The 120,024-nt window shown below is 41.6% G+C and overlaps 3 protein-coding genes across 8 annotated transcripts; 1 reads left to right on the plus strand and 2 right to left on the minus strand.

Moving 5' to 3' along the window:
- Positions 1–27,274: 27,274 nt before the first annotated feature.
- On the minus strand, positions 27,275–46,068 carry zbtb10 (zinc finger and BTB domain containing 10). Of its 3 annotated transcripts, XM_058619082.1 has the most exons (5): positions 45,065–46,065; positions 37,814–38,843; positions 33,688–33,753; positions 31,710–31,885; positions 27,275–30,608 (listed from the first exon to the last, which is right to left on the minus strand). In XM_058619082.1, the coding sequence occupies exons 1-5, from the start codon at positions 45,728–45,730 to the stop codon at positions 30,327–30,329; spliced, it is 2,220 nt and encodes a 739-aa protein (XP_058475065.1). In that variant the 5' UTR covers positions 45,731–46,065; the 3' UTR covers positions 27,275–30,326. The 3 variants fall into 3 exon arrangements, with proteins under 3 accessions (XP_058475065.1, XP_058475066.1, XP_058475067.1); XM_058619083.1 differs by lacking the exon at positions 33,688–33,753 and having other exon boundaries at positions 45,065–46,066; XM_058619084.1 differs by lacking the exons at positions 27,275–30,608; positions 31,710–31,885 and adding an exon at positions 32,410–32,629 and having other exon boundaries at positions 45,065–46,068.
- A 2,590-nt stretch (positions 46,069–48,658) lies between these two features.
- Positions 48,659–63,936, plus strand: tpd52 (tumor protein D52). Of its 3 annotated transcripts, XM_058619344.1 has the most exons (7): positions 48,659–48,798; positions 58,514–58,641; positions 58,973–59,121; positions 59,477–59,578; positions 60,280–60,321; positions 61,133–61,181; positions 62,427–63,936. In XM_058619344.1, exons 1-7 carry the CDS (start codon positions 48,780–48,782, stop codon positions 62,547–62,549), a joined length of 612 nt encoding a protein of 203 aa, XP_058475327.1. In that variant the 5' UTR covers positions 48,659–48,779; the 3' UTR covers positions 62,550–63,936. The 3 variants fall into 3 exon arrangements, with proteins under 3 accessions (XP_058475327.1, XP_058475328.1, XP_058475329.1); XM_058619345.1 differs by lacking the exon at positions 60,280–60,321; XM_058619346.1 differs by lacking the exons at positions 60,280–60,321; positions 61,133–61,181; positions 62,427–63,936 and having other exon boundaries at positions 59,477–59,582.
- A 15,168-nt stretch (positions 63,937–79,104) lies between these two features.
- On the minus strand, positions 79,105–119,658 carry znf704 (zinc finger protein 704). Of its 2 annotated transcripts, none has more exons than XM_058618543.1 (9): positions 118,892–119,658; positions 113,117–113,301; positions 87,529–87,632; positions 85,027–85,304; positions 81,598–81,698; positions 80,807–81,104; positions 80,337–80,471; positions 80,152–80,243; positions 79,105–79,601 (listed from the first exon to the last, which is right to left on the minus strand). In XM_058618543.1, exons 1-9 carry the CDS (start codon positions 119,150–119,152, stop codon positions 79,487–79,489), a joined length of 1,569 nt encoding a protein of 522 aa, XP_058474526.1. In that variant the 5' UTR covers positions 119,153–119,658; the 3' UTR covers positions 79,105–79,486. The 2 variants fall into 2 exon arrangements, with proteins under 2 accessions (XP_058474526.1, XP_058474525.1); XM_058618542.1 differs by having other exon boundaries at positions 113,117–113,304.
- Positions 119,659–120,024: the final 366 nt, after the last annotated feature.

Raw genomic sequence — 120,024 nt, forward strand, 5'->3', positions numbered from 1 at the left:
GAGGGTGTGGACCGTGCTGTGTCCCAGCTGCATTGGGCTCCCAATAGTCTGTCCCACATGAATGTTACACACACACACACACACACACACACAGAACAAAGGACAGACATCAGTGCAGGAGCCGGAGTGTGCGATGAATCAGGTAAATTGCACTGAACATAGTGAGTCACAGCAGATAAGTGCAATCACTCGTGCTGACTGATATGACTTCCTGTCTCATCTATATTTAGCTGATGACAGCATCAGATGCAGGGTGGATTTGAATGAAACCTCATTAGTAATCAGGCTGTTTTTCACCAATTTGGGTTATCCACCCCGTGACAAGTGTATGACTTATTTGGGTTTCCAGGACACGCTCATATGTTCATGAAGGATCTATGCTGCAGATGATTCTCATGTATTTATGCATATATTCACACATACACACTGGTTTCCATGACTTCGACGGACATTGCGTTGACTTTAACCATAATTACTACTGACCTAATCCTAACCCTGACCTTATTCTAACCCTACCCTCAGCCTATCTTTAAAACATGTTTAAAATGCAGTCATTTACTATTTAAGTCCCCATAATGTGAGTGTGTAAACAGATTTAGGTCCCCACAACATAAGGAATAACAGGTACACACACACACACACACACACACTTCCTGTAGATGCCGTCTTTTTGAATGGTTATTGTTGATTTACAATAATCGTGATGTCACTGAGTTTGTCCTTGGTCACATACAGGGACATGAGTCACATGGTGTTACGTCAGCAGGAGTAGTAGAAAAGTCAGCTGTCACTTGGTTCACTTGGTTTGTTTTTTACCAGCAAATAAAACTAGATATACTACACAATACTTTGGAGCGATGATTCATTCACATTTAGTATAGTTGTCCACTACTCAGCCTCTCGGTGATTAAGTCGTCTACGGTTCAGTCCATTCTCCTCTGACCTCTGGTATCAACATGGAACTCTGCTGCTCACTGGATATGTCCACTTTTGGACCATTATCTCTATATCTTAGAGATGGTTGTGCGAAAAAGAAAAAAATGCAGTAGATCAGCAGTGTCTTAAATACTCAGACAAGACTGTCTGGCATCAACAACTATGCCAACCCAGCCAAAGTCACATAAAAACACATTATGTGATTTCTACCACTAGGGGTCTCTCCTTCAACCAATCATTCATTCATCTTCTACCACTTTATCCTCCACATGAGTCACGGGGGGCGCTGGTGTCAGTCCCAGCTGACAAAGGGCCACACAGATCACTAGTCCATCACTGGGCCACATACAGAGACAAACAACCATCCACTCTCACACTCACACCTATGGTCAATTTAGAGCATCCTATTTACCTAATCCCCAAATCTGAGACACACACACACACACACACACACACACGGGGAGAACATGCAAACTCAATGATATTGTCTTATTGTCTAAATTGGTTCGCCTCAGAATTTATAACAGAGATGAGTAAAGGAGACCAAAAATGAGGTCTGTTACATTGAACAGAGACTAGTGATGGTACAATATTACTGTTTTGTGTCCATTGAAGATACAGTACCACAAACTCAAGTTTCTGCCGATACTGATGTCAGTCCAATACAGTCGTATCAGACCTGTTAAACTATGGTGCTCACGTGTGTGCGCTGTAGCAATGTCAAGCAATTTCCAATAAGCTATTTCAACATAATTCTCCAACTGTGTGACAAATGTTTTTCTCCCACGCAGAGGGAATAAAGAGCTCACAATATGACTCAGCTAAAATGTTGTTGCTGATTTTTAATAACATAGTGAGTTTCCATTTTTATCCGAGTATGGTAAAGTAAGTACACTCCTCAACAAAATATGTAACATTAAATGAATAATTCTTTAGATATTTTAACGCACGTTACACATCTTTAAATGTGCTTCCTTCCTCATCCTTGGTTCTCAGTTTGAACTTCAGCAGCTCGTCTCGATCATGTCTACATGCATAATTGCATTGAGTTGCTGCCATGTGATTGTCTGACGAGATAAGTGCATTAACAAGCAGTGGGTGTACTTAATAAAGTGGCCAGCGAGTGGAACTGCTCAGCACCCACATGTTGCTGTGCTAAGGTATGACGCCATCCATTCATCCCATAACCCAATCCTTCTGTCCATCTTTCCATCCCTCCATCTCCTTGATCGCTCCTCTCATTCATCATCACTGCACTCCTCGCCTCATCTATTCGTTCTTGTTAGCGTGACCCTGTTTCAGACTCTATGGTTGGCAGCCAGGCTGCTCGGACACGTGGTTCATAGACTGCGGATGTCTGGCAACACACTCTGTCTTTCCTCTCACACGGTTTATTATGTGGACTGGGAGACTCCCAGGACCCCGAAGCTTGTGCTCACATGAACAGTGAGATACACACACACACACACACACACACACAGGGACACACTGTGAGACACGCACAGCCAGAAACACACACGCACAAACACACAAAGGGGGATATAAGCTAGTCTTCATGTCTGTGTGAGAACTTCGGCGAGGCCTCTTCACCAGAGTCACACAGATGTTCCTCTTGGCACCTCAGCAGGTTGTGCTGGGGCCTTTCTGGAGTCTGGGGGGCCACTTAGGGCCAAACAGGGCCCCAGAGCCTGGATGAGAGCTTCCTTTGTGGGACACAAAGCATTGTCTGTGCTGGGAAAGGCCATGGGGATGGGAACACCGCCCAGAGCTGGACACTGAGTTGTGATTCCAGCTCCATGAGTGTGTGAGAGAGTGAAGAGGAGGACAGAGGCTCCGAGTGTGAGAGAGGGAAAGTGTGTGCTCACATTTTTACAAAGAGAAATATGGCACTGTGTGTGTGTGTGTGTGTGTGTGTGTGTGTGTGTTCTTGTTGCATGTTTTACCTTTTTAGGAACTGGCATAAACACTGACCTTGTCAGGAACAGTAGTCCATATAGAGACCAAATCCTGGTCCTAATGAGTGATGACCTAATTTCTGCTAAGATTTGAATTTTGGTGTTAGTGTTGGGCAATAACTGGTAGTGATGAGGCTTTGGTTTGGCTGTCCAAATGAATGGAAGTCAAGGAGGTGTCCTTAAAAGGACAGCTGCACGAACCCGCGCGTGTGTTTCACAGCTGGAAGGACGGTGTCAGAGCAGCCCGTCAGTTGAGTCTCATCATTGTTCATCAGCTCAGTGTCAGAAACTGGTCCACATCAGAGGAGGCTGCAGCACAGTTCACACACACACACAGTACATCTGTTTCAAACATGTCCACTCCACCTCAGTTTGAAGTGTGGTTGAATAGCTCGCGGGGACAGACGAGCTGTTGGTCCCACTGCTGCCTCATTCTGGTATAAGTCTGTGTTAGTTTGGTAAATCCAAAGAACACCAAACTCACAGGAGAACACATTTGAACTCACTCGCTTACTGGTTACTCGAGTGTGCTGTGATGTAGTAAAATGGCAGATTTTCTCTATAGACTTTGGTGTGAGGAGTGAGCAGTCAACAAAGCCACACAAACTTTAGTTGCTAGTTGCTGGACTGTGTAATGGCAAGCATTTGCTTTAGATATCGCAGCGTTACGCACGTGTTTGTTTTTTAAAGTGAGTCTTTTGTTAAGTGGCTAAAACTAGTTTTTTTATTGTGTCTCCTCTGGCTCTTCTGTTCTCAGTGACCCAACGCACAACATAGCACGCAAAGAGAGTGTTGGATGTGTGTGGACAGCGCATGCACAAACTGAATGTCCATCCCACCAGTAGGTGGAGTATTAATCCCCGCTCACCAAGCAGAAAAAACGTTTCGACAACAGAAGAAGTCGACGCCGAGGATGTGACCCAGCACAAATTCAGTGCTGTGCAGGTGTCAGTACCTCATACAACCACAGACAAAAAGAAATATCACTTTAACTTTGGTTAAGTTTAGAAAAGGTCAGATTTCCGTCCTCCAAATGATTGTTGCTTTGTAAATATATTTACAAGAGTCAAAAACATGTATTCAGGATTTTGATTATCTGAGTTTGACATCAAATAAAAATGGATGGCCCACTATTTTTAAATGAAATCAAACGGCAACATCAAACAGTCTCTGGGATAAAGCAGTCGCCATAGAAACAGTAGGCCCATAACAACCATCCCCACCCAGCGTTTCTTTCAAATATGATAAGATATGGTGCTGATGAGGGACAAAGCATGCCAGCTATTTTAAGACTTTGGGAACTGACGCTTGCGAAGCTTGACGGAGTTGGCATGAGCCAGAAGAAGAGTGAGCTTGCATGTGTGCATGAGCGTGAGTAACGGGGTGGAGTGGGGGGGTTTCTGGGATGGTGGGAATGGACGAGGAATGTCAGAAAGCCAAAGAAGGGGAAAGAATGAAAACAAAAAAGCAAAGAAGTGGTTTATGCCCACAGAACAAAGATGGAGAGAGGGTTTTTTTATAATTGGCCTTTTCCTTCAAGTCCCAGACTTACTGGCTGAGAGGACGAGATGAGGGACAGATGAGTGTATGTAGTCGTTCTCCAACACACACACACACACACACACACACACACACGAACCACAAAGACAGTCCACACTCCAGGAAGATATTAGAAGAGCTCGAGACCGAGGTGGTGTGGCATCCTCCACAAACATCACCATTTAATTGCCGTTGCCACAGGTCCTTTACTGGCCAAGCACATTACACCAAAACAGCGCACACACACACACACTCACACACAATGCACCACACAAAAAAACTTGTGAAAACACACATACCACGCTCTGTTTCAGCACATGAGAACATCAGAGCGGGCCCTCGACGTCTCTGTGGGTCGCCGTGCTTTACATAAGACAAGCATGACCCTAATGCACCATGGGGAATATGTCTGTGTGAGTGCGCGAGTGTGTGTCCACTTTTCAAACCACCGTGGAAATCCCCGCTCCGTAAAAAAAAGCCATGTGGGTCCACAAACCCCGCGGAGCTGCTGTCTCATAGTTTATTCAGCTATTTCTGGAAGCCAGGGGTTATTTCAGCACTTTAGAACGGTGAGAGCGTTTTGTTTTGTCAGAGGTTTGTTCTCTCACGGGGAGGTTCGGGGGAAAATTGAAGGTTTTTTTCTGCTTTAACATTGTTGCGAGACACAATTATCGTGCGCCCAAGATAGAATTAAAGAGAAAAATGGCATCGGTTATTTCTGTTATTCCCATAACTTACCCGCAGACATGTGAGCGCTTGTGTTCACTGCAGCTTACGATAAAAAACATGTTCATTATAAACCGTTACAGGAAAGCCTACATCATACATAAAGACACAGATAAGAAGAGGAGACCAAGTGAATCACATGACTGATGACGTAGACTGAAATCATTCGACGTATCTTATTTGATGTGATTTTAAAATGTGTTAAATTCAACACAACACAAAATACACTTCACAATTACATTTCAGCGACTTTGAGGAGGAAAAACATTCATCACCATAAAGACACTTGTCAGGCCTTAGAGTTATTATGCTTCACATGTCATTGTGGGAACTTGAACAGGTGTGACTGATAACGTTATCATTGGCTCTGCTAGATTCAAAAGTCCCTGTTAGACATGGGCATGTGACGGTGAGCCTGTATAAACAACACCAAGACTGGAGGAGCTACATGGGATTCAGCCATCGTTTATCATTATCTTCACAATGTAACTGTGTCAAAATGTCTTTAAAAGGACTTTAAGGCTATGGAAGAAATAAATAATGACTCATATACTTAAAATGACCAGACTAAGTCTGAGAAATGTAATACATTTAAATTTAATAAATAAATGAACACATAAGTACTCACGCATGTTCTCCCCGTGTGTGCGTAGGTTTTCTCCAGGTTCTCCGGTTTCCTCCCACAGTCTGAAAACATGCAGATTTGGGGATTAGGTCAATTGGACACTCTAAATTGACCGTAGGTGTGATGCTTATTTGTCTCTATATGTGTCCCTGTGATGGACCTGTGTACACCCGCCCCCTTGCGTCTCTCATGTGGAGGATAAAGCGGTAGAAAATGGATGGATGGAAAATTCTTCACAGTACACCCACAAATGAATATAAAACACAACAAAAACAATGACAAAAGTGACAACAACGTAATGTATGAGTGAGACCGTGTGGAAATGTAGCAGGAGGTTCTCGGATAATTAACATGCGAGTGTTCAAGCCATAGACTGTATATTAAAAGTGAACATTAATCGTTTGGTTTGGAAGTTGAAGCTAAACAGGAAGTAAAAATATACTGAATAGCTAGCGGGGGCGACTCCTCTGTCGGAAAAGACGTCAATGGAAAATTAGCCTATTTCACGTTTGATTTATAATGTGAGTTAACATTTACCTGAGGAGTTCATGGTCTCATCTCTGTCTCTAGTTTCAGGTCCTTACATATGAGTGTACACCAGTGTGATTGACAGCTGGTATTGTCCAATAGGAGACTGGTTGCACTGTGATGTCTGTGAACTTCCAGTTGCAAACCCTGGACGTGACACTGACCAAATCGTGAATCTCCAAGATTCTTCTGGGTGACATCTCAACCAGCCGTCACTTGATTCAAACGAGGTGCTAACCTTCACTGGGAGGATCTGGACTCTCTCGTTCTGTTCTATCTCTTCCTGTGTTCTTCACACATGAGCGGCAAACCCCGAAAACCATCTGGAATTTTCAGGGGTTCATGTCTTAAAAACGACTTAATGTGTGGTTTGTGTGTACACTGTCAACGCGTTTGAAGTTTGATGTGGTTACCTGGAGGAGATGCAGAGAAAAACAACACCACACACGCACACACACACACACGTAGGCCTACAGTGGATGTTGTCAGTGAGCAGGCTGCAGAAGCTCTGGTGTCGGTGTCTAGTTTCCACATGATGAGAGTGTAATCCTTGCAGGTTCCTGCCTGTTCCTTTGTTTTCTTCGCCGGCTGACTCATCCCTCCAACCTGTGGGAAGGAGGGAGAGATGGACTGTGTCACTGTCATAACACGGGATTACTGTCTACAGTTCACTTTCTCACAGGAATGGGAACAATGCCCTGGAGTTTCTGTCCTCTTCTCCTCTGTTATTGTCCTTCTCAGATTGCACTTTTGTATTTATTCCCCATTATCTCCAAGTTTTCTCTTTCTCCTTCCATCTTTCTGATTCTAATATTATACATCAGGAAGACACAGTTTCAATTATGTAATATCAAGACTTCCACTGCCCTATACCACAAAAGTAAAGTATTAATTAGTTGTGTTTTTTTATGTCATATAATGTCAGTATCCAATCTTCTAGTATGATCCAGCACTTGGCTAAAGTTTGGGAAGATTTTACTTTAGAGAAACTCCAGACTCACTGTGCCCCTTTTCCACCGCAGGAACTTTTCTCATATACCTAGGATTTTGGAAAAACCTCACCACTTTCCACCAAAATTACGTAGGGAGAGACTTTCCCTCAACCTCAAACTTTCACCCAAAGAAGTACCTAAGATCAGTCATTTCAAAAACATGGAGCAAAGGACGTGCAAAGTGGACAGATGGCGAGGTCCAGGCTCTTTTGAGCGCATTTGCTGAAGAGGAGGTTACAGCAAGAGTGTACAGTGTATATCCAAATTATCCGAACTTTGAGGCTCTGTCAAGCAATACTATCAGTCCTGACTGAGGGAGCGTTTGTGTGTATACACCAACAGAGCAGGGACAGGAAGCATTGATGCCATTAAACTGTCGAACTGGGTTTTTTTGAGCACAGAATTAACTTCTAAAACTTTTCATTAGCATTACTTTGTGTATTCAGTTGTGTTTCCTTACTAGCTCAACGTTACTGTTGCCTCCATTTGTCTTGACATAAAACAAATCCCCTGTAAGCAGTACATAAATGTCTCCTGGTGACAGGAGATTCAAACACAGCTGCAATTTAATAATAAATAATAAAATATAATAAAATACAATTTATTTGCCATTTGTTTACAACAGTTACACAGTGCAGCTTTAATAAATAGAATAAATGTATAATTCCACCACAAAGTAACTGGGGGAAATTCCAATTTGAATTTTAAGTTTTCTTCATTAAATATCTACCATCATTTATTGGTTAATTTTCTATAACATTTATTGTAATTTGAATGTAATATTTCACGTAACATAAAAGAAAAACAAACGTTGGTGAATGTTAATATAATATCTTATCACAATGTACAAAGTGCAATTTTACTCATTTTTCCTCAACTCACCCAGACCACCCCGTCCTCCCCCCTCACTTTCTCCTACTTTCTCATCATTGTCCGTGAGAATCCCAGGTCTTATCAGCCGGCACCTGCGCCGCTGCTCAGCTTGAGCAGACTAAATCCAGCTGGATCAGAGCTAAACACGGTGGTTTTACAACACAGTTTAACACACTGAAGCATTGAGATATTAGGCCTGAACGTCCTTGTGACACTGCCTTCCAGCACATTAACGATCAACCCGGTTTGCACACGACTGTTGTGGAGTGTGGTTGAGCTGCCGAGAACCACCTGTCTCTCAGAAAACAGCTTTAAAAAAGAAGAAAGAAGGAAAGAAAGAAAGAAGCAGCCATGAACCATTCACACCTACGTTTTTCTGTTGTATTCTATCAAAGGGCGTTCAATCAGAGGGTAATAGAGCATATTACGTTTAATGAGCCAAAACAGCCTGCAGCTATACATTAGTGTTAATTAGAGCCCGGACTCGGCGTATTGGCACATCCGAGGTGAGAAAACAATTTCATCTTGATTCAAGATCCGACACGCTGCCACAGTGGAGCTGAGGTAAGAGCTCTTTGGATCGGGATGGTTTGCCCTTTGGGTGGATCTCAACATCAAAAGCTCTACACACACACACACACACACACACACCGATCCTGGAAGCTTTCCCAAATATGCAGAGGAGCGTATAACTCCTCCCTTGTAGCATCAACATGTCGTCCACCTGGTGCCAGTAAAGCTCACCTGCACCTGCAGTGACTGCCCGCCCTCCAAGACTTGAACAACAGAACGGAAGAAGTGGTGAAAAGAGTTTAAGTGCTTCTTGTCAAGACCTAGTTTGACGAGCGTTTAAGAAAAGACGTGTGTGTGGGGGGGGGTGAAATTGTTCCGTCGCCCCAGGAGCGGAGAGGTGGCCACCTAAACTCGGCTGGTACAAAAAAATAAATAAACGTGTGTAGAAGAATGAATGTAGAAGAAAAGGAGGAAGCTTTGAATTCTGAATGCCAACAGTTCAAAGAGCTGCAGCGATGGCGTGGAGCGTACGCACGCACACACACACACACACACACACACACGCAAGGACGTGCACGCAGAAGTCATTCAATTTAAACAAACAGGAGGCCCCATGGACCCTAACAAGGCCACGTTCATGGTTACTGTGGACACTATAGCTGCACAAACACACACACTTGTCACTCTATTGTTGGACACAGGAGATTCATGGACAATAATGCCTTCAATAAGACCTTTAGCCTAACCTTAACCCTTAACCTTACCCCGAACTCTCCGACCAAGTCTTAACACTTTAAAACCTTTAAAAAGGCCCTTTAACGTTGCGTGAACCAGCCATGAAACGCCATCAGAATGTCAAAATGTCCTCACATCGGTGGTTTTGAACAAAGACACACACGCGTGTACACACAATCCAGATCTTAGCCCTAAACTTAACCACCCTCAGAAATGAGGATATGCCTCGTTAGGACCATGTTTCGGGTCTCCATGAGGACTACGAGTCAGTGTTTATGCCAGAAAAATAGGTAACGAATACAAGCACACGCAGTTATTCTAACAAACATGGGTGAACTGCTTTCAGGAAGTCATTGTTGTGTTACATTCATTCACACACACACTCTCTCTCTCACACACACACACACACACACAACCCCCCCCCATTCACTGCCTATCTTGTTTCAACCGTATGCAACCATTAATGTGTACAGCCATACAGGAGAGGCCTTGTTTGCGAGGGGTCGTAACAACTGCGGCGGTAGCTGCGGCGTGACCTTTACCCCCTGACAGCATGGGAAAGTAGGGACACTCAGCTGTCGGGAGCTCGGCACAGGCCCGGGTACCACCATCAGTAATAGTTAAAGGATGATTAGACAACAGGGAGAATGTTTTCAGTGCATGCAGATGGACAGAGTGTACACAAACACACATTAAGGAAACAGCTGATCAATTGGTGCACACACACACACATACACACACAAACAGACACACACTTAAGACCCCTACTGGCCTCTGCTATAATCATGAGTAACAGCATTGTGCAATCATAGCTTGGCAACCACAACTACGCCCGTCAAGCTTTGCCTTTGTCATCATGCCGACATGGTGATCATGGGCGAGAGAGTGTGCAATAACCTTTGAGCGAGAGAAGAGCCCCCTGTTTTTTTGAAAAGTTAAAAAGGAATAAACATGGTGTTTAGGTGGTTTAACAGACACTGAAATTATCACGTTTATATTTAAACTCTGCAGTCAACAGCTAAGACTTAGCTTGTGGAGTCTTTGGTTATGTTTTCAGAAATTTAAGACATAACCTACAGCAGTTTTGTAGTATAGACTAATTTGCCAAATCTGATCACTGTCAGAGTTTGAACTAATGTAACCCACAATATTTATGCCATATATAATCATCCTATTTTACTATATGGCAAAATTCAATCATGGACAATATGAGCAATTATATATGAAACAATGCACATAAACGTGAATAAACGGCACAAAATATCATACAGTGAATGTGGATGTACGTGTATTATATACAGTAGGAAAGACAGGATTAAATAAATAGATTTTCAAATGATTAATCGTGTCACAGGAGGAAAAAAAGGTGGAGTAAAGATTAATCATTTTACATAAGAACATAAAAGTAACACCTGGGGTTTGGATGTACTTATTAACAATACTTCTAAATACAATCTAAAGCAGGAGGAGATGGAAAAAATACCTTGAAACAAAAGGAGCACGAGCAGGAACGCATGTAAACTAAATATGGAACAAATGAACCAGCGAAGACACAGCAAGGGAACACAGGTGACGCTAATTAGACTCAAGCGATCATGAGGGAAGACAGGACAGGAAGTAAAACTTTACAAGGTGCACACCAGAAAAACACTTCAAAATAAAACAGGAAACCAGATGCAAACAACTAAAAATCACAGGCAGATAGGTAGATAGATAGATAGATAGATAGATAGATAGATAGATACATAGATAGATAGATAGATAGATAGATAGATAGATCGATCGATAGATAGATAGATACATAGATAGAGTGCCACACAAAATCAGTCAAACACACATGATGTAAATGTGTAGGCATTTAGGATGCATCCTCACACCCTCACCCTCACACATACACACACGCATACATATACATATGTGGATGTGTTTGATTTGGCCTTTTAAGACCTAAGAATATTTCAGTCCATGTCATTTGGTTCTCACAGTACTCAGTCACTGAAGGAATGCCAAGTATCCAGGAACCCCCCCGGCTGGTCAGGCCAGTGGTTAGGCCCGTGATTTAAAACAGTCCTGGTTGTTCCCATGTCACACGCTGTGACAGCGGGCATGAGGAGACACAGCACACACACACACACACACACACACACAGCGGCGCTCAGCAGTCAAACTCTCCAAGTGGCTCCACAGACTTATTTTAGGTGGAGCACCGCCGGTCACTGAGTCGCTCCAGACCACTTCAGACAGGGATCCTAACACTAAACTATGTTTCATGGTCTTTGCCCATTAACTATAAATTGTAAACATTACAGCTCACCATTTTCCAAAGCCTAGTGTTGGTCTACGGAGTGACGCTGTCACGCTGCTTTCCTGTCTTCCAGGCAGCCGCAGGTTCCACTTCTGTCAGCACAATTTGAAAACCAACAAGTTGAGAATGTTCCAGCATGCAGCAAAACAGTGGAATTACGTGAAAGAAAGCATTGAATTCTGTATTTTATGACGTTCGTGTTTGCCTCCTGTTTGTGTCCTCTTATTGGTGAATTCAAATAAACCAAACCGTGTCCCAGATTATCTCTATTGGTCTAACTAAAATGTGGTTTCTTGGTCCTGACAAATATATAAAAGAGAAAAACTTCCAGCACTGAACGCTTGGTTTGGACTTAACTGAAAAGTTTGAGGAAAACAAGGTCGGAGTGCAAGCACTCTCATTTGATGTTAATGGAAATGTTATCCTATTTAATATATACTTCACCACATCACACACTAATCAAACATCCTGTATGTAATATTTATATATATATATATATATATACATACAGCCAAGGTCATGTACATTGATCACATATACATCAATACATCATATTAAACTATTCCAGCACTTTTCATATTTAACTTTTCTGTGTGTGTGTGTGTGGGGGGGGGGGGGGGGGGGGGGGGGGGGTTAAGTTTAAAGGTCCAGTATCACATCTGTCATTGTTTTGTTCCATTTAAGAGCATTTATGGCAGAAATTCAATGTGCTAATACAGTAAATATGTTTTCATAGACTAAGAACGGGCCTTTTAATTCAAAAAACCCAAACCGTGTCACAGTTTGATGCGAGATTACCTCTATTGGTCAGACAAAAGGTTTGGTGCAGCATATATTAAAAATTGGACACTCTAAACTGACTGTAGGTGTGAGAGTGGATGGTTGTTTACTTTCTGTTGCAGAGTGACATTTGTAACAGTCTCACCATTACGTGTCATTAATTCTTCTCACAACAAAACCTCCAAGCTCTCCACATCTCTCCAGTTGTGTTTTTCACGCACAAGTACACAAAGCCGACTAACAAAAATGGAATGTGCGATTAAAGGGCACATGCGCGGAGCTCTGGACTGACACGAACCCTTGTTAAAGTATAAACAAAAACCACTGGCATGTCTCCGGGGACGCGGGACGTGGTGAGTCTGAGCAGAGAACCCTCTCCACTGATCGCACCAACATGATTGGCTCATTAACTACATTACTATGCCTTGATAGAGCCACTCTGACAATTAGAACCAGATAAACTGTGCTTTTGAACACAACTGGCAAAATGTATTTGACTTTAAAACGCTATGGTATTCTTTTGAACAGTGACAGTGATGTAAAGAATATGATATTTGTGGTTAATGGCAAAAAAGCATGGAAAGTCTCTGATAGGCTTGAAAAAATAATCAGTATTGACTGGTCGCATTTATGTCAGTGATTTGTGTCTGCGATTCATCACAGCGAGGGAGAAAACATGGCTCATGATTCATTCCTTGGAGACACAGTTGGTTTTTGGAGTTTGACAAAGCAAAGCAGTGTTTTTTGGGTACAGTGAGGAAATAAATATGTATTAAGTCTCATCAGGATTTGTTAGAACGGGTCAGTGAACGCACTGCCCTCGAGGATCACCGCTCACTTGTCATAATCCCCCGGACAGCTGGGACCCACACAGACACAGATGCCCAGGCGAGAGGGACCGAGGACCTGGTTCAGACTGACAGGGAGCGGAGGGGGCCGCGTGTGTGTGTGTGTGTGTGTGTGTGTGTGTGGTGAAAACCTGTTACTGACATGCATGTGAGTGTGTGGGATGCAGGTTGAAAGATTTCATGCTCTGCATCCTTTCCTTGTCAGGTTGGCAGCTGACTGTGATTAATATTTCACAGCTAACAAATGGAGAGAGCACAAACAGGCGTGTGTGTGTGTGTGTGTGTGTGTGTGTGTGTGTGTGTGTGTGTGTGTGTGTGTGTGTGCGTGTGTGTAACCTTGCCATGACAGCAGTATAATTGACATAATTACCCACCCTCTCTTAACACACCCTGTCTCTCACTCACACACACACACAGGTCAACTTTCATTGTGTAAGATCACATGTCTGAACTGATGAATGTGTAGCGGTCACATGTAGAGGAGTGACCACATTATCCCACCACACTGCCTACACACACACACACACACACACACACACCTTAACACCTCACTGTCCATCCACTGATTGAATAATAAACTGATAAGAGTGAACTGTTATAAATATCCTGTCTCATTACTAAATCATTCCAAATGTCCCTCTTTCTTTTCTTAGCATGAGCTCTTTCAGTTTTTATTATGTTGTCTTTTTATTTATTTATCTATTTTACAAGTTGTGTTTCGTTATTAATCCCCATCGGGAAATGTTTATGTCCTCTATAGGAACCTTCCTAGAATTAGGCCGTTTTAAAGGGATACTTGAGTAAAAGTACAAGTATCTCACCAGAAAATGACTTTGGTAGAAGGTGAAGTCACTTTTGATAATATTACTAAAGTAAAAGTCTTAAAGTATATCAAAAAGTCATTTTCTGATATAAAATGTACTTAAGTTTTAGAAGTAAACATATTAAAAATGTCAAGAGTTAAGATTGAGCCATTGGCTCAGGGCAAGTTGCCTTTCAACTTTCAAATCTATTTTTCTTGTTAATATAGATGAATAAGAAACAAATAAGTATACATTAATTAAAATATGAGCAAATGTTTGACTGAAGCTAACTATCAGCATGAACCAAATTATAATATCCCACTTGTTTGTATGTGACAGTTTTCTATAATCAGTGATACAGACCTATTTTTTTCTTGATATAGAAATGAAAGACAGACTGAAAGGTTTTTTCCCCTTTAATTAAAAGTAGTTGGAATTGAACCAAATAAGACCCTTAAAATATCAGCAACAAATTCATATCTTTGTAATATTAAAAATGATCTGATCTGAGGATAAATAAACAAGGCCTCAATCAGAGCAAACCTTTGATTCCTTTTATTTGCACTTTTTGTGCAGAGACATTTCTGTTGTGCAACAAGTAAACTATGGATGTGACATAAAAACATTGAGAATTCCCCCTACAACGCTCGCCTACAGATAAAATATCACGCGACAAAACAAGTAGCACATACTGTAGTTAATAATAAACCGACTTCTATCAACTTTTTAATGCATCACAAGTGACTGATCTCTTTACTCGACTAGGGCGTCACATGTTTCCAGCTGCAGATAACTCATTTTGGAATGAAAATTAATGCTAAGAGTTAAGACAGATATCTGCGTTGTTTGCTGTTTTTGTCCATGGAAAACATCAAAATAAAATCTTTATCTCATGTGAAAGTTCTCCCCCGATGAGGCGGCTTTGATGAGGCCTTTGATGTGGAGCAGTCGTGGTAATACTGGTGATGATGGTAATTGATAACGGTGAGCCTGACAGCAAATAGCTGTTCATCAGGGATCGGAAGGAGCTGAATGGAAGCCAGACTGGACGCTGCCGAAGCCCCAGGCTGTGTGATAATAAAAGGGAGGGGCTGTAGTGGCGACGATAAGAGAGGAGGGGGGAAAAAAAGAAGTGGCGTTTGTGTAGCTGTTTGTCACCATGTCTGTGTGAGACAGTGTGTCTGTCTATGTGCTGAGCAGCATGTGGCTGCTCACCAGTGTGTGTGTGTGTGCGTGCGTGGTTGTTGTTGTGTGGAGCATGACGGGGGAGAGGGTGAAGGGTCAAAGTGTGTGTGTGTGTGTGTGTGCAGCAGGTGGCAGAGAGAGAGGCAGAAAATCAACAAACACTGTCACTCCAATTAAAGAGGAAAGAAAGAAAGAGTGGAGAGAAGAGAAGGAGCGAGGGGACGAGAGGACTGACAAGTTTATGTGACAACTCCAATCTTCTATATAAAGTACCTAAAAGCAAGTCACATAATATTACTTAAGTAAAAGGTTGAAAGTATATGACATTTACTGTACTTAAGTATCAAAAGTCATTTTCTGATATAAAATGTACTTAAGTAAAATGAGTTAGGATTGAGCCATGGTGGATCAGTGGTAGGGCAAATTGTCTTTCAAATGGAAGGTTGCAGGTTCAATTCCTCACTCTGCTAGTCTATATATGTGTCCTAGTCTATATGAGCAAGACACTTAACCCCATGTTGTGTGAATGGGTGAAAACTGTAGTGTAAAGCAGCTCATCAAGTCCAGAAAAGCTCTATATAAATACAGACCATAATATCAACTCTTCTTCTGATTTTATTTGGTAGTAACGAGTAACAAAGGACATTTAGTGGAGTCAAAGTCAAAGTTTCTATAGTTACATTACAACACTGGACAACTCAATGTTTGGTCTGTTTTGTATGAAAATATTGTTGTTTTATTGAGAATAGTGAAGCTTTTTCTGTCTGTTTGTTTTTTAAATGTGCTTTACTTGAGCACTTTTATATTTTATATTTGCATTTTCTGTTGAATTCTATTGCTGTGATGTTGAACAAAAGCTGTAAGGACAAATGACACGTGGACACGAGAGCCAAGAGAATTCAATTTAGTCGGAAAACAAACAAGAAAGTTAAGAAGAAGAAAAAAAAGAAAGTAAGAGGCATGACGAAAGGAGGAGAGCACGCCTGGTCTGGGTTGCCTTTATCTCACTCTGTGTGTGCGTGTGTGTGTGCGCGTGTGTGTGTGTGCGCGTGTGTGTGTGTGAGAGAGAGACTGTGCTGTAAACTAATGGAGCTGGCAGGGCGGAATCAATTACTGACCAGCAAGGATTTTCCCACAAGCTTTGACGTGTGGGAAAACAGGAGCTCCACAACATGGGTCTGTGTGTGTGTACGTGTGTGTGTACGTGTACACACGTGTCTGAGCATGTGTCTGTGTACTGGCAGGCGTGTGCACACACCTTATAGGTGTGCGGATGTGTGTGTGTTCTTCTATCTGCAGCTTAATGAGGACCAAAAAACTGAATAAACCATAGGGAGTGAGGACATTTTGGCTGGTTGTCACATCTCTAAAGAGGCTTTTTGGGGGGTTTTAGGGTTAGGGTTAGGGTTATGTTAAGGGTTAAGGATAGGTGTGTAGTTGTGATGGTTAAGGTTAGGGTAAGGGGCTAGGGAAAGTATTACATCGATGAGTGTCCTCACTACTTTGCAAACGTGTGTGTGTGTGTGTGAACAGCTGGCATGGAGCAGACACTGGGAAAAGAGCCTGTGGGCCTTCAGAGAAAAAGCAAGTTGACTTACAGAAGAGTGACTTGATGCTCTGTGTACAAACCTTGTTTGTCTTGTTTTTTTTTTTTTTTCTTACTCTTGTTTCTCCAAGGAGAGAAGAAATATAACAACTTTTCCTGAATTTTCCTGTCAGTGTTTCCTTGTCTGGCAAACTGAAACAGGAGAAGATGGAGACGAGTGTTGAAGTGTTAGAGGACGTTTACTTCAAACACCAACCATGTGTAACTATCACTAATCAGTGAGCCAGTCCCGAGCCAGAGCTCATATTTGAAGCAATGTTTTTGACGCTCTGCTGAAACTCAGACCTGTTTCACAATAAAGTCTGTGTGAGTGCAGTATGTGTGTATGAAGTATTGTGTCAAAGCTTCATCTCTAAGGTTGGCTTTGTATGTTGCTGAACTAAACTAGAGATAATTATTTTACATCAAACTTTAAAAATGTTTTATTTACATTAGTGTCAAAAAATGTTGCTTCAGATTAAAATAAAGCAGGAAAAAGCCATTCACAATGATTATTAACAACGAATAACATAGAGACAAACAACCATCCACTCTCACACACACACACACCTACAGTCAATTTACCTAATCCCCATATTGCATGTCTTTGGACTTTGGGAGGAAAACAAATACTGTAGATATAATATAAAAAATTAAACAGTTGCTTGCCACCCACTAAGTACCATTTCCAGGCTACCTGGGTACTAAGTGGGCAAATCATGCAGGTCCTATATGGTTTCAGTGAGTGGGGCCACTATGCATACCATGCATACCAAAACCCGAATGTAGCGCTATATGCAAGATAAAAAGTGTAAATTACGTGATAAAAATCTAATTTATGAGATGAAAAGTGTAAATTACATGATAAAAAAATTCTAATTTATGAGATGAAAAGTGTAAATTATGAGATAAAAAGTGTAAATTATAAGGTAAAAAGTCACAATTATGAGACAAAGGTCTAATTTATGATGCAAAAAGAGTAAATTACTCTTGAGTTTATGATGAGCTAATTATTGCTGATGTTGATTTTATCAGTTAAGCCTTTTGCTTAGTGTCGAAAGTGTTTGTCTAAACCTGTTTCCCAGTGAAAGGAGTGAGCCGGGAGTGTGCACAGCACAGTCAGCGCTGACGATTGGCATGTTTCCACTAGCACAAGCGAGCTGAGTCGCAGCAGTCATCAGACTGCCGTGTCACAGGAAGAGGCACGAGAATCAAAGCGAACAATGCCCAACTGTAGATCAGTTAAACACACTTAACCGATCTTGAAAACGTGGGTTAATCTCCAACATTTAGCAAAGGAAATGCATTTCAGTGTCACACGGAGTCTGTGCTCCGGTCCTGCAGGAAGTACTGAACTAACTTTTTCATTCACTGATTCTAATGACTCAGTTAAACTAAAAACAACTGCTTTACAAGTCACTGGTCACTAGTTTGTGTGCGTCGCGTGTAAAATTAAGTCACGGCAGTCTCACGCAGCCGTGCAGTGATAACTCCGCCCCCATTGAGGAGGTACTATAGTAATGGAAAACCAACTAAACCATGTAGAGTCAAGCCATGGCAAGGCGAGTCGAGGCGGTACTATGAAGTGGAAAAAACGGCATATGTGTCACTTCAAAAAAACAAAAAACCTGGACTATTCTTAAGTAAGTGTTTGATCCACACATGCTACATTGTGGTGTGTAAGTGTTGGTGAAGGAACACAGCACTTACACTGCAGAGTCAGCTGAGAGTCAAACTGAGACAATAAAAGACACAGAGCTTATAATATCAAAACACACACACAAAAGCAATTGCGTCCAATAATTTGAAGTCGTTTTGTGTCTCATGTGATGTTTGTGTTGTTTGTCATCGTTTTTCCTTTTTCTTTTTTGCGTCTCTTTGTAGTCATTGTTTGCCTCTTTGTAATTGTTGCGTCTCTTCATTAAGTCATTTTCCATCATTGTGGTAACTTTGTGTCTCTTTGTAAACATGATGTTTCTATCAAAACATAGAGCCGGTCCTCTCTGGACTCACTTAGAGAACGAGAAGAAAGAGCGAGAGCAAAGATTTCACAGTATTGTTTACACATGCCCGTCTCGCACACGCATGTGTGTGTGTGTGTGTGTGTGTGCGCCCTATGCGTGCCTGCTGCCGGCCTTTCATGCCTCCGATTGTTCTGTTCAATAATCGACTCTGTATTAAGTCACTGCCACTCTATAGAGAACAACTGCAGCAGGAAGCGGTGCCATGCAGGATAAAGTTGGCCTGAATATTGGGCTCGCTGACCGAGGGGAGACTGAGTCCGGTGAGTCACTCACACACACACGCACATGAAGGAGCCAATTGGGCAGGACTACGGTCTCTTGGGTGAGTCTTTTAAAAACCAATCAAGCAGACATCTTGGCTCTTGACATTGTTAGGTGCTACAGTAAAACTTCTTTGGTGACCAGATACAAATAGAGTGTGCGTGTGTTTGTGTGTGTGTGTGTACCTGGTATTCCTTATGTTGTGGGGACCTAAATCTGTTTACACAGTCACATTATGGGGACTTGTCTTCCATAGGGGGACAAAAATGAAGTCCCCCTAACGTAAATAACTACATTTTAAGGTGAAGAATTGTTTTAAAGTTAAATTTGAGGATAAGGTTAAGGGGTTAGGATCAGGATTAGGCCAGTAATAAGTAGTAATTATGGTTACGGTAAGAGTAAGTCTCCAGGAAATGAATGTAAGTCAATGCAATGTCCTCTCAAGTCATGGAAACCAGTGTGTGTGTTTTGGCTGGTCCTCACGTTCTGTCACACATTAAAATGGCATTTTGAGGGTTAGGCTTAGTTTTAGGGTCAGGGTTAGAATTGGGTTTAGGTTAGGTTAAGGGTAAAGGTTAGGGATAGGCATTTAGTTGTGATGGTTAAGGGTAAGGGTAAGGGTAAGGGGTTACGGAATGCATTATGTCTATGAGTGTCCTCACTACGAGTGCTGCACAAACATGTGTGTGTGTGTGTGTGTGTGTGTGTGTGTATAGAGTGTGTATGTAAGTCAAAAGCTTGTGATCAAGAGAAACGATAGTGACACCTTGACACTTCAGTATGTAAACACAGGGTTGAGAGCGCGCACACACACACACACACACACAAACACACACACACACACAGGTTTGCACAGCTATTCTTCTTAGGACACATCACTGACTTCCATTCATTTGGACAGCCTATTAAAAAGCATTAACCCTCACTAACCAGTTTCTGTCTAACCCTAACCTTAAACTACCCAAAATTCAAATCTTTGTCTTAAACTTAACCAGCTCTGCAGAAAAGTTGTCCTGCTCTATTAGGACCATGTTTTGGTCTCCATGAGGACTACTGGTCCTGACAAGGTTAGTGTTTATGCCAGACAAGTGTGCACACACACGCACACACACAGTTGCATGAATCCAACAATAACAAAGTGCTGAATGTACACCAGTGACTGTATAAACACCTGAACAGTAAAAGTCAATGGGCACCAGAATTTACATGAACAATAGCGTGCACACACACACAAATACACACATACACCGACATTTGTTTTCACACAAACACTCCCTTATGTTCATAACCATGCGCACGCACGCACGCACACACACACACACACACGCTAACGGCCTGATCCCTCCTCGTGTTTTTTGTCCTGTGCACACTCACAGACACACACACACACACACACAGACACACACACACAAACACAGAGCGCTCCCACACTCACTCACATCTGTTTGGATTTGTTTTCAGTCTGAAACGACCCCACCTCCATCCTTGACTCCTTGCCTCCTCACTTTCTCTCCTCTGTGACTGACCACAGCAGGCTGAAGGAAACACTGCACACTGTCAGTCTCCCTCTGTTGACTCTTTGTGCTGACTCAGTCTCTTCTGAAAAACAATATCAAAAAAAAAATATCTATAAATATATCTATCAATGCCTCTTCACACTTTGGAGGGAGATGATGTCGCCCACTAATATCACAATAAGATATACAGTACAGGTTCCAGACTCAGTAGCCTCCTGCAGCCACAAGGGGGCAATGAATTTCAACAGACAAACAAATAAGACACACTTTTATCAGACAGCTATCTTTAAACAAAGTTATTGTTTACAGTGTTTGATTAGCCAAGTTAGCATATTATATATATATATATATATATATATATATATATATACTATAGTGTTATACTATTAGTGTAAAAGATGTCAGGGTCCTAAACATTTGTTATTATATTGTTTATTTTTCTCATCAAGGTCAGTTTGGACCAGGTCTGGTGCCTGAAATCTAATATACATTACCTACAAATACAATTAGGAGAATATGCATATATGTTGTTTGTATCTCTAATGTGTGGAGACTTGAAATAAAACACTATATTATAATACTGATATAAGAGGACTAACAACTAAAACAGGCATGTTTTATTTTATGTTCAACTCTATTCATGTTTTATATAAATAAGAATGAACAAAAAATTTAGTTTGTCAACGCAACAATGAGACAAATGAAATATTAAGTTTTCTGCTACATCACTGTCAAACAATGTACGTATGAGTGAAAATACAAATAAAAATACATTTCAATTACTTTTCCTTTCACTGTAGTAAAGTGAGCTATTATTCTTACTATTCACAATGAATGTGTTTACAGGGCGCATTTGTTCCCACAAACAAAAAGGTAACCCATTTTGTGTTATGTACAAGTGTGCCAAGCCTGCATGGACGAACAAGGTAATATAAATATCAACAAATGTGTAAAACAGAAACAACAAGCATCAAAATGATGGCCAATAAATGACAAATAAAGAGTGGAAAAACAATTTCCTGCGTTGTTGGAAAGCAAAAATGAGCTAAATCAAAGACTTAATATATGAACAGGAAATAAAGTCTGTGTTTATCAAACAATGGACTATAAAACATAAAGTCCATTTCATTTGAACTTTTCTTGTGTATTTTTGTACATGTGCTATGCCAATATTACAATCTCATACATGTTGTCACACAGCAGATTGTTGCACCAGGCAGGAAAAAGTGATATTTGAGAGCAACACTTACGAAATAGCACATATTAATACACAGAAGAAGCAAATCTTGTTTGTGACTTCATTAACTATTCATGAGGCAGAGATATTTGTGAAAGTGACACTTTCCTTTCTATCGCTCTTTTTCTCTCAAGTGGTTGAAAGAAGGTGCATCACATTGTGTCTCATGCCCCGCAGGAACACACACACACACACACAAACAAACATGTGCACACAGCACCAGTGTCACACACAACCACAGAGATGTCTCAGGAGACGGTGTAGGGTATCTGGGTTGTATGTATATGTGCGTGTGTGTGAGTGTGTTTGTTGTTTGTGTGTGAAAGTGTGTGAATGTGGTTGCTGTCGTCAAAGTCCTGGCGTTGACACAGTAAATTGATCCTCAGGGGTCTGAGAGGGGAAATGTCTCCTCACCACACACACACACACACACACACACGTATATAAACTCATACGCACACTCCAGTGGGAGAGGAGAGCAGTGGAGGAGCGGCGCTCACACGGAGATTGAGTTACAGCTGAATTAGATCTGAGCTGTGGGAACCAGCACCTTCCCTCAGACACACACACGCACACACACACACTCACACGCTCACATTCATGTGCATAAACTCGCTGTGTGTATGCATGAACACATCCACGGTGTCACATCTTGACACTGTAGATGTGCTGGGACACACGCTGAGATGATGTGGTATGTGTACACGTTTATATACACACACATGCTTTACTCACTCACACACGCACACTTTGACAGATGCATATAAACAAACACACACAGATGCTGGCAGACCCTCAGGAACACACACACACACACACAGAGTGAGAGAGAGAAAGAGCATCAAAGACAAACTGATCCTAATATAAAAATATGAACACAAAACAAGTGTGTTGCCTTAACTTGGCTTGTGGCTCTTAATAAACAGACTGAAAATAAAAGGACATACGAGAGGCCACCAGTTAACTTTGTTCAGCTTAACTACCCTTTTGTTTTCACATGGTAATACCATGCGTGTGTGTGTGTGTGTGTGTGCGTGCGCCCCTGCCACATTCACCCAGCAAAGTCTGCACCAACCCGAGGTCCGTCCATGACAAACAGCACTTTCACTTCCCCCACCTACACCTGCTTTATTTCATCAGCCAGTGTTTATGTCCTCATTCTTTCACAGAGTGTGTGTGTGTGTGTGTGTGTGTGTGTGTGTGTGTGTGTGTGTGTGTGTGTGTGTGTGTGTGACTAAACAAACTGTATCAAACATCAAAGCAAAGGTTTGCAAGAGCAAGACTATCAAGACATGAGACAAGACTTTTACTTTGAAAAACCTTGTTTACAAAAGAAATCCAACCCAAAATATATAGAGTTATGCGTTGCTTTTTGTTATTTTGTGACATTCAACAAGTTGAATAACGATTGTGTCGAAACAAGAATGAAAGACAAAGCTCCAAAAACACTGTAACTTTCATTTCCCATAATGCAAGAGGTAAATTGCATTCAGATATTGCTTTTCTAGTATGGATGACCGCTCAAAGTGTACATTACATTATTGCCATTCATTCATTCATCCATCATAGCAACCAGGAGCAGCATGGGGTTGAGTGTCTTACCCATCGACACTTTATTGGCATGAAGACAAGCAGAGCTGGGGATTGAATCACAACTGTTCGTTTGGAAGAGGACCCACGATGCCACTGTACCACAGGAGCAAAATATAATACAAGTCTATTAAATGTTGTCATCTTTCAAAAAACAATGCCCTCTGTTAATTATTCAGGTTTTCTCACTCATCTTCTACCACTTTATCCTCCATATGAGGGTCGCTGGTGCCAAGCTGAAATAAAGTGAAAGGTGGGGTCACACCCCACACAGGTCACCAAACAATTTGCCTAATCTCCAAATCTGCATGTTTTTTGGACACACACACACACACACACACACACACACACACACACACACACACGGCTGTGTAGTATCATCTACGACAAATAAAATGACTTCTACTGGTGAAACTGATGAAGTGACCCTTCTGAGATATACATCTAAAGAGTTAATGACCCATTAACACAGTGTTTTTAAAAAAAATCAGGGCAATTCCCTGAGTTTAAATAAACAAACTGATAAACCAAATCACTATCACATGGTCAAAAACTGTCCGCCTCTCTGAACTGCCTTATATAACAACAGAGAGTGCTCCTCCAGCAGCAGCAGCAGCAGCAGCAGCAGCGTAAATGCAGGACATGTGCAGCACGGTATTAAGCCGTGTGTCCTGCTGGGATCACTTTTCACATGGGAGCGGGATTTGTCTCAACACCAGTGGGAGGGTCACAGCAGGTCACGGAGGAGATAATAGCCATACGAGGATAATCTTCCCCATTAATGTTTGCTCTCCTTGTGACCTCGCTGTGAAACATCAAGTCATTACAGACGATGGCAAAAGAGACTAACACACCGTGAAGGTCTCTCACACACACACACACACACACACACACACACACACACTCACAACATGGTGACATGGGGTTCTCCTCCTGACAGCTGCGGCTGTGACCACATGATTACCTGTTTTTCCACCTACATTTTATACACCATGCCCACACACACACACACATACACATGGCCCCAAACCTCCCTTTACTGCAATGCACACACACACACACAGACACACACACGCACACACAGTCTTGCACTATGCCGCCATCCGTTTAGCCCCGTCCCTATGGACACCAGCTCCAGGAGCAGGCACCAAGGGAGAGAAAAGGGAGTGCAAACAAACTCTCCCCAGGTCCGGGGCTCCGGTTTCAGCCTTCCGTCCGCAGTGGCTGGGGGGCCATGGGAACACGAAGTGCCAGGGGCCCTGTGTCAATAAGGAACAGTAGTTGAACACAATGGGGGCCTGCCTGCAGACAACACCGCTGACAGACACCCACACAAAAGGCACAGTGAATGGGAAGGAGGCCTGTGTGCGCACACATGTACTTCCACACACACACACACACACGTAGAGGAAAAGAATAGGGCAGTGTGTGTGGCTGCCCACAAGGCCAATGTTTGATGACTGCTTCTGTGTGTGTGTGTGTGTGTGCACGAATACACTCAAACACACGGCAGCACTCATGCCCATGAAGGAGTAAACAACACGCCATAATATAAAAGTGAGGCTTGTAAACAGTTTAGACTCAGAGCACACAGTGTGTGTGTGTGTGTGTGTGTGTGTGTGTCACAGAACATCAGTCAACTGTGCTTTAAATGCATTCTTTCAATTAGTTTTAGGCTGGGAGCCAAATTAATAGATGACTTTATATAAGAAAACAAGACCTTAAAGTCAAAATGAAGTGTCATCATGTACACACACTTGGTGTATACATGATGGTCACTAGAGTTGGACAGGTCGCCAGTCCACGTGGCATTAGTGGCGACTTCCTCACGTCTGTGCTGTAAAGAGCGGTTAGCAGACTTACAGTTTTCTATTATTTGGAAACAGTTTGGTCGTTCCTCTCTGTCCTTTTTGTATTTTTTACCCCAGACGGCTGCTGCTCACTGGACACTTTTTTTTGGCCATTCTGTGTAAAAAAAAAAAAAAAAAAAAATCCCAGTAGAGATGAGTAGTTTCAAGTCCTTGCCATAATAAAAGTCAATAAAAATCAGTGCACCTGATTCTGACGCTCAGCTCGTCAGCTGATATGACCCGTTTATTAGAATCAGGTGTGTGGGAGCGAGGCAACTTCTAAAACATGGACCAGGATTTGGGAAACATTGATGTCAATCACCCGAGAGAAGGAAGGAAATCTGCCATTAAGGATTTGGTTCATGACTCGTGCACTAGCCAAACCCTTTTAACTATAAGTTACAACTTGTATCTAAGACCTGAAAACTTGAAAATCATGTTAAATCAAAAGTTTAAAAGTATTTAGTAACAGGCAGGAGTCACTGCACTATTTACTACTACAGGCAAAAGCATTTATGAAGCGTTTTGCTGGTAAAAAGCCACTCACTCAGTGAGAATAGAGCCATATTTCATCACTACATCAATCAATTCTTCCAGTCAAGTGGCCTCACTCCATAACTGGGACAGTGCAGAAGCTGAGGGACTGAGCTGAGGGGACATGTGAAGAGAAGTACTGCCACCTAGTGTCCACTGAGACAGAACAGACACGTGACAATGAGACTAAACAGCAGGTGGCAGCACTTTGACTTGACTGGATCACTACAGGAGAACTACTGCTACTAACTTATTCTTCCTTCTTTTCTAAAAAATAAAACCTTGGTTAATAATCATCTCATGACCTGATGTCATTATTGTGAACCGTCTGAGCCTCAGACTCTGAGTGAAAAAACAACACAATGTATATCTACATAACAAATAGCTTACACACACACACTAATCTATCATTATCTAATAATGTCATAAAATCATAGTTACATTTCATTCATTCATCGTCTACCAAATTATCCTTCACATGAGAGTCATGGAGGGCGCTGGTGCCAATCCCAGGTCACCAGTCGTTCACAGGACCACATAGAGACAAACAACCAGTCTCATGTTTAGCATCTTAAAGGGATAATTCAATATTTTACCAGAAAATGACTTTAGTAGAAGTTGAAGTCACTTTTTTTATAATATTACTCAAGTTGAAGTCTTAAAGTATATGACATTGACTGAACTTAAGTAGCAAAAGTCATTTTCTTCTGAGGTTTTAGAAGTAAAAGTATTGGAAGCTCAGTGGTACGGTGAGTTGTCTCTCAACTGGAAGGTTGTGGATTCAATTCCCATGCTCTGCTAGTCTATACGTGTCCTTGAGCAAGACACTACACCTCACGTTGCAGTGTGTGAATGGATGAAAACTGTAGTGTAAAGCAGCTCATAGAGACCAGAAAGGCTCTGTATAAATACAGACCATAATACAAACTCTTCTTCTTCTGATTTTCTTTGGTAGTAACAAAGACAGTTAGAGGAAATGTAGTGGAGTAAAAGTTGCTAGAAACACAAATAACAAATATGTGCATGTTGTACTTACGTAACAAAGTATTTGTACTGCGCAGTGTTGTAATGTGTTACATTTCATCACTGCAAATAACATCCAGCCTCACTCTCACACCTACGGTCAATGTAGTGTCCAATTTACCTAATCCTTAAATCTACATGTTTTTGGACTGTAATAAATAATAAATAGGTACATTTCCACAAAACTATGTCATTTCAGCAGATAGGATTTTGTAGGATTCAGTCTTTGATGCCATTTCTTACCTCCAACCTGCACGCGTCCCCCAAATCTGCGTCAGCATGAGTACAGTAAAACGAGTGGACGAAACGGTTTAAAGCAATATCAAAGTTTTATTCTTAAAATGTAGTAGAGGAACAGTAGTACAATTCAGAGAGAAAAGAGGAAAATGTAATTCCATCGCTGAAAACCTTTGATAAAAACGTAAAAAGAGTAACCTGAATTTGCTCTGTGTTCGGAGGGCACCGAAGAGTCGCCCGACGTTTGCATCACTGTTAAAAGTTCGAGAGAAATTGAAAAATACAACCTTTTAGCAACAGCGTAAAAAAATACAGCTGGGGAAAAAAAACCTCTGCTTTACATCTGTAGTGTTTTTGCTTTGTGTGTTTTTTTTTTGTTTTGTTTTTTTGTCGTCGCCGTCGTTCCATATAACAAATACAGCATAAAATTTCAAAATGATACATCATAGTTGTTTTTTTTTTTTCGAGTTTCATTCATTACAGTAAAATCAGTAGGATGGTAAATAGTATCAAAAGAACAAACAAAGACAACAGGATGGCGTGATGAACAAGTACACAGCGTGAACGGAGAGAGGGAGAGAGAGAGAGAAAGCGGAAGGTTTAAGTTCACGGAAATGAACCGCCATGTCCGGAGGTTCGTGGCTGACTGTCAACGAGTTCCATTAAGTAAATTCACTAGTTAAATAATATATTCTTCATATATATATGTATATATATATATATATCTTATTCTCCACACACACACACATATATATGTATGTATATATCAATAATATAACCCCTCCCACAGTGATTTGAAGGAAAAAGTGACATCAAGAGGATGAGCATCTCTGACTTAAATATATCTTCTTCCGCTAAAGAGGAAAAGGAAGTTTACACATTGTCTGTATCATTAGCACTTCAGTACATAATCCACTGCATATGAACAGATACTGCTGTTCCAAGGTTTTAACCCGCAAAACAATCCGTGTTTCTTTTCTTTAAAAAATATGTGCTTAATGAGGGAAAAAAACAAAAAATGAGAAGGAAAACATCCGTGGAAAGAACAAAATTAAACATAATATGTATCTAGGGTAAAGTGAATGATTCTGTAGCATATAAACATTTAAAAAAAAAAAAAGAAATCTCAACAATTACAGACACGAGCAAGGATTTCTCTACACTAAGCAAGTTTTCACCTGGCTTCTCTTATACATTATATTTCAACAATAATTAAAAAAAAAAAAAGAACAATTTTGGTTGGACAAATAGAAATTAACAGTCTTGATTGCATTTTGGAGTCAATATATATATATAATATTAAATAACAAAAAAAAAACAAGAAAATGTCTAATAGAAAAACGTTGCGCATTGGAAGAAAGACAACAGTTTTTATAAAGTTCCATTCAGACCCCGCTTCTGCGGTGGAAAGCAAAAAGGAAAAACAGAACGAAGAGAAAAAATTATTTTCATTAACGCAAAAGTAAGTGCATGTCTATGAGGTGCCATAGAGCTTCACTTCCTGTGGAACAAAGTGTTTTTCTACCTGGCAGACCTAAAAAAAAAAATCAAATAAAAATAACAAACAAACCTACATCAAATTAAACAGATGACACCACGTGTGCCTTTTAACACATGAAAAATGGAGTTTCGTTCAGAGTGAAAACATCACACAATCAGGACTGATCCGCACGGTCCCTCCCTCACAACGTAATGTTCAAGTGATTCAATATACATATATATTTATATATATATATACTGTCTTTACTATATAACTCAGTACCAAATATAAACAAACGTATAAAGGTATTGATATCTACTTAGGTCCTCAAAAACGTCAATTACAAGTACTGCCGGTAGTTCTACAAAATGGCGTGTGTGTGTGTGTGTTTGCATTAAATAAAAATAAAATAAAAAGCTTTAAAAAAAATGGCAAAGCATACCTGATAGTCGCCGTAGCACAACAGTGTTCTATAGATTAAGCTGATTACATATACGTATAACTGAGTCAGTTTAAGCTTTATGATTATAAACATCATATATAGCCTGTAGGTCCAGTATTCTGCAACAAGCATTACAGCACCAAACGTTTCATCATTTGGCAAAATTCAAGCTTTAAGTGAAAGTCAAATGCTTTTAATAAAGTGTTACTGTGACGCCGTGATTTGAATAAAGCTAGCAATAACATTTCCCCTTGTACTTTCGCTTTTTCTTTCTTTTTCTTTTTTTTTTTTAAAATCAATCTTATTTTTTTTTTTTACCGCTTAAGATAAAAATCTCACGTTGTCTTCTCTCTTTTCTTTTAAGCGTATTCAGTAGTTTTTGTATCCTGCGTGATCTTGGTGTGCGGTCTGTTTGGCATAATATCGCAGCCCTCTTAAATTAATCATAAATATGGCTGTAATACATTAGAGTCACAAAACAGATTTTTTGGTTCCAAGATTTTTGCAGGAACAGAACAAAGAGAAGAAAAAAAAAAAAAAGAGGAAAAGAATAATATAATATTTAGCGCGTCTAAACAAGATCTACAGAGCAAGTTTTAAAAAGTCTTCCTGTCTGCGATAATGCTCTTCCGTGTAGCTCTACAAGCACCAAGCCATATACTCTCAGAACGAGCAGCACACAGCAGCTATCGCTGTGCCTCTGCTGCGGACAAAAAAACAACAGAAATAATAATCATAGCATTTTTATAAGACCATAATAACCTCTCTTCATAAATTAAATAATTAACAGCTGTCTTTTTTTTTTCTTTTATCTTAGATGATTGGCCTAGCCCAACTCAAAAAACAAAACTACATCATCACCCTGCCCCCAAGTGTCCCCCATAAACAGGAAATAAAAAATACATCACCAAAAACCTGATTCATCATATTATTAGTCATTAGAATCTTTCTCTCGCGAGTTCTGGGCCCACAGTTGGACACATTTTAACATTAATAAAATCTGTACATCTCGGGAGTTCCCACTCCAAGAAAGCTTTTTTCTTTTCCATATTTTATCCATCTCTTCGTCATATATATACGTGCACAATTAAGTAACCTCGAGGTTTGATAGCACTTTGGAGTTGATTGTTTACCAGCTAGTTTTTGTATACATATATATTAAACATCAAATTTTATTTTTGTTTCTCAAGCTTGTTAAAATTCTTAGTCCTTTTCTGGGGCACCACCAGCGTTGCCCTCACCCCAGTTTGATTGGTCATTGTCGGTAGGCTCCTCCCCCTCCAGGTCCTCCCCTTCCTCGCCCTCGAAGTCTTCGTCGCGAGGAAACTCCATGCCCTCCAGGCCCTCCTGAGTGGCCTGGTGTGAGTCAGCGCAGTCCGCACACACACCGTAGCGCCGCGAGCCGTGGCGGATTCCGACGCTGGCTGCGAGCATGAAGATCTTCTTGCACACCATGCACTTGTACTTTTTGTCCTTCTTGTGCACCTGTAGGAGGGATTTAGGAGGAGATGGAGTGAGTCAGATTAGTTCATACACGTCTTCCAAAGACAAATTCAAGCACTTTGATTTTTTATGCTTTTCCGGCACGTCACAGCTGTGCTACATCACATATTTATACAAAAACAGGCATACATGTGAAGGAAAAAAACAAAGACTAATGCAATCTGGTATTTTTTTACTGACCTAGAGTCAGATTGTGCTTATTTACAAAATAACTATTCTTCAAAAACATCTTAAGGAATAGTGCGACATTTTGCAAATTTGGTTCCTCGCTGACAATTACATAAGAGGATTTATCCACGGATAAAAACGTAACATGAGCATGAGGCAGCTGGTTCGCTTAGCTTCCTAAAGCTGATCACTCAGTCAGTACGTTTACATGCACAGCTTAATCGAGCTCAGGCCGTAGTCCGACTAAGACAGGTAATCGGACAACTTGCCGAGTCCCGAATATACATGCGGAGGAGAAAATCGATGTATTGGCCGTGCACGTCTGACTCCGCCTCCGTAGGTGGTGTTGTATTTCTCTATAAGCTAGTGCGTATTGAATCAGTTTCCCGTTGACCTTTACGTCACAGAAAAACAAACAGATGGACGATGAGATGGATGGTGCTGTACGTTTCATACCTGCTGTACATGTTCATGTGATACAAATTAGATGGAGCATGGCTCTTGTGGTTGCTGTGTTGCCGTATGATTTCCAGCGACTGCACAGCAATTTATACGTCATCTCCTATTTCTGGGTCATCCGGGAGTAATCGGACTATGGATTGCATTATCCAAGTATGTTAGTCTGACTAAGACCCACTCGATTCTAGTCGGACTAACGTGTTTACATGACAATAAGAAAACCCAATTATTCTTCTAGTCTGACTAAAATCTGACTTTTAACTGCTGCATTTATGATTTGCTTAAACATATGTAGTGTTAATTAGTCTTTTGTTGGAGACCCTTGCAAAAACAATGTGGAGTTAACGTGCACTAATGTAAAAGTGGCCACAGCACGATTGTGTAAGATACAGTAGTTAGTGCACATAACATGGTGCAATAGGAGAAGATACGACAAGTTTCCATATGTGGACTCACCAGGGAATGTCTCTTAACGTGCTCCCGGCGGGTGAACAGCTTGCCACAGATGTCGCAGCTGAACGAGCGCACACCCGAATGGATGATCAGGTGCCTCTTGAGCGTTCGCCGGTGCTTGGCGATGTAGTTACAGTGGGGGCACTTGAGCTTATTGAGGGCCAAGTGTGAGGACTCACCTGGGCAAGACAAAAGAAAAAAAGCACAAAGCGCTTATTCAACAAATAGTCAATGAGAGACACAACTTAGTAGCTTATCATGCTGAAATGTAAAAAATCTGATTTGGTTTATTTCCATCCCTGAATAAAACAAATGATTTGTGTTTGGACTGAACTTTAAACTGATGCGCCTCACGTAAAACAAGGCAATTTGCTAGATTTAACGATCCACTGCCAAGAGAAGGGCGAGGCAGGAATCAATATCTTGTTTATCACATCACATCATTGGGGTCAGGATGCATGAAACCATTAGAGAGAATGCAAGCGTTTAACTTTGATCCATCAGTCAAAGCTATAAAATGCGTTAAATCGCAGCGATACAACCAATTACTGTGGCGACCATGCACTCTTCACATTTCAGCTGTAACTGTTGCTAGGTAACTGGCACTTGTCTGAAGCTCAGTTTAAATGATATAGGGGTCTCGCCGTGGCAGTGTTAAGAGACACTATGTGAATGTAAAAATGCAAAAGAAAAGGCATCAAGAAATCTTTATACAATCACTTTCTTTATTATCCCTCCAGGGATGTTGATACTAAAAAAGCAGCAGAGGACAACAGAGTATTCAAAACGAGTATGCAAGCTATTGATTTTGAAGAGGCTCCGAACAGACAGGAAGTCTTCATCTTTAGGAGAGTGGGGTGACAAGGCCAGGCCTTTTGTTTAAGCCAGGAAGCACACAACAGAGGCGTTGTCAAGGTAGGTTGCTAGGGGGAGGAGGGGTTGATGAGAAACAGGTCACCTGTGTATTCACTCTGCTTGTGTGTGCTTGTGTGTGTGTGTGCGTGTGTGTGTGGGGTTCACAGCAGAGGAACACCTTGTGGGAAGTGTAATGAGCTCTTAATTTAGGAGGAATTAGAGGTTGAGGATGCTATGCCCTTTTCACCGTCACCTATAAAGCACAGAGATAAGCTAATAAAATGTGAATGATATTTGCTTAAAAGAAAAGGATTTAAATTTTGCAGTGTGGGCCCGATTCCAAAGTCTACCAGTAGAGCAGACTTTGGGCTGAAGCAGAGTTTCCTGTTGTCATTTCTCTTACAGGAAGTCTCCTCGACTCTTCATCCATCTATCCATTCATTCATTCACTTCAGTCCTCGAATAAAACAAGCAATACGTTTTGATTTTTAACCTTTCTAACTATTTTACAGCTCTGTACACAACTGCACATGCACTGGTCTTTTTTGAGTTTGTTAGTTTGATCCTCAGGAATAAAAATGCTTTGCTCTATCCACTTTCATATCTTTACTTAACAGACTGGAAAAGGGGTGATGCAGTTTACTTACTACTTGACAGATCAAACATGCATTTAAATGCTGGTTTGAATAGATGCATTTTAGCTCAGTTTCTCTAAGACCTTCATCCATACAAACACGTCTTCAGGCTATAATGGTGTTTTAAAACATTCTTCTTCACATAAGTGTTAAGCAGAAATAATCTGTGTTCAAACACCTGCAAATTAGCTCGTGAAAACAGCTCGTCTACTCAGCAGCTAGTTGTTTAGTGGCAGGTCATTCTTCAAATAAGGAACAGTGATGAGAAAAAAAAGAAAAAAAAGATAGCGCTGCTTGTAATCTCTTATCTATGTTGAATGACCTGCTGATAATACACCAGACTTCTTTAAAGCTAAAACAGGACCGGCATCCTTTGACAGAAGTCATTTTAGGCTTGAAAACGTTGGGGGAGTGAGGAGGCCGGACATACATACATACAAACAAAAAAAAAAATGCAACGTATCTGTGTGCCTGAATCTAAATGTTCTTACCATTCTCCCAGGACTCCCCTTGCTGTAAGTCTTGGATGATGCTATACGGGATCTGATTGGCCAGCTCTGGGAAAGGGGTGGGGTGGGGTTGGGGCAAGAATAGGGAGAGGGAGAAAGAGATGGTGAGGTGGTTGATAGTGTGTGTGTGTGTGTGTTTTGGGGGGGGGGGGGGTTGTTCACCTCACAATGCTTTGTGTGTACAAAACTAACCACCTCCCAAATGGAACAATGGAGGTTTCAGTTAACAATGTACACACACACACACACACAGACATTTCCCTGCTATACTGTATGTGAAGCAGTGTGATCCTCAGGGCAGAGCATCAAACTAATGGTGTAACCAGGGCTCCAGTGGAGTGGGAGGGGATCAATTAGAGAAAGACAGAGTCGAGCCCTCACAGCAGCTCAGCTTACTCTCAACTTTTGTGAGCACTTGAGTGCGATCACCTGTGTTTGTGTGTGAGTGCCTGGTTCCTCCAGCATCAGTGCTTTGAGTCCATTAAAGACACGCCCCTGTGAGTGTGAGTGGGTGTGTGTGTGTGTGTCTATTCTCCCTGGGTCAATATTTGGAATAGTGAGGACAGCCCCAGAGCATTAGAGTGGATTAGAGAGGGAAGGGAACTGCCCCTGGCAGCTTTGCACCTCGCAGGCACTGGGGGAGGGTCACTGTGCATGCGTGGGTGTGTGTAAGAGTGCACTCTTTAACTGAAACTAGTGTGTATGCAAATGCATTCCACCTGCTCCGTGTGCAGCACCCACCCCTTTAAACAATCCAACAGTGTTGTTTGGAGAAGACTCAAGAATTTATGGGCCACGAGTGAGTGTTGGCTGTGGGTTCAGGGTGGAAAGTGCAGACAGAAATGGTGAAGTACTTGGAGACTTGAAGTCAGCCTTCACTTTCAATAGGTTGCCTTCCTGTGACTGTGTCCAGCTGCCTCTGCAGTAATGTTCTCTTTGTGTTAAATCATTAACGGTAGTCATTTTTTCTTCTGTTTTGTAAAACAATATTTGAATAAAGAATGTCACGGACATTTTATGTGACGCAACAATTAAGCACTATAGGAAATGGGAGAGTGCACGTAGGAGGACATGAGAAAAGGGTTAGAGATTGTGGGGAAATGCTGTCAAAAGCTGAAACCTTTGACAAATGACACGTCCATACATTGTACTGGACCAATATTTCATGTACTCTACGTGACATTCGTGGCCGGTGAGGTATGACTACACGCGTTCAACTAGGATTGACCACAAGATACAGCAGCTTTCTTTCTACCCAGAACAAGCACATTCCCCACACAGCTGGATGACACCAAAGTCAGCTCATCCACGATTTCTTGGAAGACTGACACACCTATTTCAGCCGGTGTTATTTGTACGATCAAAGGGTGAGGAGAGGCTACATGATGGAGAAAAATAGAAAACCATAAATTCAAAAAGGGAGAGAAATAATGATTTAGATTCTCTACTCATCATACAAAACAAAACGGTGAGTTCGACTTTCACATTTGTTTTTTTTTTTAAAAAGAAAATGGAGAAATCTATGGGGAACACTTCTCTTAAAGGGAAATGAGCAAAAGTGAACACCCTCTTTTTACAAGGGGAACTGAAAAATGCTGTACAATGTGACACTGCTCGTAATCCGTCCGTAGAAATCTAACTTCTCAATGTGCCACACTGATTTCTTTCTACTAGCATAAAAACGGGTAAGAGGCTCTCACGCCGACATCAAAGAGCAGCAGAGATAATTTGTTGCACATTCTGGCCTCAAATTCTCTGGACACACCACCTCTTCCACATGTCGTACAACAGAGCATCCCTCAGTTACAGATTTTCAGTGTTTCTGAAAACAGCAATAAGTGATTTGACTCAAGACCGGGGAGAAAGTTATTTTGGTGAGCTCGTCTTCATGAAGAAAAAAAAAAAAAACACGTAAAACTAGCTGCTTTTAAACTCTCCCTCTCTCCATTTGCCCACTCAATGTCTTTATTTGGAAAAGTAGTTTACATTAGAGACATGGAGCTAAATACCAAAGACACATAAGGACAAGAAGGTTGGGGAGTCAGTGAGCATCATCTGTCCAGGCTACTATAACGCCAAGAATCACTTTGTGAACACATTAAAGTGAGCACTAGGAGAAGTTGGAGGCACTAAGAGCATTCAAGTGCATTTAGGGAGGCCTGGGAGAAGAAATGTTTTCCCCTGCATTCTTCATTATCCTGCATTAGGGAGGACTTCTGTCTCACCCATTTACACGCGCACACACACACACTGTAGTTGTCTATTTTTTCTTTTACACACATTTTGCTTCACACATTGCCTCCACCAGTCAATATCACTCCACTTGATATGTGATATTATTATGGTTCCATGGAGTACCATGCTTAATGTGCCAACAGAAGGAGTGGGCTGCAGCTGAGAGAGGAGATTATTAGAAGCGGTGCACTGTATGCAGATAGGATGGATAGATTAAGAGATATAAAGCACAAGGTGTCAAAGGGTAAGCAGGCGGAAGGAATATGGAAAGGAGAGCAAGAGAGTTATATCAAGTGAGAATGAGTGAAAGCTACTTAAAAAGTTAAAGGCATTCTGTGTTTTTTCTGTGGGTTTTTTCCTTTTTCTTCAGCAGAAAACTATAGGAGGAAGTCATTTTAGCACTCTGTCCAACTCTATTTTAGGATCTAGTAAATTTGTGTATTTAATTCAAGTATTTCCTACTATAAAACAGCCAAACAGGCCAATCTTTTACAATTCTCAAGCACATACATTTTTCTCCAGATATATCAGCCATCCAAACACTCCTTCAGCATTTTCAAGCACTGAAAACAGACGTTTGGAAAAGAGAGACCTTTGAAAACGATGACACAGTAACTCACATTCACTTCCCCACTGGTTCTTATAGGCCACAACTTGACCATTGGATTTGAACAAAAAGTTGTTGTTTTTACATTCACTTTCACTAACCATTCTCAACAGAAATGCTTGCTCTTAATGTTCAACACGCTTGTTTCTCATTTTTAGTAATTCTTCCTGAACCCAAGAAAACAACTGCACACAGCCACTCACATGTCTTAAGTTTGTCATGATAGAAGTTCTCAGGTGTTAGTATGGATGCTGAAAATGCACAGTCTATTATTATGGATGTGGAAACACAGCTCTGCAGATGGGTGTAACTTTCAAAAGCCCCCTGCTTTAGAGTGATTAGCAGAGCTCATGACTGGGAGTGAGTAACTGGTTAAAGGCTTGACAAGCAAACAGCCACACCGTAGGTGCAACAGCAGGACGTTGACTGAAAGCCTTAAATCCATACTCTTGCACTGTGATCAATGATTTGACTGATTGGACCAGTGTTTCGCACTGCAAGCGATCGCAGAGTTTAGCCTCTTAGCACTAAATTGCATTCAATGATCCCACAAGTTTCACGATTATTTGTTAAAAAAAAAAAATGGAGGTAGGAAATCACATTTTAGACGCAATGCCTTCAGTACTAGATTGAAATGATGCCTGTAATAACTGCTAATAAATTTTATTGTGTATGAAAGGTATAGCTATATATAATTCCTTCAGAATAGTTTTAATTAAGTTTGTGGGAGCATCATTTTGTTCTGTAACAAAAAGAGGTTGAGCAGGGGAGACTACTGTCCCAGAGTCAGACTAATCTTCTATCTTGCCAAAATTCACCATAAAAGGTCAGGATAATTCTTTTTATTAATTCAGTCTCTCACAGCATTTCCGTATGATCTCTGTGCATAAAAGCAAAGAGCAGGATTGGTTGGTCTTTGAATGGTGCTGCTCTCTGACCCAGATCATTTGTTGAGCTTTATGCACTAAAGGCTTAAAACATGCAAAGCTGTGTATTTCCTGAAAGTTTCATTAAGTGTCTCAAACTATTACGTCTTAGCAAGGTTTTCCAGGAGGAAAACATGTATTTCACGGCATACATGTAGAACGTCAAGTCAAGTGAAGTCTCCAAAGTAAAATTAAAAAAAATAAATAAATACACTTCCACTTTCAGAGTACGCGAGGGAAGTAAGAGGAATAAGAAATTCATGAGTAAACTGTCATGCAATATTTTATGGGAGAAGGAACTGGGAGTGGAGTGTGCAAGTTGTTCAAAGTACAAACTTACCAGCATTTTCAGAGAGGGAGGAGAAGTCTTCTCTGGGGTAGGAAGCCGAAGGCTGGATGAACATCCCCTCATCGAATCCCTCTTCAGGCTCGGGTGGGAAGTTGTAGACGAAACGCCGTGTGGTAGCCTGTTTTTTCCTCCGCCCGCTTCCAGCTGCAGCATCTGGTGCCTCACGCTTTATTGCTGCAGGTGCCGCTACACCGTCGCCTGAGACAGGCCCGTTCCAGATGAAGACCTGCGCCTGGTCACCCACCACCCGTGTTTCATTGGTCTCTGCTGAATCAGAGGAGTTGTCGTTGTGGTGGCTCCATCTACCAGAGACTCCAGGGGTCACGAGGGCACAGCCCTCCTTCCCAACCACTGTCACCTCTATGTCGCTGGTCTCCTCCTTCACCCTGCCATTTTCATCTTCTTCATCAATCGCGCCTTTCACTTGGTTGCTGCTGGCCTTAATCGACAGCTCTGACAGGATGCTTGTGGCCCAGTATTTGCCTGGCTTCCGGTCCAGCCTTCTATGTCCCTCTTTGGCTACCATCTGCCGCTTGTTGTAATCCACCACTACAGAATCTGGAGCCTCCTGCTTGCTGCTGATATTCAGTGCATCCTTTATAAAAGCTCGACACGACTGAACAACTTCTGTCATCTGAAGGTAACTAGCAACAGACATCACCTCAATGGCATTTTGGCTTGTAAGCAGCAGATTCCCAGAGTAGAGAAAGTCGAGGATAACGGAGAAGCCCTGCACAGCAGCAACATCAATGTGTGTGACGGTGGCCTGGTCCTGGGCCTCACTCTTGGTCAAACAGTAGAGGGTTTTGAAGTAGCGGCTGCCCGCCACCAGGATGTTCTTATGTGCGCGGAATACCTGGCCAGAGACGACTATGTTGACATCACAGAGGATTCCACTTTTGCGTTGCTTGTCCAGCTCTTGGAGAAGCTGGTAACAGTAAGAGTTCTCATTGGGCTTGTTGCGGTAGTCTTCCTCTGAGCAGTTAGTGGAGGGGCTGGTGTTATCCGATGGCCTGGTCTCCTTTTAGGGACAAAGAAAGGAAGATGATGAATGATTTTTTTTTTTTATGCTCAAGCAAGCAATTTGCAAAAAAAAGCATAAACACTCTGCTACACACACACAGAGACACACACACACACACACACACACACACACACACACACACACACACACACACACACAGAGGGTTCCAAGCGTGACACTAAAGCGCCTGCCCTAGGGGTTAAACAAGTTTGACAGGATTCTATTATAGAGGGTGTACAAGGTGAAATGTAAAGTGTATTACTTCAAGGACAGGTAATTTTTGCATAGCCCAGGAAAATGGTTTCCTTGTAAACAATTAAAACAAACTAATGGATTAACTGTAATCAACTTTAATTAAGGGTTAATTGGGAATGTACTTCTTTTCAGGTATATAATTTAACACCTAATGTATTGCAACACTGGAGAACAATATTTTACAATAACTGCCATTCCTGTTTTGTAAGTACTTCCAAAGCTGGATAGACAAAGTTTGCCTCCTTTAACATGAATATAAAATTGACTGTAGTAAAAGGCCTGCTGACAAGCATTCAAAGCAGGGCACAACCTAACTGAGATGGGAGGATTATTGGCAATCGCATAGAACTACCCTGTAACGGCACCACTTTTCCTCCCCTGCTCCCCCTAACAGGGCAAAGGGCCAGCCTGGTACAGAGCAGAAGGGAGGAGAGTGTATATATACACACGCACATGCAAACATGCTCATATGGCATCACATAGCTTGGATTGATATGAATGTATATCTGCTTTCAGAATGGACAGCTCTATAGAAAAAACATGCAACATGTGTAGCATTCTATATTGTAGTTTTTCAACCCAGCACACACAGAGAGCAGCGTACATCTCACTTTAGAATTGTACAGCAGATGCTCTAATCCAGAATAATTCATATTGCTCAAGCCCTGCATTTTTGCTCCCACATGCATGAAAACACACATACACCAAGCTGCCTACACATACACACGGCTGGGGTTTCAGCTCGTGTAATTCAGATTAAATCCATTTCTCTGAGGTCCCCACCCAGCCCCCACCCCTGCTCCCTCCACACTGCAGCTCTTGTCCAGGCTGGCCTGGGCACACAGTATAGTATAGGGGGGCTTATCATCCTCTGCCACAGCTGGAGGGGGAGTGAAGGGATGAAATGAAAGCCAGAATAAGGGAGAGATTGAGATAGATTGGATAAAATGAAAGACAGACTGAGGGGAAAAAAAAGGAAAAGGCAAAAATGGTTATGCTTTGCCGGCTAGATGGAAAAGGATAGAAAAAAAACAGAATAATATAAAAGTAGAAGGGGCGGACAGAAATAAATGTAAAAAGAGAAAGAGATGGAACCTACAAAGGCAAGCTTGACAGGACACATGCAGAGAAAATGAGAGACAATGAGGCAAAGGTTGCAAAAGCAAGACATTGAGCCTTGAGAAAAGGGCGGAGGAGAAAATGTGGATCAGAGGGGGACGAAAACCTAGCGCAGCAGAGAGGAGATGGGTCACCCCATTTTAGCCTTTATAATAGCCCATGTTCTCCCTGAGGCTCATTGTCCACTCACTGTAGGCCTTTGTGAAAGGGCTCAGCACTCACTCTCTTATTACACAGCAGCTCCCACTCGCAAGCATAGAAAGTAAGTACATGTGGGTGAGGCAAAGAGGATGAGGACAGGGAAGAAAAAAAAATGTCCATGATAAACACATCAAAGCCTCTGGAGGGGCATGATGATCATGTTGAGTACCTCTGGTGAAATATATTGATGTGGTGAAGGGCAGTGCTGTCACGACAAGATGACTTGGACATGCTTTTGGTTTTTGCAGCCATTTGTGTAATTGCCTCTCCCATTTTGTTAAGTTTACGCCTAGAAAGTTTTTTATGTGCTGCCAAAACGATGATGTTCTCAAAAGTCAAAACCCACAAATTATTCACTTTTAATGAGTTCAGTGTTACAAAGCTTAAAAAGAGAGATTCAGAGAGCTTGTTATAATTATTAAAAAATGATTAATAATCGATTAATCGCTGCAGCCGTAGGTTATGGTTTTTTTAAACATGGTGTACCGTGAGCTTCCCCACACCTTTCATCACTCTAAACCTCCAAACTCCATTACTGCACACAGCTTTTACCCATTAGAATCATAGCAAGACAGTGGGCCAGAGAGGTAAGACTCTGCGTGGCAGTTTTGATATGAAATGTGTGTTTGTGTGGACACAGTGATTGGAGTCAGGATAGGACAGCCTGGTACTGGATAAGTTGCTCCATACTGGCCTCATCAGCAGCATCATCCTGTCTCCAGATGTGCCACGTGTGAGCAGGGAGCTTAAGGAACCAGCAGACCAACCCAGCACAACAGATGCTCGAGGCAAAACAGGGAATGTGGGGACAATATCTACCTCCCCCAGTCATGACGTGGCTGGGTCTCTGTATTTGAGCCATAGATGGTAAAGGTGGGAGAACGAGCTGCAGGAGAATCTCAAAGACATAAGACTCCTTTGATCTAGGTCAAACATAGTTCGTAAGAATTCTATAGTGAAAGGCCAATCTGACCTGACTTACAGGTGGATTTTAAACAAACCAAGATGGCCATAAATTCAACCTTATTCACTCCATAGTCAAGATATGCTGCAAAGTTGGAGAACAGAGCCCTTCAACAAAAATAAACCACAAACCCAAACAAACCACAAAGCCCCAAGGCCAGTAGAACCATGACAATCTCTCAGACACACCTCTAACAGATCATGTGATACAGTGCCCATGCAAACCAAATGACCCACTGGAGCCAGTTTTTGTTTACCTTTTAAACACACATACATACATACACACACACACACACACACACACACACATTTGCCTCTATCCTGTCCTTCATTTGTCCCCACCCAGCATCAATTCAGTCCCAAGGCCTGCCCAGCCCAGAGGCCAGCTCCAGTCCTTCCCTAACTCATTGCATCTACTGTATCCCCAATCCCCCCCTCCTCGTTTACCCAACCCGTCTGTTCGTAGATCACAGAACAATACTGCAGTGTGCATTTGGCCCAAGGTGTGGGAGGGCTGCACCGAGTGTCTCCCGGCCTCCTAACAATGCCTCAACAGAAGAGGCAGAAGGGGGGTGGGGGGGAACAGGGGAGGGTACAGATACTGATGGATTCAACAAGAAGAATTCTCCCTCTGGCTCCACCCCACCCCATTCCCCTGACCTGTGGCCCCCAATAAACATCCCATCTATCTGGCAGACACCAGACCTCAATGGGTAGATCCCCTTCCCTGCGCAGGGAGACGTATTGTTAACAATGAGAATGGTGTTTGTCTCAACTGAAATCAGGGGTTAAAAATTACTTGCTCAGCCCCCCATACCTGAATGTCCCTCCCGGGGAACAAAGTGGTGTGTTATCTTATCACAAACCATCTTTAAACCACCATGTGATAGGTTAAACATTTTTTGGCTGTTAAACCAAACAGGTCCCCACACACAAAATAAAAAATAAAAGGAGTGAGTGAAGACGGACAAAAAAGCATATGGAGGAAGGCTGTGGAGAGCTGAAACTAACTTAATGCAATAATTATGCAGAGTGCCTCTGTGTGTTGTGATGTATGTGGAACCACAGTTGTAGAATAGTCTCCTTCTGTACACAGTGAAGAAAAGAGATTACTCTGTAGCAGCAAGTATGGGTTTAACACATATGTTAGACCCATGACAGACTCATCTTCTGTACAAAATGGGTGTAGGGGTTTTGTTTCAGCATGCCATTTTACACAAATTATGAACATAAAGAAAAAGCTGTAGCTAGAGAACAAACCAACTTAAACAGGTCTTAGAGACATAATCTTATCTTACATTTAGTCAGAGAGGAGCAATGGTCTAATGTCGCCTCATCTCACCCCTTAGCCAGTGAGCATGAGGAACAATCTGAGCACAAGACTGTATCTAGGGAATTAAGGACAACGGTCCCCTTCTCCAAGAAGACCCACATTTACCACAGCTGCCCTGGTGTGCTAGGGCTAATCAAGTTAGCTTTAACAAATGCAGCAGAGGCCTGACTAACATCAGGAATGGGTATATTGAACAGGACACTGCTATGATTCCCCTTTAATGCACTGCTCACAATGGAGTCCAGCTCAACATACATGCTGCTCATTATTGCTGCAGTGTTGTATATATGAAGGGAATTAAAGCCTTAAACACAGAAAAATTATGCTGAGGAATATGAAATCAGAACATCAAAACAAAACTGATTCAATACAGATCAGAATTGAATTTACACCAGTTATGCATGGAACGTCATCTCTCAGGCCCCATCCTTCACAATGGCCTGGATAACCTCTCACTACAGTGTATGGGGTCCTTGTTGCCGGGGGGAAAAAAAACACACCAAGCTCCTAATCCACTCCTTCTGCTCTCCTTACCAACTAGTGATGTGTACAAGTTAGCCGATCACATTAAGTCATTCTGATTAGTGATTGCGTGTACAAGGGAAGGAACTAAATGTAGTAGTGCAATCCTCTTCGCTCACAAATTACAGTCGAATAGCACCCTGCACTTAATTCCCCTGACAGGTCAGACTACTGTCAGGGTATGAGGCTGTATGAGACTGTATATGTACAAAGTTGTTACAGTAAGTAACAGTGTTATTTTTCAATGTAAAAATAATAGGAGAAACTACACTGCAATAAAAAAAATTAACCAATGAAAAAGGCTGCATGTCCTTAAAGATTATGTGCTACATATGAAGCTGGATTGGTTATTTTTAACTAAGCATTAACATTTAATTGAAGAACATACAGTCAATGACTTTACCTTGTCTTTAGATGCCAAAGAAAGGCAGGAGTGCTTTCTAACAGGACTGCAACTAACTACATACATAATCATTTATGCTGTTGATTTATTACTAGAATAATGATTAGATGTTTGATCCATGAATTGTGAAAAATGACAGTTGGTGTTTTTCACACCTCAATATGACGACATCCTCAGACCCAAGATATTAAATAGAAAACATTCCCATTTAACAAGCTGAGAAATCAGACAAAAAGACACTCAACTGGATTAGAAGATAATCAAAATAGTTCACAATTGCTACAGGCCTGACTTCTAATTGGGATGACATAAGATTCCAGTCTATTGTATAATAGAAGGGCCCCTACTCATAAGATGTGCCTCTAGGGCCCATTAATTGAGAAATGTGGATTGACAGAGTCAGGTGATGCCATAGTCTTTTTACGGACATCAATTTCTCTCATTTAAACCTATTCAAAGGGCTGCATAGCCTCTGGGCCAGAAAGCTGCCAGGGTCCAGGCAACGTGATTTACTCTGCTCCTCTTGTGCAGCCCTGCAAGTGACACCATCTATGGATTTTTGGGGGTCATTTTAGCACAATGCCTCTAATTTAGTTCCCCAAAGGGAGGAGGAGGAGGTGGTGCACGAGGAGGAAGAAATGCTCCAGAGGTCACCCGGGACTTGGAGCCAAGCAGAACTGAAGGAGGAGGCCAAAGGCGAGGGGGTTGGGAAGGGGTGCGGTTCCCCAAAGGCCGAGGGGGTCGAGCCCTTGCCAATGTGTGACCTTTAGCAAGCTAGCGATCAAGACAGCTGCTGATACAACAATAGAATCGGCTGTACAGTGAGCATCGAACACAGTTCTCCGAATCATAGCTATTTACCATTACACGTTAATGACTAAACAGGACAGCTGTTATTATCAACAGCTATTTGTGACATGCAGCTCTTTCCCCGATACAGGAAGCAACCTCCGGTGTGACAGTAGTTAGCAGGTGTCAGACTGGAGCAGGTTACTTCACTGATTTATAAACACTAACATGTTATAGTAAACTGAATCAGCGATAGCACAGCACCCACACTAAGACGTGACTGCGTGCGTTTTACCTTTCAATAACTCAGTTAGTCCACATTAGCTTCGTTAGGGGCTTTCCCCTCCCGTCATTAGCGATCTATCTCCGGCGACACAGCAACGCTACAAGCTGCTAGCAGGGCTAGTTGTTAGCTCGGGTTAGCAGGCTGGTGCTAGCTAATTAGCTGAGAGGGGGTTTGTGGAGCTTAGGTGAGAATAGCTTTGATTCGGCTTATGAGTATTTTTAAGTTTAAGTTGTACAAACGGACACTATAAGTGACAACACAGACTGAGACACATGTTGTGACAAAGGTATTAAACGCGACGCAGGTAAAGTGAGCGAAGGCGACACGGACGTGAGCTAAACGGTTACCTGTTTGGTGGGGTCATTCCTGCCGTGTTCAGAAGACAGGTGATGTCTCAGCAACAAGGCCCGCTTGTAGTTGCGACTGCCTTTCACCAGCTCATCGCTGTTTTTAGTGGCAATGTTGTGACACCAGGAACAAGACATGAGTCCCGTCTCCTGGCAAAATTTGAGCCATGGAAACTCTTGCAACCACGACGCATGGAAGAGTGAGTGTTTCTGAAGCAACGTCTGCGGTCTCATCTCTACCCCAGATTTCCTGGATCCCGTCTCGCCGCTTCCCGACTCCTGACCGACGTCGTTGCTGGGACCGTTCCCCGTTGTCCAGCTACACCCCTCCCGATTCCCGTCCACCTCGGCTTCCACTGAGTCGACACGATCGTCGCCGTCCCCGGCTGCCCAACTGCCCCCTTCCGGGTCCTCTTCTTCCTCCGCTTCGGGTTCCGTGCAGTCGCTGACAGACCCAGCGCCTTCCACTCTCCGCTGCGACGGTCCTTTCGCCCCCAGATCCCTGTCCTCCTCTTGATCCGGCCTGTTGCCGTTAAAATGTCGGTCTTGACAGGCCGGGGCCTCCCAGCTGTTACAGTTCCCCCCTCCGATGCCACTGGAACCCGTTAACCCAGCTAATCCACCTCCTCGGAAAGCCAACGACCTGCGGTTTCTCTCACCGGACATTTTTCTTAATATGTATTACAATCTTCACTTTCTCAACAGTATCCACCTCCGAAAAAAATATGTATTTGCAAACGATGTCTTCCCCGAAATAGATAAACCGTCGTCGTGTCTTTTCGCCGCTTTGGCCCTCCCGGTGAGAGTATGTAGGTTATGCGGAAATAAATAAAGGTTTTAAACGCATAATGAATTTCAGGGTTCTCGCTGCGTCCGCGCAGGCCCCGCAGAGGTCGAATGGCAACGACTTTCCTCCCCACAATGCACCTCGAGCAGAGAGAAAGGGGGGTTAGAGAGGGAGGGACGGCTCTTTTAAAGGAAGATGGGGGTGCTGTTGATCAGCGAGGGGTCTGGCTGCACCCTTTTCCCGCATGTTTTGGATCTTTTTATTATTATTAATAATAACAATAATGAAAATAATAATAATATTGTTGCTATTATCATATTGTTATTATTCTTTCTTTCTGTCTCAGACCACAAATGCTGACTTTTGTTACCCACTTAAGCTCCTTCTGCTCACATAGGGTTACCATGTTATCACTACTGGAATTCTACACACACGTACAATCTCTGTTGCACTTTCAAATGTATCAAGTAGAATATCAAAATATTCTAAAGTGAATAAATAGAAAGTATAATAATGTCAACAAAAACAGCAATTATTCATTAGGAAGTCAGATTAAAATTAAAATCAAATTTATTACAAGTGAGACCTAGTTAAGACATAGTCAGTTATAGAGGTAGATTATTAGTATTTGTTTATATAAATCAGCATTAGCCAAATATTATTTATTTTATCAAACTCTTTATTTAATTATTTATTTATACAAGTTTAGAAATTTTACTTCTCCAGAACTTTGATAAATGCTGCTAGGTGTGCCAAAACTAACATAGTCAGTTTGCTGTGTCATACATGAAATGTATAGTTTGCATTGCAACCCAGACACAATATGTGGAATGGAGTGTTTAAGTAAATAATTACTTTAATTTTCTTATTATTATTGTCTATATTGTTATTGCAACAATAATTAGATATTAATTTATCAATGGATTAAAGCAGCTGCAGATTAAAGAGCATATGTAGATTATGTGTACGTGTTATTTTTCTGGCTATTTCTTTCTCAAAAATGTTCTATTAATACGGTATTACATTAATATTAACACTCCATTATGGTAGGGCAGCTCTCTTTTTCTAAAAAAAATATAACTTTATCATAGATCCTATGGCACCGTAATATAATATATAGCAAATCCACATACAATATTGTATATTTGTCCCAGATACAGGACACACAAGCAATATGTGAGTTTAACAAAGTAATTGTGATGTGTTGTTATTCTAATGTGAAACTGGCACCAAAGTCAAGAGAGATGTTATAGCCTGGAGTAAAGTTTTCTCCACACATTAGCATTTACTGTTTCTCCAGTTTGGTTTGTTGCTGTTCCTTGTATTCATGGGTCCAGCAGGTGTCACTCTTTCACGTCAACATCCCTGTCTCTCGTGTGTGCGTGTGTGCGCGTGTGTGTGTGTGTGTGTGTGTGTGTGACACTTGACATGGTTGAGTGTATAGTTTCAATCCTGTCCAATTAATGGCTTCATACTCAGAGTGTGAACAAGAAGGTTTTGATTACAATACGGTGGGGGTTGTATACCCAGCTGTAATGGATGAATTCCCAATGGGGTAATAAGGCACATCATGAGTGATGTTTTCTTCTATTTACTGCCCCCTGCTCACAAAGAAGCATTGCTATGCTTGACATTATTGAGTGATGGTGTTATTTACTTGCTGTAGGATGGTGTATGTGTCGGTCAAGTATGATATAAATGAGCTTTGCAGTCACTGCGATTAAGTCACTGCCACTATTAAAAAAATAATTTCAAAACATTTCAACTTAAATTTTCCAAATAGATGTGTTTAAACTAGTGGTGGTTTCAGTATAAGTGCTGGGCAAAAGCCCAGTAGTTCAAGTTCCAGTGTTTTGATTATGATATAAATTATCTAAATATGTCCATCAAAACAAAAACAAATGAAAACAGATCTGGAAGAGCAATGAAGATGTGAAATGGACCAAAAATGGACCCAGCAATAGCAGATGAATAAATTCTGTAGCCTAATCACAGCAGATCCTAGGGCTGAAAATAATTAAATTCATGATCGGAGAAGTTACTCATGTGTGAACTCACAGATAACCATAAACCCTCCTTTTCACTCAATTTGTGTTATTCAAAAAACGTGACATTGCAGTTTGTCCTCTTTTGTGACACTGCCTTAAGACATAATCTATAAATAGCGCAAACAGCATTTGCATTTTGAAAGAAATGCATTGAGTTACTCTCTGTCCATCATGAGAACCAAGTACCTTGTATTTTATTGTATTTTTTTTCATTATCCTGGAACTTTTGATAAGATCAAAAATCAAGAAGGAATAATAAAAATAATTTAATATCTTTTTAAAAGGACAGTGCAAAAAACAACAACAGCTATAACATAACTTGCCGTTTACATCAACAAATCTACTTCACATATATTCACATATATTTCAGGTTGGAAATAATGAAACTTGGAAAAACATGAATAATATAAAGTAAAGGGAGGTTAAAAAAAAGATAATTTATTTATTGGAGGAATCGATTGTTTTAATTGTTTACTAGTTCAAAACATTTTAGTTGTCTATTCAGTTTAGAGTTCATTGCAATGAGAACATGTGAGAATTAAGTTACATTTTTTGCAGTGTTATGTTCTCAAACAGTTACCCGGTTGTTATAAGAAAAAAAAAACGTGTAAAGTAAAATAAAGTACAAAGAATCTACAGTTTATTTCATCCCTCCACTGCTGTGTTGATGACTTCAAAGTGGATCCACGTGCTCTCCTCTGTTTACACTGCTGCGCGATGACGTCACAGTGGAGCCCCACCCCGCACGTCGAGCTGCCTGGCAACATGAGGGAGAGGACAGGAAGGCGTGCAGCAGCAGCAGCAGCAACGGCAGCCAGCTGAGCAACCTGCACACTGTGGACGTCAAAACTGCCCGAAAACACATCGCTTCACCGCACAGATGGACGACACAGAGAAAGGTACTTGTCTCGTCTCATGTGTGTCATTGTGTCAGCGTTGTAACACGTAATGTTGTCAAAGTACTTTGTCGCACAAGAAAGTTAGCAAAAGGGGGCTAATTTTGCGCAGTGACGAAAGTTTGTGTGTTGACAACATATGCTACTTTTCAAACTAGAAAAGGAAATGGTTCTTTTGACTGACTTCTCTCTGAAAATGGCGTTTGAACATCGAACAAATGAGAGGCACAAATGTAGGTCATTGTTTATGACAAATAACACGGAAGTTATTAATACTGTACAGCATTTGTTCCAACACGTAGGCAGCCACCATGTCATGTCAGTTAATCATAAATAAGGAAGTTGTTGTTGTTAAATTGCCCTAATTCTTTAACAGGCACTTTGGTTTGAACAATTAACACCCACTAATGCGATCTTGTTCTTACATTATTTTGTACAAAGCAGTGTGAATAGAAGCTGTACAAACAGGTTACACCCTTTTTTAACAGCTTCCCACATGTTTCCTTAAAGACACCATTTTATCTCTTCCAGTCAGGTCACACTGTCTACATATCTGTCACCGTTGTAATCACGGGGGCACACTTTAGTTCGAAAGTAGCATGTTCCTCTTCTGTAACAGTCTGCGATTGAGGTCAAACAGGCCTGAGCACATGTGTGGGACTGCCAAGCATTTTATAATAGAATTCACTTATTTACACTCAACGGCCACTGTATGACAAAGGACATCAGTAAAAGTGGCAGGAATGAGACTTGCTTTAAGGTTTGAGAGGTTGCATGTTTAGAGATGATCTTCTGCAGACCTTGGATGTAACAAGTGGTTATTTGATCTACTGTTGTTGTTTTTTTAATAAGTTTAAAGTCTCATCTGCTCCATGAAGACCACTCCTCTGTAGGTGCTAGTGTTTATAAGTAGTTGAACAGGTGTATTTCATAAAGTGGTCAGTGAGTGTATAAAGAGGACATTTAAATTAAATGCTTTGAAGACATTCTACCTGTTATTCCTGCCCCCGGCCTCTCCTGCAACTCCCTGAGCTTTTCTAGTCCTACCAGGCATCATCATTCCTTCAACTACTGTCTTGACTCGGGGTTGTGTGCTAATAGTTACTTATTAGCAGAGCTGCTTTTAGTCAGAAGTTTAGTTGACTAAAATACTTGGACATTTGTTTATCCTGAGGAGACGCTGGGCAAAAAATGTCACAGACCTGCCTTAATCTTCAGTCCTGGGTTCAGAAATATAATTTCCTGTTGTCTGCATGCTCCTGCCCCAAGATGAAAAAATTGGAGCTTAAGTTAGAGCTAGAGGTGCAGTATATTTTGTAAATCAACACAACATCAAAGTATGCAACCTTTTAAGGTGCGATATTTTATGCTAAATATCTGTCCAAATAAATTTGAAATATGAATATAACATGACAATCTCATAATATTTGGTTTTAGTCCCTGTTTTTGTGGATATCTTGTCATGTGATCACAGTGCCTCTTGGGATGTGAAGTTTACTTTCTTTTATTGCCTGACTAGTTTTCCCTCATGATGTGTGTGTTACTGGTCAACAAACAATTTAGGCACCAAATGTCTTTTTTGTGTCTCTGTCAGTCGTCCTAAAACGATCTTAATCCTAATCACAATGCTCGTGCTTCCTTGTGGTTTACATTAGCAACGGTTTCAGTTGGTGGTGCATCAATTCAAAAATAATGGTGGACTGTTACATGACAAAAAAGTGAGACAAAACAAAATCTCTTTTTCTTCCCTCTGCAGAAGTAAATTAAAGTACATAAATATCATCATGGGAACAACTGACTTCTCTTTTTTTATAGTCATGCTGTCATGACAACAGTGAAGTTCATTTTAGTATCACACCTTTTGTGCAGGTATGGCAGTGAATCATTTACCTCGTCACTGAGCATCAGCCTACAGAGACACATTAAAGCCAAATTATCATGACACATCCAGTCATTTTTGTTTAAACTGTTTTTTTGGTTGTTGTGTTCAGGTGTTTTGTCAGTGTTTCTGGGTGAACATTGAAAAATATGACAAGTTGCTAAGTTAGCATGTTTAGCAGTGAGGAGGTCAGGTGGTAACAGGGCAGTGGAGTATTGTCATTGCATTAGGGGTGGGAATCACAACACGACATATGGTCCACGATACCAATAACATCACAATACAACGATTCTGTGACAACAAATGTATTGCACGTCAATCATAGTGATACATCACGATATCTAACTGAAAAAAACAAAACGTCCGTGAAAAGTTAAAAGTGCAGTAAAACTGACAGGGACTGTTTACTTTAGAGTGCCTTAAGTTGTTAATTAAAATATCAATATTTGCCCTGGCATATCGATTATCATATTGCACGAGGAAGGACGACGATATATCACCAAATCCATATGCTGACCCACTCCTACTTTTCATAATGATCTTTTAAGATCATTGTGTCCCTTTTTGCTTGCTTATGAATTTATGTCAGAAATACTAACTTTTTTGTTAAGTGTCTTTAGGGAGTAGTTTATGGAAGAGTTGATTATCATTTCTTAGTATTTATCTGAAGAAAAAAAATTAATTAATTAAGGAATTTTACTTCAAAATTGTTTAAAATATTCCAGAAAACCTCTGATACTTTGTGCTTTCATGAGGGAAGCGTTTGGCTGAAGTCAGATGTTCAGAAATGTGACCGATGCGTCTTGTTTTTCAGCTCGAATGTCTAATGAGATTGATCGTGAGCCATGGCCAACATTTCTGACTTATTAGATTTAAATGAGACACAACTGGAAGCTCTCAGCTGTCACAGCAAACATGCCACTACTGTGTATGTACAGCTGACTTGTTGGTTTCAAAGATTTTGAACAAAACATTTTACCTGTATCTACAGTGATACAAGATACAGTATATCAATATCAGGATTTTGTCACTGTACTAATAAGTGACTTTTCATCTTGCTTTCTTAGAAAAAGTCTAATATAACTATTACAAGTGTGATACCATTGTATTATAAGTACAGCATCAACTATGCTCACACTTGGTTGTCAGTCATAATAGATGTTATATGTTTTTTCAGAACATTACCGAGAAATACATGTTTTTCAGCACAGTCATGGCTGACACAATGTTCTCATGGGGTTTGATGTGGATCATTACTGAATTAAGCTCATTTCCCAGAATCTGTAGCTGTTTCTTTGAAAAGTGTCTGCTCTAATTGCATTTTATATCACAAAGATTAAACTCTACGCTCCATTCTACGATGCAGTGGCCATTGAATTTGTCTGCTTTCTCTGCTTCTTTGAGGAGAATTCTTCAATAATCTGTGAGATTTGTCTGAGCGCAGCTCTCACCTGTCTGATAACTCTGGCAGTGCACACACACGCGTGTAGTATCTTCCAACATGACACTGTACAGAGGAACTTTAGGCCCCACTGTCAAAGGGAACAGTGTGGAAATCAGTCCTACATCACTTCCAGTATTTTGTTGTGAATTGAGAGCTTTGACTATTGTGAGATGTCACTGAAAGTGCTGTTATTATCCTAACAACCTGTTGTAGAAATAGAATACAAAACTTAATTTACCACCATTACTATGTATTTAGTTTAGAGAGAACGTTGCACTCAGCCCTGTTTGGACAGTTGGTGGTGGACTGTGTACATTGTACGTGAGAAATTCTTATCACCAGGGACAGGCTGCTGCTTCTTCCACATCAGCGTTGTTTCTGTAATGCACAAAAGTCTCAGGGCATCACCAGCTCTGTTGTTTTTATGGCTGTCAAATTCTGTGATAATTGGCTTTTGGATTGAAAAGATGTGACTGGAAGTTGGTCAGTCAGTTTGCAAACTGTAAATGAGTTTAACTCATACAATGTGTATATGTAAACCTAAAGCATGTCTTGAAAAAACCTACAGGTTTAAGAGAGCTACGGTCATGTTTAATAGTGTACGCGAATATCGCACTAAATACTTGACACTTTATCCCATAGAAGCCTTTTACCTGAAAATATAGTTATTTTAAAACTTTGTACATGTTTTTCATATTCTGAGGTGATAGAGAAATAATTATACTGTATGGTCATTATGGCATTGCTAAAACAACATGTCTGATGTTGGAGTCCTGCAGATGCCAAACCCTTTGTATGAAAAAAGTTTCCACCTCTCTACAGTCTTCATCCCTTAGCGAAGATAAATGGCTGCTGACCTTAGTTTCAGTTTTACAAGCAATATAAGAATGGTAGATTCTTGTACAACATGTAATGTTTCTACATTTCAACAAAAATAGTGTCTAAATCCATAGAAATCTGAATTTCTATTCAAGAAAATTAAATTGCTATAGCTTCAGGAGCAAAGCCCATATGAAACAGAGAGAGGATTTAAATATTCGGGACTACTTATTTGCCATATTGTGTGTATTTGTCACCAGCAGATCGGCTACTCAGTGCCCTTTGTTGCATGTTGTACCTGCTCAAGCTCTCCCTGTAAACTCCCATGATCCCCTGCTGCTTCCCGACTTCATCAAACTGTCTTTGTTTTGATTGGGAGACCCCAGCATCAGAAATCACATATTGTGTTTTTAAATCTTCTAATTTTACTCATGACAATACAATCAGTATTCACATTTCCTCAAATACAAACATGATGTAAATGCTGGTCTACAGAGAGTCTATAAGATTAGGTTGATGTTGAGATGTTGTCGTGAGGGGAACACACGTTTCTATATTTGCTCCTCGCCTCAGTTTTCCCATGATGCACATGTAACGGCAAGCTCGCTGCATTCACAGTCATCCGTGTCTCATGACTCTCGTTATAGACTAATCATGTGACAGGGTATGTCATGAATAGTAAGATAATTGATCTCATGTTGTGCTTCATTAACCACTTGAAAATGGCTGGCTGTTCCTGTGGATGAGTGTCATTGTGGATCAGCTTTTTAAAATCTAAAATCTGTTTTCTCTGATAAATCAATGCATCAAACAGTCTTAAATTTACATGTAAAGTTTGGATTACAGAATATTTTCAACACAACTTTTTAAGATTTTAGATTATTTTTAATTCAATAAAATTCAATAAGTAAGTTACATGTTTGTTTTTTTGTATTTAATAAGTGTCACATGAATCCAGTGTAGAAAGTGAAAACCACCACTGTTTTCTTGTGAATCCTGAATCCTGAACGCCTTGGAGCGTTCAGGACTGTGTATCACGTGTCTCTCCTGATATCGGGTATTTCCTGGAGAAGATCACATAAACATGCTCATCTGGCAACAGAGGAATGTTTGCAACAAGGTCCTAAACTCATTGCACAGAACATGACTGGTCTGTTCTGCATTTGACATTTGTGTGCAGTCATTCCCTTTTCCTATTATACTTAAATCAAGACATCTGGTTGTAAAATGACAGCTGGAACACGTGGAATGATGCTGCTCATTGGCACACTTTAATTGTCTTTGAATAGCTCATGTATTTATTAGTCCATTAATAAAATATAACTGTTTAATGGTAACAAATGCTACAAAAAAATGGAATAAACTCAGTAACCGCTTATTGAACAACACTAACAGGTTCGTCTCTCCTAGCTACATTTTATGTCTGCACTGTAGAGCAATTATATTGACAAGTATTTTCATTAAAAAAATATTTATAGATTTATTATAAATACATGAAAAAGGTCATCAAAACTATTTACTAAAGTTTTATTGACTTGGCAACATTTGTCAAGTTCTTGAGAACAAACACCTATCGTACCAATTCTTCAGTCTATCTCTATTATAGATATAGCATGTAACAGTTCTGTTTTAAAATATCTAAAAGTAACAAGTAATTCCTTATATATATATACACACACACACACACACACACACACGTTACCACATAGATAGTGCATGATAGCTAGTGCGGCCTCAGGCATCTTCTCCCTTTTATTCAAACTGACTAAGCATTAACTGGTGCTACAAGATGGACGGGCCACCCTGGATTATCGCTTTGCTGTAATCTGGGACACTGCAGATTATGCTTTTCATCTAATGCGCCTCCACCACACACACACACACACATCACGTGACTAGCCCACACAAATGGACCCGCTTTTATTTCCTCCTTGTATGACAGGCTTGATGATGGAAAGTGAGTGAGTGTGGGAGGGAGGGAGGGATGTGACAGAGAGACCTGACTCTATTGAAACTGGAGTGTCACGCAATATCACTTCAGCGCTAGCTCTGCTAACGGTGGCTAGCATATGAAAACTGGCACAAAATGGATATTTGAAGGATAAGATGAGATTGTACTTTGGGAGTAATTAGTGTGCGTCTCCTGTAACAGCTGCTTTAATGCACAGGTAACTTATTAACAGCGGGAAGAGGTTTCTCAGCACCTCCTGCAGCACAGGAAAATGGACTATGGCTCCCTTTGACTCTGACCCTCCGAACTCACACACATACTTAAACATTAAGTGTGTCTCACTGCCACACAAGGAATCCAGGAGGCTGTAAACAAGGACACTCAGCCAACACGCGCCTGCATCACATGCAGACAATAAGCAAACTTGGCTGGTTTTGCTGAGGTGGAGGTGGTGGTCGTCAGTGAGATCAGCAGCTCCGCAAACTTACGTGAACATGGATCCTCTGGAGGAATACCACTCTCCGTTTGACTTTGAACAAGGAGTCAACACCAGGTACCTCTACCTCTCCCCGACCTACTGTGACACGCCGCCCAGCTCGCCAGCTGTCGCAACCAGAGGTATCACAAGGAGGACAGGGAGAGGCTGGATAAAGGATGTGAGGGCAGTGTGTGGATGTGTGTGTGGTACAAATGTGTTTGGGATGTTTGTGAGAGCACGAACCAGAAGGGAGAGAGAACGGGTGATAATTAGTTATTATTAGGCCTGTGTGTGACTGCAGTTTGTCTTCAACTTCTTCACTCATGGATTATTTTGTTATGGTTATTCTAACTTTGTTTATTCCTTCATTGTCTCATGTTTTCAGCTGACTTGCCTTTTGTCTGAGGAGTTTTACTGAACATGCAAATCACAAATTGATTCACACTAACGCACCTGACTGTGTGCAATAGCCTATAGTGGTAGCCTGACCTGTAAATAAACACCGTTTCACGACTCTGCACGCAGGCTTTTGTTTTGCCACTTCATCAGAATGTGAACTTAAACATACCTCGTTAAAACTGCCTATTTTCAACAACTGTGATAGAACTTCTGTGAGATTCATGTGCTAAACAGGTTGGACGTTTGTGTTGTTGTTGGCCGAGACACAGCGAGTGTCCGTTACACAATTCTGTCTCTGTAAGCAGGTGTGTATCTGTGTGTTCAGTGTGTTTGTGTGTCAGTGTGCTGTGTCACCAGTGAGAGGAAGAGGAAAGGGCAAATGTAAGACAAGGAGACAGACGAGGGGAAAAGTGCCCGAGGGCAGATGAAGTGTAACACTTCAGAGCTGCAGCAGTAGAGTGGTTCTAGCTCCGTGGCCTGAAAAGTGGATTTCCTCTGTTTTCTCTTCTCTAGCTCCACAATATATCGACATTATCCGCCACTAGCTCCACTCCCAATTCCTGCACATTCTGACATTATGCCCGAGATGTATCCAGTGAGCTCGGCTTATTCCCATGCTGTTAATTAAATGTGAAAACGAGTGTTGCTGCTCCCTTGGAACGCTGAGAAATGTCATTTCACTAGAAGCTCTTCAAGCAGCTATGTGCAAATACCAACACAGCCTGTGGGGGAGTGAATGTATACTTTCAGACTCTTTTTGATTTCCCTCACTCTCTCTCTCTGTCCTGTGCAAACAACCCTGTGTTTTAACTCAAATGTTTTTGAAAGTGCAGGGAGTATAAGAGAAGTATGTGTGTGTGTGTGTGTGTGTATGTGTGTGGAATGAGGTGGGAGGAGAGGATATGGTAAAAAAAAAAAAAGTTATTCAAAAGGTCACAGCACATGCCTGGTACTGTGTCGAAATAGTTGTAAAGTGGCGTGTTATTAAATATCTTTAAAATGAAAAACTAACCTGTGCAAGCAAAGTATGAAGAGCATCTTAGCACCAGTTAAGAGAAAAACAAAGTCTTAAAGTATATGACATTTACTGTACTTAAGTATCAAAATTCATTTTCTGATATAAATTGTACTTAAGTTTGAGAAGTAAAAGTATTAAAAAAGTGAAGTGTTAGGATTGAGCCATGGTGGCTCAGTGGTAGGGCAAGTAGTCGTTCAAATGGAAGGTTGCGGGTTCAATTCCTGGCTCTGCTAGTCTATATGTGTCCTTGAGCAAGACACTTAACTCCATGTTGCAGCGTGTGAATGGGTGAATATAGCAGCTCATCAAGACTAGAAGAAGCTCTATATAAATACAGACCATAATACCAACTCTTCTTCTTCTGATTTTATTTGGTAGTAACGAGTAACAAAAATAAACTCACTGTTTCCTCTTTGCATATCAGGTGATACCAAAAGATCAACAATCGATTGCCTAGCAATGTATTTTTGTTTATTTACCGTGTAAATAGACGGATGTTCCCTTTAGCCTCCTACTGTAATTACACTGCACTGGGCCACATTTCTGTGTGGAGCCATGTTTAAACAGTTCATTGAATTTAATTGTTCTATTTTGATTGTTCCATGTTCAAAAAAAAAAATATAATCTGGATTGCAACATCTGTCAGAATATCTGATATTTTCCCCCAAGTGGTTCAGTCTTGGAAAAAAAAAACAATTTTGTTTCTCCTCTCAGTTCATAATACTGTTTCATTTCCTGCTGAGATGAGATTATACACCAGAGATATCTCCTGCCCCTCACACTTTTATTTACTTTCCCCCTATTGTTCCTCTAAAGGATGAAAAGAAAAAAAAAAAATTGACCTGCGGGCCAGTTTGGGGTCTCCTGACTCCAGCTCGGCTCAGGCTCGACACATCCTGACCCGCCGTTGACTGACAGATCCTAACAACCCCTCTGCTCGTGTTCTCTCATGCTGTCTGAGCCCAGGATGTCTCCATCTAGAAACTTCTATGTATTATTGATGCACTGCTGCTCCCTACAAGTCAGAGCTCTGCCAGAGACGGCAACATCAAAGACCAGTGTGTGTGTGTGTGGAGTGAAATTATGACTGTGGCTGTGGAAGGGAGCTTTGTTCGGTTGCTGAACTCTTCCTTACACAGCAAGCAAGCAAGCAATCTTTTGCAAATAGAGTGGATTTTTATCTAAAGTTCACTCACTGCCCACTTGATCAGGTGCACAGGATACATGTTTAAGAGATGGGGCTCCATTCAGAGAGGCTCTCCTACAATGGTTGTAATTAGTGGTTATTAGTGTGGTTTACTTTTTTTTTATCATTTTACACAAAGAAATTGGTTGTGCGTGTAAATCCCAGTTGTTTGTCAGTGTCTAAAATACTCATGCCCATAATTGGCACCAAAAAACAGATTTTCACACCGATGAAGATACTGTAGATGGAGTGTCTGCTCTAAGTGATGCCATTCAGACTAGTTTTATTTAGTAGATTAGCTACTAGAATGAACAGTTGTTCAAAATGAAAAGCTTCTCCTTCTTGGCTGCCACTTCTCACCAAACAGGGTTGGGTCCTGTGTGAGTGTGTGTTTTTTTGTCAAACAACATGAGCCTCTCCTTTTAATGCCACCTGTTTGTTGTCACACAGACTGCAAACACAGACAGGCAGTCACCTGTGACCATGACTTATATCATACAAGGAAACCTATCAATCCAACATTGACCTACTGATTGCTCTCCAGATTCCCAGCAGCATACGGATTCAGCCCCAGAGGTGGGAGAAGATGCAGCCACGTCAGTCGGTCCCTCATCCCCTCCACCCGCCATGACGGAGGAAGAGCGGCAGGAGCTGCAGGAAGACTTGGTCAAGGTCAGGGGGGGGGGGGGGTCAGGGATTAAAGAGGCCGTGATTCAATGAGTCAACTGTGGGAAATGTTTAGAAATATTATGACAGTGTTGTATAAATAAACTGTAAATCCAACACTTGCTCTAATGACGTTGAAGCTGCTGAAAAATCAACTTTTTTTGAATACTTCATGTAAAATACAGTATAATAAAACAGTCTACTTTAATACAAAGAGGTGTGTTTGAGGCATCTTGTAATACAAGTTGGCATTGGTTTGGATTCGGTGTGTCACTTAATTATTTTTTACTTGGTCACAATAATGTGTATTGCTTCGCTTGTGTGTACCTGTGTCTAGGTGGAGGATGAGATCCAGACTCTGTCCCAGGTCCTGGCAGCCAAGGAGAGGCAGTTGGCGGACATCAAGAGGAAGCTGGGCATCACACCTTTGAATGAGCTCAAACAGAACATCTCCAAAACCTGGCAGGACGTCACCACCTCCACCGCGTACGTGCCGGTCCACCAGCACCACAGTACTCTGATAAAGACCAGATAAAACATAAAACAAGATTAGCTCATTCTCTATCAGTCCCACAATGGGGAGAATATATATTTTTTTGTCCTCTACTCATTTCATCATGACATTTTTTGCCCTGAAAACATTGTCAGAAAAGATGCCTCTGCTCTTCAGTGGTTTTCTGGCTGAAACTGAGTTTTGTGTCACAGGAAATGAACAACATTCTGATGCTTTCAGGCTTTTTTAAAATGAAACAGAAAAGGAGGTTTAGTGCTGACCTTGATGCTGCTGTTTACGCTTTGATCTCTGTCTCTTTTCATCACCCTCATATCCTTTCTCTTTCAGCTATAGGAGGACTTCTGAGACGCTCTCTCAGGCGAGTCTGAAGGCCTCGGCAGCTTTTTCTAATGTTGGCTCAGCCATCACCCGGAAGCTTGAGGATGTGAGGTGAGACAGAGGAGACATGTTTGGACCTGCTCTTAACAATTACAGTTTCTGGAGCACCAGTTTTCTATTTTTGTATTTTCCAACTTGCTTAATGTGAAACAAGTGACTTATTATTTAATAGGATTTGTATGTTGTGTACCGACAGGATACAAGCAGTTGCTGTGTAGTGACCAAACACAATAGATTTGTCAATATTAGCAGTTAGAGTAGATGTAGCTCTGGTTGACCCACACCCACCGCAGCACCGCATCCTAATCCTAGTCTTCTCCCCTGTCATCCTTCCTTCTCTGTGGATTACTGAGCTGCAAACAAGATTATTAGGCCTTTTCAAAGCTGCAGTGTGCTGAGAATTGCAGCCTCATGGATGAGCTGCTACACAAAGCTTGCTTGGGGATGGGTGTGTGTGTGGGGGGGAGGGGGGAGTGAGGAGTGACCTGACAGGTGTCAAAGAGGGCAGAGTGTGTGTGTGTGTTAGATGACAAGATTTTCCCCCTCACAAGACAGGATTAGCCCTTTCCCCACTTTGTTAATGCACAATTGATCTAAATAGGATAAAACAGGATTAATAGGATGAATTCATTGAATAAATTAGCTGTATTTGCTGTATTTTGTGCTCCTGTGATATGTGCTTTGCTTGGTCTTTCTTTGTAAAACTGTCTTCACTAATGCCTCCTTTCTTCTCTGTAATGCTGTCGGAATAGCATGCGCTCATTACAACACTCCACTAGCATGCCTGTCATGAGGTAAGGGGACATGAGCCAGTGTGTCTTAATGAGCCACGACACTTCTGCATGACAAGACAAGAGTTAGTTTGTTTGTTTGTTTGTTTGCTACGTGTAGAAAACAAAAACAAGCATGTGTGTAGCTGATATCGAGACCTGTGCGTCTGCTGGAGAGCCACTTTATCAGCGAGGCTGCAGCTCCGTTCATCTCACATGACCAGACTTTAGTGTCGTCGCGCTCGCGGAGGTCCAGCGAAAATCTAGCAACACTGAGATAAAACACAGCAACACCTACGTATAGAAATACCGATTTGTAGAAGTCGCACATTCACCACCAGAAGCAAATGTCTGGTTTTATGGGATTAGAGCTGCAACTAACTGCTTTGTAATTACAGAGACCACATTAGTCTGGTTTATTGTGGGTTTTTTTTTTTTGCTCCATAATTCTATTTAAATGTGGGTTTTTCCACATGCAAGTTGAATCAATTAAACGTACATTTTCTAGGTGCTAAATTTTTTTTTATCTCTGGAAGAAATGTGTCACCTGTTTCCCCCCTGAGATCTTTTCTCCTCATGAAATCAACACTTAATAGCAGCGTTTCAGTAGAATGGGGTCAGTTTAGAAAACCCTGCATTGTCTGTGCCGAGTATCCGATAACATGACCTTTTAAAGGTGTGATCACAGTGGAAGTTCTGCTCCACATACGGATACTTGTCTGCATGCTCTCTTTCCAAAACGCAAATGCAAGCCTATGAAAAGGAAGTATTTCAGTTCTGCCACCTTGTTGGTTTAATGTCTTTTTTTCTTTCTTTAATCTTTTTCCTTTGACAGAAATGCACCAACTTTCAAGTCATTCGAGGAGAAAGTGGAGACTTTGAAGGTAAAGGATTAAAAGCAGCACTTGTCGCCACATGTTCAGACACAAACACTGTTATATTAAGTGGATGGGTAAAAAAAAAAAACTCATTCTATAGACCTTGCCACAAAATCAATGCATCACATTCACAGCTTTGTTAACTCTTCACAAAAGGTCACAGATGCGTCAGGTTTTCTCATATTTTCATGAAAAGAGAAATTAAATACAATTTTTTTTTAATCAACATTTGAAAAGTGATTTTAAAAACGTCTTTTAATCACAGAATAAAAGGCACATGATGCGTCTCTTTTTTCAGAGAATGGGGGTCACTTTGACGTGACCTGATGTCTAATTGAAGCACAAACAGAGAGAATGTTTACAACACTGATTTAGTGTTATTTGATGATTATGATGACATACCAGCAGCTGGTTTCCTTGGTTTGAATCAGTTCTGTACGTGTCAAAAAGGTTGAAAAGTACAGATCACAGCACTACAGTGTGCGTCTCCTCAGAATAACAAACACAACACATTCACCCTTCACCAGTTCTGAGAGGTTGCTCTTCTTCACATGTCAATCTACGATTTTTATAGTGTTATAGAAAAATATTCTACAGGGTTACTACTTCAAGGCCCTTGAATGTTTTTGAAAAATCACCTTAAATAGACATGGGTCATTGGAAGTGCTTGAATTTTGTGTAAGAAAGAAGTTGAAGTTGATATTTAGGTAAATGTCTCCCTTCTTTATTACGACGCCACCTACTGTTTCACGCCCTGCATTGCTTGATATACGCAGACCAGGCCTACGCAGAACAAACGTCGAGTCGTAATGACTAGCGGCGTTGACGTGACATTCCGACGCAGAACAATGAGCGAGTAAAGTTAAGTAAAGAGAGAGCAAATGACGACATGAGGCCTGGGAGATGAAAATTTCAAAATTCCAAAAACTGACTTTGACCAAGATCTCAAGTTACCCTCCCATCTTAAGCTGTGTCAGAACATTCTGTCCTTGAATTTAAGAGAAATTGGCTCTGGAAAGTCCTTGAATTTTCATGTCGACCAAGGTGTGGAAACCCTGTTTTTTTTAAAAGTTACATTTTAGCAAACCCATTCTTTCAATTTGTATGGAATATAGACTCAACACGACGACAACACTTTAAAAATGAAAAGCGTCAATCTTTCATTTCAAGTTAAATAAACATAAATCTTTCATAAGTGTCCAAAACTTCACATCTAACATAAAAGTGAATAACTCTTTTTCTCTGCTTCAGACCAAAATGACCCCACCAGCATCTGCCACTGACCCCGAGGAGCCGGACAACAGCGGAGCGACCCCCGAGTCTTTGCTCACTCAGCCGGAGGATTCACCCACTCAGGAGATGCCGATGAACTGAGACTTGGCCAACGCCCACACTGATCCACTCACCCTCCACTCCCTCCCTCCCTCCTCACTTCACTTCACTTTACTTCCTAACCCCTGGACCATCACCACTGACCCCCCCACTCCCTCCCCAAACTGCCTGTGCCAGTCTCCCCCTATACTGAAAACAAATGACTTAACCCCAGCCGCCCTTGTCTTCTAATAGTCTGGTGTCTTTGTGTGAATTGTTCACCCACTAGTGTGGAAACTGAAAGCAGGGTGATTGGGTGGGTGGTTTTAGGAGCAGGCACGCGATCTCTTGTCAGTCGTTTCCTCTTTTTTTGTTGTTGCACCCCTCGTTATCTCTGCCAAATGTGGTCCGAGATTTGTTTTGTTGTTTTCTGTATCAAAATAACAGATTGTCACATGTTTGTATGCTTGCATGAAGTAACTGCACAAACTTAATTAGACAAGAATTTTCACTGAAAAACTTCACTGTGTGTGTGTGTGTGTGTGTGTGAGAACCAGGCAGACCTTGGTCTGTTGCTTCTGCATGGCCCATTATGATATGCTGGATTTATTATTATTATTGTTATTACAAGTTTTACCACCATTTTAGGGGCTATTCTTGGTTTACTAAGTGTTGCCTTGTTGGAGCCAATAATTCTCTTCACTGTCTAACACTGTGTTCAAAATATGAATGATTTCTCATAACCGTTTTTAAACGCTGCCCTTTTAAAAAACACATTTAAGAATAAATAAAGGCCACGATGAGATCGGAGGCAGAGCAAACGCAGTCGTGGGTTCGGCCTTGGCTCGAGGTGGGAGTGAAACAAATGTTTCTTCCAGAGCCAATATCAATATTTCAACACTTTTCCATTGTTTCTGTTCGGGAGGCTACACCTAGCCTCCTCATGGCAAGAGAATGCCCCACTTGTTTTAAATTTGATGAAGGATTAACTGATAAAGGGTAATATTAAAATATAGTATGGGGTCACCAAAGTTTACCAGTATTCTCTCTCTATATTTAGTTTTTTCTGCTCCTGTTTATTGTTTTGAGGAGTTTCTGGGACGATCTGATCAAAATGTTCTGTTACCAAAAACTCCAGTATGATATACAGTGTTTTCAACAGTCTGAGGCCACTTAAACTACTGAACACACACAACCTCCACGTCTGAACGCAAATCAGTGAGGATTTCAAACCGTCGCACACCGACTGATCCTCGCTCAGTGTTTTGGGAGAACTCCGTGTAAGACGGAGCGAGAGGGAGATGCTGAGCCTCGGCAGCGGTTGTGCTTTTAACATGAATACTGTATGTCCTCATGTGACTTCACTGTGACCCAGATCATGGAGGAAAGTCCTTTTCATATCAGCAGTGACAAATGTACGTGTAATAAATCATGCATACGGCATCACAGAGATACGCGTGTGACTTGTTTTTAAACTGTAATAGTTTATTAAATGCAGCTCGGATGCAACCTTACACTGTCTCTGTTTGTCAGTGAGGGAGAAGTGTATGTGAGGTTTAAGACTTGAAATCCTCACTCATCTGCACCGTCTAACTTGAACACAAGAGGGCAGCCAAGAACAAGCTGCACATGGACTGTCTCTGTAAGACTGGCTCCCAGAAAAGAGGTGGTGATTATGATATTTATATCATTTCACAGGAGAAAAGTTTACTTTCTAAAAGAGGTCCAGTATAAATGTGCTCCTGCCACTGACCATGCCAACGGCTTGGTTTATTTCACACGAGGAATGCATGTGCTGCCCGTGTTGGTTTAGGGTGATGGTCTGCCATTTCTGTGCAATAATCTGGATTTGTATCTCGACGTTGGTCTCTTATCAAATTCCATCACACCACACCCAAGTGGTCCGGATGACGCAGATTAACGACGGTTGTGAGCGTCTGGATTTGTTTGTTGCTCGTGTGCTCGTGAACAATTCATGTGAACAATAAAGACGCAATGTTTATGGGAAGGTTTACATTGGAGTGTTTTACACATAGCATTTAAAAACCAACAATTAAATAGATTTGACTTAGAAACTACCAAAAAAATAAATCAGTTCATTTGATATTCTGAATCTTTCTGAATGCCTTGTGTTAATACAGAGGGGTGGAAATGATCTACTTAAAAGCAGACACATACTTATGTTTTTCATAAATTACATGACAAGATCCAAAGATTATTTTTGAACCAGTTTTCTGGAAGGTAGTTCAGGGCAGCTGGAAGTATTCTGACTTTTATTTAAGAAATAAATTAAACAATACAAAGAGTAAAAATGTAAAATCTGTTTTCTCGATTAATCGATTAATCGTTTGGGCCATAAAATGTCAGAAAATCTATGTAGATTGTGTTCGTCAAACCTGGAAATGACACTGTTCTCAATTGTCTTGTTTTATCCACAAACCAAAATGATTAACTTTTAATGATTTCTTTGTTATCCAGAGCAAAGAAATTAGTATTAGTATATAGTATAAATTAGTAAATATTCACATTTAAGAAGCTTAAAAGGATCAGAAATCTTGTTTTAATCAAGAAAAAAGCTTCAAAACTTTTAGGTAATGTCTTACCTAAAATGTTTTCACATCAAGAAGTGTGACAAAAAACAATCAGTGGACAAACTGTAGTCGCACTACACATTAATTGCAAGTTAATTTCCCCTTAACGTTCCCCTTAAGTGCCGACACTTCTGCGTCGTTGAATTTACGCCCATATGGTGTGTGTGTGTGTGTAAACATATTTATTTGTGTCAGTGCTGTACATACCACAAACGCTGGCCGGCTCAGGTGTTCGGACTTCCCGGTGGCTGATGCTGATGTCCCGGTGTCTCCACAGTAGCTCCGGTAAAAACCTCCAGCAGGTGATCGATGCAGTCGAGATGTATCCCACGACGAACCTCGGTGATTCCCAATGAAACACACGATGTTCCCCGATGGTCCAAAATGAAGCCGTTTTTGACCTAAATGTCGTGACTAAGTCCCACTTTCAGCCGGAGAAACTGGTCCCGAAACTTTCTTATACTTAAACTCAAACTGCATTTATTTATAAGTTTTCCATACAAAGTGTTTAAACCATAAACAAACCCCACAAGTGTTTTCCGAGCACAGTCAAAAACGGTTTGCTTCCCTAAAATTAGCAACACCTGTGATCAGTGACGTCCTGTGGCCTCTGCCTTCACTAATACGCCCCCTGGTGTTCAGGAAGAATAAACCCAGAAAATACAAATGAATATATGGCTCCATATATAACATCATTTAATAATCATCTTCAGGCTTTACTTAATGCATTTTTCCACGTTTTAATGTGTTGCTGAGTCTATTTTCTTTAGTTGTTATTTTATTTTTGTTCATAAAAACAAGCCAAGCGAACCTTGAACTGTGACGTATTTCCAAATTTCACCAATTCAATCTGATTTTTAAAGAAAATTTAGTAATTTTTGCTCAGGTTTGTTTATTATAGTTGGTGAAAATTTAAAAAAAATACGATATAAGACACTCTATACTGCATATTCTTATAGTATCTGTATATAAGCTAAAAAATCTGTATATAGCTGTAAAAAGCAGCCTAAATGCTCTGTTTATTACAGTTTGTGCTTCTTCAGAATTCCCTCTCGTAGAGTAACACATTCACTTCTTGCTCTTGAGGAAAGACACGGTGACAGTGGCTAAAAAAAACGCTCTTTATTCAGTTAAAACCTGATGTCTCCAGAGTCTTTTTTTTTTTTAAACTTTCACAAATGTCTCTGGAGAAAAGTTCCAAAACCAGACACCGAATCAAACGACAACAACAACAACTTACTGTCAGCAAACACCATTTTACAACAGGAACAATGGCAATTTCTACAACACGAGGATCAGACTGGATCAGAGAAATAAAAGTGATACAGGAGTTAACAGTCAGAGTGCATTAATGCTTCTCCTGGGAGAAAATAACACATTGTGGAAAAGAAAACATTATTGGTCAGTAGAGTATAGTGCTTGTCACAGCAGATATTGCAAGTGCTCGTGTTTCCTGTGCATTAAGCTCAGTGTGTGTGTGTGTGTGTGTGTGTGTGTGTGTGTGTTTTAAATGTGCAGAAATAAAACATTCACTTCCGACATGGCTTCATATGTGTGAGCTAGAAAGTTGAAAAAGAAGAAAAAAACCTGTTCCAATAAACAATTGGACAACAATTGTATAAAAGAAGTGAAATACATAAAAGGTGTGCAAAATGGCTCAGAAAGCCAAAACTAAGTTGCACCAAACTTCACCAAACTTCCTACAAACATGTCACAGCCCAAGACGGACAAAAAAGTCTATGGCGACCATGACCTCAACGCAAAAGGAAGTCAGCCATTTTGAATTTGGCGTCCATCTTGGTGATTTCCATGTTTTGTAAAAGTTGTAAATGAAGGAAGTCGTTTATCGTCGCAACATCAAAAAACACGTCAATTTGTACTAAACACATCAAAAAAATGAAACGTTATCAAAAGGTTTCTTAGATTCAAAAGGGGCGTGGCCACGGCAACCATCAGAATTTGGGCGACTTTTCACCATTCGCCATGAAACAGGAAGTGCCCCGCTACTTCGCCGTACGTTGACCGATCTGCTCGAAACTTCGTACGCAACACAAGAGGCCGACCCTGAACGCGACTACGGACATAAACTTCCCCCAACAGGAAATCAGCCACTTTTAATTTAGCTGCAATAAAAACAGGAAGTGCCCTGTGAGTTTGCCGTACATTCACCGATCTACACAAAATTTCCCACGTGTGCGGAAAACACTTTAGCACATGACAACTGAGTCCAGGGCATATAGCGCCACCTGCTGGTGGCAGCTGTGAGGGCCTGTACAATGCTACTTTTTATGAGTTTAGAAACAACATTATTCCAGATTATTCAGTGTCCTGACCTGTCTGGATTTACATGTTGTCTAGAGCCACGGTTCTCAAACTGTAGTACGTGTACCAGCAGTGGTACGCAAGCTTCCTCTGGTGGTCCTAGGAGGAAAATCAGAAATACTGTTCCAGAGTGTGTAGAAAATGAGTGAATAATAAAGGTCACCTTATCTCTCGCTCCATCTCAATCTAATGTCACTATACCAGTGTGTGAAGTATATGTGAGGAAGAAGAGGACGATGAGAGAGTAAATGATCTTATTGGGAATAAATAAATCTGCCTCCTGTGGAGATCATGGTGTTACTTTGAGGGCTCAATATTTTCTCAGGTATATACATGTACATCTATAGAGGTGAACAGCGTTGTTTCCTGTCAGAGAGTATTACCATGGTTGTGTGACGTTAGCTACCAGAGCTCTAATGGTCAGAAATGTAAATTATTTCAAAAATAAAAGTGTATGTAGAGTGTTTCTTTTTTCTATTATCAGTTCTTGGTGATTACGGTGAAAAACAGCTTTAGTGACCACTGGACTGGAGACATTCGAGACGTTATTGCTATGGTGCAAAGTGTGTGTTGTAACTGGAGGCTTTTTCTTCTAGCCAGACCCTGTTGTTGTGACCAGAGAAATCCCTTGTCTGAGTAAGAACCACTATTGCTTGTACTAAACCGATCCATATGAGCCTCTTTCCGTCCAACTGCTCTGAACCTCCTGCGCCCTCGCGGTGAAGGGAAGCTGCGATTTCACGGGCTGACTGATGGTTATCGGCTGAGGTCACAGATGGAGCCTGTCGTACATGTGCTGCTTCTCGTCTCTCATCAATTATTCAGTGGCGGAGATACGTCCATCTAAACAGCTCCCTGTGTGCCACTGAGATGCCAAACATCTTCTTTTTTTTTTTTTTTTTTTACGAGCTTCACTCAATGATGCCTTGAGTCTTGTGCCTCAGTCTGCATCACCAGGATCTATCAATGGCTGTGTTTACTAAAACACCAGGTAATTATGCTCATTACAAGCAAATCAAATCAGATTTGGATGACCAGCTGATGACGGCATACTCTAAAACATCCATCCATCCATTTTCTACCGCTTTATCCTCCACATGAGGGTCATGGGGGGCTGACATAGGGTGAAAGGCGGGGTGCACCCTGGAGGACAGGGATTTCCCTAATCCCAAAATCTGCATGTTTTTGGACTGTGGCAGGAAACCGGAGAACCCAGAGAAAACCCCTGCACACGCGGGGAGAACATGAAGAAAGTCATGGAGCAGAAATGCAATTAAAATCTGATTTCTGCTAATGATGCGTCTCAGTCTGAACACACTAACGAGTGCAAATCAGATTTCTTCTGCCTCCATATGTGGTTTGAAATTTTATTTTTTTTTCCCCTGGCAGTCTGAACAAGGCCGATGGTCTGGATTAAGGATCAGCACAGGTGCTGCACCAGGTCACAAAGCCAGTACACGTAAGCCAGGTGTAATGTGACCTCGAGTCGAGCATCATAAACACGTGAAAGCCCTTCACTTACTTTTCATTCCGGTCAACTGATGGAGAATGATGCTCTGCAGCCTCCAGTGTTTATGATCATTGTCAGTTTTCCACCTGATAATGTATGAGATATGACAGCTTGCACATTGTTGCATGTGCATTTATGCTTTACGCTGAACACACACACACAGAAAAACAACGGCGAGGTGTCAATGCAACATCGAGCAGATGGGACATACCTCGGGTGGTCATTGGCAACACACTGCGTCAGCTCACAGTTCACGCACACACACACACACACACACACGCTCGGGCACGACATTGGCAGAGCTGTGCGTTTGGAGCAGCGGCGTGTGGAGCGATGGTGAACGGCTCTTCACATCATGACAGGATGGGACCTGGAGCCACGGGGACATATGTTGAGCAGCTACTGAGTAACATATCGCCCCAATGATGGCTTTACACAGTGGGACCTTTAACTGTGTGTGTGTGGGGGGGGAGTCTGGGTGGTGTAACACCAGAGGAAGTCCTGCCCAACAGCTTTCTATGAAAGATAAAAGAGAACGACAAATGTTTGCAGCTCAGATGTTTGGCTGCACATTCGACGGCTTATTTTCTATGGGACACGATAAATGATGCAGCCTGATATGAATGCTGCAACTGTCTGTCCTTAATAGTGAATACTGAATAAAGGGCTTGCTGATTTAGAAACAGCTTGCATCTCCCAAACTGTCTGACCCAATTTCCTCTATCAGCCGCTTCCTATCATTCTGTCCTTTCAGTCCAGAATGATAAACGCTGGGCTCACGAGAAGACATTAGATTACTCCTGATGACCCAGAGGAAGCAGAGACTCAAGCTGGAGCTCATCTTATTTCCTCCACATGAATATAAAACTAGCGGCTTGGCACCGAGAGGCTTTGGGGAGACAAGTATTCCTTTTAGAGCTGACAGACTCTGAGATATCAGTAAATAATTCCGCTCTTCTCTCTCTGCGGGCTTGTTATTCCTGGATCAGAACTCGCGACGCGAACGACGCTGAAGCGGCGAGACAACTCATTTTCAGGGAACTCACCGGAGCACGGTGAGAGTGTTTAGTTTGGCCTTTGTGGAGGCACGGAACGGCAGTGACTGGCAGCGGCCAACATCTGCTTCTAATCCCGGCTGTCGAGAAGGAGTTTCACAAATTTAATGATTCGTAATGATTTTTGTGCGGGTAATAATGTATTACAAACATCTTGAACTGTGGACTCTTGAATTTCCTGTGCTGCACTCGTTCTTTATTTAAACTTTTTTGGACTAATATAGGGGTTTTGCAACAGGGGCCACAGAAAGCAGGCTATTCCAGGGGCCACGAGCTGAGAGGAGGCATCATGACAACTTATGTGGGAACTACATTTCTACAATTCTATGATCGTCTACACTTTGTACTGTTCACTGCAACAACGCTACGCTCAGAAACCTCGTTGTGAGGCCCTGTGCTACTCGTAGATTACTGCTAAAAGTCAAAATGACTTCTCACAATAAAACACAACAAATTAGTAGAATGACCTGTCGCCACGTCTGTTTCCTTAGACCCGGGTCATATTTTCCACATTCTGTGTCCACAAAGGCCCCTCTTCACATTTCCAGCAGCCCATGGCCAAGTGGAAAGGGGACTTGGTTTGTAACTGGAGGGTTGCCAGTTTGAATCCCTACCAGGTCAAAAGGCTGGGGTACCCAACCCCCATTTGCTCCCCAGGCACAGCTAAGTTCTCCTGATTCTAGGAAGGTTTCTAAAAGAGGATGGCTTAAAAAAAGTAATAAAAAAAGTACCAAAAAAACCGACGATTTTTAGCCCCGATTTGTACAGTATGTCCTTGCAAGTGCTGAGTTGTTTGTGTGTTGCTACTGGCAGAGTGCCTCAAACAGTATGAGTGCAAGCACGTCTCCATGGTTACCATCTTCTTCATTGTCTCTTTTGTCCCAGACACGAGCATGCCAACAACAACTGGACCGAAAAGTGTTGTACTACAGGGAGCGGACTCAAACTGCCGCAACGAGAACCCGCGAGTAGAGGAGACCTCTGTGGACGTGGACGTGGAGCGTGTGACCTGGGTCTGCAGAATCACAGGAGCGGTATCAGTCTTCTAATCGTATAAAGAGGTGTTATATATATGTCAATACTAAATGCAAGAATGCACAGGGGGCGCTGATGCCAATCCCAGCTGACATAGGGCGAAAGGCCGGGTCACACCCTGGACAGGTCGCCAGTCCATCACAGGGACACATATAAAGACGGTGTCCAATTCACCGAATCCCCAAATCTGCATGTTCTTGGATTGTGGGAGAACATGCAAACTCCATGCAGAATGGCCCTTGTTCCGACCCGGGTCGTGAACCTGGGTCTCCTTGATAAACATCCTCCCCCCCTCTTCAGGTCGCACCAAGTAGTGTCAACGTTTCCCAACCCCCGCCGGCGTCACGGAAAGCGGCGTCTGTGAACACATCTGGACACGGACAATGCGTTGCGTCTACGATTTAGTTTACAAAGTCTGGAAAACACACATGAAGCATTTACATTAAGAGGCTGTCAAGGATATAGAAAACATGACACACTGTGGACGACCTCGTGAGGGCGGAGAGCAGCCACTGTCGAGAATAAAAGACAAAGAGAAGGAGATGCTTGTGCCTATGGATCCACTTTGTGGGTAAAACATCTGCTGCACTATGACGTGAGACTTCTCCTGATCACACACAGATGGAAAATATCAATTTCAAGTGTGTTTTTCACTCGAGCGATCGTGGGGTCATTGAAGACAAATGAGACTTTATACTTTGGACTTTTCATGACTCTTGTCTTCCTCCCACAACAAGGACGGAGAGAGTTTTTCTGTGCCAGCATGGATCCACAGGTCCATTTCTTTTCATAAACCAAAGCCAGGATAGTTTTTTTTATGATGGCTGCTCTCAAACCACCGTCATGGCCGCCACAGCACAAATAGAGCACATTTATATAAATTCAATAAACTCCTTATTTGCATGCACATGCAGTGTTAAAAAATACAGGTTGGACCAGAGAGCATATAGCATAGTACTGTATAGACTGTGTGGAAAAAAAGAGTGTAAAAATCCAGTGCGACTGTCTCTGAGTTCTTGAGGTCAATATTAAGATTGGGATCAAATGAAACGGCCGACGAGACGATCCAGTTTCAAGGAGCCGTGGTGCGAAACGCCCCGAACGACTTGAGTTGAACTCTCTTAGAATAGAATTCTCGTCTCTCTCTCTGTGTGTGTGTGTGTGTGTGTGATTAAACTCCTGATTATTCTGCTGCTCCTTCACACAGACGTCGTGCCTCTTCAGGTTCCCGCTGAAATCAATTAGCAGCTCCGCACTAAAAATGGATCCTCTCGTCGACTGTTTCACATGAACAAGAAAAAAAAGAAAAAGAAACTTCCTTGATTTCCCAAACATTTCTAGACAACATTAGATTCTTCACGTACATCATCTACAAAAAAACCTTGAACAAAAGGTTTGGGAAAACAAAATAACAAAATGACACAAACAAGAGTTCACAGCAAAGAGTAGAAAAGTCACCTTCAGACAAACGTCTCTCCAGAACCATGAAAGGGCCAAAAGGGCCACGAACGCACAATACTTTTCTTTGTGTCTTTGAAAAAGATAGAAAGAAAGAAAGAAAGAAAGCAGAACTCGGGACAAGCACAGCACCAGAGACATTCCTTCATCAGTGCTGTGGCTTCTTTTTTTTAACGTGTCACAGCGACACACACAGAGTTTCCACACATGACGTGGTGATTGACTGCTGAGGTCCACTCGAGAAAACTCTCATACGCTCATAAAGGCACATTCACAACTCCCTGTGACGTTTCTGGAGACACGCGCTAAGGATTTCACCTCAGGTTTATTCAACTGGTGTTTTGAAGGGAAAAAAAAAACAAAAAACAAAAAACTCATGAGTGTTTGCAGAAGCCTGTGTTCAACCCTCCTCCTTCACATTCCTGAATGAATGAATGAATGAATGAAGGATGGAAGGATGGAGAGAGGAAGGAAGGAAGGGCTCCTTCTTCTCCTCCTCCTCCGGCGGTGATGGACAGGAACAGAGACGCACAAACCTGTCAATCAGCGTGGTTGCCACGGAAACTAGCTCTACAGTTGGTGGGTTCTGGCCTCTACAGAGTGTCCAGAGTGTGGGTCGGGTGACTCAGGTGAAGTCAAAGGCGCACACTCCAGTTTCTCTTTGTACTTTCAGATACAATTTAAAGGTCCAGTGTGTAACATTAACAAGAGATTATGGGCAAGTGAACTCACTACGAGCAGTTTTCCATGACTATTTTACCTCCTTAACTAGGGCCAAACTGCCGTAACGCTGTTTTATACCAGTGACGTGTAAAGCACTTTTTAAGCGTAAAAGAAAGAGGTTTAATTCTTACACACTGGACCTTTGAAATAATCACATTTCTGACATAGAGCGCCACCTGCTGCCAGCCCACTGCAGGTCAGCAGGCTCACACGTTTTATCCACAGCTTAAGGCACAGTCACTTTTTTTACAGTAGGAACTTTAGCGAGAACTTCACATGAATACACTGATACGCCGACACTGTAGCTTAGATAAACTGTACTGCATCTTAATCTGTATATAATGTATATAATATATTGACCTTCACGTGGATGATATAAGGTGTGATATAATAAGCGTCCGCCACTTGTCACAAACAAGTCTTGTCGCGTATGAAATATTGATCTGATTAGACGCAGAAAGAAGCGGAGATTCTTATAAAACTGTCAACGCGTGAAGTGCTGTAAACAACACTGGCTGTGTCAGTGTGTGTGTGTGTGTGTGTGTGTGTGATGTAAATACAGGATCCCTCATAACTCAAAAGTTGATTTTAACGCCGTCTTATTTTATCCCGCTTATAAATCACAGCTGAACACTCGGGCCTTTAATAGGAGAAAGAGACGGGGAATCAACAAAAGCCCGCGCACACACACACACACACACACACACACAGAGCTGCTCTATCTGCAGGAAAAAGGGAAAAACACAGAGTATTCATATCAGCCTCAAGACCACATGTTGTGACTCTTTTATTCCGCTGCACGAACACGTTTATGACCCTGTGTTCACGTTTAGCCGCTCGCTCGCTCCCTGCAGACCCAAGAGTCCAGTGATCAGATTCTGTGGACGACACCGTTTGACATGTTTGGTCATTTAGGAGCCGAATGACCAGTGTTGTGAGCCATAGTTTTGCCATAAAGAGAGACATAAATTAGGGTTATTAAATCACCGTGTCCCTGTAACGCTTCCACATGTTTATGTAACGTTTTCATACGTGTATAGACTGTGAGTTTGGTTGAAACTACAAAAAACTAATTTAAGACTATTAGGGTCACATATAAAAACAACTGAAAGAAAGGAAGAAAAAAACAGCATGAATTATGAGTTTAAAGTCAGAATTCTGACTTTGATCTCAGAATTCTGTCTTTCTTTGATCTCAGAATTTTTACTTTAAGCTCAGAATTATGACTTTGATCTCAGAATTATGACTTTCTTTAATCTCAGAATTAATTATTTATTATATATTTTCTTTCATATTTTTTATTTTACATGTGTTACTAATACTCTTTCGTACAAACACTGTGGAATCTTAAATGACAAAAGATAATTTTAATTCAGGGCTTGTTTGTCTTTGGAGCTTTAGAGAATAAATATTACAAGGTCTTAATAAACTTAATCTGTATCATGTTGAGTTTTATTTCATTTGGTTCTATTTGACACATTTGGTCAGTGAATACTCTGCAGATTTCTACTTATTGTATTGTAATAATAATGTTGTACTATACTGTACTGTAGTTTTAATTAAAGGCCCAGTGTTAAACATTTACAGAAACTGAATAGTAACTTGATTTATTTTCAGTTTCCTCGTCGCTGAACCCCAGAAACGAGGAAATGGAGTGACAAAAATAAAAACCACAAAAAGCGATGAGGACTCAGAAGAAAGAAAGAAAGATTTTTGGGGCGACCCCCTGACCAACTCGTGTTGGGACACTCAGTCGACTTGAGCATTGTTTTTTTTATTTTCATGTTCTACAGCATCACATATAGTGTACAAATGGAGTTAGTATGATCAGAGGACACCTGGGAGAAACAGCACCGCATGAGGGGGGATTATATTGCATCACCACGTCTCCCCGTGCCGAGGCCACAGCACCAGTACGGTACACTAGAGTACACTAGAGTCCAGTACAGTATGCAAACACAGACCTGGGCTGAGTGTCTCTGAACGCACCTTCATGCTTAAGGCCGGCTCTGTGTCACGGGACCACATGAACAAATCCCAGAATTCCTCACTGATCTGAGACGAAATGGACGGTTTTGAATGAATCTTACTTTAGAGAGGAGTGTAGCTTATTTTGGTTACTTTTCTTTAGAAAATAGCCATCGGATCAAGACAACAATGACCTAAAACGGGCGTCCAAAGAGAGCTTATTCTTCTTCTTCTTTGTTTGTTTTGTCGTTAGCTGCCTGGCGATGCTCCCATGTAACAAAAACAAAGATCAGGTTGGCCGTCAGATGTTGCCTCACACCAACGGAAGAGATGGTCGGAACCATAGACTGTGTACCAACAACATGAGCGTAGTCTTCATTTGAAGAGTGAAGCCCACCAAGTAGGACGGAAGTAGCAGTTAGCCACCAGGGGGCGACTCCACTGGTTGCGAAAACAAAGTCAGTTTTGAAGGGGAAAATAAGACTATTTCTCACTCACTTTGAAAACATCTCCCAGTTTCATGTCTTCTTCAATAGAACATGTCAATGTCATAGATTATGTTCCTAAATTAGCATGTTCTCCACGTGTGTGTGTGGGTTTCCTCCCACAGTCAAAACCATGCAGATTTGAGGGATTATGCAAATTAGACACTCTAAATAAGGGGTGTCAAATGTACGGCTCGTGGGCCAGAACCGGCCCACCAGAGGGTCCAATCCGGCCCACAGGAAGAATGTGTGAACATTTCCCATTATGATCATAATAGATAGCTGTGGCTAACTGTTTTGTGCATTTGTAGATTCACTGTGACCTGTAAGTTGTAATGCACAGGTGTAAATGGTAAACTTGTTGAAATTGCACTCATTTTTCTCAAGACATTTCAGGTTTTGTTCATATGTTTTGAAAAAATGATGCGTCATTAAATGTAAAACAAAGGGAAGTGTTTGGAGTTCTTGTTGTTTATAGGTCATGATGCTATTATTTTAGTGGTACAGCCCACTTGAGATCGGCAGAAGCGGCAGAAGATGAGTGAGTGAGTTCCTTACACCATAAAGCATGTGAGGACACCAGTGTGATTGACACCTGGTAACACGTGGTTGCAGGTGACTGTAATTTAACCACGTGACGGTCAAATTGAGAGTCTCACATTTCTAAAAAAAATGAGAGTATGTTTTGCAACCCAGGGAGACTACGTCTATTTCAGTACACAGTCTACGGTCTGAACACAAACATGTAGCACCACAATGATGGAGAAAGGGCAGTGGGAAGTGCATGGAGTTACAAAAAAATTATAAAAAAAAGAAATCAAACATGAGCCACATGTGGCCACTGAGGTCTCTACCCAGGAAAAACATCCTTGAACTCCTAAGTGTTGCTGTTTTTTCCAGGAGTGGAAGTGGACTCGACCTGCTCACGCCCCGACAGGGAAATACAACAGGCTGTTTGATAAAGGTTAGTAACACAGGGGGGGGGTCAGGAGAGCGCCCACTTCTCCCCCGCGGCTCCCTCACTCCCTCACTCACGCTCACGAGCCACAAACACACAGACATGTCCATGGAACTATGTCTGCAAGTTGGTGAAGAGACTTGGAAATAAGGCAGGATTTGTGGCAGCGGTGGCGAGCGTGACGTGACGGAGTGCTGGGCGGGAGCGTGCGGGTCACTCTCACTGAAAACGACAGAACAAGCTCAGCTTGCAGGGAGAAAAATAAAGAAAGTGTCTCCCTCTTACAGTCAGAAACAAAACAATTCCTTCAGCAGAACATGAAAACAAAATTGATACAGTATAGGCTACTATATATTCATATATATATATATATATGTGTGTGTGTGTGTGTGAGAAAAATAAAAACTGCCAAATGAACACATCTTTTTTTTTTGATCTTAACATGTTTTTCCTTTTGCGTATATATAGATTTGTCTTTTCTTAAACAATAATACGTTCACATAATACAATGGAGAAAACGGAAAGAATGTTGAGATGGTCTAAATATTTCTTACAGAAACATCAACGTAAGGACATGGAAGAAGCACAATTACTCTTTTTTTGTCTTTTTAAAGCGTGACTTTAAGGCTAATCTCTAAACCCAAAAACAAACAAACAACAACAGAAAAGGTTGAACAGAGACAGTTTCATCCATGAACACCCGTCTGCTTTTTGTACGGTGGTGGACGTCGTGACCGAGGCATACGATCACGACCGCGGAGCTTATAGAGAAAAATACAAGAGTGCCGTCTGTGTGTGTGTGTGTGTGTGTGTGTGTGTGCATGGACAAAAAGAAAGAAGACAAAACAGAAAGAGCTGAGCAGAAATAACATAAGTACTGAATGTTTAAACTGGGGCGTGTGCGTCTGTGTGTGAGTTTATTAGCTGGTGTTGGTTTTGAATAATTCCGTGTGTGTGACAGAGATGCGGATAAATATTTCAGTGTGCCTTCAAACTCATTTCACATGACGCAGAGAATAACTGAACACAAAACTAAATCTGCCAGTAAAGTCTGAACCTAAACACACACACAGCCGCAGAGTGAACACCTGTAAACAATTTGGCTTTTTTGTGGTTTCCTTTTTTAAAGAACACACTCAAACGACAAATCGGGCGGTTATTTATCTCCTCTTCAGCGTGCCGATCACTCTCAAAGGTCAAAGGTCTCAAACCTTGGATAAAAAGGTGCGGTGCACATTAAACAACACATAATCAAGTGCCAGTTGATTTTTTTTCCCCCTCCACTTTGAGCAAATAAGGGTTCAAAAAGTGGGGAGAAGCCTTAATTTGCTTTTCTTTTTTTTTTTTAACCACTGTTACGTCCTTTTAGAAGTTAATATTGGAGAGAGTCCAGTGGAAGATATTCAACTCTCTAAAAGTGACCACAGGTCAAAGATACCAAGTGCTCCGTCATCTGCACATACAGTGCGAGTGCCTCACTTGTTTGGTTTGCTGCCCTCCTCCTCCTTTGGTTAACAGATGATCGGGACGATCACCTCTGTGTGTGTGTGTGTGTTTGTACGTAAACACAGAGTTACTTTGTTCCCTTTGGGAGAGTGAGTGAGAGGAGGAGGAGGAGGACGAGGAGGAGGAGGGTGTTTCTATGCTGCCAACCATGTGCCTCCAGGTCTTTTAACACTCTTTAACGTGAGCAGCTGATAGGTTAACAGTCTTGGGAGCGCCAAAAAAAAACCCAAAAAACCAAAAACAAAAAAAACTACATCAACAGCGGCAAACATGGCACCTACACAGGATTAAAAAACAAACAAAAGAACAATGTGAAGGAGTTTTTGGTTGCAAAGTTGTCAAGATGTAATGAAAGAGAGAAGCTATTGAGATAGTGCTGTTTACACTTTCACCCCCACCCACCGGTTTTTTTTTAGCTGCTGGTTTTTGCTTTCTTTAGATTCACATCCCTGATAAAACAAAAGGATTAAAAAAGTGACGTAAAAAAACTGTTCCTGCCTCCTGGTATGACTGTATGAAAATACCTGTTTCTGTGCGTGTGACTGTTTTTTTTTTTTGTTGAGATTATACGTGTTAAATTGCTGGCACGGCCCATCTGCTTTCCCTGACTGAGCGCTTAAATCTTCTTTCTTTCTTTTTTGCATGGATCACTCAGCTTGTGAGTCTCTTTTTCTTCCTCCTCCTCCTCCTCCTCCTCCTTCTACCTGTGGCTCAGACGTCCCCGGCTCTGCTGTACATTCCCTCTGGGCTGTCAGGAGTCAGAATCAGGTGAGAGTCCGGGAGAAAAACGGTGATGTCGGTGATTTAACAACCACCTCAGAAAGGTCAAGAAGAAAACAAGATGATGTTGAAGGAAGAACAAAAACAGCGAGCTTTGCCTCCATGCGTTCGTGTAACGTTTTTTTTTAAAAACGGCGACAAAGAGGCTCTTTCTCCTTTTGGATAAAAAAAGTGAAGATTCTTTTTTTTCTTTCGACAAAACACACGCACAAAAAAAAAAGCTGTTTTTTTCTGGACCCCTTCTTTGACTAGACTTCCCATTTTAAAACTTTACAAAACATAGAAAGATGCAACACTGAACTCAACATTTCTTTTCTTTACATTGTTTAGCTGCACTGGGTTTTTCTCCCAAAAAAGTGGGAATGATGGAAATGGCGACAGTACTTGGAATCAAGGATGGCAATCCTGTGGTAGCTTCCAAAGCTGGAATGGATAGGTGGGGCTGAGCAAAGGGGCGGAGCCAGAGCTTGGTGGACAGTTGGGATTTTAGAGCTAAAGAAAACCAAACATGCATGCAAAGGGACGGCTCTCTCCCCCGTCTCTGTGGAGGAAGGCAGCAAAGCCCGTTGGCGTGGCGTGCGCGCGCCGCTGTGTTGGGCGAGCGTTCACTCAGTCGGTGAATCTCTGGCAGGCCTTTTTCCAGCGGCAGGCGGTGCACCACATGTCGCGGTTCTCCATCCCGTACACCTTGCGACACTTCTTCCCCTCGCCGCGCACCTTCCGACTGTGGTAGAGGAGATAAACACACTTGCAGGTCATTGACAGATGTGAAAATAGTAACACGGTCATTCTTACAGACAAATAAAACAGCTTAACTTCCTTGAATCTGCACTTTCTAATGAACCTTATTATAAAAAGATATGACCACACCTGTGGATACTTATTGCCAGAAAACACACTGAACAAAGAGCATTTTTTCTGAAATGGACAAGACGCTCCCTTATAATGGAGTGCTGGCCCGTTTTTTTTAATTCATGACCATTTGTAGGGGAAAGTGACCCAGGTTTGATTCACACCGTGGTCTTCCCCTAAAAGGTTTGAGTACCAGCTCAACCTTTAGACATAATGATGAAGGCAAATATTCTTTATTGCCAATTGCAAATAAACAACCATCAGTAGAGATTTCACAGGTATCTCACTCTCATGTTGAATTTAGCTTTGATTACATCCTACATGACCACTTGTGTCCTGATTTAGTAAATAACACGATCACTCTTCTTTCACCAAATTTTTCCTTGTTAAGTTCTAACTGAAGCTGCTAAGAGATCCGGCACCTGAGAGCGATGGTGGCTCTGGGAGGGGACGAGAGGACGGCGATGGTCTGCGAGCGCTGTTCACCAAATCCCTGGCTTTTACTGGAAGACACCTGCGGAGGTGGGAAAGCGCTGCGGTCATGAAAATCCTCAAGAAGAACACGTGTGTGTGTAAATGACTTTTTGTGGCAACGAGGTTTCCTCACCGTGTTCCCGGTGAAAGTGACGGGCGGCGACTGCCAGGAGATGCTGAAGCTGGCGCTGTTGGTGGGAGTGAAGCCGGTGGAGCCTGAGCTCGCCGAGTTACTGCTGCTGGACGGGATGGACACTGGAGCTGTCGCCTAAACGCAAAATATCAAAGGTTAGTATTACATTAGTGTATTTTCTACTTCTAACCAACTGGTCGAATTTTAGGAAATTGGCCCTGTTTTGGTAATACTGTGCACAGAGACACAGTCACATCAGTTTGAAGCGTGACAGAAGAGCATGAGAAACAAGCTGCTGCTGCTGCTGCTGCAGCGTGTGTGTATCGATCCACAGAGCATTGATCTTTCACCTCCGTGTTGAGTGGGAGCGTGTATGTTGTACATTGATCCTAATTTGTGTAAGTGCGTACACACACACACACACACACACACACACACACACACACACTCACACGTGTGCACGTGCTGACCTGGTAGGCGTGGTCCGCGTGGATGAGGTAGAGAGCGCTGGGCGCAGAGCGGCTGAGCGGGGTGGTGCCGCCGGCGTGAGGCTCCTTGGCGTCGGACGGCTGCGGCGGCCTGTGGGAGTCCGACGGCTGAGTGAGAGGAGGGAGAGGGGAGGGGAGAGGGAGAGGGGGAGGGGAGAGGACGGAGGGAGACACGGGGGACAGGCTGCTGAGCCCGTCGGCCACCGAGTCCGTGTTGAGCTTGATCTCCGTGTAGTAGAAGTCTTCCTCGCCGTCGCTGCACTCGGAGTCACAGCTACGCCTGAAAACAGGAGACATTTAAAAAAAAATGTAATAAAAATAAGCCAATCATATAAAACATCACCTGCTGAGGTACAAACTGAGCTTCACAGTCCGAGTATTTAAGAAACTGCTAATGCCACAGGTCAGAGGAGAACAGCCAGACTCGTTTAAGGTGATAGAAACAATAACTCAACAATAACTAAACTAAACTAGGACCACTTCTGAACACACAACACATGAAACCTTGAGGCAGATTGACCACAGCAGCACAACACCGCACTGACCCACTATGTTAAGTGTCCTAAGTACCTAATAAAGTGGCCAGTGAGTGAATGCAACTGTGCTCCTGTCACCTGTCACCTCTTACCGGTGCCAAACACAAGAGTCATTACAGTGGCACTAATCCATGTGCCAATAACCCGACACTTTCTTCTTGAGGGTTTGAGTGGATGACAGCTGAGGCACCCAGTGTGTGTGTGTGTGCGTGCGTGTGTGGGTGTGTGTGTGAGTACCCCAGGTGGATGGTGCGGATGTGTCTCTGGATGCCCGCAGCAGTACTCAGCACCTTGCCACAGTTCTTCCACAGGCACTTGAACATCACCTTCATGGAGTTCTGTAGTGAAAAGACAAGACAGCAGCTGCAGTCAGAAATGTATTCATTTTCTGTCTCAACTGAAGATAAACACACTTTTATAAGCTCACTGATCATTACAGTACAGTTCAGCTTGCAACCGTGCGGTTTGGAACGCTACATCCTGATCTGGCTTGCGTTTCCATTGTGGCTTGTGTGGGCCGGATGGTAAAAGCTGCTATGTAAACAGTGTGATGTCATATCAGATCAGCAAAAATAAATACCACAAAGGAAAATAATGGACAACAATGGACGACATGCAGCAGTTTCTGTTCTTTCTTTCTTCCTGACATGATTCTCTGTTTAAGAGAAAGCTGTCGGCTGCACAGAAAAAAAAGAAGAAAAAACACGGAAGTGACAATTCACTATATATTTATATACATACATATATGTATGTATATATATATATACTGTATATACATATATATATATACATATATACATATAAATGTATGTATATCTGATTTAAGATGTACATACAGTGGAGCAGGAAGACGAGCCCCTACGTGCCTGGCGAGAAATACATCGTCGATACAGTGGTGATATTAAGAGAAATATGGCTATACTTATAGCCATATTAAATGATGTAAAAGCCATATTTAAAATGCAATATAAAATATTGGATTTGAAATCACTGTCACTTCACAAAAAATGCTTGGATTTAAAAAGCCAATGTGAAATATAACAGGATACAGGACAAAGACGCTGCTTTATATTCACTTTGTTTGTCATTCTGAGCACATATTTAACTAAAAGCAGAGCGAGGCTAAATAACAGTACATTCGTCTCCGGCTGTGATGCGACGACGCTCCTGTATCTTTTTTATCCGTCGACTGTAATTACACCCTCGGCCTCCCGCGGAGTCTGTGCATTGTTTTTTTGCGGGGAGTGACAGGCTTTGTGTGCGTTCCCTCCTGTGCCCTCCCCAGCTCGCCTGCTCTGAGCCTTCATATGTGGTCTTCCACACCCGTCCATCAAGCTATTGTTGAGGGGGCTGAAATCATTTTGACATTATTAATTTTTCCAACCTGTTCATACACAACAATCATCTGGTCCCCATGTGTTGCTTTTGTCTTGTGTGTGTGTGTGTGTGTGTTATTCCCTTTAAAGACGCATTTCACAGTAAATTAAATGGGAACTCCATTCACTATTGTCTGGCCAGGAGAGACGTGAGAGCACTAGAGCAGCAGCACATTAGATCATTTCATGTGAGACATTGACAACGCATATACAGTAGACTGTAAAATAATCAAGGAACATCCTGGTGTGTTCTTAATGTTTAACCTGTTGGACAGAAAGCCCTCGTGTAGCACTCAGACCTAGACTCAAAGCAAAGCTCCACCACGTGACCAGGGAAGACCACAAAGAGACAGAAAGCTCTTAATAATGCATCACTTTAATATACTGACAAATACTCACATTAACTAATTGACTTTTTATAATCAAATAATCAAATATTCATGCCCCTCCCTAATAGTAATACTGAATTGATTCTTTGCGGCATTATAATGGCATGTAAATGTTGTTGACAGCAGTTTTATGTGCTCCTTCCACTAATTACCACTAATTGTGTCATTTTATGACGCTTTTCTTATAGTATGTGACAATATTACAATATATTATGGTGTTACTCCTTATGTTCTCTTTCTGTCTGTTCTCCTCATTTAAATTCTTTCCCTATAGCTTTCCTTCCTTCCCTTGTTTCTTCCTTTGTGATGATTCCCCCTAATTAGTACAGTGCCGTGTGCTGATGTGGAGCTCACCCAAGAGTCTGTATTGATTTTTGGTGGATAGCCATGGCAGCTATACAGGATCTGTATGTTTGCCTTAGCAGGTATTAAAATCATTAGGGGCTCATTAAGAACAGAACATGTGTGGACAGGTCACACACACACACACACACACACACACACACACACACACAGAGAGAGAGAGAGAACACAAAAGAGGGAGAGTCATAGCAGGGGGAGACGGATGATGCTGTGAATGACAAACTAGTTCTAAATAAGGAGATGAAGAGAATTAAGGAAGGAAAATCAATATACATCTGTATAATAATGAGCGACACTGAATGTGATGAGGCGTATATCAATGTATTTGATTTAGGGCAGCACCCCCAGTGGAAAGGGAACTTGGCTTGTAACCAAAGGGTTGCCGGTCCGAGTCCCTACCAGCTCCCCCAGGCGCTGCTGAGTGGCTGCTCACTGCTACGTCTAGGAAGTAGGTTCCTAGTACAGGATGGGTTAAATGCAGAGGAAGAATTGCCCCTGAGGGATTAAAAAAGTATATTTAAAAAATAAAATCCCACAGTGCTGCTGCCGACTATTTCTGAGGTCAACAACTATTTTAATGTCTCAGAAAAGTGCTGTGAGAATTGAAGTGGTAACTGCTCAATTTAGCAGGAGCTTGAAAAGCCCGAGCAAAAAAAGATGTTAAAAAGCAAAACCTTTGGCGGTGTATTTTATTTTTGAAAGCTGTTCAGACTTTCTCCAGAATAACTTGATTGCCTTTGGCTCTCCATCTACACTGAGCCATAATTCAGACATAAACGTCATTAAATAGGTTCACACGGAAACACTGCCTTGTATTTGTTTGTCATGGTCACAGTCGGGCTCCATAAGTTCACACCTAGAGTCGTTATTTCCTTCTGTTTTAGTTTAGTTTAGAATAGTTATTTTGTTGTTCAATATTTCTTTATGATTCTCTTGCCTTTCATTGATATTTTTCTTTGAATTTATACCAAATAAATAATGACATGCCAGCCTCAAGGTTGATTATAAACAGAAAAACTGCATTGTTCTTCTAACTCACTCTGATCACTCTTTTTTAAACGCGTTCAATCGTGAAGGGACCTTCATATCTGCGCTCAATCACAAATGAAATGCTTTATTCTCTACAAATTACTTTTTGTCCTTCAGTTTCTGTTTTTAATGCTCTGGATTACTGTCCTTGTGCTTGTTTATACTCACACTCTAAATAAAGACTAAATTACACCAATCTCTTTGAAAATCTATTTGAAAATGTAAAACACCAATTACATATTTGCCAAATTCTTCACAAAGACTCAGACTGTCTGGTTTAATGGATTCATTGTCATTTTTGTCTTTCCTTTAGCACTTTTTTTTTGTTATTAACACGTTTAATACTCGCAAACCAAAGGAAGATGGAGAAGAGAAGCTGTTTTCTTACTGTGTGGTCTTTAGTTGGATAAGGCTTTTCCTTTTTGTGTATAATAAGTCATTTTCCATTAAAAGTTGTGCCTTCAACTACTCCTTCACCCTGGTTTGCTTTCAGGTATGTAAGTCTTTACCTTCCGCTTGCGAGGGATGGGCTCATCGAAGAGCAGGCTGCTGCCGTCCTGGTCGTCCAGGCTGGGGTCTTCAGGCCCCGCGGGACCGGGCCCCACGCCGCCTATGCTGGGTACGCGAAAGGGCTTAAAGCTGTCGGCTGAAAGCGGTGGGGAAGGTGTGGAGGGGTTGGACTGGTCACTCGGGGCAGACCAGCTCCAGTAACCCCCCGAGGAGCTGTTGCTGGACGGGGTAAAAGGTCCTGCAGAGCCATTATCTTTCCATGAACCACTGAGTCCCTCTGAGAAGATGAAGGCGAGGAGAGGAGAGAGGCAGGGATGGAGGGCAAGGTTAGGATTAGCACCTTTTTCTAGTTCAATACAGATACCAATATCTAGCCCGATATAGTCATTTTACATCATTTCCACCAGTGTTTCCCAACCCTGGTCCTCAGGGAACACTGCCCTCCATGTTTTAGATGTGACACACCTGATTCATATCAACGATATCAAATGATTAATCTGTCGATTATTTTCTCAATGTCTTGTTGTGTCCACAAACCAAAATGATTAACTTTGAATGAAATTCTTTGTTATCCGGAGCAAAGAAATTAGGAAAATATTTACATTTAAGAAGCTTTAACAATCGGAAATCTTGTTTTAATCATGAAAAAAGATTCAAGCCGATTAATCGATTATCAAAATAGTTGTCAATTCATTTAGTAATCGATTAATAATCAATTAAGCGATTCAGCTCTATGATGCTGATGCATTCAGAGTTGCGACTAATGATTATTTTTCTAATCGGTAATGTTTTTAAAGTAAAGTACTTCAAAAATGCTGACTGGTGTTTTTCAAATTCTCAAAGGTTTTGATAAGTCCACAAAACAAAAGAATTAAACTGTGAATAACACAAAAAACATTTCAAAAACATAATGCTCAAATTGTATAACAAATAATCTAAGCATTCATGTGAAATTCAGGGTTTCTCCACATCCGATCCAGTGTCACAGTCTCACATCAACACCAACAGTGAGCATCTATCGGCTCGTGCTTCACAATTACCATCAAAATGAGGAAGAAAAGAGGAGCATTTGGTCGTTTTTGGAGCCGCTTCAACCGCAGCAAAACATGTGGGCGCTCCCCAGTCAGGGATGGGAGATCAAAATTTTGAATTAAGTTCATAGATATTTAATTGCACCTCACACAACAGAAGCCCCACAGTGCAGCTGTTGGTAGCGACACATGAAAAGAAAGGTTACTTCCCCGTTCTGTGATTCCACTGAGACCTTTCCAACGTTTTTGTTTTGTAGATGAAAGAAAAGTTTCTTTTTGAATATCACTTTGTGAAGACTTTGGGCAGCGTGTGTGTAAAAGTGTGCGTTTGTGACAGGGTGAATGAGTCAGAGTAGGAATGAATGCTGTTTGTGTGCAATATAAGAGAGGAAGTGCATCATTAATATAAAGCTTAGGGTTAGGAAACAGCTGTTTGTCTGGTTTGTATGTGAATAAGAATTATTTTCAATGTACGCCACAACAAACCATTCTTTTCAGCCTGTATGTTCGGTCTGATCAAACATAACACTTGAATAATAACTAGTAATACAGAAAATGACTTTACTTTAATTGTCCAATTGATCATTGGGTCTGCGGTTTAATGCACTTATAATACATTTAGCATACCAATGAGGTATACATTAAATATGAACTACATACAGTCAAATAACACTGATTACGTTGACACTGATTACATCACTATCTTAAAACCTAATTGTATAACCACATAAGTAATAATCAGCCACTTATTGTTTTATTAATTTACTGACCAACACTTTTGAACGCGAGTTAAGTGCAGATTATTAAAATATTCCATCAGATTATTACATGGTGGACAGTGAGGGGAAAAAAAAAGTTGACTGTGACACTGATGTTGGCTTCAAACTTGTGTTTAACTTGTGTTAAATTGTGTTAAATACACTCTTCATGATCTCCAACATCTGTACAGTGACATAACGTACGGCATCATTAAACACCTGACTGCTGTGATAACGTGTGCGTGCGGCGGTTGGAGGGTTGGCTGCATGTTTGCTCGGTTGAATGAACAGCTGGTTGGTTGGTTGGTTGGTCGGTCGGTTGCACGGACCATGTAGTAAGTTGCATGTGTTTGCAGCAACAGTGCTTTTTGGATTTGTGCCACGGAGACGAGTGGCACAAATCCAGGCTTTCCGCTTCTTTTGACAGGTTCCTTAAAGCACAGCAGGTGGCAGCAATTTATCAACCTCAAGCTTCCACACTTATTCACAAGATAACGGCCACGAGGGAATGAAGAGTTGATTTATAGCGGAGCAGACAAATGTCTGACTTAGGGCAACGTACTCTTTTTTTTTCTGGTTTTTGGTGATGGAGTCATGAATGAAATAATAATACATCAACGTCAAAGACTTATTTTCCCTCCGTTAAGTTTTAAGCATACATTAGCATAAGTATATCCACTTAATAATGTGTTTGAGCAGGTACGATACTCACCGCTGACTTTGACAGGCGGACTCCTGACCAGTGGGCTGGTGGAAAGACTGGTCAGCACCATGGCGGCTGTCACCTTGTCCATGTCCACTTCGTCCTCCGACCGTCTGTAAAACAAGATAAAACACAGAAGAGATAAGATTCCTAGTAATCTCTAATATCGAGAGAGGTACATGTATTTACGGTGCATTTTCACACAGCTCAATGAAACATATCGATTACACAGTGAATATTGAAGTGAACTTCTGATTTTAAATTGACTTTACACACTGCTACAGTCATTTGTTATTCGCCACATAGGCCTCACACAGAGCACCAGTACTGTACTAAATAAAAAGTAAAACTAGACTAGACTGCTTTGCTGCATGTAAACACTAGCTACGACAGACTGTAACCACACACACACACAACATGCGCGCTTGTCTCTACTAATTGGTGCACGGGAAAAAAACCCAAAAAAAACCACAGTGGAAGACAAGCGTCTTAATCCTCTCACATGTATTCCTCAGAGAAAGACCAGGCCTGTGATCAAAGGGATGTCAATCGCTTTATGACCGACAGTATACCTACAGTGAACGCTCACTATTAATGCACTCTGTGTGTGTGTGTGTGTGTGTGTGTGTGTGTGGTTTCTATTACAATGATGAAATCCCCTGATGCCTTAGGGACAAACGAAACAAAAACATGACATCAGCCATCGCTGGATTTCCCAGTCTCTGAGATCAAATAGTGTAACACGCAGGCAGAAAACTGCTCAAATGAACTGAAATAAAATGGATGCCTAAATGCAGCAATACCCATTTTGGTCTGTTATTTGGAAAAATCAGAGTCTTCTTGTAAACCGTGTGTTAAAGATGCATAAATGTAAGGTTTTGTATTGCCGACTGTAGCACTAACCTGTTTATTTTGTATTTGCAGCAACACAGTTGGTGATAACACACAATCACAACCACCAATTTTAACTGAGTTAAAGTTACAGACAAACTCCTGCGTACACATGACTGAGGAGAGGAGAGAGGAGGAGAGAGGAGGAGAGAGGAGGAGAGAGGAGGCTAACAAAGAAAGTGCCTTGTCCTCCATTAGCTGATATCTAATTTATTACCCTTTCCACCGTTATAATATGATGTCATTAGAGCCGATCCATAAATCAAGGAATGGAGCTGCACACACAACTGCCACTTTCACCCCCCGTAACCCCCACCACCCAACGTCGCCGTAAAAACCACTTCCTGGTCACCTTGGGAGGCCATCATGTGACTGTAGATATTATCTCCATGGCAACTGTGACAGAACATAATTACCTGGTGCTCTGTCTATCTTGAGATATGACAGAGTAAATTTCAGGGGAAAAAAAGGAGAAAAAAACACATTAGGAGCAACAATAATTAAGATGTGATGTATGAGAGACGAGGAAAGAGAAGCGGGAAAAATGGGAATTCCCCAAATGACATTTGTCATTAGAGTTCCCGTTCAAGTGCTTATTACGGCTGTAATTTCCACACACTGAGGACACGTATGTGTGCAGTAGAGAGGGTCATGTGACACAGGATACTTAATGGATTGGTAAGTGAATTCTGATAAATGAGCTTTTGTCCGTGTGTGTGTGTGTGTGTGTGTTTTAATATTCTTACTTCACTAAGTTCCAAATTAAATAACTGGTTTGTGATCCCCGAGGCTTTCTACGATGAACATGATCGTGGACATATTACTTTATCTGCTGAAAACTAGTGAGACCCTAAAGAGCAGATTGCATAAAATGCATGCACATAATTTTGATCTTGCCGCAGGCTATTTATAAATGAAAAATGTGTTTATCTTTGTGGTTGAAAACAACATGGTGTAGAAGCTGGTAATGCCTTTCAAGGAAAAGTTTTATACGTGACATTAAGTTGATATTAATTCTGTTCAGGTGGCAGCTAAATATGAATTATTTTGCCTGATTTACAAAGGCCAATACAGAATTCAAACATGCAAATGCTTCAAGACAAAACAGATACATAACGAGTTGTATTCTTTAATTTCTTACTTCTAAATTCCCATGTATTTATTCACAATGCTAAAAGCACAGATTTGCACAATTAGATTTTAAAGCGCTTACATTAACCTGAGAGCAAGTAAACAAAGTAAGGTAATGAACAATGGCCTTTTGCTATTCAACGGGTTAAGAGCAACTAAGATAAAAAAAACAAATATATAGACAAAGACGTGTGTATTGTTGGTTGTGCAGAAAAGCGCGATGTTGAAATAATGACACAAATTACAAACTACAGGCGTTAAAATTAGAAGCACGGATACGTTGGAATTCACCTCTTGAGGGCGAGTGAAACAATAGCTCCTTGTTTGATGAGGGGTTTGATGAGCTTGGTGGAGATGTGGCTGTTTGCCAACCTGCCAACAGGCGGCGGGCGGGTGGGTGTGCGTACGTACGGGTGTGCATGTGTGACATGTGCCGATACTTGTTGTACTTCCCCAGACAGATGTGCCGACTCATTATTTCAGGAACCTCAGGTGAATTGAACAAAACAAAGGGCCTACGATGGCGAAAAGAAAAACAGGAGTAAGATGAGAGAGTGTTTGTGTGTGTGTGTGTAGACCAGGTTGCCACCATTGTGGGGGACAGGCAGTGTCCAGTTTCAAGCAAAACACCGGCCATGGAGAGAGTGACAATAACAAGGTTCATATTACTGCGGTCATCTTCGTTGGACAGGTAGATAGGAACCGATGAAGCGTGGGCGCTTTGTTTTTCTAAGCATGTTCATATTCGGGAGAAAACAACGGGGCAATCGTTATTCTTTGAAGGTACAAAAATGAAAATGTGAAACTGGGTTTTAAGTAGAGGTGAAACTGACTTCAGCAGAACTGCTGTTTCACTTGGATTCTCATTGTGAATGCAGACTGCTGACTTTAATACAGAACAGTCATTTACAGTACCCGGCTTTTATTCTGTCTGATATTTTCAACTTAAAACATTAAATGTTTATGTTGAACAATACATTTTATGGAACAGGGCTTATGTCTGAAAGTATGGGTAGCCAATGGCCAAGAGGAAAGGAATTGGGCTTGTAACAGGAGGGTCACCAATTCAAAATCCCAGGAGGGGTCAAGGGCTGGGGTGCACCTGTCAAATTCACTATCACTAATTGGTGTGTGTTCAAATAAAACTAATTCTATGTATTGCCTTTTGTGTCATGCTGTCTGTATAATCCTTAAAAAACGTGCACATGCTGTCTGTCACCTGCCAAGGAAGTGTGAAGTTAAATCAGCAGCTTCTGTAAACTCCAGAATGCTCACTTGTGTGCTGTATATTGTCTTTAAAAGGAAATGAAATAAATAAATAAACTCATGGTTTCACACTCCAATCTGCATGTGTCTCCAACGCAGTGCATTTATATATTTTATAAATAAAATATTGGAAGAAAACACAGTTTCTGACTATTATTCTTACTATTTATCAAGTTTCTGAGAACAATAAAGTGTACGCTTGCACAACAAGTAATACTTGGCCAACACGGGTCATTAAAAAAAAAATTGCAAAAACTCTGCCCAAATGAAGGATATACCTCGGAACACGGCACTAACAAGGGAAATGTCAGCGTGTAATCTTTTTTAATAAACTCCCTTTTCCAAACTCCCTCGGATGAAGTGGGCCAAGGTCAGCGTGCGCACAAACAAGCCCCGAATGCACTGGAAGTCTCAACAAGTATGTCACCCGCAAACTATCAGTCAGCTCTAATGAAGGCAGCTGCGAGGTGTGGTGGGTTACAGGAATTCCCCCGAAAAGCAGGCCAGCGCTCGCTACCAAGCACACCCCTCACTCCTACACTTCCCTGTTCTCCCTCTCCTCTTCCTCCCTTCACCCCTGTCGGATTGACTAAACTTTTGTTCGCTCTCCCTCGGCCTTTGCTCACTCTCGCTCCAACACTTTGAGCAAAGTAAGTCGGCAGGGAAGACAGCAAGAAGTAGAGTGTGTCTGTGTGTGTGTGTGCGTGTGTGGTTGGCCTGTCTCTTTGATGCTGGTGGTGCAGCAGGGTCTACTCGTTTATTACAGCCACTGGACTCTGACGCCTATTTCCTCCTCAATAAGCTCCTATAAATCAGAGAGCTCCCCTTAAACCATGTGCTTATCTGCTCTATCTCTTCCTCCCACACACACACACACATCAAAACCACAAAAGGAATCTGCATATGACATGGGACTAACATGCATGAAGGGCACAGCTACTGATTGGCAGATGTTTATGAGAGGACATGGTGCATCGCTCAGACTCTCCAGACCATACAGATAACATTCATTCCCTTTGTTGGAAAACACACATCCCTTAAAAAGAGAAAAAAAGAAACTGAATTTATATGAAACCCTGAAGCATATACAAAAGGAGAAAGTCAGATCATTGTATAGCCGACTCAATTTCCTGCGGAGAGTGCTGCAGCTATATGCGGGAAGTCCAGGTCTATATGCATGAAACACGTGAAGGGTGCATGTGGGTTTGGACAGGTGTTGCCAACAGCTGCAGGTCGGGTTTTTTGGCCTTATTGTGAAGTCAAGCACATGTTTTTATGAGAACGATCCACTTTTATTGATGCAATATGGCGGGAAATCCAAAATAAATCATTCTGCTTTGGTGTCATCTGGTGGTTTTATTAACCTTGTTTATACAACGAGACTATAAAAATCCAACTGACCGCTGTTGGCAATGGATGCCAGAACAGACACTGATAGACAATAAAGACTCTTCCTCGTGGTGCTAGTTTTTAAACTTAATTTTATGGGGGAAAGCAAACGAAAGAAAAAAAGAACATCATGTTGTCTGAAAGTCAATGTCTTCATTTGGATTTGATTTGTTGAAATGGCACAAACATTTTCCAGATGTTGAAGGTTCATACACACTTTGATATTTGGCCAAATACTTACTTAAGTAAGCCTATTAAATTCCCATTAGCCTAAGTGATGATTTCTATTTTTCGTACATTTACCGTTCAGCTCAGTCTCAGGCTAAACAACAATGGCGAGAGTAATAAACATCACCTGCTAGAAATTAGCATCCACACACTGTGTTTCTGAGCGACACATCTGTGCTAAAGGCCACAGATACACCCACGCAGCCACACACACAACCAAAGGACCAAAGTCATCTTTCTAGCCATAACAACATATGCACTGATCTGACAGCCAGCTGCCTGAAATAAGAGCCACCTCTGGCATCTTTCCCTTCACACTCACAGCTCTTGTAGATGTAGGTGCCAAACCTACATCTTAGTCACTGTAACTTGATCTTTAGAAAACAACTGCAGCCCAGATCCTCCAGTACTGAAAAAAAAACAACAACCCCCTTTTCTCCAAACTTTCAAGGTACCCTCATTCAACGTTGTGACAATTTTGATAAATGACATCAAAAATATGTTAAATAAGTGGATTTAGGTTACAACACCCAAGTAAACTCTGGGACAAAAAAACTTCCTGAGTGTTATATAACCAGAAAACCAGGTTATCTCATGCATGGAGAAACGATTTTACAGTTAAAGTTGGAGTTGAATACGTTTTGTTGTTTCTTTTTGAAGGAAAAGTCAGACATATCTGGACCGGGTTAAGGCTGACAAGGTTCCATAATTGTCAAAAGGGAGATTTCCATGTTGTTATTATTATAAAGCTATGTACATAGCGAGAAAGGATCAAAGTTACACCTTTCTTTCATAGACTGAACCTTTAAAACTCTTTTTACAAGAAAACTGTCGCCCTGTCGGGTTCTGGATGTTTACATGAAACTGCTATATTTGTATTCAAAGTCTATCGAGGACTCATATTAGTACTTTAACTAGCATCTCCAATGATCTCAGCTTTTACTCTTGTTGATGCCACTCTTTAACCCACTGTTAAAGAATAAATTTTATCTCATTATTTTAGCTTTCCAAAAGTATGAGTCATGTGTTGTTTTATGAGTAACACTTCATATGAAAACCACATTTTGGCTAGATGGGACTTAGAACTTGCTTACTCACAGTTCAGGGGTGAAGGTCGAAGCTCTAAAAAGAGTATAAACTGTTTGAAGGAAGTACATTTTCAACACAATTTCCTCAGAACCATCACGGTCATGCTGCTGCTTGCAGAACATCGACGCACTCGCCTTAACATCCCTGCATGTCTGTAGCCTGCTACTCAAAACTCTCACCGTGCTTACCCTCCTTCTGGTAATCCACTCACTAATTTCCATTCTTGCTATATCACCTGCCTGACAATTAACCTCCTCCGTGTCCCAAATGATCTGAAATCCTAGAGCCATTCACTTCCCTGAAAAGCCTCGAGGCTAACACCAAGTATACACTGCACAGCGTTCACAGTAGCAGGATCCCCATGCATCCCACACTACACACAAGTCCATGTCTTGAGTCTTAACAGCCTGTGTGCGATCGGAGTCAGCGAAGCATCGGAAAGGTGTCGGCGTGTCTCTGCAGGTCGTATCTATTAACATTTAACACGAGCCAAAACTTTTCTGTGACTGGATTATTATCAGGCTGAAAATCCTGTTTTAGGATTAACCAGCTTTTTACCAGCCCACCTGGTTAGTCTAGCAGCCAGGCAGAGTGAGCTGGAGGCAGTGGATGTGGACTCCTTGATCATAATATAGTATATACAGTATAGCAGTTAGTTAGTTACTTTGTCCTTGTTGCATTGCGGGAACAAAAAGTCTGCAGAGTCTCAGAAGATGCTGAACTTCACTTTCATTAGTGGAGACATTCTTATGAGGGCTCGCTGACTTTCAAAGCATTTAAGATCAAATGCTGTTTTAATAGAAATTTCTTTCCACGGTAATGGTCAATAAAACCCAGAGAACAAACTATTCTGCAGGTATAACAAAATACAAGGTATTGATTTTCTTAATAAACTCTCAGGGGGCAGAGCAAAGTGTTGTTTTCGTCTTTATGAATGTGAAATATCTGCCTTTTTCTCATCAAATTCACCTCCACTGACAACACTGCCGCAAATATGTCCTGAAAATCCCCGAAAATGCTTAATGGAACATATAAGGCAGGTTACATATGGATTAAAGCACACAAAGTCATTAAGACTCAACGTTATTGTTGCTCAGAGCCACACGGAGTCTAATCATCAGCGTTTGCTTGTAGCTAATTAGCTGATTGGGTATTAGCATATTTAAGTGTGCGATCTTTTAACTGCTGTCTTTGTCTGTCCTGCAAACACCACCATGTGAATGTCTCCCTATTTAAAACATACACTACCGTCTGTATTTGAGCCTTACGTTGAACACACACAAGCTTTTGTCTGACTTGTGGTTGACCATGACTTATCAGAAAGGTCTGAAACACTTATCTTAAGTGTAAATGTGCCTCTCATCTATTTCTTCTACATTGGTACAGAGGTGAGCATCAGTTTGATTGAATAATATTTTATTTTTGCACAACCATTTCAAATTGGATTAATAAGCACAATAACAACTTGGAAGAGAGGGGTCAAAATATTTCGGATTAAAGAAAGGACAGGACACTGAGTTAATGAGGCATCGGCAGCAAGTGTTAATGAATGACCTTCTGGATTTTGTAAAGCATTTCAATGACAAACAGACACAAACTCGGGTTAAGCAGCGGTATGACTTTGTCTTTGTGAGCACTGAGCTAACTACCGTGGAAAAATAAAGGGCTACTATTCCTTATCTGCTCCCATTCCTCCTTTCACTTGACTAATAAAGTGAAGAGCATTAAAACGTGGAATGCACCACTGTTTGTTTAAGTCTGTGTCTGTGTGTGTGTGTGTGTGTGTGTGTGTGTGTGTCTCAGACCATGTTGTGTGAATGGTTAATGTTTGAACTTCAAGGTAAACATGTCACGACAAAAGCGAGCCAGACTCTGTGCACATGAACACATGAATGGCTTAGTAGGCAATGTGAAGTGAAAGAAAGCCTCCAGGTAGTGTTTGTAAGTGTTCTTATAGGAGACGGGTCATAAGGTGTGTGTGTGTGTGTGTGTGTGTCAGGTTGATATGTCCTGATTTCCTCTCATTTCACATCCATAAAGAGTTAACCCCTCGAGCGATGGGAATGAGAGAAATAATAATAAACTCCTTGTGCTACACTTTACCTTTTGGCACACACACACATAGTAGCATGTCCTAGTTTTACTATATAGGCTGGGGTTCTTACTTATATTCTTTACAACCCTTTGGCTTAGAGTGACCCCCCCCTCCCCCCCACCCACCCAAAGTTTCACAATTTCATCAAATATTACTTTAGCAGATGTAGGCAGTGAGTGAAAACAGACCTGGATGTTGGTAAGTAAAAAATAACAAAGTTTGATGGATGCAGAGATGTGACGGGCGGCGAGGTGGATGAGGGGGAAAGGTTTAACAAATGAAATTAAACATGCATTACCTTCAATCTTAAAGCTGTCAGAGGTAATTGTTTCCCTCCCTCCCAATGCGGAGGCCACTGTCTGCCGTCTCCCCACAAACTGTACCTTATGTTTGTGATACTGTATTATGAGTCCACGGATGATTACTGCTTTATATGTTAAACACCTGCAGTCAAGATCGCTTCCGTTTGGCTGTATTTTGTGTATAAACACGATGCATTGAACTAATCCCCACCGACTGTGCCACTGAACTCCCGCAAACTGATGTCAGTAAACAATATTAGACTAAAATATGGTCATAATCACCAGCAATCCTTCACAAAGGGAGGCAGAGCATCATTGTTATCCGTTTACAGAGGAAGACAGTAATGGTTTTTAAGATCTCACTGCAGCATCCCCACTGTGAGTCTCTATATTTAATCATATCTAAAAGCAAAAGAAAATATCACAATTGTTTAATAAAAAGAAATGATGTCACACAAAAAAAAAAGTACTGCCAAAACTCTGAGGCTTTCCAAAAAATATGAAACAGCACAGGCAACAATTAATGCAACTGTTGTACACGCATAACGGATGATGATGATGGGGATGGAAGATGAAAAATGGGTGGGGAGGTGCAAGATGGAATAACCCTTCTTGACACACACACACACACACATGCACACACGCGCAAGTGATGGGCTTTCCCCTGAATTGATGTTGCTGTATGGTCTAATGAGCAGAGGGAATACACTGGCTCTCACTGCTCCAAGGTACTCATGTGGCTTTGTTTGTTTGTGTGTGTGTGTGTGTGTGTGTGTGAGACCGTGCCACTTTCTGTGAGATGTTGCAACTACTACTAATATAAATGTGCATGTGAGACGATGGAAAAAGAGAGTGAGGGGGTCGCTCACGATGCGAACAAAGGCAGTAGCCTATGAGAGTCATGATGACCTTTAGAGTAGCGAGCTGAAGAACTCTCTCCCCCATACTCCCTTCACTCCCCTTTACCCATCATCTCTTTCACCTGTCTGCCTCCATCCCATAACTCCCTTTCTCCTCCACACTGGATCAGTACTGTCCATCCAGCCTTGGAGTAAACAAAAGCAGGTGGAGCAAGTGAAAAGCCAGTGTGTAGCTGGGGGAGCCGAACATCAGAGGATGTTTTTCTCTCTCTGTCCCTTTGTTCTGCTCTTTCTCCTTCAGCATATTGTTGTTATGTTGTTATCTGTCTCATTTTCTACATCATAGTTGGGACTCTTGCTGACCTCAGTCACAAAGGCAGAAGATGTTGTATGTATGAGTCAAAGGGAGCTCCAAAGTCAAAAACATTTTATTTTGATGTATAGTGCACTGCAAAAGTACAAAAATAGTTTCAAACAAATAAAGTGCTACTTTAGCAAAGACATCAGCAATCAATATTCATTTTATCAGAGCTGATGTCAAGCTGTTGAATCGATACTCAAAATCCACTAGTGCCTTCGTAACAGGATAATTACACACGTAGACCTACAACTGTTCTGTAAATGCATGTTGGACCGACAGCTCTTAAGCTCAGCTTAGGACTGCAAACAATAAAGACAGTTACCTTGACTCATAGTACATTTAAAATAATAAAAAAAAACACCAACACTTCTGATGTGTTGTGATTTACAAGGGATTTGGTGTCAAACTATTTCTCAGCCCACAACACTGACCTCGTCTTTTCAAAGTAAAGTTTCACCACTTCCCAAAGAGTCAAGAAGACAAGAAGTTTCACATGCTTCATTATGTGAAAAAAATTATTTTTGCACCTTTTGTGCCTCTGAAAAATAGTCACTGTCAATGCCGGGGCACACTTACAAAGACTAAATACACGAGGGTCGCGGGAAGTGCTGTGCCGATCTCAGATGACAAAGGGCAAAAAACGCGGTACAGTTTCGCCAAATTCAGTGTGTCCAATTTACCTCATCCCTATATTGCATATTTTTGGACTGTGGGAGGAAACTCTCACACACACACGGGGAGCACAATGAAATATTTAACCTAAATGAATTGGTTTGAAGTTTTAAAGATACAAAAGAACAGCAGAACTGTGCTACTTCATCTTAGTTAAGAAAGTCATTATAACAAGGTGTCACGGTTTACGTGAAAACAGCTACGACTGTTGTGTTTGTTAGGACTGAGATTGTGCGTCTGACCCTAATCTCCTGCTTTTTTTTTCCTTCCATCACAACAAGATTGGGGAAATCTCCTCCTTCAGCTACCTTTCACCTAATCACTGTATATGTGTGTGTGTGTTGTCATTACAGCGTTTATTGGTAAGAGTGGTGGTGATAATGGAGGTTGTAAGAGCAGCATAAGATACCCCAGAATGATCCTTTCCCTCCTCCACCTGCCCTCTAGACAAGCGCACACACGCACACGCAACCTGCCAATAAGAACCATAAACCACACAGACATAAACACACACAAGCACCCTTTTATCACCACTGAGCTTGATTATAAACACCTTGGCTGTAACCACAGCAGACACACACAGACAGACACACACACAACCACGCACCCACCCACACTTCCACACTCACACCTCCAGCCCCTCAGCTCCCAGGAGAGCGATATACACACACACGAGAGGAAGGGGGCCTCTTTCCCAATTACACCTTGAAGGAGGGGGTAGCTGTGTGTATGTGTGTGTCAGCGTCCGTGTGAGTGTGTGTGTGTGTGTGTGTGTGTGTGATTGCTGAAGGTGCTTATAAATGCCCTGGAGATTGAGCTGATGGAGAGTATAATAAAAGGCCTATCAGCTGGTCCAATCGCCTCACACAGCCTCCAGGCAGGACAAAGGATTTGCCCGCCACTTCAACATTTTCCTAAAGGCCTTTTACTTACACACCTCCCCCTTTATGCTCTCCCCCCCGTCTCCGCTCCCGACTCGTCCTCCCTTGTACCCCAGTTTACTCGCGAGCGGTATATGTTTTAACCTTCAAAGTTAAATAAGATGTATTTTCAGTGGGACCCATTCGCGCCTACAATAACACAGATGTTCAAGCCGCTGTACAGTCACGCAGCAGGGTGGCCAGTAACTGCCGTGCCCACTGCCCAATGTAATAGTATTTATTAAGGACTGAAAGAATAACTGATCACTTGTCACATAATCAATACGAGTCACAAATGGGTTCGGACGACCTTTCTGTTTGAGTCTAATAGAAAAGATGTGTGTGAGGAAAAAAATCTACAGAGAGGAAGGATGTGTTTGCGAGGAAGGTCTCCATCGGGTGAACATCTTTTCTGATTAATTAACTGCTGTGTGGTATGAGGATGTGACACCCATGACCAAAAAAAGAAAAAACAAGCACGCACACAGAAACAGATAGTGAGACCACCTCTTCCCTCTCAACCATGTCAACAAGTCCACACAAAGATTCCTCTGCTCCATTATCCCTTAGAGATGCACCCACACAGGACTAGTGCTCACATTTCTTTTTCTTTTTTTAAGATATTTTTTGGCTTCATTAGACAAGATAGAGTAGCATGGGGGAGGGGGGGGGGGGGGGGGTGGTGGATCAACCACAAGTTGCTGCAATGGACGCTTTGCCTCCAGGGGTGCCGGCTCTACCAACTGAGTGCTCACATTTCTAAAGACAACTATGTGAAAGCTATTTACGTCCATTATTGAGGAAGTCATTTTTAAGACATTTAAGTGCAATGTAACAATCTGCTTTAACACCCCAAGTCATAAGCCCATTTTCACATTAAAAGCCTAGGATGCAATTTCTGCCACTAAGTTTCTTTCTCTCTTTTAATCAAACTAATAACAAAAGACCTAGTTTGATGCCGTGGTGGAGAAGCATGGGATCATGAGCTTCGGCTCATTTCCTGATTAAGTGACTGACCCCATCTGACTTTTTCCAACAGTCACCTGACCTCCTCTTGCCAAGTACAGATCTCTATAGGTCATTATCCTTGTTATTTTATTAGATTTTCATGCAGAAATGTATATACCCTTAATTATTAATCAAGACTATGAACACAGCCTCCAATATTCTTGTGAAAAGCACTGTCTAAGATTTTGTTTTTGTTTCACAACATGAAAACTCCTGCAGCAAGAAATCCCACAGACATGGCTGCATGCCTGTACGGTGCCTAGCATGAGGTAAAGCATCAAACTTGTAAAAAAGCTAGTCACTAAAGTTTATGTGCGTTTTCCACGTACATTTTCTCATCAACTTAAACACTGGGTAATAAAACCAAGTTTATATGGGGGCATATAAAACTAAAACTGTAACTGTGGAAAAAAAAAACTCTGTTTTCAAACAAGAGAAGTACTAATGCCTCCCATTACTGTTGCATTATTGATTATTATTTATTTTGTGGGCCATCAGCATTTCTGCTGAAATCAGTTAGCCTCTGTGTGCAGGGGGGATTTTCACCTTAAAAATCCAAATTCCAAATGAGCCTCAGAGAAAACAACAGAAACGGGAAACTGTGTAAAATAGACACGGTGACTAATTAATTATTGGTTGATTAATTACTGTTTTTAAACAATAAAAAAAAGTAATTAATTAACTCACAAGGTCTGTTTCAATTTGTTGACGTGGAACTCAAACGGGGTGCGATTAAGTTTTAGGGAAGACAAAAGCGTCTTTCAAAGCAAGAGCCAATTTCTTTCAAATAAGGCTTTGTCACATGAACATCAGATAACTAATGTGCCAACCTGAACATCGATTATTAAGCTTTAATTATTAATAGTGAAGGGAAATGCTAGAAATCTACGACCCTGTGTGTGTGTTTGTGTGCGTCCGTCAGAATGTCATGCACGTGCGAGGCAACACATCGATGGGACGCCTCAGTCACCTACTGTACGTGCCAGTTGTCAGTTAGCATTAGTGTCAGTGTAGCACGCCTTTGTTCACAAGTGTCTGCCGGCAATCACAAAACAAAACTATGACATGGATGAGAGTCAAGGATGACTTTTTTTTCTGTCACCTCGCCATCTGTGCATGATATCATCGGTTGGAAATGTGTGACTCTGCACTGATGGTTAATCATTAACCCTTCGTCTGGGCGGGGGGGGTTAACCACAAATGATTGGCATATTTGCATACATAATGAGAAATGCTTATGGGTGGGTGTGTTTTGTGGGTAAAGCATGTATGCATGTTGGGTATACCACATGAAAGAGTCTGTGTATATTATTCATTACAGCTATTTTCTACATAAGTAATATTCCCCTTGTGAAAACAGCCAACTGGAAGTGATTATACACGTGAAATGTATTTGTGGAATAGGCAGGCAGAATTCCAATTTTGAGAATGACTAAGTGCCAAACTAGGACACAGTTGTTTGTCAGAGGAGACAAACAATTTGTACTCGCCCTACTGTGGTGGTTACTACAGATTTCTTATGCTAGAGTAAGATAGCCACACTGGCTTTACTACAACGCCAGCAAATAGCTCAGCGGCGGTCTAACATCTCTCTCTGTCAGTCAGAGGAAAAACAGTTTCTCTCTCACACACACACACACAGTCAGTGCAGAGAGGAGACAAAGGAAGAGAGGGAGGGCTCGAGTGTGGGAGGGTGAGAGAATCATGGGGGAATGAAGGGGGAAATGAGCGGGAAAACAGAGATGGAGCACGCAAGGAATAGTGGGGAGAGAGAGAGAGTGTGGAGAGGTGAAAGCAGGACAGGGAAGGAAGGAAAAAAGGAAAGAAAGGCAGGGAGCGAAGCAACAATGGAAAGCTCTGTCAGCCATCTGGGTAACGGGGTATGATGAAAGAGAGACGAATGGAATGAAAAAGAAAAGGGTGAGGAAAGTACACAGTAAGTAACTGAGATAAAAGGGTGAGGATCTTGTTATTTACCACTGATATAATATAATAATACAACTGTGGTTACGTTGCGGTTTTAACTGACATGCAGCAGGGCAAAAGTCGGCAGAGGATATAAATATTATTTCTTCCCGGTGAAAGTGTGCATGCTTGGAAATAAATAAACGGGTATTTAACTCAACTCAACCACTCTCCCACATGGAAGAAAGCAGCCATGTTTACACAGACGTTAACGGCTGTCATGAATTATGCATGCTACAGTATATTGAGGACTATTGCTGTGTAACGTGGTTTGTGCGTCTGTCTACGCGTTCAATGTTTACAAACCTAAACTCCAGACAGCGCCTTTGTGTGTGTGTGTGTGTGTGTGTGTCTAATGAGGTGTTATGTTTGCCTCCATCTAGGCAGTGAACACTTGCAAGGGGGAAAAAAAATAAGAGGGGATGTTTAAAAGAAGGCGAAAGAAAGAAAGAGAGAGAGAGAGAGAGTGAGAGAGGGAGCGAAAGAGAGAAGCTCCTGGTAAACACATCCATTTTCAGCTCAAAGTGAGGTAATGCTGCCAAAGCTACCACAATCTACACACATACAAACACACACTGAAGGACACGTGCAAATACACATGCGCGCGCCCACACACACACACACACACACACACACACACACAACTTCTGCAGGAAGCACTCCAGTTTGGCAGAACATAGGAGACCCACCCGACTTAAACCCATAAAAAGATTACGAACACACACACACACACACACACACGGGTGTTGTGTGTACACGCACACGCACACACACACACATACGCGCACACTGCTGCTCACATGGAAGTCAAGTTCAGCATGTGGAGCCAGAATCAAAACAATAACAACCTCGCCTGCAGATGCTGGAAGGTCCCATGACCGAAGCCACTGGCTCGCCATTGTTTACAGTGAGGGACGGGAGAGAAGAAGGGAGGGAGGTGATAAGTGGGTAGTTTGGGCAAAATGCTGCCTTGACGATATTGAGAGCTTGATACTATTGCACGTGTGTGTGTGTGTGTGTGTGTAGGAAAATAGGAGACCGCCTGAACGACCTCTCCCAAAGGGGATTGAGGGGCATCTACACCAGCTGTCTTCTGAATACCAGCACCACTCTGAGTGTACACTTATATACACGAACAAACCATAATAACCCCAAAGCTAAAAGTGCGACTGATGACAGTTTACCTCCTTACAAGCTGTTCTGCACAGTGACAAGGGAACAGTGTGTGTGTGTGTGTGTGTGTGTGCATAAGAGAGAGCGCTAACTATGCTACTGTCTCTGTCAGCTTGCAGGTGAAGCTAGTGAAGCTAATGACAAATGTCTTTTGAAGAACAAAGGACGATAGAGGAAGAGAGAAAGACAAAGAGAAAGTGAGTGTCAGTAAAAGACGGAGCGAGCGAACATTACACAGAACCCCTACAGAGAAGAGACACAACAATTGAAGCTTTATCTTATCTGAAAGGTTGGGTGGTTGCTTGGAAAGGGCCAATTATGATTTGGTACGTTGGTGGAACAGCTGCGGTTCGCCGTTTAAAGTTGGATGATTTTTTTTTTTTGGCTCCACAGAAAGAGGTTGATATGTATTCTGAGGCAATTAAACGTTGATTTGTGAGGGAAAAATCAAAGCAACAATCGTAAAAAAAAGGCAACGGAAATTGGACCAAACTGTGCAAACACATGAGGGATCAAAATGTACAACCTATTTATTTCGTTTATTACAAATTCGTTCCAACGTAAGGAAGGATAAAATAGGAACTAGCTGTTGAATATGTTTTCCTTTGTAAGGCTGTAATGTTTGAGTAAAAGTGTGAACTGGAAACCCAACAGATGATATAATGCCTTTTAAATCTTATTTTGGAAGCACCAAGTATGCTGCATTCACTGTTCTGGTGCACTGCTTACTTTTGGAGACACCAAAGACCACAGATGCCCCTCAATGGATAATGAAGTAAGAGGATATTTTACTATTAGGGAACAATGTCTGTAGATCGGTCCAAGCAGATGGCCCTCAGATGTCAGACCAGCAAATGGCTAACTTTCAATTAACTTAATTGCTCCCTCTTCACAACACACGGCCTCCCTCTTTGTTGAGGGGGACATCTGTGGAACCTTTTTGACTTGTACTGGCTTCAACAGCATTAAGCCGATTTCAAATGGCACCAACTGTTGAGATGCTGCTGAACGTCAGATCACATTTTGTAGCCTAGATGGTTACTGACAGAAGAAAACCTAGGACGGATGATTTAACCCAAGACAAGTGCGAGAGATAAAGCAAACCCGTGCAGAAAAGTCCTCTCCTTTTTGCTATTATGGAGATGTACATATCTTTTATACATCTGTTAGTGCAGAAGGTGAATTCACACTCACATAGGCGTCATGGTTGTGAGTCATAACAAGTTTCATATGAAGGCACAGTCTCGTCTACACAAACACAGCTTGTTAAACAGCTTGAATTGTCGGTGGCTGCGACCGTGTAAATGCACAGGAGCACACACGGATCGACCTCCTCAAAACATCTAGCACTAGGATCCTGACAACAACTGACGTTTACTTGTTTACTTTTCAACGCATGCTCTTTTGACCACACCGGAAAGCACTTAGGGGAACTCAAGGTCAGTTCCCTATCAGGACGGCATTGCATCTTGTCCTTCCCCGCTGCTAATTAGCAGATAATTGGTGCCGTACCACTGTCAATGACACGCCTGTGAATGCATTAGTACAGACGCTATTGACATTATCGACAGATTGTGGTGGACAGAACATTGCTTGAGGGACTAAAAGGACACGCGGCGAGACGTGAGATTTATCTTTAACTCAACATTTGTTAGGAAAGGACATGGATTTGTGTTCTGACCTCATAAAACTCAGAGGGCAGAAATAAACGCTACTGGTTAATTATACAGCACGGCTTATTTATTAATTATGAGACATCCATATGTTCAGTGTGTTCACATAGTAAAATGAATGTGCATCGACAGATAACAAACAGATTGTGCTCTGTTTAGGAGTATGTACTAAACAGAGCACAATGTTTGGCAGTCGCTGTCCTTTCAAGAATTTTTCCAGGTCTAACTCCAAGAACGGGGTCAAGCAGGAGGAATCACATAGTTCCCTGTTGAATGTGCGTCTGCATGAGACACAGGCAAGTTACCAAAGCACTCTGAACCGGTCCAGACATTTGATTCATCATTATTCTTTGACATCTCAAGGATTAAGGTTCTGTTGAGCATCAGATATTTTCTGTTGGCCTGACACAAAATAATCAATGGTCTCATGTAAAACTGCCGTGAACAAAGGAAGGAAGGAAGGAAGCCATTATTACATCTGCAATGAGGAAAAGGGCAAGTTAAAGTCCTTAATATAGTAAAGGATGGCAAGATTATAGACATACAGCATAATCAAACACACCCCGCCGCTGTGTCGTGCCACGCCCACTCTGGTGAACTGTGATAAAATTGATGAGCGTCACTCGAATGAAATCAGGGCTACAATTATGACACCCTCACGCTGTGCTCTTAATTAGTACATCGCCATTTTAATGAATAAAGCCTGTCACAATGACAGACATCAATAATTCACAACAGACAGGTCAGTAGAGCTTAAATACATCACACTTCAGAAACATGTTGCCTCCATATTGGGCCACAGTGTCTTTGCCCCAAAGTACAAAGTACTAAAGTATAGCAGGGAGTATAATGTAACCCAATTTCTTTTTCTCATCATTTGTGCTTCTCCTTTAATAAAAGGTCTTCAAAACAAAAGACAACAAGAGCTAATATTTTGTCCCAGTGTGTCCACGACTTGACAAATAAAAAGAACAGCTTGAAACACAAATCATTGATATGATGAAGTATCTGGTTCACATTTGGCTCGTACCCTCTTCATACTTACAGCACCCGTGGGGTGAGTCACTTCACATTTCCCACATGCGTGTACAAGCCTGCAATGAGTGAAATGTTGCACGGTCGTTCACATGTCCATGTGTGCCAAATCTGATTGTGTTGGTGCAGCCAAAACAAAGTAATTGCACATATTCTGCACACGAGGGTGCATTGCCATAATGATGATTGCCACCGTGCCGCAGTTCAGGTCAACTATGAGAAGGCTTTGGCATTCAAAGTCTCACCCCGGGGGACAAATTCAGATGTTGGACAGAACAACAAGCACGATCCTGGGCCAAAATACTTTTTCCTTATTCTAAGAAAAGGGCTGTTTGGTTTTTGTGGTTGTCGGCAAACTCCCATCACTGCTGTGCTGATGATCCTCATGATTTGGAATGGTTCATGTCAGAGCTGTTGACAGACACACATCTTTTATCATTTAGTATTTATTTATTATCTAATACATAAAAGAATGAATGTTTAGTCAAAGCGAATATCACCTCCTCATTGAGGCTCCTGTATGGACACTCGTCACCACCTCATATAAACCACAGATAACCATAATGCACACCTGTCAATAGAATCAATTAGAGCTTTTTTTCTCCTCGAGCACTCAGTGCCATGAGTCCATTAAAGCTGGGGACTACAGATTAGTCGGAAACAATAGAGCCTTCTGTCACTTTGAGACCTGCACTGTGCAAGGTAGGTGAGGAGCGAATCAACACAAAACTACTGGAGCACAATTTGGCCAAATCCTTTAATGTGGCTGTACACAGAAGACATTTAGGTTTGAATATAAAACAAGAGATCAAGATTTGAGCTTTTATTTCCAGGCATTTACAGTGACATATGAAAAACAACTTAGAAGATAGACTCATTTTGTAACTGAACTGAGCAAAATTATAGGAACTGATGAACTTAAATTAGATTAAAAAAAATAAAAACTTAATATTTAGTTGCAAATCTTTTGCTTGCAATAACTGCATCAAGCCTTCTACCTGTTGACCTCACGTCCAGGCTTATACCACAGCCTTTTTCAGTTGTTACAGGGTTTCCCCCCTTCAGTCTCCTTTTAGCAGGTAAAATGCAAACTCAACATGGTTTAATTCTGGAGATTGACTTGGCCAGTGGAAAACTTTCCACTTCTTTCCCCTTATGAACTGCTTGGTTGTTTTAGGTCGTTCTCTTGCTGCACGATGAAGGACTTTCCCATCAGTCTGGTTGTGTCCCTCTTCAAATTGGCAGACAAAAAGTTTTCTGTAGACATCTGAGATTACCTTCACCATGTTTCACAGAAGAGCTTATGAGCAGATCATTCCTTTCTCCATACTTCAGAATCTCAGTCACTTTATTAAAAGGTTACTCTTTGTTTCATCAGTCCATAAAACTTTGTCTCAGAGCGTTTCAGCCTCGTCTCTGGACCTTTTTGGCAAATTCCAGTTTGGCTTTAATTTACAGTTCTAACCATCAACTTTAGTACAAGTCCAAATAGTTTTAGTGGCTATGGTCAAAGTGTACATTCAGTGTTATTTATTTATTGTTTGAGTAATCAAAGTAATTGAACACACCTGGACAACAAAAAACACCTGTCAGTCACATGTTCCAATAATTTCACTTACTTGAAAAATGGGTGGGTTCAAACAAAAGGTGATATATCTCATATAACATATCTCAATGTAAATACCTTGAAATAAAAGCTTAAATAAGAATCTCTTGTCTTGTGTTCTTGATCGTTTGATGTTTTCAGTGCTCAGCAAAAATAAATACTTAAGAATTAGATTGATTCGGGACAACACATTTAGTCACGCTCCCTTGACGGCCATAAAGTGTATTCAAAGTCATTAGGAACACCATATATGTATATTTCCGACATCAATAATGGCTAATAGATTTTTGCTGATAGCTTCAAAATGAATAATACATACGAAGAGTGCATTCTCCTCATAGCACCAAAGCCAGCATAGGCATTTAGGGTGCCAAATATTTTCTTTTGATAACCTAGGGTTCATTTTAACTGCATGCATTGAAGCGTCACAAAGAAAATGGTAAAGTCGCTTTGATAATCTTGCTGTTCATGACAGCTGCAGTTGCAATTAGCATGCCAGATAATGGCAGTGGAAGTCTCCTCCACATGCTCGCCGCGGTCCAGTGCTTTGACAAAAGATCACAGAGTGAATTTAGGCTGACCGTCGACAAATCCGCTGCTAACCATTCCACCAATCACACCCGCCGATATTCAGCATACTTAATTAAAGAGCCGATTTGCATATAAATTTAAAACTCGTAATTTCACCCCTATGGCATAATCATAGGAGTGGTGGTGGTTTCCTCGGGAGCCAAAAACCTGAACAATAAGCCATTGTACATTCACTTGATGCGTCTCTGGCTATAATCCAATGGGTATTGGCAAAAAGCAAGGGCTGAGCCTTTTATTCATCTATATTTAATCCGAAGCAGAGTTAACAGCGGGGCGGGATTGCCCATAATTAATCAGCAACTGTATCTGAGATTAGAGATTCAGGACAATCAAATGAGGTGGATCAGAACAGTACAAATGCAAAATTCCAATGGATCCTGTTAATCTACATCGCCAAAGCATTAGTCACAGGTTCACACTTGTGGAGATAAACACTGGTATGATATTAAGTAATCCATACCGGCAATTGTTCAATAAGATCCCTTAAGAAAATCCATCGAGCTCGAAAATCTCCATGATAACCTAGGGCACAATGGGTGTTTTAGTCTCAGCTGGTTTTGCGTCGCCCATGCGTTTATTCTTTTCCAGAGACTCGGATCTCATTTTGTCTCATTAAGCCAAGCTGTCTGTGGAGACACCAAAGATGGAAAGTGGGAGGCTGGAGAATGGATATTATAACAATACAGATGATTTAATGTGTAACCCTGTGTAACACACATGAGATCATATCACTCTTGATTTTAAAATGTTTGCACTGGTTAGCGGATACTCCCACAATTGATTTTTAGATTTTGTGGATCCCTTTCAAAACACAAATGCACCTGGTGCCAAGATATCATCACGGACATGAAAAGCCCGCAGGAGCAACTCGGGACTTTAAGTTGATCCTTGATGGATTTTCTAAAGCCAAGACAAAAAAAAAACATCAGTGTCTCCCCAACAGAGCTGAAACTAGCTGTTTTAATAAGCTCATACCGTCTTTATTAAGCATGTTTGATTACATTTTTTGCCATTGATTTTATTTGCTTTGTATAATTGTTTGCAGATCATTTGTGCAATATCTGGTTATTATTCAGATTACCTGCCAAACTGCACCCAAGTGCAATGTTTCTATTTGTTTACAGAGTAATAGTTTTGCCACTTCCCAGATAAAATGCAGTAAGATCTTCTACAAAAATGCCATTTAGAAAACACTGATGAAACTGTCCACCTCACAAATACTTACAATGTTTAAAAATTCTGGGAGCTGTAACTGTGGCTCAAAAACTAGAACCCTCTATTACCAGCGTTGGGTAATATCATTTTTCTACAACTACAGACATATTTCTGTTTGATATTTTTAGCTGTCTGTAGTTAGGCCGATCTGATAAAGTTCACCACAGGACTTTAACACACTCGATTTTGGTCGAGTAAATTATTGTGGGAAAAAAAAAACCTCAGTGTTAAATCAGATAATAACACATTGAGACTTGGTAGAGCGAGGCGCTGAACTAAGAGGGAGAAAGAGTGAGCGAGCGGGCATGAGAGATCATGAGAGCTGTCTTTTCAGATGGTAATCACATGGTCTCTGAACTCCACTGGCATCTACACCAAGAAAGCTGTTTTCTTTGGCAAATGCAGAGGATCTCTGTCACTCTATGGAGAACCCGCACTGCTCTCGTGCACACACGCCCTGTCCTCCCCTCCTTTCTCTTATTTCGAAATTCAAACGCCCTCCTCCTCCTCCTCCTCCTCCTCCGCCACAAACACAAACACATTGTGCAAAAGAAGGAGTAACAGCAGTAACCAAAAAGGTAACGCCATAAAGACGCAAATCCACAAGCAGGGAGAAGACAAGCAGCTTATAGAGTGAGTGTGTTGCTTTACCAAAAGACAAAACAACAACTTGACTGTCCCTGTGGGATTTTTTTTTTTTTGCTCAGTCTTAAACTTTGTGTGAGTTGGCTGATGCACTAGGCCCAGTAAAAAAAAATGTGGCTTGCTCAGCCAAGTGTCAACAGTGAAAAAAAAGAATATAAAAAGTGATCAAAAACAGTCTGGCTCAGGCAACACATTGGGTTTTTATCATTCCCACTCCCACCAGCTTCCTCGATTTAACTTACAGCTGCATGAAATGTTGATAAGTTCCCATAAAGCTAATTAAATGAGATCACTGTGCTGAGCTTGAAAATATAAAAACAAAGAGCCAGTAATGGGTCCTGTTATTTTCAGAAATATGAGTAAACTTTTTTCTCACAAAAAAAAAAGAAAGAGGGAGGGCTGATTGTTGGCAGTCTGAGGGGGAAGACGATTTCAACCCCCCAGATCTGTTGTTTTGGGGGCTTTGTAATAATACAGGGAGCCTTCGCTTGATTTCCCCCTTCAGCTAAAGCTATACTTCACTTCCCCTGTTAGCAATTAGTCTCCAGAACACTATTTGTCAAAAGCCAAGCCATTCGTTTCCACTGGTCTGCCTCCACCAGCTCTTATTACAATTGACTGTTTCCTGCGTAGAAAAATCACAGGCTCCTGGAGGAAGGAACAGGCAGCAGGCAATGACCAGAGTCTGACACTGTCAGAATCAGATAATATGAATCACATCAACAAAAACAATAATCAAGAAATCTGCCACACTGAGCGATTCTTACCCCTGCATCTTTAGACGCAGCACATTTATAAATGTTTCATCAAGAAAAAACATTTCCTTGGACATTTGGGAGTTGGGGTTGAGGCAATGCATTAAATAGGTCAATCATCAAATGACATGTATTGATTATTTTTTTTGACGACATGCGGGTGTAGTTAATGTGCTGTAAACAAATACAATGAAGAAAAGTACTCGATAGAGTAATGGGAGGTGGAGCGGCTGACAGAGCCATGAAATGTAGCAACACAAAACCCCGGAGGTCGAACATCTATACGGCACACTGTCATTTTTCCTCTACTTTCTAAATGATTGTCCAGGCATTGGGGTCCTTCAGCAGCTCCCAGTGAGGTAAAAAAAAAAAAAAAACAACTATTGTATCTGGGTTACATTGGGCCAGGAGAGCCATCAAACAGCCAGACATTTTCCTGGTATATCATCAGCAGAGAGGGAACTTTTCAGAGCGCAATTAACACCCTCAAGGTCAGACTGCTCTGGTGAGTTATCTCTGGAAAAGAAAATCCTCAGGCATTCTCTTTTTTCTTTCACCGTTACCGTCACTGGTACATACTCTTACTTATGCTCTCTCCATCTCCACACACAGGCATTTACTTCACCCCTGGTTACTCCCTTGTCCCCCCCTTTCCTCCATCCCTCCAAGCGTTCTGTCTCTTCTTCTCTCTCATGTGTCGCCATTAAAGATAAACGTTACTTTGTGGTGAGTGACATCATTTTTACCACTGGTGCCAGTTCAGGCCCAGGAGTGGGTCACAGGTGTACAGATGATGAGAGCCATGGATCTTAATCTTGAGGCAATATCGGTGTTGGTCACTGCAGAGATACTGTATATGAGAGAAGAGCTCGGGCTCTGACCTGCTTCTAAGATGTGGAAAGAACAAACTTTCCATTTTCTTGTTTGTGCAAATGCAATTTATAAATTGAGCCAGCATTGATTTTCATTTTTTTTTCCTGAAGTCTGGTTTTGCAGTGGGTTTGATTTAGCACTTGACAAACACAATAAATTCTTGGATTTCAGATACCAAGCTTTGAAGTGCAATGCACAAAATAATTAAATGTCAAGTCAAAGCCATTGGCCGAAAATTGGACCTTTTCAATAACACATAAAAAAAAAAAATGCAGTAAAATTAAGATGGGATGAACTGGATGAACTTTGAATATATTTCAAAGAAAGAAATATGACTGCTCACTTCTACAGATATGTTAAATTTTTTTATTACTTTTACTAAATTAAGGTCAAGCCTTCTCGTAACCATTTTATCAGAATATCTGCATGATAAAGTTGAACTCTGATTTATATGGCATTTATTCAAGCACTCCTGCCTTTGCAGCAAGAAGACTCGATCAGAACAAGGTCCAAAGTCATGCAATATGTGGGATTGTATATTGGACTCTCTAAATTGACCATAGGTGTGAGTGTGAGTGTGAATGGTTGTTTGTATCTATGTGTCCCTGTGATGGACTGGTGACCTGTCCAGGGTGCACCCCCGCCTATCGCCCTATGTCAGCTGAGATTGGCACAGCTCCCCCCGCGACCCTAAAGTGGAGGATAAAGCAGTAGAAGATGGACGGATGGATGGCTGGCATTTATTCAAGACAAGTGGCCGTTGCTAAGCTGTAGCAACAAGCTTAACTTGTGCAAAGGCAGCGAGACAATCGATAAGCCATTTCACAATAACCATATACATAAATATCAATATTATTGCAATTCCTATGCATGGAAGTAATTATCATGGGGCGAGTGTAGAACTTCTGTCCAATAGATGCAATTTAAAACAGGTGTCTTTCCCTTTATGAACAACACGAGAAAATCAAAGCCATGATTCATCAGCAAATAACTATTCAATTTAAAGCAGAGCTCAGGAGGAAGAGCAGGAGCTACATTTTAAGTTGCCATCGATTGGACTCATCCAGCAGCAAGAGACAAGTAATGGGAAGTGAGGCTCGATAACAGTGCACATCTTTACAAGGGATTAGTGTTTCACATTTAATAGTAAACCAGTGTCGTGCACTGGTGCCTATTAAGGTGTAATTGCACTATAGTGGACAAGCTTCAGTTGTTAATAATGTTGGCCATCTTAAAATATTATTTCTTTGGGTGTGTGTGTGCTTGTGTGTTAGTGCTTTGACAACATTCCTGTCCTCAAGGGAGTTTGGATTTAGCTCATCAAATGTTAATGACATGGATGTGTCGTCTCATAAATAGGACTGAGTTCACGTTTCATCCTGTTTTTACATGTGATCTTTGATCTTTGATCTGTATATTTCATCATCTATGATGAAATGAATGTATGTGTATAATCCAATGCCTGAGTTTGGTTGGTGTATAAAAGTATCCCTGTCCTAAATACTGAGGGGCTGTGTGTTAAGTGTCATTTTTGGATTAATCCCATGTTGTTGCCTCAACTTCGTGGAGCAATTATGGTTATGGTTAAATTACATTTCCCTGGTGGTTTTCCAAATTGTAGAAGTGGTGCAACATAGACTCCAGGCCATGAGAGTCAATTAACATAGTAAATCGCATCAGTTACCCTCCTGTATGCGTTTCCTGCTTCACAGCAAAGAGACCATAGACTGGAGACTAATAACTGTGTTAACTCTTGCAGCCAAAGTAAACATAAGAACAAATGTGGTTCAAGTTTTTGTGGTGGAACAGCTATTGCTTTCATGTTTCATCACACACAAATACCCTCTGACTGACCTGGCATGAGGCACATCGATGCTAGATGAGACCACTTTGCGTTTCTGCTCTAGCAGGGACACTGATCGAGTGTCGGGGTCCCGGCCAACGCGCTTGCTGTCTGCCAGCCGCTGCTCCTCCACTGCCTCCGGGCTGAGTGAGCCGCCCTCCACTTTGTGTCCCTCCGGAGCTCCGTTACTATAGCTCTGCTGGAGAAAGGTGCAAAGAGAAGTAAGTAAATGCTTGGTTGTAGAAACACAATACACAAGTGAGTCACAGTAATAAGTCAGGAACACTAATGTAAAGCTGTGCACAGAACACAAGAAAACCAATTTTGCAATCAGGGTGTAAGGAAAAAGGAATGCCAGGAAATTCTGCTCAGTTAAAATATACAAGGGAGTGGAAAAACTACAAAAAATGTATGTAGTTGTTCAATACAACATCAGTTAGATCGTCAACATCAAGGCCTGGGCTCTGTCTGTCAAATCCTGTAACCCAAACTTTAAAAGACTTTCATTGTTACACCATAAATGAAGGAGTACATGGTCCAATGTGGTTTGAGAAAACAACCTAACCTCTTGTCGAAAAAGTCAGTCCAAGACAGATTGGATGAATTCAAAAATGCAAAAATGTGGCCAGTTATAAAAACAAGACTGTTTTTCTTAGGCCCTTTACTGACTGTAAGGTTTTACAATGATTCTAAGTCATAATCCATAATGTATTCATCCATAGACTGTATAAAAGATGGATGTAACCTTCCAGTTTGAATGAACTCTAGGAAGAAGAACGGAAGTAGCAGAATGGCAGTTTGAATGGAAGCCTATGGAGAAACCAGCCTACTAGAGTTTATGGTCTCAATTAGAGCAGAAACAATTAATCGATTATTAATCGATTACTAAATTAATCGACAACTATTTTGATAATCGATGAATCGGTTTGAAGCTTTTTTTCATCATTAAAACAACATTTTCGATTGTTTAAGCTTCTTATATGTGAATATTTTCTTCATTTTTTTAGCTCTGGATAACAAAGAAATCATTAAAAGTTAATCATTTTGGTTTGTGGGCAAAACGAGACATTTGAGAACATCATCATTTCCAGGTTTGACCAACACCAATCAAAATTTTTTAAGGTTTTCTGATATTTTATGGACCAGACGATAAATCGATTAATCGAGAAAATAATCGACAGATTAATAGATTATCAAAATAATCGCTAGTTGTAAGTTCCAGTTTAGAGGACAATAGACAATAAAGCATGACACATATCAGGGAAAACAAATATTGTCTAATAGGCGCATGGTAGCGTGTGATGCCTAATAACTTCCTGTTACAAAAACTGACATGGCACAGACCAAATTGTACACTTGATATTGTTTCTAAACGTCTTCATTTCTTTCCATCCACCCCCGATCGACTCTTGAACACGAATCTCTAGTATTATTTGTGACTTGCTTAAATCTTGCACAGATTATGATTTGAAAAACAACTAAACAAGTTTGAAGTTGGCAAAGCACCAGTGAGTCTCAGGCCTTTGTGTAAACGTCCGCAGTCGAGACAGTTAATCCACCAACATAAACACACAGAGGTGGCTGCTCTGCTGCGCTCAAAACCACATGCAGCGCACACAAATAAGCACACAAACATGTGCCGCACAGGACTGCATAAGACTAGACCGCATATTCTAGCACCACACACACACACTTACCAACTGAAACAGCCCACTGACACATAATCACACAAAAAATTATTTTCCCCCATCAGTACACTCTGAAAACGCCTACCTATAGCAACATAAAAAAAAGTTCTATCCTTTCTCTTACACAACAGCAAAGATGGCACGCAGAAATACCTGTAAGCACCTACGCACACACCAACACATACACACATTTCTGTAGGTAAGTAAAGCCATCGGGCTCTTTGAAACACACTGAGAAACAGCCAAAAACACACACGCGGCTGCCTCTGCCAACAGAGCGGTGACAAGTATGACACACAGGTTGGTGAGTGTTTCTAATGTATGAGTGTGTGTGTGATACAGAGCATTTCTCTCAAAACACTGTAACGTGATTAGGCTTAACTGAGGGAAAAAAAGACAATTCCACCAGAGTCAGTTATTAAAACACATGCACACACACACACACACACAAAAAGAAAGAAACACACACAAGAAATGCGTATCGAGTATCGCTTAGGAGAGAGGCAGGTTGAACAAACACTCGCTTGTGCACAAAACGCTCATGAAAACACAGACATGAGTAAAACAACAAGATGGATTGCACTGGCTCGGGGAAAATTAAGTGTTGTGTGTACGCTCGGTGCACTCGTCTGATAAAAACCAACGGCAATTCCTTCCTTTCACCGGTCTTATGAATGATGGCATTTCACGGAGCCAGGAAATTGTGAAGCATACCAAATCTGTTGTGAAATGTGAGTCGCATGCATCAAATCTGGTGTGTGTGTGTGTGTGTGTGCAATGCATGTACATAACCACACCATCCTCCTTTATCCCTCTAATTCTCCCTCTCACAAACACATACACACACACACACAAAGAAACTCATAATCTACCTGCTTTGGGCAGCAGTTTGTCATGCGTAAAGATTCTCGTACCTCTGCGGGTCAAAGGTCACAATAAAACAGGCTCATATAGAGCTTATATTCCATAGAGTGAATGTCATAATCCCCCAACATACTGTCTTTCAGCGCATATGAATCTCTGTCTCTGGGAAGCTTTTGTTTTTGAGCATTTTGTAGATAGGATCACAGTTAGAGATATTCATGATTAATTGATAAAAATGTAAAATACTTCCCACTGATCATGTTTCAGCTGAACAGTTTCTCGCTGTCAAACTGTAAAATTAAAATAATAAAAGCTAATTAAGACTGGTTCCATGTATTGCCCAAACTACTTAAACTTACTTCAATATAATTTCTAACTAACTAGCAGGCAGAGACATTTACTCAAGGCAGAAATATGAATGATATGATATGAATGAGCAGAGGTAGTCGGGCTGCAACAGTTAATCAATTATTAATCAATTACTTGATTATCCGCCAAATATTATGACAATCAACTGATCTGTTTGAGTGTTTTTTGAATAATTAAAACAAGATCTCTGGGGGTTTTGTTGGCTTCTAAAATGTGAATATTTTCTGGTATAGTTGCTCTGTATAACAAAGGAATCATTAAATCACAAATCGTGGTTAGTAAACAAAACAAGACACTTAAGAATGTCATTATTTCAAGGTTTGGGAAGCGCCAAGCAACGTTTTTCAACATTAGCTGACAATTTATGGACCAAACAAGCAACCAGTTAATCGAGAAAATAAACGACGCGTTAATGGATCACGAAACAGTCGTCAGTTGCATCCCTAAGCAGAAGTGAATAAGAAAAATGGGATAGAAAGTGGAAGTGTGCCAAAAGCCGAAGGACACAGAACACAAACACATATGCTCTAAAAAATCCTCACATCAATGCAAGGGCGTTCACACTTGACCCTGCGTTCACTCTGTGCTTAACGCTGATGATGCTCAGTCAACCAATAAGAAAAGTCGACATCAGCCAGCCTGAGATCGACGCTCCAGAACAAAGAGTCACTCAGCTCCTGTCAACAAGCTTGTTTCACTCACTACCACACTGGTGTTCAACATAAACAACAGCAACAACAACAACAACAACAAAAGCAAAACAACCCATGCTTCTTTGTTAGCAGTGAGAAATCTGTGCAACGCTGCACACACAACACACACCCACAGAAATCAACAACAAGTCAACAAGTGGCAATACTGATGCCCCCCCCCCCTACTCTCCCTACCCCAGAATAGGAGGGTTTCATTTGGCATACCGGGCAGTGAGCCAAACATCCTGCTTCTTTGGAACATGCCACCCATTGCCAACCTGGGGGTGCCCGCTTTGTTGGCTGCACAGCTGCAACTCAAATGGGGCAGAATGCCCTCACAAACAACCCCCACTTGAAATTTTTAAGTAGTCAGCGCTCACCCCTCACACATTCAAATGTACATGTGGGAGACAACACATCCAAGCTATGCACACAAAAAGCAACACAGATGCACACGGGAATCTGCACACACACACACACACAACAGACCCCTCCTCCTCATTTTATGGCTTGTTTTCGACCTCGGCGGGAATTGAGTCGTGCTGAAAGAGACTTGACCATTGTGCTGACAGGACTGCACGCTCAGCCTCAGCTGCACCGCGGATTGCAACAATACTGTGCAACAGCTTTTGTGAGTGCTGCATACAGAAAATGTGCAAATGAGGAAACAAGAGCACCAAAGTTTACACTATATCCCCCGTCCTGTAAAGCTCCAACAGTTGCGTCACTCAAAATTCAGTTAGTGTCAAGTTAACAAAGTTAAAAAAAAATAAAATTTAATGACCTACAAAAACATGCGAGTGAAATTTGCTGGTGTGTCTGTAAATGCACACAGATCTCACATTCACATAAAGGAAATGTGCATGAGTGGTAGCAAACAGTAGCTCATCACTTCTTTTTTTTTACTTTGGTTAAAAATAAAAGTGGGTAGAACCAGTGAGTTACTTCTTTAAAAGCATAATCCTGTCACAAACACACACATACACGAATGTGAAGAAGAACACAAAACCGCACCAATCAAAATGAATCAAAGACTGTAAACAAGCCATTTTTTTAGTCACAGGCATTCCTCAGGCCCTCCACAACTATAAAAAGCACAAAAATCACACACACAAAACTGTTTTTATCAAAAGGACGAATTCTCGGTTGCTCGTCCTTGTGCAATCTTTATGTTTTCAACAGGAAATTAGGTCAGTGCTGCTAATTAGACCCACATTACAACCACAGATTTGGGTATCAAGTCAACTTTCTAATCTGCTGCCACAAAAAAAGCCCAGACTACTTTTAACACTTGCTAGATGACGACTACCTTGCTGTAGTGTGCAGCTGCATCATCGCTTAGTGAAAATGTCCAAATAGAGCTGAGTAATAAATCAATAACAATCTGGAATACAATTTTCTTCAATCGAAATACGACAAAGGTTTATTATTCAACACCATATTCACTGTGCAACCACACTTAGAGATATCACTTTTACCAATACTTTACCACAGATGTGTAAAATGTTTGTTGTTTACTGTCCATGAAAAACTGTAAAAACTTAAATTGACAAATTTCTCTTTCACCCAGAGGACAAACAAACACCTCTCTAAAATGTTCTAAAATGTATTGTGATAATTATCAATATCGACTGATATGTGAATTGTTTTTGTTGTGATTATGTTTTTAAACACATCAGCCAAAACATAAGTCCAATACGTGTTATTTGAGGGTAAATGTGCAATTAAAAGCATTATGCACACGAATTATAATTAAAGCAATGTGCAAAATCTTATATGCATCTATACACTCTATCAACCCAAAAAAAGGCTGCAGTAACAGCGTGTTTGTTTGCCTCTGCTTACCCACCCACTGGATCACACAAACATTGCGCAGGCCTTGTGTATCAAGCCCTTTGTCCCATTTATGTGATGTCGCAAAATGTCATCATGACAGCCCGCAATTTGATGCTTTTTGCAACCAAATGTGCATCAAATGCCTTTCTGGCCGACGCTGTGCGCTGTCAGACGCTTTCATTTGCCGTCAGAAGCAGTAGAAGCGGTAGCAGCGGTAGCGCCGTTCAATCCGCTCTGTGCAGGAAGCGGTTAAACGCTGCAAAACACCGCACAACAACAACAGTAACGCGCTGCCTGCCTGCCGGCCGGGGCGCTCCACGCACACACACAAACACACCTTCAGGCTGGATTTAAGCGGTCCTTTAGCTGTAGTGTGGTTGAACCCGGCGGCTATCTCCTCCTCGGAGAACTCCTTGAGGCTTCCGTCCTGCATGAGCACCATGTAGACGCTGCGCTTGGTCCCCGCGGCCGACACGTCTCTGTTTTCCTGCTTGACAGCCTGGACCACTCCTGTCACCGGGGCACCGTCCCCGGTCGGACTAGGCGCATAAACGCGGCTGCCTAGGATCGACCGCTTCACCAGACGTCTCGTATGCATGTCTAAAAGAGTGTCTGTCTGAATTCAGCGTGGAATTATAGCATTTAACGTCGAATTATAGCCGATAAACAACGTCGAGGGAAACGCAAAACCGAAGCGAGTGGACTACGCGCTTCAACAGTCTTGGCAAAATGTTAGAAAGCTGCAACATACTCGGAAGGCGACGACTCCTAACCGCGTCCGTGAACGCACCGCACTCAAAAGCACCGAGAACTGAAGGGAAAACTTTGAATTAGCACCCGTCCACAGCCCGCAACACAATAACGATTCATTCGCCGCTAAAACAACCTCCACACTCAACCGGCTACCTATCTCCCTCCGTTCGACCTGTTTGTTTTCCTCACTGCTCCCTCAGAGCTCAGCGGGTGGCGATAAAACACGGAGAAACCGCCGTATCCAGGAAGCAAATGGACATTTGACCACGATTTGCCAAAATGACGACCTATTGGGGAAAAAAACAACTCGGATGTGAAAGAGTGGAAGCATATGCGTCGAATAATTTCTCTTTACTTGATTATTTACGTTGACATCCAACTGTAAAGGGTCAACAACGCGTCAAAATAAGGCCGGTGTGACTCCAGCTCCGGCTTGTGGGCGATCCCGTCCGCGCGCAGCTCCGACCGTGCAGAGGCTCTACCGGCGGAATGCTGCCTATAAACATGTGCGGTCCCGTGGCCTAGGCGGGCTGCAATTGGTCGGGGATGCACACGCCTCCACAAGCCCCCACCGCCCCCCCCCCTCTCCCCCTACTGAAGGTAATGCAAGCCGGGAGGATGCTCCATTCAAAACAATGACGCAAAGATGGAGAGGAAACAAGAAGGGAGGAGGTAAAGCAGAGGGGAAGAAAGAAAAAGGGGGAATTTAGGCGACAG

Source organism: Solea solea, chromosome 20 (assembly GCF_958295425.1).
Source record: "Solea solea chromosome 20, fSolSol10.1, whole genome shotgun sequence".
In the NCBI taxonomy this organism is placed as follows: Eukaryota; Metazoa; Chordata; class Actinopteri; order Pleuronectiformes; family Soleidae; genus Solea; species Solea solea.

What these genes read in the sequence shown, in the direction of transcription:
- zbtb10 (XM_058619082.1), bottom strand. Translation starts at nt 45,730, where the DNA reads ATGTCCGGTGAGAGAAACCGCAGGTCGTTGGCTTTCCGAGGAGGTGGA. An exon ending in AGGGGAGTCCTGGGAGAATG is followed by an intron (nt 31,886 to 33,687) that starts GTAAGAACATTT and finishes TGTCTTGCCCAG; the next exon opens with GTGAGTCCTCACACTTGGCC. An exon ending in ACGTTAAGAGACATTCCCTG is followed by an intron (nt 30,609 to 31,709) that starts GTGAGTCCACAT and finishes TCCCTCCTACAG; the next exon opens with GTGCACAAGAAGGACAAAAA.
- tpd52 (XM_058619344.1), top strand. An exon ending in TGCAGGAAGACTTGGTCAAG is followed by an intron (nt 58,642 to 58,972) that starts GTCAGGGGGGGG and finishes ACCTGTGTCTAG; the next exon opens with GTGGAGGATGAGATCCAGAC. An exon ending in ACTAGCATGCCTGTCATGAG is followed by an intron (nt 60,322 to 61,132) that starts GTAAGGGGACAT and finishes TTCCTTTGACAG; the next exon opens with AAATGCACCAACTTTCAAGT.
- znf704 (XM_058618542.1), bottom strand. Translation starts at nt 119,152, where the DNA reads ATGCATACGAGACGTCTGGTGAAGCGGTCGATCCTAGGCAGCCGCGTT. An exon ending in TCCGCCTGTCAAAGTCAGCG is followed by an intron (nt 85,305 to 87,528) that starts GTGAGTATCGTA and finishes TCATCTTCTCAG; the next exon opens with AGGGACTCAGTGGTTCATGG. An exon ending in TCACTTTCACCGGGAACACG is followed by an intron (nt 80,244 to 80,336) that starts GTGAGGAAACCT and finishes CCACCTCCGCAG; the next exon opens with GTGTCTTCCAGTAAAAGCCA.